This window comes from Esox lucius, chromosome 16, assembly GCF_011004845.1.
Source record: "Esox lucius isolate fEsoLuc1 chromosome 16, fEsoLuc1.pri, whole genome shotgun sequence".
Taxonomy (NCBI): domain Eukaryota; kingdom Metazoa; phylum Chordata; class Actinopteri; order Esociformes; family Esocidae; genus Esox; species Esox lucius.
The window spans coordinates 6,675,863-6,800,789 of record NC_047584.1 but is presented as its reverse complement, the minus strand read 5'-3'; the positions used below and the strand labels follow the sequence as shown (position 1 = coordinate 6,800,789).

The 124,927-nt window shown below is 39.7% G+C and overlaps 2 protein-coding genes and 2 long non-coding RNA genes across 10 annotated transcripts; 2 read left to right on the top strand and 2 right to left on the bottom strand.

Moving 5' to 3' along the window:
• The first annotated feature begins 13,608 nt into the window (after positions 1-13,608).
• LOC114841025 lies at positions 13,609-14,034 on the top strand. Its single transcript, XR_003782993.2, has 2 exons — positions 13,609-13,687; positions 13,823-14,034. It is a non-coding gene; the product is annotated as an uncharacterized LOC114841025 (long non-coding RNA).
• LOC114841026 lies at positions 13,901-14,450 on the bottom strand. The gene is made up of 3 exons (XR_003782994.2): positions 14,384-14,450; positions 14,085-14,283; positions 13,901-13,989 (listed from the first exon to the last, which is right to left on the bottom strand). It is a non-coding gene; the product is annotated as an uncharacterized LOC114841026 (long non-coding RNA).
• Positions 14,451-25,339: 10,889 nt separating this feature from the next.
• obsl1b (obscurin like cytoskeletal adaptor 1b) lies at positions 25,340-68,133 on the top strand. 6 transcript variants are annotated; one of them, XM_020054501.3, is made up of 35 exons: positions 25,340-25,674; positions 25,930-25,997; positions 27,784-28,902; positions 32,562-32,831; positions 34,213-34,473; positions 34,595-34,906; positions 35,386-35,652; positions 35,759-36,034; positions 36,170-36,445; positions 36,640-36,915; positions 37,248-37,481; positions 37,833-38,108; positions 41,347-41,622; positions 43,742-44,017; positions 44,890-45,165; positions 45,386-45,661; positions 48,515-48,799; positions 49,211-49,486; positions 49,681-49,953; positions 50,093-50,368; positions 50,519-50,794; positions 50,950-51,225; positions 51,906-52,181; positions 52,304-52,573; positions 52,688-52,954; positions 53,096-53,368; positions 54,043-54,309; positions 60,745-61,011; positions 63,225-63,337; positions 63,518-63,671; positions 64,145-64,306; positions 64,715-64,819; positions 65,755-66,021; positions 66,672-66,941; positions 67,915-68,133. In XM_020054501.3, exons 3-35 carry the CDS (start codon positions 27,885-27,887, stop codon positions 67,932-67,934), a joined length of 8,943 nt encoding a protein of 2,980 aa, XP_019910060.2. In that variant the 5' UTR covers positions 25,340-25,674; positions 25,930-25,997; positions 27,784-27,884; the 3' UTR covers positions 67,935-68,133. The 6 variants fall into 6 exon arrangements, with proteins under 6 accessions (XP_019910060.2, XP_019910061.2, XP_019910062.2 ...); XM_020054502.3 differs by lacking the exon at positions 37,833-38,108; XM_020054503.3 differs by lacking the exons at positions 37,248-37,481; positions 37,833-38,108.
• Positions 68,134-74,758: 6,625 nt separating this feature from the next.
• On the bottom strand, positions 74,759-123,088 carry LOC105026538 (carboxy-terminal domain RNA polymerase II polypeptide A small phosphatase 1). 2 transcript variants are annotated; one of them, XM_010898051.3, is made up of 7 exons: positions 122,739-123,088; positions 92,360-92,511; positions 87,764-87,865; positions 80,193-80,249; positions 79,096-79,188; positions 78,365-78,550; positions 74,759-75,958 (listed from the first exon to the last, which is right to left on the bottom strand). In XM_010898051.3, the coding sequence occupies exons 1-7, from the start codon at positions 122,809-122,811 to the stop codon at positions 75,830-75,832; spliced, it is 792 nt and encodes a 263-aa protein (XP_010896353.1). In that variant the 5' UTR covers positions 122,812-123,088; the 3' UTR covers positions 74,759-75,829. The 2 variants fall into 2 exon arrangements, with proteins under 2 accessions (XP_010896353.1, XP_019910621.2); XM_020055062.2 differs by lacking the exons at positions 92,360-92,511; positions 122,739-123,088 and adding an exon at positions 88,636-91,745.
• Positions 123,089-124,927: the final 1,839 nt, after the last annotated feature.

Genomic DNA, 124,927 nt, shown 5'->3' with positions numbered 1-124,927 from the left:
AACGTTGCTTCTCTTGACAGGTTGTTTGCAGAGTGGTTTAAGGAAACAAAAATGACCCTGCAGTGGGTAAACCCTATGCTTCCGGCAGAAAGTCCTCTGTCATTTACAAACTCCAAATACTGTAGGTATATAAGTATATATTTCGAAAGATGTTAAGTATGGTCTTGACAGACTATGGTTTCTAGTACTGTTTTAACACAGGTTTATTCATTTATGTCTTGTTTGCACATAGACACGTGAGGGGTTGGGCCCAATTAGGATACACCATTTTCTGTTGTATTTTAGTCCCTGGTCTAACACAGGGGGGTTTCTTTTGGGAGGAATGTGTTCTGTGATGGGAAATATAAAGGGCCTATTTAGCAAAAACAGATTATCCCTAGTCCTGGATTAAAAAATCAAGCACAATGGGGATTTCCATTTAGCTAGATTTTCTTTGCCCAGGCGAAGGCTTATGATTTATACACAAAACCAGCCACAAAGAGTGCAGGCCTTTGATTATTCCTCTACATTGTTACTGATACACCAAATTCCTCCTATAGCCAACAATATAAATTGTTCAAACAGTCTTAAGTGCGGTCCTAGCGGAAGCATAAAGGGGAACCAACCAATGACCTGTTCCCTCATGTAGCAAAGATGTCAAACATAAAGTAGGTCAAGAGAGGGGCAAATGTTGCGCAAGATAACCGAATGAGCCAAAACATTATGACCGCCTGCCTAATACGCTGTTGGTCCTCCGTGTGCTGTCAAAATGGCACCGACCTGCAGAGGCATGGACTCTACAAAACCCCTGTGGTGTCCTGTGGTATCTGGCATCAAGAAATTAGCAGCAGAAGTCGTGAAAGTTATGAGGTGAAGCCACCATGGATTGGACTTGTGGGTCCAGCACATCCCACAGATGCTCAATCAGATTAAGATCTAGGGAATTTGGAGGCCAGGGCAACACCTTGAACTCTTCATCATGTCCCTTAAACCATTCCCGAACAATGTGTGCAGTGTGGCAGGACAATTATCCTACTGAAAGAGGCCACTGCCATCAGGGAATACCATTGACATTATGGGGTGTACCTGGTCTGCAACGATGTTTACGTAGGTGGCAAGTGTTATGTATATTATCGCTATGTAAGTGGTGTGTCGTCCCTTGCTTTTATATCTGAGAGATGTGAGGGCCTATGCTCCAGGAAAACCACAAAAACAATCAAGACTGTTACAATTTGTTGTGTCATGTGTTATGCATATTATCGCTTAATATTTTGCTATATTTTTGCTTTTTATATTTTTCTAAATTCTAACTACGTAGATGTCAGGTGCATTGTCACAATAATTTCATTGTGCAGGATGACGCTGTGTTATTTGTTGCATTTAACAAATAAACTCGATTTGGACCAGACAGGATAGCCTTTGTTTCCCTCCATAGCCCTAACCCTTGAGAACTGATTGTTCACTTACCACAGACCTAGATGCGCCCTGATTATTCGCTTCACCTATGAGTGGTCATGATGTTTTGGCTCATCAGTGTACAGGTGCTGGTCATAAAATTTGAATATCATCAAAAAGTTGATTTATTTCAGTAATTCCATTCAAAAAGTGAAACATGTATTATGTATACATTCATTCCACACAGACTGATACATTTCAAGTGTTTATTTCTTTTAATTTTGATGATTATAACTGACAACTAATGAACTAAATTCAGTATCTCAGAAAATTAGAATATTGTGAAAAGGTTCAATATTGAAGACACCTGGTGCCACACTCTAATCAGCTAATTAACTCAAAACACCTGAAAAGGCCTTTAAATGGTCTCTCAGTCTGGTTCTGTAGGCAACACAATCATGGGGAAGACTGCTGACTTGACAGCTGTCCAAAAGACGACCATTGACACCATGCACAAGGAGGGTAAGACACAAAAGGTCATTGCTAAAGAGGCTGGCTGTTCACAGAGCTCTGTGTCCAAGCACATTAATAGAGAGGCGAAGGGAAGGAAAAAATGTAGTAGAAAAAAGTGTACAAGCAATAGGGATAACCGCACCCTGGAGAGGATTGTGAAACAAAACCCATTCAAAAATGTGGGGGAGATTCACAAAGAGTGGACTGCAGCTGGAGTCAGTGCTTCAAGACCCACCATGCAGAGACGTATGCAAGACATGGGTTTCAGCTGTCGCATTCCTTGTGTCAAGCCACTCTTGAACAAGACAGCGCCAGAAGTGTCTCGCCTGGGCTAAAGACAAAAAGGACTGGACTGCTGCTGAGTGGTCCAAAGTTATGTTCTCTGATGAGAACATAACATTTTGCATTTCCTTTGGAAATCAAGGTCCCAGAGTCTGGAGGAAGAGAGGAGAGGCACAGAATCCACGTTGCTTGAAGTCCAATGTAAAGTTTCCACAGTCAGTGATGGCTTGGGTTGCCATGTCACAGGAAGTTTTAGTGCACTTCATGCTTCCTGCTGCTGACCAACTTTATGGAGATGCAGGTTTCATTTTCCAACAGGACTTGGCACCTGCACACAGTGTCAAAGCTACCAGTACCTGGTTTAAGGACCATGGTATCCCTGTTCTTAATTGGCCAGCAAACTCGCCTGACCTTAACCCTACAGAATATCTATGGGGTATTGTGAAGAGGAAGATGCGATATGCCAGACCCAACAATGCAGAGGAGCTGAAGGCCACTATCAGAGCAACCTGGCTCTTATAACACCTGAGCAGTGCCACAGACTGATCGACTCCATGCCACGCCCCATTGCTGCAGTAATTCAGGCAAAAGGAGCTCCAACTAAGTATTGAGTGCTGTACATGCTTATACTTTTCATGTTCATACTTTTCAGTTGGCCAACATCTCTAAAAATCCTTTTTTTGTATTGGTCTTAAGTAATATTCAAATTTTCTGATATACTGATATTGGGATTTTTATTAGTTATCAGTTATAATCATCACAATTAAAAGAAATAAACACTTGAAATATATCAGTCTGTGTGTTATGAATGAATATAATATACAAGTTTAATTTTTTGAATGGCATTACTGAAATAAATAAATGTTTTGATTATATTCAAATTATATGACCAACACCTGTATGTGTAGCCACAAAATAAACCATGTGAGGTATGATGTTAGGTGATTGTTTAGTCAGCTCAATATAATGAAAGGTAAAAGGGGCAAGAGAGCTTCTGTATCTTCATTACCTAACCACCAGAGGGTGCCACTGCTTTTCTTAATGGAAGGTATAGGTTTACAAATCTGTGCCAGAAATGTAGTTAATTTATTTGACTTTTAATACACATTTGTACTGATGAAGCAGGAATTCCTCCCATATTATACATTTTACTGTTGATGGCAGCTGTGGGATACCAAACTTGGCAAGTAACAAGTAACTTAGATTAGATTCAACTTTATTGTTGTTGAACAAGTAAAGTACAGCAAAATGCATTTGGCAACTAACCAGAAGTGCAAATATAAGATTGCAGAAAATGTACAAATGAATCAATGAATAACAATGTATGTTATAGGTGGGATGTATACATGTGTAATGAAGTCAAATGCAAGTACAAATGGCAATTTTAAATGTGCAAGGAAGGCAAATTGAAGGTGCCAGATAGCATGTGCAAATGAAATGCAGGGATACAGTAGCTGCGATGAAGTTCCAGAGGGAGACATGTACATGTAACAACTGAAAACGTCCTTATCAGACTTTGCAAAGCAGTGTTACAGACCAGTAGTACAAGGAGAGTAGTGGAACTAGAACCCTGAGAGGCAGTACTATGTTGTGGGCTGGTGGGTATGGTTAGTGATGGGCCACAGCGTGCAAACATGGTTAACATAAGAGATCAAACATGGATAAAAAAACAGCAAATGACAGAATTTAGGTTAATTTCAGTGCCAGTAAATTGAAATGGTGAACCAAACTCCAATTTAAATTTGAATTGCTCCTCATCAAAAAGCATTCAATAGAACTGGTATTACATGAACTGTATGGTATTGGAATGGAATTGCCCCCAACCCCTTCATAAATGCTACAAACTACCCCATACCAGGCTGATGTTGCAAAACCCTTCCAAACCCTTGGTTCATTCATTGTTCAGTTTTTCCCTATAGGTTTTCTTGAAGAAGGATGAGGGGTGAAAAGGGGAGTTGGTGCCTCTACTCAGATGCTGTGTTGTAGCTTATGTTAACCCCTCAGGCTGCTGTTTAAACACGGACGCAGCTCAGTGGAAGCAAAGCTGTTCCCACAACATTCCAATGCAATGTTTAATGGATACAGCGTAAACAAAATGGGAGATTAGGACACTTTGTAAATGTAGGTCATATGGATGCTACTTCTTGTGTATAGTTACTGATAATTTGGGGGTGGAAACAATATGTCATTATTATTATTATATGTTATATTCAGTTTATAGTTAAATGCACAACACATGGAATGCGACAAGCTCACACTCGATTGGTCAAGGGGTCTTAAATGCCAGGAATCATATTTTTCTTCTTAAGGCTGCATACTCCAAAGGATTTGAATACTATGAGGTTAAAATAAATAATCTTAGTTTTTATTTGAGGTGTTTACATTCACATTGGTTTCACTATTTAATATGCATATTATCTCTATTTCAGGGCACAAAAAGTGTTGGGACAGATGCTCCAGCTTAGTATTTGATCCTTTGTGATGCAATAACTATAAATAATAAAGTCTGCAACCAATTTACCCTACCTTATCTTGGGTATCTTCTCTGGTAATGCTCTGCCAAGCCTGTACTGCACTCATCTTCAGTTCTTGTTTTGTTTATCAGTTCTTATTTTGCTTTTAGTTTTTTTTAAGACATGTTCAATTAGATTTAAATCTTGAGATTAACCAGGCCAGTTCCAGTGCCAGTCATACATCCCCAAACTATAAAACCCTATCCACCTAATTTCTCAGATCTATGCCATGGATCTTGGGCAATTCCCTTTTTGCTCCACACATGTTAATCATTGTCTCTTTAGCTTGAATGTTTCAGTAGTATTTGAACCTGTTTTAGGGTTAACTAACAGCAATTATGCAAATATTTCTCATAAGAGTCGATACATGTTCAGCATTTTAAGATGGGATATGTGAAACAAGGTTGCTTGAACAGTTCAAGAGATGCTATAATAGGGTTTATTAATGCAAACTATTCAAATTAATAAAAATGTATATTGTCATAGTCAATATACGTTAAAACATTTGAAGTTAGGATAGCCTTAAGAGGTGAAATGTTGTTGGTTGGCTCTCTTTAGTTTGAAATAAAATGAGGAATAACAATCAATAGCCTCTTTCTCTATAGGTTTAAACAACAGCACCTCACGGAGAAGCGACAAACAAGCAATAGTACGTGGGGAGCAATGGTAACACAAACATATATAGGCAACTTATTAGTGATGGGAAACAGGTGTCATCAGTCTCCAGCCGGTGGTTTGTACACCGGCGAGGTGGAGCGCCGGAGAGGAGGGAGAGCAAATTTTCAGATGACCTTACTCCATTCCTCCATGGTCCAATCCTTTGCAAACTTCAGCCTGGCTCTTCTTTGCTTCTCATTGATGAAGGGCTCGTTTCTAGCTTTGCACGACTTCAGCCCTGCCCCTAGGAGCCTGATTCAAACCGTCCTCGCCATGCACATCACCCCAGCTGCTGTTTGCCATTCTTTTTGTCATCCTACGGTTATTGAGTGATATTCGAATGAGTTGACGGTCATCTCGGTCAGTGGACAGTCATTTTGGCCCTCTGCCAGTCTGTAGCTTTGTTGTCCCCAATGTCTGTTGCTTGACAGTGTTCTTATGAACCACTGTCTTTAAAATTTTCAGGATGGAAGCAACTTGACGCTCACTGTATCCGTCTGCCAGTAAAACTAGAATTGAACCCTTCTTTTCCTCACTCAAAGCTTTTCTTTTCAACTCATTTGTCATGCTGAATATTATTTATTTTATTCAGGACCAGCTGGTCCTATTGCAAGAAGATAGTGATGACCACAGCAGTGGTTTTTATACTTTTCCTCGTTAAATTTGGTTCAGGTAATTACCTAATCAGTACCTCATTAATTAAAATGAGGTGTGCCTGTGCTGGAATTTAACAGACACTTGAAATGGCTGCATTACATATATAGAGATGCTGATTTAAGTAAAATTAGGAGTGGTCAGAGCTGTATAGAGGCAACTGATTATTGATGGAGAACAGGTGTGTTAGGCAGTGCTGCTGCCATCTGTCTCAAGCCAGTGGTTTACACACCGGCGAGGTGGAACGTGGGAGAGGAGCTGTGCCACATGGTGCAGATGTTACATTTAGGGTAAATTAATGCAGATTATGCAAATGTATCTCATCATAGGCAATACACGTTGAAGAATTTAAAGTTAGTATAATTTAGCCTGGCTGATGCGGCACACATGACTCATAGCCCAAGGAGTATAATGTGTGGAGTAACGTAGGTGTGGAACCTCAAGCGTCAAGAGATAATGTTTTGGGATTAATTGATTATGCACCTGTGTGCAAGTATACATTATTGTAGTCAATACACATTTAAGGATTTCAAGTTGGAATAAAATTACAAAGGATATGATAGTATCGTATTTAAGTCAATAAAGAAATCAAATTGAAAACAAAATATATTACATGGTGTTTTTTAGCAAATAAATGTTTTTGTAGCCATTCAAAATTCAAAATCAAATAATAATGATTAGAAAAAGAGTGTAGTCTTCTTTAGATTGTAGGCATTCTCATTTAGAAATGGTCAATAAGGAGTTTACAAATAGTTTATGCCCGTAACTAAAAACATATACATAGTTAATATAGAAAATATATTCAGTAGTTAGTGTCCTGTTGATGCAGTTAGTTGGAAATCAAATTCTAAGAATAATTAGATTCAGCAACAGTAGCTCTCAAGGAAAACATTTAAGAAACACTGGGTTAGAACAAAAGCCACATTTCTATACAGGTGGTCCTTCTGTCCAAGCTGCTGCCTCCAGTGTAAATGAACTGCTACAGCATGTGTTAGTGCACAGCCAGCTGCTTTCTCCAGTGTAAATGTACTGCTACAGCATGTGTTAGTACACAGCCATCTGCTGCCTCCAGTGTAAATGTACTGCTACAGCATGTGTTAGTGCACAGCCAGCTGCTTCCTCCAGTGTAAATGTACTGCTACAGCATGTGTTAGTACACAGCCAGTTGCTGCCTCCAGTGTAAATGAACTGCTACAGTATGTGTTAGTACACAGCCAGCTGCTTCCTCTAGTATAAATGTACTGCTACAGTATGTGTTAGTACACAGCCAGCTGCTTCCTCCAGTGTAAATGTACTGCTACAGTATGTGTTAGTACACAGCCAGCTGCTGCCTCCAGTGTAAATGAACTGCTACAACATGTGTTAGTACACAGCCAGCTGCTGCCTCCAGTGTAAATGAACTGCTACAGTATGTGTACACAGCCAGCTGCTCTTTCCTCATTGTCTCAAATAAAGCATAGAAGTTCCTGATAATGTAGGAGTAGGTTCTCCTATAAAAACGGTTATATTTTTGCATTTACCAATCAAGCCATTGAATAAAGCTGTTGACCGAGGGCTGTGGTCAGTTCTCTTGAACTCATCAAGACAAATAAGTTCATAGAGGGCATGATGATATGTGCTGAGTTATTTAATACTCAGTATGCAGTCATACTATATAAATACTCTTCTTACCTCAGTAGTACAGTATTTGACAGGAAGATACTAAGAGCCAAAACTATTTTGTATAATTGTATATAAGTAAATAGCACTGTGCATGCTCTAATTATTTTGTGCTTCAAACAGAGATGTCAGAGAAATAATAAACCCTTTAGAGGTATTAGAATGCAACTGTTCTCCAACAATGCGAACCTTCACGTTTCATCTAAATCATCCACCATTTTTGTGAAGCTTGCATTCAATTGCCACTCCCTGTTACATAAAAAACGCTTCCATTCCTCCTGTCAAGAGAGAGTTACGGCAGATTTAAGATAAAATCTTGAACCCTGTTAAGGTCAACCCTGTTACTTTATGCCAAACTTTATTGTCATTATCCTTATTTCACCTGTATTGTTATGAAATAACAAAAAAGACAAAGAATTTGTGGAATGATTCTCAAAGAAAATCACAATAATTTAAAGTTTGGGAAAGAGTTCCAAGTATGGAGTAGTTTCAAATCTGTATAGATTAGTAGAGTGGGAAATATTTGGAAATTCCTGTTGTATTTACTTACCACTGTTTGAACAGTAAAAATATTTGGACAATGAGATTAGGTGTCCTTGATATTTATGAATATGATCTTCTTGTACAAATTCCCCTGAGACCCTTTTATATAAGCAGACTACACACTGAGTGAAGGGAGGTCGCTTCAATGAGCAATGCGCTCGAGGGCCAGTTCAAGCATGTCCCAACCATCAAGGCTTGGCTGCAATCCACTCCAGTCCATATTCAATTGCTTTTCAAAAGCCACGTGTTCACACAAGATACCTGCCATGGTTCGCTATTTCAGGCGTAACAACCTTTGTCTTCATATTCTCTCTGTTACACAGGAGAATATTCTGGTCATGGAAAACTAGAAAAACACTATCACCAAATCAATGAATCAGGTACTGTCTAGTGGTTTACATATGACATTCCCTTGAGAAGTAATGGATCCAGCATGCCAGTGTGTGTGTTTCTCGGTTCTATGCTAGAACTTGAAGCTGTAACAGAATTTTTTTATTTCTAAATACATGTAGATGTTTAATATTGTTGCCTTTGCCCAACTTTGACTTTCACTATAACTAGGCTATCAAAGGTGAAGGCTTCTGGTAAAAATACCTCTCTTTTCAGAAGCAGGACTGGTGACATTGAAATCTACCCAGGAGAGGGAGCTTGTATACTACTGTAGCTGTCAGATATTTTAATGTAATTAAAAAAATCTCTTTTTTGTTACCCACTCATTGATCCAAACCACAATTTAAAGTAAACTAAATAAAATTGGATTGTGAAATGTTTAGTTAATAAAAAACCTTCCACACAAATGTATAGAACGGTGGGAATGTTGGAGAAATGTTCACTCTTTTCTGCGTAAAATGTCATTGTAATTTTAATTTACAACCTGTTTCCAAAACTGTTGGGGCGCTAATAAAAACAGAATGCAATGATGTGCAGATAATTTAAACCCTATATTCAATAGAAAATAGTACAAAGACAACATATCAAATGTTGAAACTGAGACATTTTATTGTTTCTTGAAAAATATATACTCACTTTGAATTTGATGCCAGCAACACGCTTAAAAAAAGTTTGGAAAAGGGCAATAAAAGTAATGATGGGGAGGGGTTCACCACTCTGTGAAAGACTGCATGGGCAAAGAGTGCAACAATTGAAGAATAACGTTTCTCAACATAACATTTAAAAGAGTTTGGGGATCTCATCCTCTATGGTACATAATACCATTCAGAAAATCCAGAGAAATCTCTATATGCAAGGGACAAGGCCGAAAACCTATATTGGATGGCCGTGATCTTGTGTCTATGAACACAGTAGCAAAGAAGAAACCATATATAAACAAGATCCAGAAATGTGCTCATTTAAGATGGACTGATGCAAAATGCAAAACTGTCCTGTGGTCTGACTAATCAAAATGGGAAATGATTTTGGGGATCATGGATATCGCGTCCTGCAGACTAAAGGGGAGAGGGACCATCCGACTAGTTATCAGCGTAGAGTGCAAAAGCCAGCATCCATGATGGTATGGGGGTGCATTAGTGCACATGGCATGAGTGACTTGTACATCTGTGAAGGCACCATTAATGCTGAACAATACAGATTTTGGAGCAACATATGCTGCCATACAGATGACGTCTTTTTCAGGGAAGGACTTTCTTATGTCAGCAAAGCAATGCCAAAACACATTCTGCACGTATTACAACAGCATGGGTCTGTAGTAAAAGAGTCTGTGTGCTACACTGGCCTGCCTGCAGTCCAGACCTGTCACCCGTTGACATTAGGCACATTATGAAATGAAAAATATGACAAATGACCCCAAACTGTTGATGGGCCGAAATCCTATATCAAGCAAGAAAGGGAATACATTTCACTTTCAAAACTGCAGCAATTGGTCTCCTCAGTTCCCAAACACACAAAATGTTGTCTGTACTATTTTCAATTCAATATAGGGATAAATGATTTTCCATCATTGCATTCTGTTTTTATAGGCATTTTATGCAGCATTCCAACCTTTTTGGAAACAGGGTTGTAGATAAAGATATATGAACACAGTAAGTCAGTCAATAACAATGATGAAGTTAACCTCTCAGAGGTATTGATTCTTGTAAACCTGAACTAAACCTAAGCTAGAGCTGATATAGACTTGGTTCATATTATCACTTCATGTCAGCAGATCTGGATATAACTGGACTAGAAAGGTTTGTATGCCTCTTAAATCTAAACAGTGTTGATAGAAAAATATCATAAATATTGACACAGGTACAGAATGTTTGAAAACCTTGTTAAATATGAGACGACAATGCTATATAACACAGATACTGAGCTATATAGGGACATATTTTATAATGTTATAGCTCAAAGATATGTTTTTTTAAGAATCAATTCAATGAATCTCAAAAAGGTAAAGTAGGAAAATTGTTTGTACCTTTGTTTTCAATACTAAATTATGCTCTTTTGTAGGACTGAGCCTTTTTTTAAACAGTTACGAGATTGGAGAACACACTGGGAGACATTTAAGACCATTCATCCATACACAATGTATTTTTGATACTGTATCTTTCATATGCCCAGTATACTTAAAACCACAGGTTTTCACTGGCATTCAAGCTAGTAGATTAAACGGTAACTGATGATCACGGAATGTTTTTATTTTAAAAAAAAATATTCTCATGTCATCAAACCATGACCACCACCTGGCGTTTACTATATAGCATTTACATTTGGTCTGGATCCAGTGCTAGAGTCACAATACATGTAAATTGAGCTGTTTGTACACTCATCTGTGGTGGGGTCATAGAACACAAGGATAAGAAAAAACATACCTTGAAATGGGGGTGCATGCTTGATGTTATTTCCTATTTTGTCTACACTGGCCCTTGTTAAAGGGGCAATATGCGGTTCAGACATGACTCGCTATAGTATATTACAAGAATACAGCCAGTCAAGTCTGACAATTATGCATCTCCGTAAAAAATTAAGAGACCACTGAAACTTTTTCTTTCCTTTCCAAAAAAGTTGAATAGGAAAGTTTTGAGTGAGGAACAGAAGCGTTCAATTCGTAGTGGTCTCTTAATTTTAACCCTTCTGTTCCTCACTCAAAACTTTCCTTTTCAACTTTTTTGGTGTGAAGAAATTTACCAACTACCTTTGCGGTCAGCAGTTCACCCTGGTGACAGATCCCCAAAAAGTTGTTTGGAGATGATTCACAATACATTAGTCAGCCATCTTCCAGTGACCAATGCACTGATTCAAAAAGAAACCAGGAATGACCCAACGCTGTCAAAGGTGTATGAAATTACTGTAACAGTGTGGCCACAACAGGAAAATTCTATATATCCAGCATTCTCAGCCAGAAGGGAACAGCTGTCTGTGTGTCAGGGAATGCTGATGTGTGGATCACATGTGGTCATTCCTCCAAAGCTTCACACTAGATTCCTTGATGCTTTACATGATAGGAACTGTAAAGATGAAAAGCCTCGCCTGCAGTTACTGTATCTGCGGTGGCCAGGGATTGATAAACAGATTGAGGAGTTGTCCAAAAGATGTTCTGGATGTCAGAAGATAAAAAATGCGCCACCACCAGCACATATACACCCATGGGAATGATCATCATCTCCATTGCAATGTGTACACATTGGCCCTCATTTATCAAAAGTGCGTACACCAAATTTCCAGCGTACACCTTGCGTACACCCAAAACCACGGTGATTTATCAATATGGACGTTGGCGTACGGCACTCTCAAATCCTACGCCAGCTCAGGAGGTGGTGTACGCACGTTTTGAGTTAGTGCGGAAATGCACAGAAAAAAATCCTAACGCACTGACAAACTAAAAGATATGATATAATATGACCCACTGTAAAAAAAACATCATAATAATTACAAACTTCAGTGTTTATTTTGTGTGACTTTATTTTGTGTACCAAAGCATTTGATTTATAGCCTATGTATTCCTTCAGATGCGAGCCTTTGCGCTTTACATGACGTTTCAGGGTTAGGCCCGGCAGTTGTGCACGGACTGGTTTCAGTAATAAAAGGCTTTTAATGACCAAAATATAATTCAGACTGACAAAATAATAAAAATGACATTCTTCTTCTTTTAAATAATAATAAAAATAATAATAATAATAGAAATAATAATAATAACGACATTCTTCTTCTAAATAAAAATAAACGTCATTAATAATAAAAATCATAAAATAATAAGACGAATATTACAAATTGTCATGCAATTATTAATGTGAATGAATGGTACTCCACATCACATCATCATCACTATTGAACACCCCAATACATGTGACGTGATACGAAATGAAATGCTAATTGTTTCAAACGCGTGCAGTAAAATGCATTGTGATAGGTCATTTGCTCATCCAAACAGCTTTATAAACTGGATTTCCACAGTACAACAATTCTCTATGATGGCTGACCTGGCGCTTTTAGAAGACGCATATGTGCCCTTGAGAAGGGAAAGAGTATTTCAAGATAGGCGAGATCTTCTGAATGAAGCGGATGAATGGCTGATAAGCAGATTCCGTCTTCCAAGGCATCTTCTCCTGGAGCTGTGCAATAACCTGGAGCCCTACCTCCAACGTGAGACCCGGCGGCCAAGGGCCTTACCTGTTCCAGTCCAGGTTCTCTCCACACTGGGGTTCTTGGCCACTGGAACCTTTCAACGGGAGATTGCTGACAGGTCTGGTATATCCCAACCCACCATGAGCCACGTGCTGTCATCCGTGCTGGCTGCCATCAGGACTCTCATCCCACACTACATACAATTCCCATACGACAATGCCCAGCAAACAATGATTAGAAGGGGGTTTTATGAGATTGCTGGGATTCCAAATGTCATAGGTGCAATTGACTGTACCCACGTGCGTCTGAAACCACCATCGGTTAATGATTACGCATACATCAACCGCAAAAATTATCATTCAATGTGCAAATTATTTGTGATGCCAGACTCCGCCTATCAAATGTTGTGGCACGATGGCCTGGAGGCACCCACGATGCCTTAATTTTTGAGCACAGCAGCGTGCGCAGACGGCTGCAGGAGGGCGCATTGAGGGGTCATGGTTATCTTTTAGGTGAGTACTAAGAGCAAATTTATTTTGCCAAATATATTCATTTCCTAATGTGACAGGTGACAGGGGTCATCTTCTTTTAAACTCTTTGATCACCCCTGTGCCAAATCCCGTGACGCATCAGGAGCGCAACTTCAACCACGCGCACGCACAAACACGAGCCACTGTGGATCGCTGCATGGGGCTCCTAAAAGGTAGATGGCTCTGCCTGGCACATGCGGGGGGCACGTTGCTCTATTCGCCAAATAAGGTGTGCAACATCATTTTGGCATGTGCCGTCTTACACAACATGGCTGAGGTAAACCGTGTGCCATTTGATGCGCTGGCCCCAGACCCAGAAGTGCCAGTGGAGCAGTGGGCAGCATCACCGGCTTTAGGAGCTATTCAGCTCAGACAGGACCTTGTTCGGCGGTTTTAAGGGTAAGATAAAATAACAGACTTCGTTTTCACTGTTTTTTTTAAGTTCTCATTCATTTGCTTTAATGTCGTATTTATTGACACTAATGAATGGTTAATTTCGACCAGTAGTCTACAAATTTCTGTCTGTCTTTCCAGGACCTCCTCCGTCCGGACCCTTGGCCGTGGCGCACGGGAGGTTGGTGGACGGGACTCGGCTTCCCCCGCTTGCACCTGTTCAGGCTCTGGCGCAAGGATAGGCTCAGGCTCCTGGATGGGCTGAGGGGGAGATGCCTCGAGGGCGCTGGGCCCTGCAGTGCCATCATCTGCAAAACAATAGAGCACAATTTGAATAAAACGAGTTAACTATGGACTTGTGTTTTTTTATTATTATTGGTCCATCAAATTTAAGTTTACTTACTATGAATGTCGTCGGTATCTCTCCCACCGGTGATACCTTCCAAAGACACCGTTCCGATGAGGGCTGCCACCCGCTCCTCGTTCGGTGTCAGCTGGAGACTTGGATCCGGTGGGCCTCCCCCAGTCTGACTCTGGCTCCTCTTCAGTGCCGAGACGCGCCTCTTTGTGGCGATCTTTGAATCGGACCACTTTTTTTTCACCTACAATAAACAAGAAAACTCATGCTTAACTTGATCGGTCTATATTAAGCAATAAAGAAAACTCATGCTTAACTTGTATTAAGCAATAAAACATTCTTACCTCTGTTGGAGTGCGCTTCTCAACCCCCACACTATTAACAGCACTCGTAATTTGGGTCCATATTTTGTTTTTGTGGGCACCTTTTATTCCGCTTTTTAAACTGCCAAATATACATATCTTTTTATTTCTACCTCCCTGGTGATCGTCTCAATCTCCACGTCAGAGAAGTTTCTCTTTTTTGCTGTCTTCCGTGTGTCCCTGGCGTAAAATGAGGGCGTGGGGGAAGCGGAGACTTGAATATATAGGGGCGTGTTATTCTAATGACGATCGTTTTCAGCCGCGGCATTTATCAAGGGCAGGTATTGCGTACACCTGGATTTTAAAGGTACGCACAGCTTCATAAATCAGGCGGTGAGAGGAGTGTAAGCAAAATCTTACGCCAACATATACGCCGGTTTCTACGCAAGAATGATAAATGAGGGCCATTGACTTTGCTGGGCCATTCATGGGTTCTATGTTCTTAATTGCAGTTGATGCTCATTCGAAATGAAGTGATTAAGAAGTCGTTTACCACTTCAGAAAATACCATAATTATTTTAAGAACCTTGTTTTCCAGAAATGACCTGCCAGAACAGATTGTCAGTGATAAAAGACTGCAGTTAATGTCTAATGAATTCTGATTGTTCATGGAGGAAAATGGCATCAAGGACTTTACATCTGCGCCACATCATCCTAGCACAAATGGCTCAGCCGAACGCATGGTTCAAACCTTCCAAAGATCCATCAAAGCCATGGACAAGGAAGACATTACACTACAACACAGGATTGACAAACGTGGTGCATTCAACCAAAAATACAATCAAACTTGAGATCTCGCACCTAATGAGACCTGACGTTCTGAGAAGTCCAAAACAAGCAATTCAGACACTTGAATGACAAAGTAACCAGGAATGTTAATGTAGGCCAGGATGTCCTCGTACGAGAATACAGAACAGCCAAATGGCAACCTGGAAAAATCACCTCCAGAACAGGATCTCTAATGTAAACTGTCAAGGTGGGAGACAACCTCTGGAGACGTCACGTAGATCAGGTATTGGATGTCCAAGAAAGGGAGAAAGTGACATCTTCCCCTAATCTAGCTGAGAAATGAATCCAGACAACAACAATTCCAACATCTCAGATTCCCACAGAGGGGAGGGCTCTGTACGTGACTGAAGGCCCACCTGATGTATCTGTTGCATCAGTAGCAGATCAAAGTCCAAAGTCGTTCAAGGACCACTATCCTGAGAGAACAAGACACCCACCTCAATGACTAGATTTATATTCTGAAGAAATAGGACACACAGAGTGGGGTTATTAGTTATTTGAAACAAGTTTGTTACATAACATTAAACTAAACAGGGAGGAAGTGTAGTGTTTGTAGTCTATAGGACCTATTTTATGTGAAGCGTTACTACCACGTCATAGTCTGTTATTAGTCTACCTACAAGTGATTACGCATTGATTTATAGGTAACGATGTAAGCAACATCAGTTCCAATGCAAGTGATTAAACAGTGACACAGATCCCAAATCGTTTCTCTAGCCTATTATGTTTTTTATAGTTGTGTAAGCAGGGGCATTGGACTGGGGGGAAAAGGGGTACTAAGTATATAGGGCCCTAATGTGTAGAGGGGCCCTCGAAAATGTTTGAATCTTGAATAAAGTGGGGAGGGGCCCTCAGAGACCGCCTATGTACAGGGCCCAGAATTTTGTGCTACATCCATGTGTGTAAGTAACGGTAACAGACACAACATCCTGAGATGCTTGTGTGCAAATCCACTTGCTAACATCTAGATGGTGTGGTGTTAGCAAGTGGATTACGCTAAGCATTAATGTTGCTTTTCCACCAAAACTGAAAGAAAAGCTAATGTTTGCAGGCACCCACCTGCATCCCATTCTGATCACATTTTAGCCTGGACATCAAAGGACAATACAAACTCTCGACTCGTGATAAGAACAGAGGACAGTTAGCTTGAGAATCACAAAGAGCTTCTGTTACGTTGAGTGCTCCATCTTGAAGCCTGACTGGTTAGTGTAGAGGAGATTGCTGTAAAACTAAAGTGTCTTGATTAAGGTATTAATCTGTAATTTTAGTGTGGTTCATGTGGGCATTTTGTTAGGTGACCAGACATTGGTAGCTGCTGGATATCATCTGGAGAGAGTGGGGGGAAAGCAGGACATGGAGGTGGAAGAGGCAGAAGTCTGAAGGGAGGAAGATTTAGTAGATGGGAGAGATCATAGGATAGTAGCATAAAGGGCAGTTGAGGAGCGAGAATGAGTATTAAGGCATGTTCTATTCCCATGGAGCTAAGGTTTCAGCTAGTGTAGGCAATAACTTGTTATTTTTCCGATTACACTTGTGACAGTACTGTCTTCCTTCTAGAGAAGGAAAGACATGCTGAAATCAGCATAGGCTAGAACCAGGCATTGAACAGTGTTCCCTTTATGTCCTTAGATAGTTGTTGACACACAGAGACCACTGAATAGATGCCGAAATCACACCTGCCTTGTCCTGCAGTCAGTGGTTCAGAGGGGCTGCAACTATTGAGAATGCCGTAATGTAACAGCGGTAATACTTTGCTATGCCTACTAATGAACGAAGCTAGTCACGGTTCTGGGGACCCTCCACTCCCTCACAGCCTCCGTGGATCAGTGGCCACGCGCTCTGTTGATGGTCCAGATACAACACTTCCTCCTGGTTACTTTAGGGGCTCAAAAGTCAGACAGTATGTATTTGTATACAGTTTTAGATTTTATCCCCCCAAAAATCCTTACAGTATGCTTTGTTCAGTGGATGAAGTGGAGATTGTAGGAAGAACATTTCCACAAATATTTTGCTATCTCCTTAAAAATGCCATTAAATCATGGAGGACTGAGACATTTTCTGTGAATTTTCTTGTTGCATTCTGAGGTTATTTAGAAAGAATTTGGTGCGTTGTTCCCCATTTTCAATCCAATTAGCTGTATTTTTGTAAAAGGTTATATTTCATTGTTCTCTTTTCATCATCAATAGTGCCTCTATTTCTTATTGCTTCTCTTCTAACTTATTAACCTTTATTTACAGTTTTTATTGTAATCTATTTCTGCAATTCATTCCTTTATCTCATTATTATTTTAGTCTCTTTTGCCAGGTTTTCTTTTTTCTTTATAGCTGAGTTTGTATTGTGTAGCCTCTGAAAGTAATTTGAAAGCGTACCATACCATATAAGTATTGGCTGTACCAATGTGATCTAGAAAGCAGTTGGTTATAAATTCCCTTGTCTTAGTTATGAACTTACATTTCCAGTAGCCCTGTCCCCTTGGAAATTCAGTGGAATTAATGTGGATGCTAAAAAAGTGATAATCAGAGGAGCACTCTATCAGAATCTAAGTCCAGGTGGCTCGCATGACTAAGCCTACTCCATGTATACCTCCACATCTTCATCTCTCTCGCTTGATCAGATTAAGTGATTTTTTATGTTTTTTATGTTTAATTAGCTAGTTATGCAAATGAGGCCAATTAAAATAGTCAGTCAGTTACGGTTGTAGAATTGTATATGGGGATAGCTGCGATGTGAAACAAAGTTGGTTTGGTCTTTCTAGCTTGAACAGTACAAGAGACAATATTTACAGGTTAATTAATGCTAATTATGCAAAATACATTGATAAATATAGTCACAGTCGATATGGGTTTAAGAAGGATAAGTTGGGATAGTCTAAGCATGGCAAACAAAGTTGGTTTGGTCTCTCCAACTTCACCGGCTGAAGACATACAATTAGTGTTGACTAATAACTGCATATTATAGCAACAAGTTTAAAAATTAGTCTTCTGAAATGAGAAGTCAGACGTAAATACATGGGTGGGCTGCTGTTCTGCATTGCAAGAAATTCAGCAGACATCTCTGTTATGGGTTTAATTTGTATTATTCTATGAATGGGCCGTGGGACATGTGAAATGATATATCAGGATGGATTTTGCCCAGATCTAATTTACAGGCAAGCCCACTTAAAATGAATAAGACTATGAGCGAAGTTTAGAGCTAAATAAGACAATGCAAGAAATCCAAAGTCGTGTATAATTTTCTTTGGCAAAAACACGTGATAAGTATAAAGCAATGTTATGTAGTATGATAAAGTGGGGCTCTAGTTGCACAATACCCAAACCATCTATCTGCTCAATGTGTAGATAATGTATACATTTATGAATAATGTTGGCTTTCTAACTAATTGCATTCAGCTGTTCATAAAGTTATTGCAAGCAACAGTAAGTAGAAAATTAAAGTGTCACAACACATTATAAAACAGAAAATGGTAATGTCAATATCACACTTTACTCTCGCCAATGAGTAATACTGCTCTGGAAAAAAAATTGAAACCAATGCACCAATGCAACAAAGAAAAAGTGTTCTCTTAATTTTCTCCGGAGCTGTATATCATGTTTCATTCCAGAATCCACACACAATCAGATAGCTAGCAAAATTACAAAAATGTGCAATCTGGGGTGTCATACATTAAATAACCTGAGGATATTGCAGTTTCTCATGACATGGGATTTCTTAAATTAATTTATACATATACAAATCTTTATTTGCTAATATTTTCCTTGATTATTTTCCATACCCTACTATTCCCTCCCTAATTGGAGTAAACTAATGAACAACAACTTTACTTCCAGCCTATACATATCACATCATATTATGGATTTTTTTTGTTTATTTATTTAATTTTGTTATCCCACCCTTCTACTACCCTCAACCCCTCCCATCTATAACGAAAGACCTTACAGTTTTTATGTCTTATTGGTATTAGTCTTTCGACTTTGACAAATTATTGTCATGGCAAAATGCTTTTCCGCCTAACTAACTAATGGTTTTACACAAAAAAAACTCTGAGAAAAGCAATATTTAACTGTAACAAAGGTATCCATAAACATTCATTTCTGATGGAAAAATACAACATATTTTCATATGATTTCAAGCTCACTGCACAAACCGACTGACAAGTCAATGGCCATTTTGAATACAGTGTGGATTAGCTTCGCTTGGTGAAAATAACGGCATTAGGCTGTAGTCTAAATGAGCTGGTTCCATTTTGTGTGTGGTTTAAGTTATTTCAGTGGAGACAAGTTGAGACAGTTGAGTGCAAATTCTTTTTTGTTGAAATGTGGTCTGGAATAACTTCATTTGCTATAATAGCAGATAGTTTAGCAATTATATTAGATTATGCATATTGTTCTGTAATGTCATATTGCTCACATTACTGATGAATAATGTAGGCAAGGTCACTTGTTTCAGAACACAAAATCTGCTAAATAGCATTGTTAATATATACATTGAAAATACTGTTGACACCAAAAAAATTATATATGCATATTTATTATGAACATTAATATATTCAGTAACCCACGACCCATTCAAATCCTGTGGCCATAACCACCTCGTTTAAAGACACTGGTCTAAATAGACCAAAAGAAGCATGCTGCATTGCATGTTGTGTTATCCCTAGAAGTTGTGTGTAATATATGGAACTATGATGATTGTATGATGTATGATTCCAAACATAGAGGGCTGGGTATCAGGTGTGGCATGGTATCCTGCCAATAGACTTCACTAGAAGTATCTGAGTTGACAGAAGGAGTCTCACAGTCTTCCCAAAAGGAGTTCTGGTACACTCAAGAGAAATGTGTCACACTTGTACTCGATAATGTCTTTTTTAACAGCTTGGGGAATGTCGAAGTTTTTAAAAGATGAATTATAATCCCTCTCAGGTTTTTTACCAGGCAGCTACAGCAAAGTGCTTCATTACCAAGAGACTAGTTCTAGAGGTCTGAGTTAGATCAGATTTCTTCCAACAGCTGAAATCAGAGAGGAGAGACTGTGAGACTGCACAACATGAGCCAATAAACAGCTGAACATGGCCACTGGGCTAGTGCTTATGCAGTGTCTCACAATCACACAACAAACACGATAAAAAACCAACACAGAGACACACAGCTCCAACATGCATACCTGAGCTTCACTCAGGAAATGGACAAAAATAATGTGTTCTGCTCACAGATGTAGGATATGAGAGGGGCAGCTTCAAAAGCATTCATTGCTGATGTTTAATTGTTGGTAGTTGAATCATTTTGGACTAGTTTTAAATTTCTGAAAGGTGATTTATGGCAATACATGTATAAATTACAATATAGTATATGTTCCCATCATTTGTATAAATTTTTCACAAATACCACCAACTACCATTTCACAACAAAGATTATATTGACATAGTAAAAAAAAGAACTGTTGAATTCATCATATTAAAGGCCCCACTGCAGATTGTTTTAGCTCAATATCAAATACATTTTCTGTAACAGTTAAGTACCTTACAATGATAGCTTGCAACTGTTTTTCAAAAATATATTATATATGGCCACTGCAAAATGAACACGTCTGTTTCTCACTCAAAACTTTCATTTTCAAAGAAAAAGGTACAGTGGTCTCTTAATTTTTTGCGGAGCTGTGTATACATGTATCGATCAGCCATAAGATTATGATCACCTGCCTAATATTGTGTAGGTCCCCCTTTTGCTGCCACAAAAGCCCTGACCCGTCGAGCCATTGACTCCACTGGACCTCTGAAGGTGTGTTGTGGTATCTGGCACCAAGACATTAGCAGCAGATCCTTTAAGTCCTGTAAGTTGAGAGGTGGGGCATAGATCAGAATTGTTTGTCCAGCACATCCCAAAGATGCTCGATTGGATTGCTTGGATTTTGCTTTGTGGCAGGACGCATTATCCTGCTGAAAGAGGCCAGTGCCATCAGGGAATACCCTTGCCATGAAAGGATGCACATGGTCTGCAACAATCCTCAAATAGGGGGGTTGTGTCGAAGTAACATCCACATGAATGGCAGGACCCAAGGTTTCCCAGCAGAACATTGCCCAAAGCATCACACTGCCTCCACCGGCTTGCCTCCTTCCCATAGTGCATCCTGGTGCCTTGTGTTCTCCAGGTAAGTGACGCACACGCACCTGACCATCCATGTGATGTAAAAGGATTGTGATTCATTAGACCAGGCCACCTTCTTCCATTGCTCCATGGTCCAGTTCTGATACTGTCGGCAGTGGACAGGGGTCAGCATGGGCACCCTGACTGGTCTGCGGCTACGGAGCCCCATACACACAGCCCCATATGAATGGTTTGTTCTGACACCTTTCTATCAGTACCAGCATTAACCTTTTCAACAATTTGAGCTAGAGTAGCTCGTCTGTTGTTTCGGACCACACAGGCCTGCCTTCACTCCCCACGTGCAACAGTGAGCCTTGGCTGCCTAAGGACCTGTCGCCGGTTCACCGCTTTTCCTTCCTTGGACCACTTTTGATAGGTACAAAATCCCTGCAGACAGTTTTGTAGATGCTTTGACCCAGTTGTCTAACCATCACAATTTGGCCCTTGTCAAAAGTCGCTCAGATTCTTACGCTTGCTAATTTTTCCTGCTTCTAACACATCAAGATTGAGAACAGAATGTTCACTTGCTGCCTAATATATCCCACCAACTGACAGGTGTCATGATAATGAGATTATCAGTGTTATTCACTTTACCTGTCAGTGGTCATAATGATCGGTGTATATATTTAGCACTAAAATCCAAAATCAATCTCAAACTACAATTTTGCTATGGGCTGTGGGGCAAATAAGAAAGATATGAAACCCCTTAAAATCAGAAAATTGCCAGTTTGACATCTTAAAAGATACAGATGTGCTCAAATGTTTGCATACCCTTGGAGAATTGGTAATATATGTACCATTTGTAAAGAAAACACAAGTGAGCAGGCAAAACACATCTTTTATTTCTTATAGGATTCACATTCAACTGTAGGTCATAACAGAATGGCACAATCATAAAACAAAACATAACAATAAAGAAAAAAATGTCAGCATACCCTTAGTTCTTAATACTGTGTATTGCCCCCTTTAGTATCAATGATAGAGTGCAGAATTTTTTGTAATAGTTGTATATGAGGCCCCCAAATTATTGCAGGTGATATAGCTGCCCATTCGTCTTGGCAAAATGCATCCAGGTCATGCAAAGTCAGTGGTCACGTGTGGGTCTTGCATGAACCACACGTTTAAGATCTCCCCAGAGTGGCTCGATATGTATTAAGGTCAGGAGACCGTGATGGCCACTCCAGAACCTTCACCTTTTACTGCTGTAACCATTGGAGGGTCAACTTGGCCTTGTGCTTAGGGTCATTGTCATGCTTGAAGTTCAAGAGCATCCCATCCGCAGCTTTCATGCAGAAGAATGCAAATTGCCTGCCAGTATTTCCTGATAACATGCTGCATTCATCTTGCCATACATTTTCAAGATTCCCCGTGCCTTTAGAGCTCACACACCCCCAAAACATCAATGAGCCACTACCATGCTTCACAGTGGGGATGGTACTCTGTTCACAATACGCCTTGTTGACCACTCTCCAAACATAGCGCTTATGGTTGTGACCATAAAGCTCTATTTTGGTCTTGTCACTCCAAATTACAGCGTGCCAGAAGCTGTGAGGCATGTCAAGGTGTTGTCGGGCTAATTGCATCCAGGCTTTTTTGTGGCATTGGGGCAGTAAAGGCATCTTTCTGGCAACTCAACCAAGCAGCTCATTTTTGTTCAAGTATTGTCATATTGTGCTCCTTGAAACAACCACACCGTTTTTTTCCAGAGCAGCCTGTATTTCTCTGAGGTTACCTGTGAGTTTTTCTTTGTATCCCAAACAATTCTTCTGGCTGTTTTGGCTCAAATCTTTCTTGGTCTACCTGACCATGGCTTGGTATCAAGAGATCCCCGAATTTTCTACTTCTTAATATGTGATTGAACAGTACTGACTGGCATTTGCAAGGCTTTTGATATCTTTTGATATCCTTTTCCATTATAAAGTTCTATTACCTTGTTATGCAGGTCTTTGGACAGTTATTTTCTGCTCCCTGTGGCTCAGTATCTAGCCTGCTAACTGAATCTACGTGAGAGCTAACAAACTCATTGACTATTTATACACAGACACTCATTGCAATTTAAAAAAACAAAGGTGTAGGAAATTCATCTTTTATTGCCATTTTCACATGTGTGTGTCACATTGTGTGTCTGTAACAAGGCCAAACATTCAAAGTTATGTACATTTTTGATCTGGGCCAATTGGGTGATTTCTGTTATCATTATGATTTAAAAAGGAGCCAAAAACAATATGATAATAAATGGCTTCATATGATCACTATCCTTAAATGAATGCTGGTACTGTTCAGTCATATTTTCAAAATAAATGCCAAGATTTCACAATTTCTGCCAGTGTAAGCAAACTTATGAGCACAACTGTATAATATTGAAAGTCTTACCTTTCAAAATGTGGTCATTAATATCTTCATGAAACTCAATGGTATTCCTCTGTAGTCTTGCATTGCCACACCTCATTTAGAGGTCTGAAATTTTGTTTTTGAATTGAAGGCTTGAATAAAGATTTTTGTTGTTGTTGATGTTTTTCTGGTTAGCAAGTTTTCTCAAATTTTGTGATCAAATATTTGATTATGTTCTTGCATCACTGCAACAAGGCAGGTGTGGGAGTAGAAGGTTGAGAAGTGTCTTCTGATGTACATCTCACAAAGCTGTTCTACTTATCACACCACTCCGTCGACCAGAATGTTTTCACCTGCGTGGGGAAGGTAAATGCATTCCCTGACCAACAACTATGATTGAGCTCACAATGCAGCCTTGCTTGACAGTCACCCATACACCCAGAGCAAACAGATTAGTATTACGTTTTTGTTTGGAAAATAGTCTCCTCAAACCCATCCACAATATACGTAGACCAAAAATGCATGATTAGAAGTTGTAATTGCATATGCCATTTAGTAGACACTTTGGTCAAAGTAAATTTCTGTCAGGCACGCATACCAGTTTGAAAAGTCTGAAAGCCCGTAGTGGGAATCAAACCAACAATCCTGACATTGCGATGACTATGCCTGACCAACTGTAAAGGCATTATTCTGCATCAAGCACCTCTGAGAGGGGTGGGTCACTTATAATCCTGTTGAGCCCTGTGCTTTATCTTCTTGTCATCTGACCATAACGTGGCTCGGAGTTTGATAAACAGCACTGGCACTCGGATTGGAACCATTGCTTAGGCCTGATGATGTAAATAGAGCTCTTTGACCATTTAACCTGGTGGTGCGTTAGGCGTCTTAAAACTAAAGCATATGCAGAAAAGTACCTTCTTTATATAAGAAATGAAATACATTTAAAAAACACTTTTGTGCAATATAAAAAAAAAAGCCAAATGTATTTAACGTGTGAAATGTAAAAGAGCAGTATTTAAAAAATAATGGTTGGCTCTGAAAGGAGACTGACACTTTCCTTGGATCTTCCAGCTAGAAAAAAACCCTGGGCAGCAATCAAAAGTAACTAATGCCATTATAACTGTTCTAATCCCTAAGATTTAGGAATTAGTCTGTTCATGGTGTTTGTAAATGTGGTCAGCCACTCCAACACCATACAACACTTAACAATTTAACATACTGTAAGACCAATATAACCCTAACCCTTCACTAGGTTAAGCACACTGTTTCAGCCCAAAGAGAGCATCAATTTACAATAGATGCCATGTTGGATCAGACAGCCACTAGATCCTATATCTTGTGTACGATGGTGATTATTGTCAGGATTTATCCTTTTAAGATTTTGGTAAATTACAAAAAATCTGGCTGAAACTTCAACATGGAAGGCACTTAAAGATTTTTCAAAGCCCAGAGAAGGATGTCCTTCTTAGATTTTATTGCAAGGTCTCAAGTAAGTTAAGCAGTCTGCCCTGGACCAGCTATCTAAAACTATCTTTAGCACATGCAAGCAAGTGAATGGAAGAGCCCAACTTATCTTCACTGCTGTCATCAAGGCAGCCGGTATTTTTAGGGGGCAGCAGCTGCAAAAGCATTTAACAGTCTTTCATGAACAATGACACTCTGGGTGTCTTACGGCAGAACACCACAGAGATTGGGGAACTGCTCTGGAGTGTAGAAAGTGGGCTGAGGAGAAATACACACATTTTGACTTTTTGGGATGGTTAGGACACAAGCCTCTTAAGATGGACAGATGGATCACTTGAAAACCGTGAAGTGAAGGCACCTCATTGGTTTGTCAAATTGGTTGTTTCAGACAAAGTACCAAAAACTGGATTACAGTTGCTGTCTGGGGAAGAATTACCAGTAAGTGACATTACTTGGCAGTTTTGAGGCGGGGATATAGCCTCAGTGGCATGAAAACGAGTGCCAGTGAGGAATGTACATTGATGATCGCTCCTTGGGACTGAAGAGAGGTAGGTCATGTGAGGAGTACGTAGTGCGTTTTCACCGGGGGCAAGGGTCATTTCAATTAAACCAGACAAGAAAACAAAGGTTAATCTCCTCTTAGACCCCAGAGGGAATACTGAGACCGCTTTTGAAGCATTATCTTGACGGTTTTTTTAAACAATTTGCGTAAATAAGTGATAAAGTGGTAAATAATTACTTGCACATTTGATTAGAGGTTGTGAAGTGGATATTAAGATGTAACTGATGAAAATGTTTTTCAGTGTATTGACAGGCCACAGCTTCGGGAAAAGAGAACAGGTAAAAATGGTGACCAAATAGAGTTTCACAGGTAAACCAGACTGTACTACTTACTGCTATAATGATTTGATGTTCTATTGCAAGGTTTACGATTCTGTATATTGTGTGTTTATGTACAGTATCCGTTTGCTACAGAGAGAAAAAATGCTGAATGTTTTGTGAGACCCTTAACATTTATAAGCAAGCAAACATATACATTGAGTTTTAGGGGGATATTTTCATAGCCTAACCATATGGTTGCCATATTTCTGAAAAGTTCCAAAACTCAATGGTTTTCTTGGACTCCAGATTTCCTACTTATATCCTACTGATTCTGGGAAATCGTCAGTGATATCCAGAGAATTGATAGACTCATAAATCACTGTACACTGAAAATGTAAATGCAACATGCAACAATTTAAAATATTGTTTACAGGTCAAATAAGGAAATTAGCTAAATTCATTAATCCATTATTTATTTCACAAGATAAATACTGTGAGTACAGAACCTTTTTGATATCTTTTATTTCAACACATGGAGCATGAGAACCACTTTTGACATGCAGCATTTCATTTTTAGTTCAGGGCAAGCTTTCAGCTGCTGCTACCAAAATTGAGAAAGCAAAACTATTAAGAGGAGCCAAGCTGCTCAATTAGAACATTTTATTTCAGCTAGGGAATCTGAAAATCCTGCATTCTATTTACTTTGGAGAATAATAGAAAATAACTATTTTAACATTAACATTTGGATTCAGAATTTTGGAATAAGACCACTAATGAAGGGTGTGATGGAGTCTCATCATAATTTGACTGTGTGTTTGCTGCGTGACTGCTAGGATTGAGAAAACCCAGTCAGATCTGTGTTTTTGTGAGCATGTGGGTTCCTGGGCATGCTTTGTGATACCTGACACAGCCTCTCTCACAGGTCTTTTTTTAGGGCAAACTATATTAAGGACTTTCCCATTGAAATACAGCACCAACTGTGCTGGCTGTGTGTTGTAGTGGCTGCTGTTGCAATATGACTTAAGTGAAGGCCATTCTCCCTTCAATGGCTAGCTTGTGCTTCTCTTTCACACATACCACTGTTATTCAATTAGCACTAATAGTATTGCCCTCCACAGACTTAAAACATCATGGATCAGGGATACTAAGCAGTTGCCATGTTTTAATTACAAAATCATTATACACACATATTAGTAATATGAGCTGCAGTGTTATGCAATCATCACGCAGTGCCCTGACAGGGTTACACTACTCAGTCTATAGTTTTCAGGCACTACATTGTCCCAGACTAGAAATATGTGATTCATTTGGTGAAGAGGTATAAAGCATTATTCCTTGTTATAACATTGAGCTGTTGTACATAATGTATTTTATTAGACAGGTTGTTTTAAGATGGAAGCATGGGTCTGAATCTGGTTACAGAGTCTCTTTTCTTTCCTCTCTTTATGTATCCTATTCAACAAACAAAATGTATGTACAGGGCTAGTCTGCCCCAATTCTAATTGTTTTTGGGGAGTGTTCAATGTATATTTCAACATATTCCAAAGCAGACTTACTTATTAAAAGAAAGAAAGATAACAATACTTATGGATGAAGTCTACACATTAAATGAAAATGTGCTTGCCCAGAGAAGTATGAACAAATATTATGAGAGTGTTGTCCTAAGCCACCACTTCCTAAATTTACATTTCATCTTACAAAGCAAATAATCCAACACCAAATTGACCAGTGTCGGCTCTGTTGATAACCATCATTTTCAACAATTAAAACCAACTGATTTGCCGCAATTTACTATGCAACTACAATGCATTTTTTTTCTCTTTCTTTACTTTCAGTACCTTGCACGGTAAAGACGTGGCCAGCCCAGCTCTGGTGTGGGAGCGACTGCATGCTGTTGGCCTGCCGAGGGTGAGGTGAGGCTGGCAAACTAGCAGAGATGGATGTGTTCGGCGGTGCCCCGCGTTTCCTGGCATATCCTCGCACTGTGGTGGTGCAGAGTAGCACTGACGCAGTCCTCAAGTGTCAGATTGGCGGGGACCCTAGGCCAGCGGTCATCTGGGAGCGAAACAACAAACAGGTTCACCCGGAGGGACGCTACCGTCTCTTTGAGGATGGAAATGTCTACAATCTCATTATTTCATCTGTGACCATAGAGGACAGTGGGCAGTACATTTGTAAAGCCAAAAACAGCATCGGGGAAACGTACGCTGCGGCCACTCTGAAGGTGGAGGGAGAGGCCCAAGAGATTGAGCTCCGTGAGGAGAACAAGCCCCGTTTTCTAATCAAGCCCCTTTCCACCCGGGTGGGTCGTGGTGAAGATGCAGTCTTCTCCTGTAAGCTGTGGGGAAACCCAAGGCCAGAGGTGGTCTGGGAGAAGGACGGGAGGAAACTGAACGAGATCTTTGAGAGTACACATTTCAGTGTGGGCTACCAGGACGGGGGATGGTTCCAGCTTAAGATCTTTAAGACACGGGCACCCGATGGAGGAGTGTACACATGCAAGGCCAGAAATGAGTTTGGAGCAGGGCTGGCAGGAGCAGTGTTACTCGTAGATGCAGGCCCAGGTCACGAGGAGGAGGGAAGCCGCAATGGTTACACCAACAGCCACTGGAAAGGCCAGCAAGGGAAACAAAGGAGTGGTAGGCAGGTGGTCACGCGTCTTAAGGAAAATCTACCAACAAACCAACCCAAGCAAGTGAAAATGTTTGCAGTGACAGAAGGCAAGCATGCCAAATTTCGCTGCTTTGTGACTGGGAAGCCCAAACCGGAAATAATATGGAGAAAAGATGGCAGACTGATCATGTCCGGAAGACGGTACTTGTTATATGAAGACAGGGAGGGTTATTTTACACTTAAGGTGTTGTACTGTAAGCAACAGGACAATGGTGTTTATGTTTGTGCTGCATCCAACACTGCTGGACAAACCCTCAGTGCTGTACATCTCTCTGTGAAAGGTAAGTCAAACTGTGATAAATGTTCACAAATTACTTTACCAGAAAACTCAAATGATTATGCAGTACAGTTTCCTTGACCACATTTGATAAAAGGTGTGAACATTTCAAATTGTTCAGTTATTGACAGAAAAAATGTATGTTGATTATGCAATACATTATGCATGTGCAGTAAATTAAAATAACATCATGTTTAGCAGTGACTAATTAGCATCAAGCATTTGCCCATATATTTTCCCATAAATGTACCCTACAAATAAATTGCATTATTATTATTATTGACATTACAGTATATGTAGTAATTATATATTTAACATGGGGGAAACCTTTTGGCATATCAAATCCAATCCTGAAGAACCCCTGTGTTGTCCTCAGTTCGTATGAGCATTGCACTAAAAACACTTGAGCTGTGGGTTCCATTCCCACTAGCGTCAGAAATGAAAATGTGCAGACTCAAACATATGGTCAAAGACAATTCAGTTTCTATCAAGATGGAACACTAATTTGTCTTGTACGTAGTCAATTGAAAATGTACTTAAGAGTAAAAAATGATCTACTCGGATTCTTTGTTGAGGGCTGATTCACACTACAAGGGTTTCATTGAGATTAAAGGAGAATAATGATATATTTCCAAAATTTGTCACATTTTATCAGTTTTTTTAAGGAATTATTGCACTGCCTCTCAACGTATAAAACGCTCTCACTCACTGACAGCAGGATCAGGCAAGCTCAAGAGTGCAGTGCCAGAGGTTTACATTGCTCTCCCCAGTAAAGCTATTTGATAGAACTTTGTGAAATAACAATGATCATGTGAAAAATGTATGTTTTGTCACAGCAAAACACAAAATGAGTGAACCCAAATTGATTGTGATACATTCTACTGTATATACCTTTTGATAAAGTCACAGGTTTTAGGGTTTACCCCTTTTCTAACAGTTGTTTATGGTGGAAATGGTAGAAAAGGTCAAATTTAATAACCACAAATCAATTATCACATACAATGTATACAGCATATTCCTCAATCAACTGTGGTTCCCTAATTTTGTGTTTTCGCTGTGACAGATCGTCCATATTTTTGGGTTTGGTGAAATACATTGAACTTCATGCACTTCCTATTAGTTTTTGCATTCTTTAACAAGTTAGCCAACTTAGCTGACATTAGTTGGTAGCTAGTGTTGGACAAATCATGTTCGATTTCATCACTGCCAGTCTTCAGAATAATGGTAGTACACAGAACACCTTATCTAGTGGTAAAATGGTACAATATGACTTCCTTATCAAAGCACGGTTGGGTTTTTTACACATTATTATTATTTATTTTATGGAAAACGCTTGTCAATATGAATACGCTCGAAAAGTTGTGATAATAGCACCAAAGCAATAAAATTATTTGCATTTACATGTTTGAAAAATATAAAATAGCATATATGAAAACCTCCCTCCATCTAGGGGTGTACTGAGAGATTAGTTATATTTAATCAAACAAGCCAAAGTAAACAACCTGTAACCAAACAAGCAAAAGTATAACTTAGCTGTGAAATTGTACCTACTTGTTTTTATTTGGCTGTACTCACAGGCTGGCTGTCAGATAATTTACATAATATCTTCCCTAAGGCCTCAATCACTTCATTATCAATCTAACCAATTACCAATCTAATCCAGATTTAAAAAAGGAATCATTATACCTAAATTAATATAAGCTGATTAGCATATGACCAGTGCAATCATTAGCCAAATAATTTTGCGTCTGCTAGGTCAAAGCAATTCAATCCCTGATCCACCCAAGGATTAATGATACTTGTTAATTATTTGTAATTAGATCTTAAAGACTTCAAAGTACCCAACCTGGCCAAGCTCACTGACGTAGAGTGGATTCCAAACGGTCCAATGTCTGCAAAGTTACTTATGTTTTGAAAGGTCTCGGGGGCAGTCCATGTGATTGAGGTCTCTAGAGGCGGGATCATGTTTAGCACATGGCGCAGGGAAAAGGCTAAACCTATGGCAATCCTGGCAACAATGTTTTGGCGATAGGGCAAGCTAAACAGTAACACTGGGTTCAAGCAGGCTCAAAATAATACAACATACAACATGTTTTCACTATGATTTCCAGTTAATATAGTAACTATTTAAACAGAGGATTTTGATTAAAAGTGAATTAATGATTGGATTATCAAGCACTTTGAAGAGTATGATAAAATTTATAGCAAGGTACATACCAAATTCAAAGAGCAGTTCAGATGCTTTCGTTTACAACTGTCTGGTACTGTCTCATGGTTTCAGTTACAAACAGTTTATTTCCTATCCAACGCCCCAATGTGTTAACTGTCTTTCCATACCGACTGAATGAAGACATTTGTCTCATATGATTCCGCTTAACTTGTTTGCTACATTGGTATTTACTATGAAACGTATTTCAATTTACAGATTATATAACGTGGTTGAGACCAAGGACACAGATAAAGTGCAGTTAGAATTTTGAATGGACAGCATTTACATGATCACTAGCATTATAAAGATTTAACAGAAGCTATATCCTAATGTTAACCATAACTGTGAAGTAGTATATCTGCCATGATTAATGAATAAATACATTTACAAATGAATCAAATTTTCCACTGGCTTTAGTCAATCTAGACAGTTTTTAGGTGTAACGTCCAAAATAGTAAAGTAACATCAGAAACAGTATCACTAGTTTTATGTGTCAAGGCTACCTCTTTACTGTTAAAGTACTATAAAAAGCTTTGAGTGAACGTTTATGAATCCTTTAGCCTCTTTTGTATTTCTGCATGAATTTGACCTTAAATGTTATCAGATTTTTATTGTTAGTTATAAAAAATTGGTCACTTGAAACTAATTGAGAAAAACAACTGAAAAACTTTTGCTCCTTCTATAATTTTGTTATTAACCATGTCTATCCAACATTCAGTTTTCTTTGTGGGCAAATGTATGTGAACCATTAGAATATTCACCTCAATACTGTATTAAATGGTTTGCAATTTGTCCCCTTATTCTTTATATGAAAGTCGTTTTATGATTTTAAAGTATTTTAGGCTATGTTTTGTGCAATAGTAACTCAAAGGTGATTTTTTTCCCCCATCAGGATTGTCCCTAATCATGTCATTATCAGTATACATTTCTAAATGCTCAGAAACATGTTATCAACTCACTTAAAATAACTAGAAAATCAAATGAGTTACTATTTAGAAAAACTTAACCCCAAAGTACTGCAGATGCATCCGAGTTGGTAGCTATGTCTTTGATATTGCCATTTCATGCAAAGAATAAGGGATGCAATTCTGACCATTTGACCCCTGAACACACTGCAGTGAGCAAACAAGAGTTTTAAATCCTTGTGCCCCCAAAGAAAATATATGTTTGATAAACTTAAAGAAAATGAAAAAGTACAACAGTTTTTGAGTTATTTGTGAAATTAGGTTCACTTAATTTCAGATAATTTTAATCAGATAATTTGATAACATTTTAGGTAAAAATGCATGCAGCAATACAGGAGATGTTACAAGGTTCGCGAACTTTTGCTCACCACCTTTTACCTCTGATAAACAGAATATAGGAGATCCTTATGTAAGTGCTATGAGTGGTATGGAGATCGCCATTAAGAGGTCAACCCCTTAAATTATATCCCTCTCTCTTCTTAATTTCAGAGCCTCCTGTGCGGTTTAAGCAGCCCCTCATTGATCTGGAGGTCTGGGAACGGGACTTGGCTGTTCTGGAGTGTGAGGTTCCGGAAGACTCTGTTCCCATTACATGGTATTTGGAAGACAGGCGGCTACAGCCAGGGGCCAAATATGGGATGGAACAGTGGGGAACAAAACGACGACTAACTATTCGTGATATCGGAGTCGATGACGATGGAATTTATCTCTGTGAGATGGCTGACGGGGGTAGGAGCATTGCTGAGGTGGCAGTTAAAGGTGAACTGTTTTTTTATCTTACTATTTATATACTAACACAGTTGCAGAAACTGTTTTGGCCTACTACTTAAAAAAAAAAAAAAGCATTCTGTGTCCTAATATGTATTGTTTAGTTAACACAATTGCAGTATGCCACTGTCTTTAACATATTACTTTTGGGGCGTTAAGGACAACTGGGAACATGGAAGCTCAGACCAAAAAATATGCAGATGTCTGTGATCTTCAGATCAGAGAACAGATTAATCATCAAAACTGTTTTGTCTGTCCAATATATTATTTTGTTGTTTTGAACACACCATCGGTTTCGACAACACATATGAAACGGCGCGGGTCGTTTTTATTCAACCACAGTGATCTTCTGCATCAAAGTGTGCTCAATTCCAAATAAGAGCAGGTCTCCTTCACTCGTTCAGATGATTATTCACAACGGAATTAAAACGTGTTATTGTGCTAACATTAGCTGGTTAAAGCTTGAAAGGAATGGAATATGCAGTAGAGCAGAGCAGTACTTAAGCTGACGGCTCATAATGAGAATGAATGCAAATGTTACTACACATGTCAGTGTTGACCTTCCTGGCACCCAGAGATGCTGAGGCATCACCCAAATTGGGTGCCATATACTGAATATGGTAAAGACGTCCAGTAGACACAGCTCAAGCTGGTTCCTAGAGTAGACCTCTACAAGAGGTGTTGGGAGGTTTGCTATTTTAAACAAACTTATATACTTGAGGCAGGTTGACTTTGAAGGAAGTAATGTATGTGATTGGTTGACTCAGTGGAGTGGGTAAAGCATATCTTCCAACTCTTAAGTCACTAAATTTAAAGCAACGGCTAAGCTCAAGGTTAGGGTGTGGTTAAGATCTGGATTTGCGGTAGTGACAAGCACTAACCCTGGTCAAATGTCCTTTCAGAGCATTCAGCCTGTTTGAAATCCAAGCTCCGCCCTCTCCATTAAGTCAACCAATCACATGAATTTCTGCTTCCAAGTAAGTCAAACTTCCTAAGCACCTTCCTTTGATCAAACCAACTGTCGATCTTGGAGGATATATGAACCCTTTAGCTATTGATGCGCTGCACTTTGAGTGCAAGAATGCTATCGAAACGAATACCAAAGACGGTTTATTTAGTTTAGGTTCAGCAAAATGTTCTGACTAAATCCTACAGGCTGATACTATGCTTCTATGAAAATCAATGGGCCGCAAAGAGGGTACAGGTTTTTTTTTAAGGTATCCAATTAGTATACCTCAGTTGTTCAAGTTTATTATCAATGTTGACATTTTCTTTAACACAAACAGTATAACAGTAATACAATTTATTTTTTATAAAGTGTTACAAATATTGTTGTACTCCATGTCTTTGCAATTTGCCCTTTCCCTTGAAGGCACAATCATGCGTAAACTTCCACGTAAGGTGGATGTTTTGGAGGGAGAAAATGCTGCCTTCTGTGTTGAAGTGGAGGAGGAGGAAATGGACATACACTGGTACAAAGATGGGATGGAGTTGCGTGAGACTCATCAGACCATCCTGAAATCTTTTGGGAAAACTCATATTCTTGTTTTTGTCAACACAACGCCCCTGGATTCTGGCCTTGTGACCTTCTTAGTGGGAAGATCCAAGACTTCGTCTCAGCTAAGAGTGAAAGGTCTGTATTTTGCAGATGGTTCATTTGAATTTCCTTTGAATTCATAACCAAATGATAAGAAAAACATAAGAACATGGCCTAACTTTATATACATTACATATACAGTACCTTTTACTTTCAGCCGCAAGACACTGCCCACCTAGCTGTCCAGTTGGTGTCCAGATAAACACAGAGCGTGCCAACGCTGTCTTGCTATCCTGGGTTCCACCGCAGGATACACGAAAGAACCCTCCATCAGGTTACATCTTGGAAAGGCAGGAGGTGGGTACCGGCTCTCAGGAATGGCTGCAGTGCTTAACCACCGACTCGGCAACCTCAGTGGAGATTCTTGGCGACAGCGTTCCCTGTGAGGCAGATTATCGCTTTCGCATTTGCAGCGTCAACAAGTATGGCAGAAGCAACAATGTGGAGTTCCCAAGGGTAGTTCACCTGGGTAAGAATATTTCTATTTCCATTGCTAATAGTGTTAATCTGTTTTTACATTGCTAAAAGTTAATGGTACTTTGTAGTTAGCTATGTGAAGGTAAATGGTGTAATAAAATGGCAAAAGTCTGTAAACTTTGGTTATCATTATCATTTGCTAGCAGTAAGCTAAGATTGTAATTGTCTTGCATTAGCTAACTTGCAACCTGGTAATAATCCAAACCTATTCCTTAAAAGCAAGGTAGGTATTCTGATTTGAAATGCAGGAACTATGAGTTTAAATTCTGTGCTCATGAAACACCATTTGTACAATGGTGAACATATACAAAATTAAGCCAGGTTGACAATGGCACAGCTAAAATTGCTAATAGGAACAAAAGAAATACAAACATGTAACATTCTAAACCTTTTGAAACCTGCTGTGCATAAACCCCCAAGTTTGAAGTAGATTAGGATGTAACTGAGGCGTAATATTGCTATGATTTTTAGTCCCTGTGACCAGAATACAAGCCCCCCTACAGGATGCCTTGGTACCAGAAGGCCAGGATGCCTGCTTTTCCATTGAGCTCACTGCCTCAGTTATAGGCTCATGGTTCTTGAATGGCACTCAGCTTGTGGAGGACGAACGTTACTCCATGCGACGGTCTCGAACACACCAATCCCTACGCATTCGAGGGGTACAAGACACAGACAACGGGGCTGAGATCACATTCATTGCTTATGGAATACGAGATTCAGCAGCACTTTATATTCAAGGTACGCAAGATTTACTTCCAAAAAATTTATTTTTTTCCTGTGTTGTAGTCATGCAAGGCAATTATTCGATGAGAAAAACGCTTAAAAAAATTTCTGAATTTTGCAGCTCCTCTGGTGAAGTTCACACCACTGTCAGAAATGGATCGTAATAAATTTGTTGAACTTGGCAACCCCATAGTACTCTATTGTGAGTTGTCCGACCCTGCAGTCCCAGTACACTGGTACAAAAATGGGGTGGAATTACACACAGTTGAGGGTCTTCACATCCAGTCAGAAGGTACCATGAGGAGAATTGTCATCCAATCGGCAGAGTTTTCTCATTCTGGAGTCTATTGCTGTGACGCAATTGATGATGTGATAAGATTTAACGTCGAAGTTGAGGGTAAGATTTTTCATATTTCTTTGTCTAACAATGTTGCTTTCCTGGGCTTGATTCCTGGGCTTGAATATCACAAATACAACACAAAATGAGTGACACAGACATAACCAATTCATATTAATTTCTAAACACCCACAGCGCCACCTGTGAGGTTTTCAGCACTTTCAGAAGCTGAGAGGAACAAGTCCGTTGAAGCAGGCTGCTCTATTGTACTACAATGTGAGCTCTCAGATCCAACTGCCCAGGTGTACTGGTACAAGGATGGAACAAAGCTCCTACCTCAAAGTGGAATAGAAATCCAGTCTGATGGAATCAAAAGGACACTAGTTGTCCACTCTGCAGAGATATTCCACTCTGGGACGTACAGTTGCAAGACAAAGGGTGATGCCATGAAGTTCAATGTGGACATAAAAGGTCAAGTTTTATTTTGGACACTGTTAAAAACTAACCACCACACTCGTAACAAAGCTACTAACTATGATGGTCTTGTGTTGTATGTGGTTTGTCACTACATCTTCATACTTCCTAATTCATTAGATGATGCTTTCTCTAATTAAACCAATAACAATATTGTGACTTACCTAATCAAATCCACAACATCTTTATAGCTTCCCCTGTGAGGTTCTCAACACTTCCGGAAGCAGTGAGGAACAAGTACATTGAAGCAGGCTTCCCCATTGTACTGCAGTGTGAGCTCTCGGACCCCACTGCCTCGGTGTACTGGTACAAGGACGGAACACGGCTCTTTTCAAATCAAGAAATAGATATCCAATCTGAAGGCAACATGAGGACCTTGGTTGTTCAGTCAGCGGAGCTGACTCACTCTGGCATGTACAGATGTACTACGATGGATGATGCCATGGAGTTTCACGTGGAAATCAAAGGTGATTCTGCCCTTTCTGCCTTTGACTTACATCATTTAACCTTTGTATCTTCTTTTGAATGCAACTAATGACCCCTGCCTTCACTGTGTTTTTTTTACAACTCTTTTTCAAGAACAAGAGTTTAATGAACAAGTAAATGTACAGACCATTTTACTGTATTTCCTTGCTACCTGCTCAAATGACAAATTATTCTCTGGCTGGTTATTTGCTCATACTTGTTTATATATGGTATATGTATCTCTAATAATGTCAGTCTTTCTCGCTTGTGTATATATATTTATAGTAAAAATAGTAATTGTTAGCTGTGCCAGTGAAGTTCTCGACTATCTTAGATGTTGAGAAGACCATGTCGGTTGAAGCAGACAGGCCTTTTGAAGTCCAGTGTGAGGTTACAGACCCCACTGCCCAGGTTTTCTGGTGCAAGGATGGGGACAAGATCCTCCCACAGACAGAAATGGAAATCCAATCTGATGGCACCATGAGGAGTTGCATTGTCCAATCACCAGAGCTCTTTGACTCAAGGCTGTACAACTGTGAGACTTCTGATGACACTGTGGATATTAAAGGTGATTTGTGGCTTTTTGGTTAAAATCTCATACAAAGTAACCCCAGAGCACTTTATGAAGGTTGGATGCAACTAACATTGGTGGCAATTTGTATTGTCAGTCTCTAAATTGTGTATGTCTTGATGTGTCTGCTTCTCAAGTTAATTTGAAGACTTGCTTTTCTTCTCGTTCAATGAGGAACTAATATTGTTTGTTTACTATTTCATATAATGGGTTTGTCTCTTTGAAACTGGTCTGAGAAATTACAGATTAGTCAGTTTTTTGGAAGCTTTATTGTAAGCCCACTTACTTTCCCCAAATATTGTTATCTGCTGTAAATTCCCCAATTATAACATCGATGATAATCTTTAGCTCCACCTGTGAGGATCTTACCTTCATCAGAGGTTGTGAAGAGCCATTCGCTTGAAGCGACCAGTCCAATTGAACTACCCTGTGAGATCTCAGACCCCGTTGCCCAGGTGTCACAGCAGACGGACCAAGTAGAGCTCATCTCTGACACTGGATCTAATTTCAAAGTAGAGGACTCCAGGAGGAACCTGGTTGTCGAAGCGGCACACCCCTTCTTCTCTGGGGCGTATTATTGTGCAACAGTCGACGATGTTGCCCCATTAATTGTACAGAACCCAGGTGATTTTTGCCAAATGTTTGCTTAACGGTAGTTTCAGTTGCGACTAACTGTCTGTAGCTTTTGGATTGTCTTAAGTGTTATGAGCTAATTCTTAAAAAGCAAGATGCTCTATTGTTGAAAATGCTTCTTTACACAAACCATTTTACAACCCCTCAAAATAATTTACACTGAATTATCCCCCCCAATAATGACATTTAGCTCCACCCCTTACATACTTGATTACTACTGAAGCTGAGAAGAACAAGTCCTTAGAAGCGGGCCTCTCAATTGTTCAGCAGTTTGAGATTTCAGACCCAATTGCCCAGGCCTGCTGGCGTAAAGATGGAACACAGATCTACCCGCGTGGTGGACTTCACAGCCAATCAAAGGGCAAAATAAGGACTTTGTTCATCCAATCACATGACATGTCCCGTGGTGGGAGTTTTGGCTGCAAAACAGCTGGCGACACCACACAGTTTAATGTGGACATCAAAGGTGGTGCTCCACACACACCCTTTTCTACTCCATATCAGAATCTGACAGAAGCATTTACATGGTTAAAGCTTTCATCCAGCTTAATGTTTTCTCTGTGGCTTTGTCCAAACAGCAGAGCTGTCTCACCCTGGCGGTGAGAATGATGAGATATCTGATGAGTCTTCCCAAAACACTAAGGAACTCAAAGGTGATATAATGCTATTTCAACACTAGCCAAACCATTTTAACCCAACATATACATGCCACTAACAATGGTGGTGTATTTGCTAGTATATTCCATGCTTCAAAGATTATATAAACAGTGGTTTAAAATGTTTTTTGATGTTGTTAACTTCCCTATAATCCCTCAATTTCATCTCAACCCCTGCTATTTTGGCTTTAAAAACATCTTAATGTTCGGCTGATTTCCTACTAATATCCATGTTTATTGTATGTCAGTTTGTAATTCTTCATTCTTAACTGACACAAACAACAATTATGCTTGTAACAAGCAGCTTTACCATTCTTGAAGTCCATCTTATGTCTTATGTTCATCATAAAGTCTTCACCTCCCTTTCCTGCTCAAAATATGTCCCTTTTGCAATGAGCTCTTATCACAACATTGGAAAATGAATGTACGAGTGGCTAAAATGGAATGAGTGATGTATTGAGCCGAGTTCTTTCATGATGACAGTGTTGGAAAATGTACTGTTACTGTAGATCTTAAGTTTATAGACCAGCTCTTCATCTGGTCGCCACTCTTCATGGTTAACCATTGCCATCGGTTTTCTCTTAACTCATCCATGCTAACACACAATGATGTGTATTACCTTTTAGAAAAGTATTTTAAAATCAGTCACACAGAACATCAATTGAAAACCTTTCTCTGTGTGCACCACAATGTATTTAGCTGCACCTGTGATGGTCTCAGCTGACCAAGAGAATGGGAAGAACAAGTCCGTTGAAGAGGTCTCGGACCCTACTGCCAAGATCCTCCGCTACAAGGACAGCCAGCATCTTCAGCCATATAATGTAAATTCCAGGGAAACACCAAGTCTACCATCTGCAGAGCACTGCCCCACAGTGACACAAACTTTTCCGTCTGCAGAAAACTATTCCATGGAGACAGCAACTCTCCCAACAACAGATCTCTGTGGCTGCATGGAGACAGCAACTCTCCAAACAGCAGATCTCTGTGGCTCAGTGCAGACACCAACTATCCCATCGGCAATGCTCTGTGGCTCCATGGAGACAGCAACTCTCCAATCAGCAGAGCTCTATGGCTCCATGGAGACAGCAACTCTCCAATCAGCAGAGCTCTATGTCTCCATGGAGACAGCAACTCTCCAAACAGCAGGTCTCTGTGGCTCCATAGAGACAGCAACTCTCCAAACAGCAGGTCTCTGTGGCTCCATAGAGACAGAAACTATCCAAACAGCAGGTCTCTGTGGCTCCATAGAGACTGCAACTCTCCATGCAGAAGGTCTCTGTGGCTCCATGGAGACAGCAACTCTCCAAACAGCAGATCTCTGTGAATCAGTGCGGACACCAACTATTCATTCGGCAGAGCTCAATGGCTCCATGGAGACAGCAACTCATCAATCAGCAGAGCTCTATGGCTCCATGGAGAAAGCAACTCATCAATCAGCAGAGCTCTATGGCTCCATGGAGACAGCAACTTGTCAATCAGCAGAGCACAATGGCTCCATGGAGACAGCAACTTGTCAATCAGCAGAGTGCTATGGCTCCATGGAGACAGCAACTTGTCAATCAGCAGTGCACTATGGCTCCAAGGAGTCACCACGCATCCAATCAGCAGAACTATGTGGCTCTGTGGAGTTAACAACTGTCCAATCCGCAGACCACTATAGCCCCATGCATACACCAACTTACCAATCAGCAGAGGTCTTTGGTGTTATGCAGACACCAATTCTCCACTCAGCTGAGCTTTATATTTCTATGCAGCCACAAACTCATCAATCAGCTGGGCTCTATGGCTCCATACATACACCTACTCACCAATCAACAGAAGTACATGGTTCCATGGAAACAACAACTATTCAATCAGAAGACATTGGTGGCTCAAAACATACATCGACTGTCCAATCAGCAGAGGTCTGTGGCTCAAAACAGACAGCGACTCATCAATCCGCAGAGTTCTGTCCATCCATGAAGACACCAACTCTCCAATCAGCAAAGCTGTATACCTCCATGAAAACATCAACTCTCCAATCAGCAGATCTCTATGAATTGAGAGATTATGAAAGTCACTTGGATGATGATGTAGTAGCATTTAAAGTGGATAATGAAGGTGATTTAATTTGGTTGGTTTTATCAAACAAAAGAGATGGCCTAATGATGGATTTAACCAGTCTTTGCCATTTCACAATTGATACATATGCTCTTATTGCTAGCTGATACTATTATAAGACTGAAAAATAGTGAATATAATTCTTTGAGCGCTTGGGTGCGTTATAACTATTTGTCTTAAGATTGTAGATTCAAAGACTCAGTCTCATTAACTTGAATGCACAGGCATCTCAGCCTAACCAAAAAGCAAATTTTATAAATTAAGCTTATTAAAAGATTGATTTTATTTATATGATAAATGTGACATAATAAATTATATTTGCTTATTAATTTGAGATTATTGAGAGGTATTGGCATGACTAATCTTTGTAGTGAGATTTGCTCTTTAGTAACTGGAGCTATTCTGTTACTAACCCAAAAATATTTCTTAATAGTTATGCATATGTCTCTTAATACTGCATCAAACATCCCCAGCATCACCTGTGAGGATCTCAACACCTTGTGAAGCTGAGAGGAACAAATCTGTTGAAGTTGGCTATCCCATAGTGCTATGTTGTGAGATATCAGACGAACATGCCCGTGTTTTCTGGTACAAGGATGGAACACTGCTCCTTGAAGAGAACGGAATAGAAATGCAGTCAAACGGTTCCATAAGGAAAATGGTTGTGGAATCTGCAAGGCTGTCTGATGCAGGGATGTACATCTGTAATACAACAGATGATGCCTTGCAGTTTCTTGTGGATGTCAAAGGTGATATTTTATTACATTTATAATTTTCTAACAAGGCAACATATCTTTCCTCACAAATAATTTAGTGCCCCACTTTAGCCAAATGAGATAGCATATGAGACTAACACATTTTAGTTTATTACTGTAGTGCCCCTCTTGTGTCAAACAGTGTAATTTTGTCTTAAAATTGAACCTGTAACGTTTTACATATTGTGTGGGTTGAAAGGGAATAATAAAAAATATCAAATATTTGCCTAAATTCATAAATCACTTGGAGTAATTGTTGGACTGTCTATCTTTCTATGCAACCAACTCTATCACTCAGAGAGCGTGAGTGCAGTGTAATCTGGTTACATTGCTCTCAGTTATGAAGACATTACTTCACTAGGTTCTATCAAATTGCATTAGTCGGGGAGATCACTGTAACCAGATGCGCTAGCTCAACCCTGCTCTCCCTGAGTGAGAGAGTTTTGTGCAAATAGAGAAAGCTTTAAACTTCTAGCGATTTGTAAACTTTATCTAGACATGTCTCTGAGCATGTGAGTAAAATGTTATCAATCAGATCAAGAGCTATAAAATGTGTCTTTGTAGTACTACCCTGTGGTTAATATGAATGGTCTTGACTGTGTTTCAAACTATGTGTGTCCTCACAAAGGTTGCAATATTGCATGTAAACTTCTCGTAAGCACCCAAGCTTTTACTGCAATCCAAATTATATCAGGACATTCACTCAAGAATATACTAGTATTAAGGCCAGACACCACAGTCTAAAAGGTAAAAAAAATCCTTTACTCTTATCAGACTCTTATCAAAACTTTACAAATTGCAAGTATTTAGAAATACAAGATATTTTTGTATTATAAGTTTTATTTATCTAACTATTAAAATATTCAAATGAGGCTAAAGATCCTTAAATATTCACAAATTTGCATATCACGAGAATACGTTTTTCAACACATTTCTTCAAACTTGAATGTTTTTTGTTTTTCTATTACACAATGGTCAGACTTTTACAGAACAGTTTATCAAAATATTATTTAATTAAATTATTTAAAAAATAATATATATGACAGATGCATATTTTGCCTATATTTACAGATGAAATGACACGTAAAATCTAAATGACACAAGATATTCAAAAAAGCCTCTATAAGTCTGGCTATAAGACCTAAGAACCTGTGGAATGTTCTGAATGTATCTCCATTGAAGACTGGATTGGATTGGCACATGGAAAACATGTTATTTTGAGAAAATGACCGATAAATATAAGCTAATGCAATTAGAATGTACATTCCAGAAATAAGGATGATCTTTCAACACAAAATACCAGATCTACAAAGGATGTAGACATGTATGGATCAGCTAACGATATGCTCTGAAAAACAAGCTTTTGAATAATATGATTCAATATGGAAAGTTTTTTTTAAATAATGGTTGAATGTCTACATAAAACATACTAACAATAAAAAAATGTTTGCTAGGTCTTGTTGACGGAGTTGGGATAAAATTATATAAATCAAGTATTCATATAAATTATTTTCAAATTATTTGTAAATTTTATGAAAGTATGGAAGTACTAGATGAAGAAATATCCCCAAATCAGAAAATTGACAGATGGATGTGAGATTTTTACATTTTTTATTCACTGCATTGTTTTCTTCAAAGGGTGTTACATATAACATTTCTAATCTAAAATCTTTTGCCCAATTAAAATTCGAATCTTTTGGATATATAATGCTGCAGCATAAATTGATTTAAGTATGTGTGAGCTACTTTAAGAAACGGCACTGGGTTTGAGCAGGACAAACCCTGTGCCGTGAATAGCACAATATAGCAGTATAATAACGTAAACCTGAATGTACAAAAACAACGAATTAATGTTGTCAAATTACTTATTTAAAGGAAATGTATCTACATTTAATTTACATTTTATTGGCAGATGTTGGTAGCCATAAATGGTGGTGGAATGTTACAATAGGTATGGAGTCTGTCAGGCTAGTGACAGTGCTATATCACAAGGTCTTTGTTGAGGATTCTTGATAGAAAACAAGTCAATAAACATAGCAAACATTCAGTTGAAGATTATTTCAGTTTATTAACTGTTCAATAACTCAAATGTTCTCCATATTAAACCCTGTAGCTCCTCCTCTGAAGTTTTCAGCAATTTCTGAAGCTGACAAGAAAAAGTACATCAAAGCAGGCTGCCCCATTGTATTACAGTGTGAGGTCTCTGATCCAACTGCCCAGGTGTACTGGTACAAGGATGGATCAAAGCTCCTTAAGCAAAGTGGAGTAGACATGCTATCAGATGGAATTGTGAGAACTCTATTTATCCAGTCAGCACAGCTTTCTCACTCTGGAGTATACCGTTGTGAGACAAGGAATGATGTCCTCCAATTCACTGTGGAAATAGAAGGTGATGTTCAAACCATCTATTGGTGCTGCTAATTTACAAATTAATTTGTCATGACTAACTAAGGCTGCTTTGATGTAGCTTAGCATGTAACAAGAGAAATGTTACGTGTCTGCTAACATTGTGGAGCTTACTGTAGACAATAATCAGGTGATAATGAGATCCGTGAGCTTAACATCTCCCATCAATTTATTGTTAAGTGCACATATCATGTTTGCATCCTAAAAAAAGAATCATGTTACCAGTGTTGATTGGGTACCTATTTCAGCAACACTATTAGTGGATAGTCTTTTTTTAAGGTTTACACACATTAGGTATAGTCTTTGATAGTTTTTAAGGTATACACACTTTTTAAGAAAACCGATGAAATCAGAGATAAAGGGATTGTATTTGCAGTTACAAATAACTATTTTGTACACATTTTTGGCTATGAGATTAGTGCATTCATTTGTTGGTAATATGCATGTGAATATGATCACTACTGACCCTTCTGTTTAAATTATTAACTTAATCTTTAAAAATAAATTATAATCTTATGATGCCACCTCTTTGACATTTGTTGTCCCACTTGCTTGCGTCTTATCAATGTTATTTTGTCTACACCCTGTAAGCAGCTCTGAGATTTCTCAACCCCTTGACTCTTGCATTGTTCACTCTTCTGTTCTTGTCCTGTTTCTGATTTGTGTCTTGTCTTGGTTAACTGTGTCTGGAATCTAATTGTCATGTTTTTCTGTCCATTAAGTATAGTATTAATTCAGTGTTATTGCAGTTTTTATTCTTGAACTTCTTTGAATTGGTAAGTGAACCTTTTAATATCTTTCATTTCAAAACATACAACAATTAACGTGAATGTGTTTTTATGATCACTGATATAGCTCCTTCCGCGAGGTTTTCGGCACTTCCAGATGCTGAAAGAAACCAGTCCATTGAAACAGGCCGTCCAGTCCTTCTGCAATGTGAGCTCTCAGATCCAACTGCCCAGGTGTACTGGTACAAGGATGGAACCAAACTCCTATCTCAAAGTGGAATAAAAATCCAGTCATATGGGAACACCAGGACTCTATTCATCCAATCAGCTGAACGATCACATGACGGAACATATGAGTGCACAACGTCAGATGATACCATCGCATTTACACTGGAGATCAAAGGTGATTTGCGGCTTTTCTTCATGTAATAGGAGCTAATGTTCATTTCCTATAGTGGTATAGAAGATTTTATATTTGCCATAACTCAAAAAAAAAAATTTGACTAATGAGTGTTTGATCATCTAGTATGCATTTTTAATCAAGGAAGTGGACCAAATGTTTTTCTTGCAATGCAATTTCAAAGTCCTACAATTTTCTCCACACACATATTCATACCCTTTAGATCCATCACAGAAGATCCTGGAACTTCCACCAATGGAGAGGAACAAATCTGTAGAAGTTGGCTCTCCCATTGTACTGCAGTGCGAGCTGTCAGACAGTACAGGCCAAGTGTGCTGGTCTAAAGATGATATGAAACTATTTACAAAAGCTGGCCTCGACATCCAAAGTGAAGCTAATGTGAGGAGACTAGTTGTTCACTCTGCAGAGCTGTCTGACTCTGGGCTCTACTGCTGTAGTCTTGCTGATGATGCCATAACTTTCAAAGTGGACATTCAAGGTGATTTTATTATTCTTTATACCTTTTATATTAACAGTATCCTAGGGGTGTTCTTTGCTTCAAATTACTTACAAGGTCCAATAGTTATATACATACTATTGTTCAGAAGTTTTCGGGTCACTTAGAGATGTAATTGTTTTCAAAAGAAAAGGATTTTGTTGTCCATTACATTGATCAGAAATAGTGTAGACATTGTTAATGTTGTAAATGACTATTGTAGCTGCAAATGGCAGATTTTTCAAGGAATATCTACAGAGTAGGAAAATACATATTTCAGACTGGCCAATAAAAAGAAGACCAAATGAAAAGATGCAGGAGGAGTTCTTGATGCCATCTGTAAAGCATTGTGGAGGCAATGTGATGGTTTGGGGGTGTTTTGGAGATGGTGATGCGGGAGATTTGTACAGGGTAAAAGGGCTGCCCTTTGTCGCCGGTTCTGTTCGTAATTTTTATGGACAGAATTTCTAGGCGCAGCCAGGGGCCGGTGGGTGTCAGGTTTGGGGCCACACGATTTCGTCTCTGCTCTTTGCGGATAATGTTGTCGTGTTGACCCTTCAAACCAGGAATTTTAGCATGCACTGGGACGGTTTGCAGCCGAGTGTGGAGCGGTTGGGATGAAAATCAGTACTTTCAAATCCGAGGCCATGGTCCTCAGTCAGAAAAGGGTGGCTTGCCCACTTCAGGTTGGTGGAGAGTTCCTGCCTCAAGTGGAGGAGTTTAAGTATCTAGGGGTCTTGTTCACGAGTGAGGGAAGGATGGAACGGGAGATTGACAGACGGATTGGTGCTGCTTCTGCAGTAATGCGGTCGATGTATCGGTCTGTCGTGGTGAAGAAAGAGCTGAGCCGCAAGGCGAAGCTCTCGATTTACTGGTCAATCTACGTTCCTACTCTCACCTATGGTCATGAGCTTTGGGTCATGGCCGAAAGGACAAGATCCCAGATACAGGCGGCCGAAATGATGTGAGAAGCTCGGTCACCCGGGAGGAGCTCAGAGTAGAGCCGCTGCTCCTCCACACTGAGAGGGGTCAGCTGAGGTGGCTTGGGCATCTGTTCCTGATGCCTCCTGAATGCCTTCCCGGGAAGGTGTTCCGGGCCCGTCCCACCGGGAGGAGACCCCGGGGAAGACCTAGGGCACGCTGGAGGGACTATGTCTCCCGGCTGGCCTGGGAACGCCTCTGTGTCCCCCCGGAAGAGCTGGAGGAAGTGTCTAGGGAGAGGGAAGTCTGGGCATCTCTGCTTAGACTGCTGCCCCCGCGACCCGGCCCCGGATAAGCAGAAGAAGATGATGATGATGATAAAAGGGATCTTGAAGAAGTAAGGCCATCACTCCATTTTGCAACATTATGCCATACCCTGCGGACAGTGCTTGATTGGAGCCAATTCCCTCCTACAACAGGACAATGACCCAAAGCACAGCTCCAAACTATGCAAGAACTATTTAGGGAAGAAGCAGTGAGCTGGTATTCTGTCTATAGTAGAGTACATTCCAGCACAGTCACTGGATCTCAACTCTGTTGAGCAGTTGTGGGAGCAGCTTGTCCGTATGGTACAGTGCGTAAGAAATGCCCACCAAGCCAATCAAACTTGTGGGAGGTGCTTCAGGAAGCATGGGGCAAAATTTCTTCAGATTACCTCAACAAATTGACAACTAGAATGCCAAAGGTCTGCCAGGCTGTAATTGCTGCAAATGGAGGATTCCGAAAAGCAAAGTTTGGACGAAAGCAAAGTTTGGTGCTTTTGTCAAAGAAAGACGCCATTATTATTTCAATTGTCAATGGCTATGTGTCCTAATAATTTTGCTATATTTCCAAATGAAGATTTATTTCATGTATGTTTTCATGGAAAATAAGGAAATGTCTAAGTGACCCCAAAGTTTTTGAATGGTAGTGTATATTTAATCATTTAACCCTATTGTACATTTCTGCAATAATTGTACTTATAAAAAACATTTTATCAATAGTAGGTTTTCTAGGTTCCGATAACTATTCAAATTGGCCGTGGATCAAACTTTTCTCTGACCTTTTATCCAGACTATTGACCGTGAAGCTTCTGCACGTGCAGAGCACGTTCTACACATGCTTTTTTACCTCGACTTCTGTGGTGTCCTTTTCACATTTTTGGGGATGTATGGTTCATGTTTTACCACTATATTACAATTTTTTTGCTTGTCTTTTCATAAATGTTTCTTAGCTTCAAGGGATACATGTATTTTCACGAGTTAGCCTATACAGTGTTTGTTTTGGATTGTACAGCAATCGATTTATTCAGAGCATATTGTGTAATGCTGTAGCAGAAACTAATTGCGTATTTTGCTTAGCACTATTTGCTAGATTTTATGCAATACTATTATTTTCAGATATATTATGACTACTATCATTCTGATCTTGCAGTTACTGATTGATTATCTTTTATGATTATGATTTCAGTACAGTAGTCTGTGCTTTATGAGTAGAGCAGATACTGTGTGAAGAGTATGAACAGAACATGATCAGCACATGTGCCAAAGCTTCCGGATCTTCAGTCTGGGGAAAATAAATTTATCATACAGTTAGTGGAAATGTCATTGTGTTTTTTTTTTTTATTACCTTTTTTTCTATAATATAATCTTTGCATGAATATCCAAATTATTGTTTTTAAAATCCCATGTACTAAATGTGTATTTATTATCCATTAGAATGAACATGTATGAAATGCGTGGTACGAGGCCTGGCCTTTCTGGTGTTAAAAAGTAGCATGTTCTGTAGTAATACCTTATCATGCGCCTTCGGATGTACATAATCTTTTTTTTTTTTACCAACATGATAATTTAGCGTAAAACCTTAATTGAATATATTTCTTTAAATGAATTAAAGCATCCATAGCTCCACCGGTACGGTTCTCAGCTGCCCCAGAGATTGAGAGGAACAAGTCCATTGAAGCAGGCTGTCCAATTGTTCTTCACTGTGAGCTCTCAGACCCCAGTGGCCAGATCTGCTGGTACAAGGATGGAATAAAGCTTCTACCCCAATATGGAATATACTTCCAATCAGAGGGCACCATGAGGACCTTGGTTATCCAGTCAGCCACATTTTCATGCTCTGGGGTGTACAGTTGTAAAACAGCTGATGATATCAGCGAATTCTATGTGGATGTGAAAGGTGACATGAAAAGCTTTTACCTAGATGTTCAATTCCACATGCAACTAATAACTTCATGTTGAGAACCCCTGATAAACACACTATAGAAACCATGTGTTCTGAGCTCTGATATTACTGAGCCATGGTCATCGTCATTGTTTTTCCCTTCTTGTCATATTTTTCAATACTAAAGCCTTAACACCTGAAGTGGCCATCAGAGGAAACATAAAGCATGACCTGTCATCTACTCCTATTACACTACATCCTAGCAGATCCTTTCTTAACTGTCTATCTTTGCTTCAACAGGACGCTGACTTAATTGTCAGTGCTTGAAGTCAATGCATGATTGATCTATGCAAACCAGGCCACATGTCTAATAACACTTATCCTGTTATTTCATGCCACTTAACCGTTTTGCATTGTTTTCTGCAGCAGCTCCAGTGACGTTTCGTGAAATCCCTAAGGAAGAACTCTTTAAAAGTGTTGTGGAACGAGATCGTCTTTTGATGTCCTGTGAGGTGTCCAGGGAGGACGCCACTGTCCAGTGGTACAAAGATGGCTTTGAAATGGCGCCCAGTGACAACGTGTCAGTGCAAGCAGACGGCACTGTTAGGATGTTGATAATCCATTCAGCCCAGCTGTCAGACTCGGGCACATACACGTGTCGTGCCGGCGACAGCGCTTTAATGTTCAAGGTCAGCATACGAGGTAATGACAACCCAAGGACATTTCATTCTTACTAGAAATCGTTTTTTAAAGATTGCCTCAGCTGGTAACTCGATGCATTCATATGATCTTACAACAGCTATTGTGAGTTACACTTTAAAGAACTATGATTTCATTTATGATAATATTTATGACATTTACTGTGCTGTTTTCACTTACGTAAATTTCATTTACAGAGCCACCGGTGATGATTGTGTTCCCTAAAGAAGATGTCCGCCTTGACCGACATGTGCCAGAGGAGATCATTCTCAGCTGTGAACTCTCACGCCTGAATGGTCTTGTAAACTGGTTCAAGGACGGGCAAAAGCTGCAAGAAAGCGAAAACATTAAGCTTAAGATTGAGGGCCCTTACAGAAGACTGAAGATTCTCTGTAGTGGAGTCGAAGACTCTGGTGAATATGTCTGTGACACAGCTGACGATTCAAAGTTCTTTCATCTTAGCATAACTGGTAAGGGGAGAAAGTTTTGTGCAAGTTCACAGCGCTTTCTGTCAAATAAGATCCCTATTTCATCAAACCAAAACCTAATTTTCATGTTTTGGTCATGACCGTTAACTTTGCTGTCATTGTTGTCGTGCTCTTTTTCTAGAGCCTCCAGTGCGGATTGTATCTCCAAGCCAACCGCAAATGGAGCTCTGCCAGCAAACGTCTGAGAGGATGGTGCTGAGCTGTGAAATATCAAGGCCCAATGCAAAAGTGCGCTGGTATAGGGACGGACTTGAGGTGGAGGAAAATGACAACCTCATATTAGAGGTGGATGGGGTTTACAGGAGACTCATTATACCGGAGACCACGGTCAAAGATTCAGCCGAATATGTGTGCGATACAACTGATGACAACATGACATTCTTTGTCAACATTGCAGGTACACAGATGTCTACTTTCATATACATTGTTTAGGGAACTTGCTATCTAAAGTGTAGAGAAAAGATAACTTATGAATTTCAAGAAAGAAATTACAGCTAAATCGTAAAGTGTACATTTCCTTATGTTTGGGTAATTTTTTTATGCACAGAGCCCCCCGTTCGTTTTGTACGCCCTAGAAAGATGGCAAGTGGTGTGGAACGGTTTGTAGGAGACCGTTTGGTTCTTGACTGTGAGGTATCCAGATCAAATGCTGAAGTAAGCTGGAAAAAGAATAGGGAAGAAATAGAAGAGAACAGCAATGTCACCATTATTGAGGATGGCGTCACGCACCAATTAATCATCCACCACCTGACCCTGGAGGATGCTGGCCAATATGTTTGTGATGCTAAGGATGATGTAATGGACTTTCATGTCAAGATGAAAGGTAGATACATATACAGTAAACTGAATCTTAATTATCTGTTAAGGGACCTTTTGCTTTAACACTGTTTATGTCAGTTGCCATTGCTGAACTGAGCACTTAATGTCACTCCATACAGATGTATAAATTACTTATTTTTATGTTGTTTTTATTTCCAGAGCCACCTGTACAGATCCTGGGAAAGAATGATGCAAATACCGAAAAGCAGTTCTTCATATCAGATGACATTGTTTTAGTATGTGAGCTTTCGAGAGCTAACGGCACAGTCGTCTGGTACAAAAACAACAAAATAATTGATGACAATGACCGCTACTGTAGTGAGGAGCAAGGAGTTTTCCGTTCACTTGTTGTTCTGAATGCCGAGATTGAGGACTCTGGAGACTACACCTGTGATGCAGGGGATGATAAGATGGTGTTCTCTATCACAGTTAAAGGTAGTAGCTATAAATCTATACAATACATCCTTTGTGAAGCATCCACATTATATTACAAATTAGCATTGAATTGTGGTGTTAGATTAAGTTGAGGAACATTTCTCTTTTTTTTTTTTACATCAGAATCTAATATTCACCTTTTCCAGTGCCACGCCAACATCAATGTATGGTGCAATACAATTGTTTTTTTGTTTTTTACAACAGGCAGCTAATATGTTAAAACAGGCAAATTCTAAAGCCAGCTGATAATATAAATATCATTGGTTTACTCATATAATAATTAAGTCCCTATTTACGCTATTCAGGCTGTTCATAGCATTTAAAAAAAAAAATCTTTACTATTGCAAAAGCTTGTGTATTAAATGGTTAATACATTTTTATCAATAGAAAACCTGAAAGGCGAATGTGAGATTTCTAGCATGCAGTAAGAAACATTACTAGGTTTTGTGACCTTACTCTGAACAGGAAAACTTTTATGAAACAGACCAGATGATTTCAAGAGATGACAACATCACCTGTAAAAACATTAAGCATCAACTGGTTTGCTTTTTTACCTCAAACATAGGAACCTGTGGTTTTTACATTTATGTTGGGTTGTACTGGAGATGACTATAAAGTGGAACAATTTTAAAAGGATCCTTTGAAATTAAAATAAAACAATCTGCCATTTCTCTCTTTAGAGCCACCTGTGACCATCATAGGCAACTCAGGTAGCCCAGAGCATCATAGCCTGGTAGCAGGCGATGAACTCATCTTGGAGTGTGAGGTATCTCGTCCTAATGCCTTGGTCAGGTGGCTCAGGAATGGGAAGTTACTGAGTTGTGACTCTCGCACAGGGATTGACAGTGAAGGCACCATTAGAAAACTGGTTGTGTCAGGACTTCAGCCTTCAGACTCTGGAGAGTACATATTGGATGCCATTGATGACAAAATGGTAGCCCTTGTTGAGGTCCAAGGTAAAATGTTTTTTTCCCATTTTTGATGGATGTAATACAGATGTTATGTAAACTACCCATCTCATTGACATAACTAGAACATAAGGCAACAGGCTATGTTTTAATGATGGTTTACTCCTCAGAGCCCCCACTCAAGTTTGAGAACAAACAAGCAAGAACCTTCATATCTGGCTATGAAAATGAGACTGTGACACTATGTGCAGTGGTGAACCGGGAAGGCGCCAAGGCACGATGGCTTAAAGATGGCAGATTGTTGAATGGGGATAATATTCACATGTCCAGTGAGGGTAAAATGCACACCCTTAGCATCAACCCTCTGAAAACATCAGACAGTGGAGAGTACACCTGTGACATCCAAACAGATGACATGTATTTCATTGTCCAGGTCAAAGGTAAGAGCAGAAGAAACATACCCCAGTGTTTGTATTTCTTGTTCAAACTGCTTAGGAGTAAGGTTTACCTTAAACACAGTATGTATATTGATCTAGTAAACAATGTTTTCCTAGAAATGAAAGTGAAATTCTCCCGACCGCTGGAGAACGTTACAGCCCTGAAAGACAGCACTCTCACACTGCGATGTGAAGTGAACAAACCGAAAGGAGATGTTCAGTGGCTTAAAGATGGCCAGGAGATTAAGCCCAACCGTCGACATACCATAAGGGCGCAGGGCCGGGAGCGAAGCTTCACTATCCACCAGCTAGCGCTGGATGATGCTGGGGAATACGTCTGTGAATCCACAGACGATAGGACTTTTGCCAAAGTTGATGTTGAATGTAAGAATATGTGCAATTGCTAAATCTAACATTTGAAATAGTTGCATTAATGCTAATCTGGTGATAATCCCAATATTTTTTGTTTCATTGTCAACACGTCAAAAAGTCCTGTTAACTCAAAATGTTTGTTCTGTCCTTTAGTACCTCCACCAATTGTCGAGTTTATCGCAGAGCTACACAATATCACTGTACTGGAGGGGGAAGATGCTACATTTAAATGTATGGTTTCACCAGAAGACACTAAGCTAGTGTGGTGTTTGAACAGCCAGCCCATAGCTCCAAATGAGAGATTCGTCATTTCAAGTAATGGATTGTGCCACATGCTGTGCATTTACAACTGCCAGGTCTTAGACAGTGCCAAGGTGACTGCCGAGGCAGAAGGGTTGGTGTCTGAGGCAAACCTCCAGGTCCAAGGTAAGATAGCACTGGATAACATTGTGCTAGCTGCAAGAATAGTTATATAGTTGAAAATATTAAATACTATATATATATCGAATACAGTAGTACAGTAAATGTTGTTGTCTGTTATTAGAGACATATTTTTCAATTACACATTTACAATAACTATATGCTACTTCTGATTTCTTAAAGTTTAAGAGACCAAGTCAAAGATCGCTTTGGTTAGTTATTTTAGGTCCTTATTTTAAATCACTTTATAGCTAACATGAGAATGAGTGCAACAGTGTGCTCTGCGAAAAGCCTGTTTAATGTCATGTCAACGTATTTTAGATAAATAATGACCTCTTCAAACAAGCTCAAATTGTTGAAGAGGCGTCTTTGACGACTGGAGCTTAACAGCTTCTCCTGTTAGAATTCCTTGAGTAACTGACAGTGACAAGTGGTGACTATGACGCGATACAACACTCATGGAAACCAGGTTTATTATGAGGATACAGCATTGCCTTTCTCAAGCAGAACGTATACTACATTGTTGTTGACTTACTATATCCTTATCATAATGTATTATTTTAATGTAGCTTTCAAAGCTGTTTTTAATCACTGTGTACTGTATGCCACTGCCTATTAAATTCCATACTGGAGTCATACATGTTGCTTTACACACAGCAATTGTGGGTATATTTTTTCAGAACAACAGGTGTTGTTCACCAGAACCATGGCACCTGTTGTGGCTGAGGAATTCGGGGAGGCTACCCTGGAAGTGGAGGTGTGCCTGGAGTCCGGAGAGGTGCAATGGATGAGGCAGGGTGTCGTCATCCACCCGGGGCCAAAGTTCACCTTGAAGCAAAATGGACAACGACGAAGCCTCACCATCCACAAGCTCGCCCTCACTGACCGGGGCATTTACAGCTGCGAAACGCTCCACGACCGCACGCAAGCCCAGCTTACTGTGGAACGTGAGTGTGAATGTATTCTCATCATGCATTGTTATTCGTTTGTTTACCTCCTCTGCTGGCGATGTTGCTTTCATTCGCTGCCGCTATTGTTATGGTTGTCACTTTTGAGGCAAACTCTGAGTATGAGTAATTTGAGCAAAGGGGTCCCGAGCAGAAGTCATTCCTCAGTGATGATGGACGCAAACAGGTGACCGGCAGACAGACCGCTAGATGACCGCTGTTTCCCAGGGAGCAGATTTCTTTATTTACACATGACCACTGGAGCCATGGTAATTTCATTAAGCATGTGAAAGGGAAATCGAATAGGAATCTAGAAGGAAGGAACTGTTAAAGCCCCTTTTGCTTGGCTGTGAAGATGTAGATGTTATTAGACAATCTCTAGGATTAGTCACACCCGAGCACAGTTCTCTGAGAGGAAATTCACATTGTTTAGTACTGCGGATACAATGGCTGTTTTAACCCCAAAGGGTCTTATAGTTGAGGTGTACTGTAGCTCTTTGAACTTCAGCTTTTCTACTTGTTTTGTGGGTGAGTTAAAGCTGTGAGCTACAGGTGGGTTAAAGCTTGTCCTTTTAACCAGAGCATGAGCGGCAAGGGGACAGTTTGGACTGTTGTTGGCACCTCTTATGAATTTGGAGCTCCTCTCATTGCATCTAAATTTATGCACTGGCCTTCAAAATATAGGTTGTCATCGGTTCTCGAAAATAAACTCTTCTTTTCCATGGGGAATGCCAGTCGGTTTGAATGTAAAAATATTGGCAGATTCAAAATTATCTTTGGTGTGTTTGAATGATACAATAGTTTCCAGCCAACGTGCGTCATATTTGTCAAAATTTACCACACATTTTATAACACAACTCATTCTTTGGGTTACGCTTTAAGAACAATTCATAATGTTTGCAAGTACAGGGGATCACAAGAACACATGAGAACACCCAGTTTCCTAAGAACCTTGAAGAACCAATCACAAACATGTAATGACAGCAGCAAATGTAGTAACCAAGGCAATTGCCCCGCAATAAAAGATTGCCACAATCACCTCCTTCTTCACCCATCTTCCTGTCCAGACTTTTCTATTAAAACTACCCTCTACTACATTAATTCTGTTCCCCTGCTTAAAAATTTAAAATAGCTAGGAAGTACAACTTTACTTTTTGAGGCTATGATTTTTTCTCCTGTCATCTGTTGTAGCTAGCAGCCTAGATTTTCTACCTGCAAGGGAATATTTCCTAGTTGCGCTTTACTTTTGCTCTTGCAAAACCCAGCGAAGTCAGCAGGCCTCTCAGCTATCCTCCATGGTTGTAGCCGGTCGATCTTGGCATCTGAAACTCCTCTAGGGGCATTGTCAGCAAACCTGTTGCTCACAGACTGGGTTTAATTCACAATAAATATTGTTATGCTTCTTGTAACTTTGGGAAATTGTGAAAAGTTTAAGGATAGGGGTTAGGGGTTTTTCATTGTTAAAATAATAACAGTGAAAAAATTATAACAGCTTTAACACCACACCACGGTATGTAAAAACCTTCTGTCATTTTATATAGGAGGCAAGAAGCTAACAGTGACTTTCACCGCTGTTAGGCATTTGATCTCTATACTGTCATTTTATATAGGAAGCATTTTATCTCTATATTGCTATATTGGTTGCCTTTACCTTTGCCAGTGAACTGCCGGCATTGTCAATTCAAAACAACCAACGTGTGGACCATATTATGTCCACACTACGTAAAATCCATACAACAAATGCAAAATCACTGGTTGGCAACGTCTTTCATTTCTTCATTTTGTTTTAACATAGATACAACAGATAACTACCAAGAGTTGACTGCATTGTTTTCAGAGAGTACCAGCACCAGACCTGCTGACTGGTTGCACTGCTGCTTGCCAAGCTTCCACCAGTAAGGACAGCCATACTGAGCTATTTCTACCTGCTGAGCTCTCATCAGCATCTCATCATAATATCCATTGCTAAGTAAACCAAGCATTACACAGGTTTTGTCTATCACACCTATTTCTAAATGGGAGTGGGATATTCCACTCTGAAATAGACTACAGAAATATACTAAACACTGCTCCTGATATGCCCTTTGGTCTTTCATCCTGCACATGACTGGACTGTTATAGTGAGCTGCCACATAAGAATATGTAAGAAGTACATTTTGAAGCAAACAAGCTTAATCTGACCTAAAGACTGTAATATATACCAATGCCAATTCAAAGTCAATGCGCCTTCTGTGGTGTTTACTGTCCTCTGTGTTTGGACCTCTGGGGGCTAGGACAAAACTGGTTTGATGCGTGTGTTTCGTACATCGCACATGTCATCAAAACAAGTAATTGAAAGCGAACATAGATATTACATAACCATAACTGACAAACATTCATGTTTAGTTGTATTTCCTTAAAAAACAGGCTACCATATGTGGCTCATCAGTGACATCATAAAACTGGGGTTAGTAATGTAAACAAAATGCTTATTTAAAGAGCTTTGAAAAATAAATGTAATTGATAGATTTGAGATTTAAAGTACATAGAGTAAATACATACTATATGAAATAACAGATGCGTGAATCCAACAATTTTATAAGAGAGGCTAAGATCACATATCTCACTTATTTTATATCTCTGGTTCCTTCCTGTCTGTTTTTCTTTTCTTGCCAACTGCCTCTGCTTGCCATGTGTGGTCTTGGCTATGCTGAAGTAAAATTACTTTGTGACAACTGCTAGTATAAAAATGGCATCATACTGTACACATGATCTGTTTGTCCCTGTCTGAAACATTTACAGTATCTCACAAAAGTGAGTGCAAATATTTGATTATATCTTTTGTGACAATACTGAAGAAAGACTCTTTGCTACAATGTAAAGTAGTGAATGTACAGCTTGTGTAACAGTGTACATTTGCTGTCCCCTCAAAATAAGCACACAGCACACAGCCATTAATGTCTAAAACGCTGGCAACAAAAGTGAGTACACCCCTAAGTGAAAATGTCCAAATTGGGCCCAATTAGCCATTTTCCCTCCCTGGTGTCATGTGATTCGTTAGTGTTACAAGGTCTCAGGTGTGAATGGGGAGCAGGTGTGTTAAATTTGGTGTTATCGCTCTCAGACTCCCTCATACTGGTAACTGGAAGCTCAACATGGCACCTCATGGCAAAGAACCCTCTGAGGATCTGAAAAAAAGAATTGTTGCTCTACATAAAGATGGCCTTGACTATATGAAGATTGCCAAGACCCTGAAACTGAGCTGCAGCACGGTGGCCAAGACCATACAGCGGTTTAACAGGACAGGTTCCACTCAGAACAGGCCACGCCATGGACGACCATAGACCATCAGCGTCATATGCAGAGGTTGTCTTTGGGAAATAGATGTATGAGTGCTGCCAGCATTGCTGCAGAGGTTGAAGGGGTGGGGGGGTCAGCCTGTCAGTGCTCAGACCATACGCCGCACACTGCATCAAGTTGGTCTGCATGGCTGTCGTCCCAGAAGGAAGCCTCTTCTAAAGATGATGCACAAGAAAGCCTGCAAACAGTTTGCTGAAAACAAGCAGACTAAGGACGTTGATTACTGGAACCATGTCCTGTGGTCTGATGAGACCAAGATAAACTTATTTGGTTCAGATGGTTTCAAGCGGGTGTGTCGCCAACCAGGTGAGGAGTACAAAGACAAGTGTGTCTTGCCTACAGTCAAGCATGGTGGTGGGAGTGTCATGGTCTGGGGCTGCATGACTGCTGCCGGGCACTGGGGAGCTACAGTTCATTGAGGGAACCATGAATGCCAACATGTACTGTGACATACTGAAGCAGAGCATGACGGAGACTGGGCCGCAGGGCAGTATTCCAACATGATAACGACCCCAAATACACCTCCCAGACGACCACTGTCTTGCTCAGAAGCTGAGGGTAAAGGTGATGGACTGGCCAAGCATGTCTCCAGACCTAAACCCTATTGAGCATCTGTGGGGCATCCTCAAATGGAAGGTGGAGGAGCGCAAGATCTCTAACATCCACCAGCTCCATGATGTCGTCAGTGGCACCCTGTGAAGCGCGGGTGAACTCCATGCCGAAGAGGGTTAAGGCAGTGCTGGAAAATAATGGTGGCCACACAAAATATTGACAGTTTAGGCCCATTTTCACTTAGAGGTGTACTTTTGTTCCCAGCGGTTTAGACATTAATGGCTGTGTGTTGTGTTATTTTGAGGGGACAGCAAATTTACACTGTTATACAAGCTGTACACTCACTGCTTTACATTGCAGCAATGTGTAACTTCTTCAGTGTTGTCACATGAAAAGATATAATAAAGTATTTGCAGAAATGTGAAGGGTTTATTCACTTTTGTGAGATACTGTACATCTGGTGTTTTAATTAGAAATGACTTACGTCATCCATAAATGTAAGTGGTTAATACCTTAATGGTGAGTTAAAATACTAATTAAGGATTCAACAAAGTAGCTTCTTGAACCCTATTGTATTTCTTAACATTGGTTTTTATTTTCTTCAGCCTCCGCCATTTAAAATGAATGTGGACATATTTGTGAGATGGCCTACATAGTTGAGTGTTGGTAGAATTGAAAATGGCACTGCTCTGCCGCGTTCCATCCAATACGATGCCAACTGGCCATATTCAGTAGTAGCCTGATAAGTAATATGCTGGGATATTTTCAAAACAACACACTCCTCACCCCATGAGAAGTAAATTGCAACATTTGGTGTATACGGTAACGTTGGCATGTATTAACTTTCTCCATATTTGGTTGTGTTATTGACAGTTTTATCTGTTTATAGAAAAAAAAGTGCCAATTTGTTGAAATTGTTTATGTACATAAGTATTTAGTAGTTTGTAGAATCACCTTTGGCAGCAGTCACATCTTCTATGACTCTACCAGCTTTTGAAACCTGGATTTGGGCAGTTCCTAACATTCTTCTTTGCAGATTCTCTTATCACGTTTCCCTAAAGTTTTTAAAATGGCAAACACTAGGAAGAGTCTTGGTGATTCCAAACCTTTTCCATTTCACAATAATGTGCTCCTGGCAAGTGTAGAGGTCAGGTAAGCTACCAAGAGGCCAATGGCAACTCTAAAGGAGTTACGGTCTTCCAAACGTGAGCTGGGAGACAACAGTGCATACAATGTCAATATCCCAGGTGCTTCACCCAAGTGACATTTACAGGAGAGTCACAAAAAGACAAAAACATCTTCCATCAAATCTCAGATTAAGTTTGCTAGAGCGCATGTGGGAGTCTCAGAGACCAAGTGGTGGAAGAGGATTCTATAAAAGGATTGAACCAAAATAGAGCTTACTGGCTTTGACGCCAAGAGCTATATTTGGAGCAGGCCTACCACCACAAATCATCCTAAGATCACCGTTCCTACTGTGAAGCAGGGTGGTGGGAGCATCATGCTATGGGGATGCTTCTCGGTGTTACAGCTTGTGAAGATAGAGGGCAAAACGGATGCAACAATGTACAGATAAATCTAAGTAGTCAAAGCGTGCACCTCAGTATTGAGAATATTTCAAAAGAGTTGAAAATGCCTGTTCACCAAAACTCCCCACCCAACTTGATGGAACTTGAGCAATTTTGCAATGACGAATGGACAAACATTTATGTTTCCAGATGTGCAAATCTGGTAGAGAATTATTGATTATTAAAACTTTTTTGTGTTGATCAGTGGCAAAAACTCTTAAATCCTTTTGATTTCATGTTTTAACACAATAAAAAGTCCAAAGAGCTGAATACTTTAGACTGTACATTACAAATTTCAATTGCAGTTTTCAATAAATTTGCCAACATTTCTACAGACAGTTTTTTTGCTTTGTCATTATGTTTATTGTTGGTAGATTAATAGAAAAAAGTATTGTATCAATTTATAAATTAATTCAATAGCACAACAAAATGTGGAGAAAGTGAACTGGTCTGAATACAATCTGAAGGCACTGTCAGTCCACCACCATTTATGCAACACATTGTACTTTAGGATCTATAAAATCCGACATGGATGAATTTTCCCACAATTTTGATTATTAAAAACACTTGAATATGGGATGGGATCACCTATGTCCGTAACTTGACGTATAGCATGAAGGGATACGATTTTACCAACACTATATTTTCAGGCAGTGTCTAATCAGGCAAATATATTTAGAATGTTATAAAATATATTTAACATGTTCACACCCTAACCCTAACCCCTTTCCAGAGATTGTATGAGAATTCCAAGTTCATTGGCTAATAGCGGAATTTTCCTTTGATGTTTTGGAACTGGGTTAAGGAGTAGAGTAAGTCATATTGGGGAAATGTCAAATTTCCCTTCATTGTGGGAGAGTGGGTTCACTGCCGAAACCAGAAAAAAGCTGTTTGCAGCTGTAATTAAATGTCTGTGCATGTTCTTATTGATTTTGGATAATTCTATTCACTTTTCTATTCACTTTTCTATTCACAGCGAGAAAAATCTCAATATCAAAAGGACTCAGTGATATCCAAACTATTGAGCGTGAAACAGCATCCTTCGAGGTGGAGTTGTCTCACAGTAACGTAGCAGCCACTTGGCTAAAGGATGGGAACCTGCTAAAATCCAACAACCACTGGCGTATGAGTGCAAAGGGGCGTGTCCACAGCCTCACCATCTCCAACCTTACCTTGGACGACACAGGCACTTTTGTGTTCTCTGTAGAAAATCTGAAAACATCTGCTAGGCTCATTGTTAAAGGTAGGTCAGAAAAAACAACTTGTTCACTTGTTTGCTCAGTGATGGAGAACGACAGTATTTTCTCATTATATACTGGGTAATTAAATAATATTTAGTAAATATTTTTTGTATACATTTGCATAACTGTCAAAACAGCATGTGTGCTAGCTAAAAGTTGCTAGTTTTCAAGAAATTACTTATCTGCATCAGAATATGCCACCATTCAAAACTTTGCAATATGCTGTCTTTTTTTAACAAACTAATGCTAGTTAATGACAACAATGCCATCTAAAGTATATTTGACCATGTGATGATGATGGCAAAGTTGAAAGTAATGTAATCATATTTCCAAGCCCCAATAGTATGTTAAGTTGATATCAGTTCACTTTAAGAATTAGGAAGAATGTCTGCAATACATTCCTATCCATGAAGGCGCAGACAGGTATTTCGGCAAGAAGCCACTGTCTATAATTCCACTGACGACAGCAAACACAGTAATATCCTCATCCAAATCAAACATAGCATCGTCGTTAAACCCCTTCAGCATAGTCATTACAAGTTGCCTTCACTAATGTTAGCTACAGTACTTCCCTCAATGTACTTCAGAACAGTACAGTGCTAGACAAGCAGGACATTACCCCTTACATTGCGTCATGATGTGTTGTGCTTCTGCTATGCTCCATTTTCACTTTGGAACAAACACTCATTAGACCAATGATATAAGTCATTTCTGCTATCATTCTATTTGAAATTAGCCTGGTAGTTTAGTAAAATGTAGATTTTTTGACCGAGGTAAATTTGGTTTTATATTCAGACATTCAAAAGACTTCGCCAGTGGCCATAAAAATCTATAACTAATTGATTGATTGTCACAGAAACATATTGATTGGTTTATTAAATATTTATGACTTTATGCACATTTATTAAATCTGAACCATAATTATGCTACTCCCTGATAGAATACATCATATGTAGTTTGTGTTTATTGCCTTGCAGTTGCTAACGTCATATATCCTTAGGCAATTGCCTTCTGGTTCCACAGTCAACACACCGCTCACTTAGAACGAGGGGAATCAAGGAATTGACTCAAATATCAGTACTGGTCAGGAAAAAACTAAGCTAGACATCTAGACTCAGATTATTTTGAAACACTTTTTTGTCGTTGTGTCTACTATGGCCTACTGAAAACGACGAAACCACTAGATTACACTGGAGAAATTCAATTTTCCCAATATTTTATTTATTTCGATAATGTTACACCAAGAAATTCCAGAAGCAGGGAGTGAATGAGAGCTTATTTTGATGATCTATGAGATACACAGTAACAGCTCCTCCAGGAGAATAAGGCAACCATTGTTTTTCCCTTGCAAAGAGGTTGACAAAGTTTAGTAGATAATAGTCTTGGAAGTTTATCTTATATAACTATAATGTCATATGCCCTGTGTATTTTTACCTTGTCAGATTGTATGATAAACCTACCCCTGACTTAACTAGATTTAACCTCTGGCATAACCCTAACCTTTGGTTACTAGCCCAACACTTACTAACCACTAAACTATCTGTTGGACACAGATATTTACAAGATAACATTCCTACTAAAATAAAGACTGAAAGTATCAAGACCAGGCTGAATGAAAAAACAATGCTGCTGCTTTGTAGAAGCGAAGCGTTTAGTATAAAACATTGTGTTTAGTATAAAACATTGCAATCTCACATGCCGCATTGTAATTACTGCACCTGCCAGTCTGATTAAGTGAACAAAATAAGCATATCGTTACTTTCTTTAAATTAGTCTGAAATTAAGTTCATATTACAAATAAAATATCAACACCAAATAGGCCATTGTTCCACTTTGAAATAGGTTAATGGCTTCTGACAATAGGCCTAGTGAAATTAGTCGTTTTGATTAATCTGTCTGATATATTTTAAAGTTGCTAGTGTATTCACACACCATGACATTGACATTACATTTTAATTTGCTGTCGTTCACTTTAAAACCTCAAGCCCAGGTACACCATACAGTATATTTAGCCAAATAATGGGACATCTCTTCTTCAACAAAGAAATGGAAATGGCGACCATTATATATTTGCATTACAGAGAATAATTCTACAAATTGTATTACTTTATGACAGTCAAGTACTAGGTTTGTAATACCCAAGTCACCTTACATCCAGTATGTAGTGGTGTCTTAATGAAGTAGACTGACACAATCACCTTCATTTTGATTGCAGAGCCACCAGTGACAATCATAAAAAAACTGGAGGATTTGAGCTTTCCAGAAGGGGCTATGGCATCAATGGATTGTGAGCTTTCAAGGCCAAATGCAGAGGTTAAATGGATGAAGGTAAACAATTCATAACCTTTAAATCCTATAATTGTATTATTTAGTTAGTATCATTTAACTTAATTATACAGATGGTTATGTGTCTATACAATACAACATTTTACCATTCTTCTGCAAAAAAAAAAAAACTGATGTTTAATCTGTTGATTGTTTGAACATTGAACATTATTTTTTCTTAAGAATGGGATGAAGGTGGAGCCTCGCAAAGATTTACGTATTTATGCTATGGGAAGAAAACGCTTTTTCCAAATACTGAGGTGTGAAGTCAGTGATTCTGGCCGATACACGTGTGATGCTGGAGACTCTGGTACATCCTGCAATATAGAGGTCTACGGTACTGTCTGTTTCTTAACATTCTCCCATATGATTAAAATACATTGTGCACATATTCAAGACAATATGACTGGCTAGATATTATTTGCCTCATATTTTAATGAGGGCTGACATATGGCAACACTTTTACATTGTTAATGCTTCACCAACTATCTGTTGTCTGAACAGAAAATAGCTTTGCTTTAAGTGTGAGGACGTAGAAATACATAATGACACCACACCAGTGCACTAGCAAAACGACACAAGACATCCTAGTACAAGACCGCCATCTGTTGGTGAACAAAATAACTACATATATTTCCAAAATGTTAACTCACCCGGACCTACAGCTGATTTTCCCAGCTCCAACTAGGCTTTCCCATTTTGTCAACACTACTGTTTTAATAGGTGGCCAACAAGCCAATTACAAACACTTGTACTGCCAACCTTTTAAAATCTTTAAATGACATGACAGCGTCTGTCTTACCTTGCCAGAACGTGAGCTTATGGTACTGCAAGACCTGGAGGACCTGGATGTTCAGGAAGACCAGAATGCTGTGTTTGTGGTTGAGATCTCCCTGCCGGATGTGCCTGGAGAGTGGTTCAAAAATGGAGTGAGAATAACACCAACCAGCACCATCAAGATCCGTCAGGAAGGTCATTACAATGAACCTTAATTAATTGAGCAGATTTTTATTTTTTTTTAAGACTTAAAAGCATTCATTAAGCTAGTTGTTATCACCGCTTAAAAAAATTATAGAATGTAAAAGTTGTTCTCAACATTGTCTGAGTTTATCATTGAGCTTGCCATCATCAGGGGTTATATGTGTCCAATTCTTACAAATTATTTTATCAGTACATATGCATTTTAATGCAAATACATTTTCATATAAGTTAGTGTTGTATTTTCTTTAACTGAATATACAGTATTTATTGTTTGTAATTAGTTATTATAAACTTTTACCTACCACTGACCTAACATTTTTCACACATGGCTCAAAGTAAATTGTAAAAATCTCAAAACAAAAACATTTCTATTGTGATGAATTTTGCATCTCATTTTAGGGACCAAGCATTTTCTTCTGATTTGCAATGTGAGAGTAGAAGACTCTGGAGAGATCAAGTTTGTCGCCAAACATGTGGAACGCATAGCCTTCCTGGAGGTGAAGGGTAATATGATTACTTAATTTTTTATATTCCCAATTCCATACTTAGTGTGGTTTTATTGATTGGATGGGACAGGAAAGAGACCCAAAAGGTAGGAGTGTGTGTCAAAAGCTTTGTTTTTACCTGCAGTTAAAATGTGCTCTTCACACTGATATTATTATTGTTACCCAGAGCCTTTATAGTGATACAATTACTGTAAGAATCATCTAAGATATATCTATAATAGGTGAGTCATCTTCCTGTTATTAATGTAACTAAAAACTATTACTTCTTTCTGCTTTTTTGCAATTTCTTGAGTCTTCTCTAGTACTGTAGGTAGGCCAAGTACTCCCAGGGGTTGAATCACTTCTGGTTGGGAATCTCTGATCTAGACTATTCATTAGTTTGTCAATAGAAACTAATTTTTGGATATGCATTGTATGCGTCTAAAATAATTTACACAATAATAAACACTTAAAAGTTAGCTCAGAATTTCAGATGCATCTGCTACAATTGTTGTAATATGTAGGGCACATCAAAACTGGGGGGAGAAAGGCCTGGATTTTGTTGCTGTGTTTGGAACAGTGCAAAGGTTTAAGATCAGAACAATGTTAGAACCAGATTTGAGCATGGCTGTATAGGCCGTATGTCAGCCAACTCTGGTTTGAAACACTAACTACTACAGACATAGGTCACTTGTATGGTATACAGAAAAATACTTATATCCATATAGAAATATAGTGTATCGCATACCTTTATTGATGTAACAAAATATTGTTTTAGGGCATATAATATATGGGGACAATAATAGAAAGTCTACTTTAAAATCATATGCTTTTGCCATGCAACTCAATGACCTATCCATATCGATACCTGCAACCATTCCAGAGGAAGTTTTGTCAGCGCACACCTCGTACCCACATTTTGGTATCAAACCAGTTTGTATTTTCTCCTTGCAGAGCTTCCCTTGAATATAACAAAACCTCTCCAGGACAAAGTGGCACTTGAAAGGACTCGTGCAATCATGGACTGCTCAGTGTCCAACCCGCGGTGCAGTATCCGCTGGTACAAGGGCACCAATGTCATCCTACCCTCTGAGCATTTTGAGATTTGCAGTGAGGGCTGCTATCGCAAACTGGTTATTCAACAGGTGGCACTGGAAGACGAAGGAACCTATAGTGTGCAGGTTGGAGAGCACACATGCTCTGCAAAACTGACGGTAGAAGGTAGGTATAATCAAAATTACAATCAGATTGTCAGCTTTTTTCAGGCCTGAAAAGTGGCCTGTTGTTAAGATGAGAGCACGTCCCACATCCCAGTTTGTCCATCTAAATGATATGCTGTGTGTCAATTCTAAATACATTGAAAAGATGGGCAACTATATTCATGAATATAGCAATATCCTTTACTGTCAGTTATGGTTTGGATTTGGAGGCTTATCTTAGATCTGTGTCTAAAGACAATTTTAGCATAAGTTTGGAAGAATAAGTGACAAATAACCAGCTCCATCTTCTGGTGACGTTGCAGTGAGATATGTTACTATTTATTACACACTACAACTCCCTCTAGTGCTTTGCAATGATAATGCAGTTACTAAAGTAATACAAAACACAATATCAACATCAAACATGTTGCTGTTACAATTACCTTTACCATACACTGTCATTTAATTTATAATAGAATAACCAATGTGTGTATATTAATCATGTTTAAAGGTATATTGAGCAAAGTGATATTATGAAACACAGAACATAAAATGGCCATCACTGGGGACGGTGCAAATCATGAGAAGTTAGCATTAATGTCTTGTATATGATGAGGGGACCTTTACATGTATCTACATTCTTCACACAAAGTACTTATGTTGTCAATACAGCCCAGTCTCTCAAAATGGTGAGGGAACTGAAGAATGTGAAGGTGGTAGCCCCAGATGCGGCCTGTTTCGAATGTGAGGTATCAATCCCCGTCCTCAAAGCCCCTGTGTGGAGCCTGAAGGGGGAGGTCCTGCAGCAGAGTCCCAAAGTCAGCCTGGAGAAGATTGGTACAGTGCATCGACTCACCTTCCGACAGACCTCCATTGACATGAGTGGCCTAGTTGAGTTCACGTTGGGAAAAGCCAGGAGCAGCGCCGAGCTTGAAGTCGAGAGTAAGCAAACCCTTTTCAATGCACATGTGATTTGGCACTGTAGCCAGGGGAACATGGCGAGACATATTTGACTTCTGTGGAGAAGTGAGACATACTGTAAGCAATGTTTGGTGTTTCTGTGAAGCACTATCCATGGACATGGGTATGTAGGTCAGACGATACGGAATGTATATCCTGGTTGTCCAGAAGGCTATATTTATAGGGGAATGGTACTGAACTACTTTTAGTCATATAACATGGTCTATAAATAAATAATATGGCCAATAGACCATGGTAGGTATATACCAAGTAGGTATATGGCCAATAGACCATGGATAGGGGCTGTTCTTATGCACAGCATTAAGACACAGAAACCTTATTGCAACACCTGTTAACAGTGCATTTAGAAAAGTAAAACATAATACCTGTGGGATATGGTCTCATATACAGCTTTCAGATGATAGACATTCAGGTTAGCAACCATTATAAAATTAAATATATGTATTAACTTCCCAGTTTGCATACTAAATTGTACAGTAAGACCCCATTTACACTCCCATATATTTTTACCTCTAAGTACAACCAAAGCTTAACTAAAGCTTTTTCTTTAATTTACCTTTTGCAACACAAGTTTATATTTCCCAAAATAAGGATATTTTAGTAACATTTGATATTTTAATATACATTTTATATTCATGTTTTGAACAGCTTTTTCAAACAAATCCACATTTTAAATAAATGTTTTCCAAATATATTCCTAGTGACATTTTTAACAAACATAGTATGGATTAGACTTAACAGCCATTTTTTTTTCCAATTGCAAATAATGAACAAATGCAGTGTATGCATTCCAGAATTCTCAGAAATGTTTATAATCATTCTAAACATGTATTTTGGAATTTGTGCACGAACACATTTGAGGAAACCTGTTTTTTAAATAATGTTTTATATATGAGGGATAGTTCTAATTATTTTTCTTTTTTCTATTGTTCAGCTTTAACAGGTAATGCTTGACAGAGTTGGTATCAGCTTCAAGCAGTAGTAACGTCAGAATGAGATGGATCAATATGGATCAATACAACAAACTTGATCATTGTGTTCATATTTGGAATGTGATATTGGAATGGTAAGGGTTACAATTCGAAAATATTTACGTGTCTTTACAGGAACTGTGGATATCTTCTCTCAAAGTTTTTTAAAAGTTACTGAAATATATTTTTTATTATTTTCCGAGTGCAGATACCTGCACTGTCTTTAAAAATTGTCTTGAAACCACTTAATCTTTAGATGCTGTATTTACATTGAATAGCCAAGAAGAGTTGACAAAATATTCTCTGGATAAGAGCTATTGCGTAATTCATAAAATGTAATAATGTTTCCCCTAAAGTCAGCTCTAAAGTACAGTTGGAGAATGCAACTGATTACACACTGGAGCCTGAATCCTAACTGGCTGAATTTACTGGCGTATCTCCCAAAGAGATAAAGGAATGCTTAATGCAGTCACCTGAAAAAGCATTGGGAGTGTTTCTTAAGGGACACAGCTTAAATTGAGCTACTAGTCTTTCCACACACATTTTTTAAATAGAGATACAACCAATAAAGATGCAGACATTTTCAGGTTCGGATTCAGTCTGCTAAATAAAAAAGAAAAACATATTTAGCGTTCCATCAGGTTTTATTACAATTTAATGTAATGGGATAGTTGTGATAGGTCTGTGGACAAGGTTTGATAGTAATCCAATAAAGGTCTATATGACATGTTTGAACATGATTAGTAATGACCAAACAAAGCTTTATTAGCCTTATTTTAGCCGCAGGATATTATACCGGCAGCACTCAGATATTCTTTCAAAATAAAAGCCATCATTGAAATATACAGTATCTCACAGAAGTGAGTACACCCCTCACATTTTTGTAAATATTTGATTATATCTTTTGATGTGAAAACACAAGAAATTACACTTTGCTACAATGTAAAGTAGTGAGTGTACAGCTTGTGTAACAGTGTACATTTGCTGTCCCCTCAAAATAAGCACACAGCACACAGCCATTAATGTCTAAAACGCTGGCAACAAAAGTGAGTACACCCCTAAGTGAAAATGTCCAAATTGGACCCAATTAGCCATTTTCCCTCCCTGGTGTCATGTGATTCGTTAGTGTTACAAGGTCTCAGGTGTGAATGGGGAGCAGGTGTGTTAAATTTGGTGTTATCGCTCTCAGACTCCCTCATACTGGTAACTGGAAGCTCAACATGGCACCTCATGGCAAAGAACCCTCTGAGGATCTGAAAAAAAGAATTGTTGCTCTACATAAAGATGGCCTTGACTATATGAAGATTGCCAAGACCCTGAAACTGAGCTGCAGCACGGTGGCCAAGACCATATCCATCATATCTAGAGGTTTTCTTTGGGAAATAGACGTATGAGTGCTGCCAGCATTGCTGCAGAGGTTGAAGGGGTGGGGGGTCAGCCTATCAGTGCTCAGACCATATGCCGCACACTGCATCAAATGGGTCTGCATGGCTGTCGTCCCAGAAGGAAGCCTCTTCTAAAGATGATGCACAAGGAAGCCCGCAAACTGTTTGCTGAAGACAAGCAGACTAAGGACATGAATTACTGGAACCATGTCCTGTGGTCTGATGAGACCAAGGTAAACTTATTTTGTTCAGATGGTGTCAAGCGTGTAACCAGGTGAGGAGTACAAAGACAAGTGTGTCTTGCCTACAGTCAAGCATGGTGGTGGGAGTGTCATGGTCTGGGGCTGCATGACTGCTGCCGGCACTGGGGAGCTACAGTTCATTGAGGGAACCATGAATGCCAACATGTACTGTGACATACTGAAGCAGAGCATGATCCCCTCCCTTTGGAGACTGGGCCCCAGGGCATGATTAATGACCCCAAACACACCTCCAAGACGACCACTGCCTTAAAGAAGCTGAGAGTAAAGGTAATTCACTGGCCAAGCATGTCTCCAGACCTAAACCCTATTGAGCATCTGTGGGGCATCCTCAAATGGAAGGGGTAGGAATGCAAGGTCTCTAACATCCACCAGCTCCGTGATGTCATCATTGAGGAGTAGAAGAGGACTCCAGTTCCAACCTGTGAAGCTCTGGTGAACTCCATGCCCAAGAGGGTTAAGGCAGTGCTGGAAAATGATGGTGGCCACACAAAATATTGACACTTTGGGCCCAATTTGGACATTTTCACTTAGGGGTGTACTCACTAAACCAGCGGTTTAGACAGTAATGGCTGTGTGTTATGTTATTTTTAAGGGAACAGCAAATTTGCACTGTTATACAAACTGTACATTCACTACTTTACATTGTAGCAAAGTGTCATGTCTTCAGTGTTGTCACATGAAAAGATATATAATCAAATATTTACAAAACTCTGAGGGGTGTACTCACTTTTGTGAGATACTGTATAAGGCAATATAGTTAACAATCTTGTCGGTGCATTTTATGTTAATGTCCGTTCCAAAGTGGTTCTTGTCTGTTCTTTTTTACAGACTGCTTTGTAAATTTCAATGATGGCTTTTATTTAGAAAAAGAAAATCTGAGTCCTGCCAGCATAATATCCTGCCGCTAAAATAACGCTAATGAAGCCTTGTTTGGCCATCACTAGGTACAATCACTACAATTTGAGTTTATTTCACATCTGCGACAAAGTCATGATAATAATATTATAAAGGGCTTTTCAGGTACTTGTGGATGATTTGGAAGTCAAACCTCCAAAAATAATAATAGTATTTTTAGATAAACACAAAAATGCATTTTAATGGCCAGGTTAATTAGTGTGCCATTTAGTACTTTTTGAGACTATCCCTTTAGGTTTTGTTTTAGTCAGGCAAGAGAATTAAGCAACAGTGCCATTCTCATCCTCAAAATATGTTAATCTTTGCTAATGGCATCATTTTATGTGTTGTCTTTCCATCAGGTGTCCATTTTATAGACATTGTTTTTATATTTTGGAAGTTTTGTTTGAATATTGTTGGATTTAGTCATTCGAGCTACTGTGAAGAATAGGTTCTGTCAAGTAATATGAGGCTTGAATTATAAATACATTGGGCCAAAATGGGTAAATTAGGAGGATGGCGGTTTATTGAACATTATTATATAAAAGTTTAAATGCAAAGTTGACTGCGTAATATGTATTTTATTTAAAAAAAAATGTTTTCATATAAAGTGTAGTTAGTTCAATATTCCATTTTCTTTGTCACTGTAATTGTTTCCAACACCCATGCATTGTATGAATTGCTCCATTAGTGTTAGTGCATCATTCATTGCAAGGACATATGACCTATTTCAATAAATCATGCTTTATTTTGGCAAAGTCCAAATTGTTTTCTTGTTCTTTTGATTTGAATTTACCAGCAGCAGCAAAACCCGGAATCTTTTTCTTTAATTATTAAAATGTGTTGTATTAAAAAATATATTTAAAAATGTAAATGTTATCAAATGAATGCTAAATTGTATTTTTAAGGTTACACAAATTTCCATGGAGATGGGTAGTTGCAGCAGGAATATAAATATAAAGCAAATAAGGATTGTTACAGGGCATGTAATACAAGGAGGTAGGAAAATGCTCCCAACTCTGCTGACCGTACAGGTTAAATTACCACCTACATTACACTTGCAATATGACATTGCATATGAAGAAGTTAAAGTACTGAAAGAAGTAATTACGTTTGTTACAAATGTTACACATACTTACAATTACAGCATATCGCCAAAAAATTCCCCTTATAGAATTATTAAAAGTTAGCAAATTTTATTTTGCCCCAAAATCATTAAATCTAGAACATAAAACATTGAGCCAATTTCGCAGACACAGATTAAGCTTAGTCTTGGACTAAAACAACAAGCTCAATATTTTTTTGTCCTGGACTAGCCTTAATCCATGTCTGCGAAACCGGTCCTAAATCTTTACATAGATAAAATAAAGATGGTTATAAACAATTAAAACAACCGCTTAAATACAAAGTCGTACAAATGCAATCTTGCCAGATCCCATATTAGGGCTTCTTTCAGCCCCATATTAGGGCTGAAAGAACTAACAATCTATGGTCATTCTGTCCAGAACAAACTAGCTACAAGGCATCTGCTAGGTGGAGAAAATTTTCCAAGCATATACTGCCTGTTCAAAGGTATATTTCAGGGATGTGGAAAACCCTGAACGTTGCAGTTGACAAATCATGAGTATGGGTTTTTGTGCATGTAATACATTTGAAATGTGGGTAAACACAAATATAATGAATACATGGGCCATAACAATGTTTCAGTGTCAGGATTCCAGTATTTAAGACTTAATCAATAATACAGAAAGCAAAACTGAATGTCTTCACCTCCTTGAACCTTTTCATATGTTGTCATGTATATGGACTTTCATTCATTTACATTCATATCTACACACCATCAAGGGGATTTTTTTGTATAGTGAAATTGCATAAAAAATACAAAACTAAAAGATCACAATTGGATAAGTGTCCACTCTCCTTGTAATTGCAGTCCTAAATTAGAACAGGTATAGCAAATCACCCTCAAAATCACCTGTGAATAAAAATCAGCTCATGTAGTTTTTCTTTGTTGGGTAATTGCAAAGCAAACGCTCAACAATGATCAGAGAATTAAGTTCAAAATAATTCAAAAGAACGCAGATGTGGAAAGACAGATCAGGGGATGTGTATAAAAATGTCCAATGCTTTGAAATATGAATATATTATGGAGCAAGGTCAAGACTATTATTAAGTCTGGAAGGTGTATGACACAACCAAAGCCCTGCCCAGAGGAAGCAATTTCTCCAAACTGAATGACTGAGTATGAACAGAGAGGTTACCAAGAACCCAACAGCCATCTTTCAGAGTTACTGTACAGGTTTTATGGGGCTCCGGTAGACATCTCACACTGGTCAATCCAAAACCCTACACCTCCTTTGGTCTACACTATTTTTAGTTTGCTGCCACCAAGTACTGGAACAAATTGCAAAAGACTGTTATTCTTAACACCCTTTCGTTACAGATCACACAAATACACTAAATTAACTGCTATCCTACAGTATAATTGCACCAGCAGAATCCCCAAGCCTAGCTGTGTCTCATTGGATTTAGTGTAATTGGATGAAAGTGAAATTGGATTGAAAGGAAAAACATTCTATATCTAGACATACATCTAAAAAAAAAAAAAATATTGGCACCCCTGCAGTTAGTACTTTTTACTTTAGTGTTAGATGAGGAGGGTGAACATAGCAAGGGACCTAAGACCATATATCCAAATAGAATCTCTTGAGATCCTTCAGACACTTTGGTCCCTGCCAATGGAATTTCCTATTCAGCACACCTCAAAGCATTTAAAGGGGTTTTGGTCAGGAGATTGGGATGGCGAAAAACCTGATTCTCTCATCAGTGAGCAATTTTTGTGTGAATCTGGAGGAATACATTGGATCATAGTCTTCCTGGAATGACAACCCAATTTTAGCCTCCTTGTAGATGCAGCTAGATTGCAAACAAAACAGTCCCACAACATGACTGGAAGCAAAACAGTCCCACACCATAAAATATCCACAATCACACTTTACAGTGCAGAATAGGTCATTTTGTGCTTCTGGTATTTGAGGCCAAGAAGCTCTAAAAGGTTTTTATCCCACCTGACCAGAGAACCCAGTTCCAATTAAAATTACAATGAGGTTTCACAAACACCAGGCACTGACATGTATAACAGAAAATGTTTCTTCTGGCAAGACATCCAAATAGCTTGTTGGCATCTTATGGTAGCTTTGGAAACTTAGTGACTAAAGGATTTAGCTAAAGTCTAATTCTGCAAGCGATCTGTGGAGAATTTGTTACCTCTTGAACCTATTTTCCCACTGTGTGGGAGCAAAATATACAAGTCAAATCCAAGCAGCTTTATCACAGCTCCAGTAGATTTAAACCTAATTATTGCCCTAAAGTGGAGATTTTCAGACATTGCATTTTGTCAACAACATTTTATCTTATTTCATGGGTATTCAACTCTTACCCCACAAGGGCCAAAGCGTTCTGGTTTTCTGTTCTACAGTACCTTAACATTAATTGCACCAACCTGGTGTCCCAGGTCTAAACTAGTCCCTGCTTAAGGGTTTGCAATGAAAGATGGCTTTGAAGGCCCGAGTTGAATCCCCTGCTGTAATTTAATGTGTGTTCTCTGACCTTTCTTATGTTGATAAGGGAGTTTGTCGCCTAATCTATTATATTTATAAACCAATGAAACAGAATGTCATGGATGACTACTTACACGTTTTTAAAGACTTACAAATACATCAATTGAAAGATATTTCTTTTTGAATTGATTCATAAGAATTTCTATGTGCCGCAAATATGAGAAAATATTTATTTATTCAGAATGTATTTTCACTCTGGCTGATACCAAATTAAACATTTTTATTATAGCCTTTTTTGCTCATATTTCCAAGAGGTTCAATTATTTTGGAGTCCACAAAATATGCTGATATTTGTCCTGTTTTACAGTTGATAAATTATGTTTTTCTGTGTACCTTCTTGTCATCTTCCAATGGAATGGTCATGGCTGTCATTGAAAATGAGAATTGGTGCCCAATCGGCAGATGTGGTTCAGTGATGGTTAAATAAAAATAATCTTTCCTGTTTAGTAGGGTGGCAGGAAGGAAGCCAATACTCAAGAAAGCCCACCTTGAACCCTGTTTTGAAGGTTTTATGGTTTGAGAAATCTAAAACGTAACTTTTTGGTGTAAATGCAAAATGTAACAGCGAAGCATGATAGTGGTGGCAGCCTGTTATGGGGATGTTTCTCATTATCAAGGACTAGGGAACTAGGATAAAAGGGAACATCAACAGAGCAATGTAAAGAAAAGTCCCTGAGTAAAACCTTTCTGCACTCTGCAAGAAAGGTTGAACTAGGAAGAAGTTCACCTTTCTGAATGACAACCCAAAGTACATGACTAAAGCTGCTGTGAACTGGGTCAGGAACTGTAAACTTTTATTGATTGATCCAGTCAGAGTGCCTACCTAAATCTAATAAAAATGTGTGGCATGATTTAATCAACTTTCCCTAAGGAAGATGAACACTTTTGTAAATAAAAATGGTTACATATTCACAAATCTAGTGTTCAAACTTGTACACAGCTGAACTTTTAAAGGTGATTCCATTGAATATTAACTAGAATGGAGTAGAGACATATCCAATTATCATATTTCTGCTTGGTATTTTTCATATATTTTAAAAATTGAAATATTGTTAAAAGAGAGGGTATGGTGTGATAAATCATTCATTTAAAGGAATTAAACTCTAAGGCACTGACACAACAAAATGTGATATTTTCAGGGGCTGTACGTAGACTTTCAATACAAACTGTGTTTACATTCACATATGCATATGCGCTCTTCCACTGTTCAAAACATAATGAGTACTATTTGCCTGAACTCCAACCTCAGTCAGATACATACTTTGCCCTGTTGTGTTGCTACATAGTCAAACCTATGTAGCAGCACAACATTTAACATGTTAATGGGTTGTATTAACTTAATCTCTAGAAATAACTTCTTCTTAGATATTGTATTCACTGATATACAAATCATATCCCCTGATTAAATGCTCAATATTCCATAAAAAAGAGCTTTGCTCAAACCTTCATTTAATACAAAAAAGCAGCAACCAAGAGGGATTACTGCATTGTATATGAAAAAATGAGTTATACTGCTCATGTCAATGTTTGCCAGGAAGCAGTTTCATCTCTGTTCCAAACTCTATCACACATTGTGTGTGAATAGAATTTGATGGGTGAACATGACCGAGAGACACCAGCTGGTCCCTTCTGGTAAAGAAACTTGAAGCCTGTTGCCCGCTAGCCCCCTCCATGGCCCCCTGTGGTGAAAAGTTGTCGATGGTGTCTGATTACACATTAGCTTGCAGTCCTCTGCTGCTTTAGAATATCATAGACATCATCCACTTTGCTAAGTCTTTCGAAGAATGGGATGAGATCTAGGAGCTCTGTGTCTGCCATGTCGTCAAACCAGGATGCTACAGGGACCTGAATGTGTGAAGAGAAGAAGTCACAAACAAAATGAACATAAAATCTAGTTATTTATATTTTATATATTTCTATCTACGACTGTTTGCATTTAGTAAGGGTAAATGTGGGAATACAATCTTATCATGAAGAAAAAAAGTTTTAGGTGAACATTTATAGATTGACCTGAGACAATCAATCAAAATAGGTTGCATCTGTTTGGTACATATACACCCATCTCACATTTCTCCATTGGAGCATATTCTTTACCCATAATTAACCAAAATGACAGCTCTGGAAGCAGCAGACATTATTTTGGTACATACAGAACATTAGTTGTCACAAGCTGTACTGAGAAGATAATGGGTGAGAAAGATAATTTCTATTCAATAAATAATTAATATACTGAACATTAATAAATGCTCAAAGAAATGTTCATTTTTTTTTTTTTTTTTTATTGCTCAGATAATGACTGTCCAAAAAGATAGGTGTCCGAAGCTTGCACACCTTTCAATATTTCACCTTGTGAGACAAATAACACTGACCTTTATAGAACACTGGTGGAGTTTGTAAACCTTTTCTCCATAAAGAATGAAACCACAGGATTTGAATGGGTCAGGAGCCAGATAAAATATAATGTAAAGCAAGCTATGGAGCTGATGAACCTGTCTCAAATGGAGGATCATAATGATTTCATAAATTTTAAGGTTTATAGTTTCAATTATTAATACATTTTGACTAAAATTAAAGCTGTTTGTTAAAGTGGCTTGCTTTCTAATTCAATTCTAATTCGATTTTTTTTTTTTACAATGTATCTACATTGTACAAACATGCTAGTTCAAAGACATTTTAAATTCATTAACTTTAATCAAACTCCTGGTGGCATCCTGACTGGCACTGTCAGCAAGTGGATAGCCAACAATACATTAGATGCTTTCCAAAGCACAACCATCACGGATACCAAATGTAAATCCACAGTGCCAACCAGGGCCTCCCTCAGAGACATGCTCATTTCTAGGCAGGCAACACAGACACCAAGGAAAGCTTTTGTGGGTCAGGAGGACATTGTCAACTAGTCCCTGTCCCGGACAATTCATGTCATCATGAATTGCTTCAAGGCATGTCATGACATACATCAAAGAAAGTTTGCCAAGACCACTGGACTGACTCCAATTTGTCTACCACCAAAAAAGACAGAGGATGCAATTTATTTAGCCATTCACATAGCCACAACAAAACTGGAGAAGAAGAATCCATATGCACAAGCACACACAAGCACCATGTAAATACTGATATAAATACTTAAAATAATAGTATTGACACTGTGTTTGAGTTGTTCATATATTTATAAATTTGGATGCACTAAAACACTTGAGTTTTCCTTTAGTTACTACTGATATACACTGCTTTTATTTTTCAAGTGCCATACACAACAAACATTTCTACACAAGCATGGTATTCTTCAGTCATTTTCTTTTACATTTCCCAAAACTTATCGTTTTACCCATCTTATTCTCCATTATTACCTTGCCTTGTTGCAATAACTGCACAGCAGGTACAGTAAAGACAAAATTCGCCAGCTATTGTGTCAGGTTTGACTTTAAGTCTATGATTGTTAAACATTTACATTCATGTAAATATTGTGTTGATTAGATTGTGGCCTACAACGCCTGATACTTGTGAGATTTGTTAATGACAGTTTCCGGAGGAACATGTGTAAACTGACAATAACTTCAGAATGGTTTGAAAAGAGCAGGGAACAAGTTAATTGTGAGATTTTCATAAATGGCCTGTCAGTAGATCACAATAAACGAATTCGACACTGACCAAGGGAATATGAAAGCAAGCAAACGCTCCTCTTAAATCCCAAATAAATAAATTGAAGGTCGCCAATGGCAATGACATTAAAGACACTCAAAGACATTGAACATACTTAAAATGTACACCTTTTCCCCACCTGACATACATCGACATTATTGTGAGTAAACCGCAAATGCAACAGTGTCTTTATCTGCAATTGACTGAAATTAAGGCTTAGTATTATTATTGAAGGAACCAAAAAATGTGTATGAATGGCTCCAGGAAACAGATCAGAATGTTATAAGGGGTTTATTCTACAGGACTAGTTTTGCTTTCCTTAGGTCAGTTAACCAACCCCCACAACTTACATTTTAGGATAAAACCAGAGTGAGGTTTGGGAAAGGTTGCATTTTCCTAAGCTCTGCATGCTTCTCTGCTCTTACAAACACCTTGAATCTCTGGAGAACCTTTTACTGTGATAATTGTACTGTAACTGCAATACTGTCTTTAGATTAAATTAATTTGTTACATTAATTAATTGACTATTTGGAATTAATCTCAAAGCGAGTCAAAATCCAGTTCCTTCATAGAGGGCAGTATGGAAAAACAGGTGTATGAATTACATACAGCATTATCAGGGTGAAAGATGTAGGAGGCTGGGGAGTTGTCTACGATGACGACCTTGTTGAGCTCCCTGCCCAGACGACTCAGGTCTTTTACATAGTTTCCTCGGTGGAATACGCAGGACTCCCGAAAGAGGCGATGTCGAAAAGCACCCCATTTATCCAGCAGGTCAGAGACGGGATCGGCATACTAAGACAAAGCAAAAACAGAAATCATATTGCCACTGACGGTATGCCACAGAAAGCAGTGTGTACATTTCTAAATGTTTGCACACAGTTATCATGAAATGTGAGTGTTTTGTGTATGTTTGTTCAAATGAGTGTTTTGTGTATGTTTGTTCAAAAAGTGTGAGTGTTTTGTGTATGTTTGTTCAAAAAAGATTGGCATGGAAGGGCGAAGTTTTAATGAATTCACAACAACATTAAATTAGTTACAGTCTTAGCTCAGTGTTTAATTGAATATGCATCTACAGTATCACTTTACCATTATTTGCTAGCTAGTTGTAACTAAAGTTTGTTGTAGTTTGAAGTGGAGGTTTAAAAATAAACAAATCATAAATTAGAATTTCCCCCTGGCCATTAAACTAGGTTCAGGGTGATGAAACATGTAACATCTACATTGTAAAATCCTTAATTGCCCTTTATGGATTGTACTTAAATGTTGTAATAAATAAAAACATTTATTATATAATATAAATGATAAATGATTAGTAGAATTTAGCATAGGGTTCTCACCTTGGATAAACTGGCAGTGAACAAAACACATTCAAACAACTCCCCCATTCTTTTGAGATACTCATCCACATGGGGTCGCTTCAACACGTACACCTTTGGCAATAGAGACACAATATGGGTGAATATTCAGATTATTTACAAAATATTTCTGTTTCTGAAGACATAAACGATTTGTACAACAAAAAAAGAGGATCTAAATTAGAGGAGTAAGAAATGCCCCATCTCTCCTCCTGGGACGATTGGCTGCACCTTGCCTTGCATATCCAGCTTTGCTGCAATGAGGATCCAAATTATATTGAGTTTAATGGGTTGGGACATAAAAAAGAGATGTTGGAAGAAACTAAAAGAGAAGTTAACACCCTGGACAGCATATCGGACTTCTTTAGAGATCATAAATCATATATGTGGAATGGTCAATTAGGTGAAGCCTGTAATCTATATATGGAAGGATATACCTGTTAATATAGCATGTTCATTCCATTTCTGCTCTCATCCATTTCTCGAACAAGCTTGACGCTATCAGCCTTGTTCCTGAACCAAGTCATCCCGAATAGGCTGTCCCCGCTTAAACAAGCCTATCCTGGATTACTTGAAACAGACCCAGGCCTGGGGTGTAAAACAGGAGTTTTCTTCTCTCTTCTGTCTGGAGTGGGTCTTTAAACTAAACAAAACAACAGCAGTTCCTTCAATCCCCGATGTGATCTCCAGTGGACTGAGCCCAATCTGGTCTAGGGACTGAGATTGACGGGCCAGTGATTTCTGAGAGGCCAGTCAGTACTTCCTCGTTTCGTCAGTCCACAGATATAGCCACCTGCTGCTTTGACTCGTCAACGGAGAGGGCCAAAGCTCTGTCAGATAGCTAACCTAGCACTATGCATTTGTCAGTAAACAGTGGTGGGAAAAAAAAGTAAAAAAAAAAAAGATACAATTATGTTGAAAACCAAGGAAAGTCATCCAATAAAACCTGGAAATCACTGTGATTAGATTCTAGAATTATATTGTAAATCATGGCCACTATAATGCATTCTTTGTTGTGCTATGAAAGAGAAAACTTGTGAAAAGGGCAGATCCTTTAAAGTGAAATGTGTAGTGCTTACCTGGTGAACTGTTCCATCAATTTCCACTGGAATGATAAAATCGGCATTGTTAACAGGCTGTTGAGAGCAGAAAACAACATTTAAGAATCAAGCATGTAATATTAACTTTAGTTTGTGTTTTGTGTCAATTAGGTCAGTAACATATGCTTAATAGGCTTGGATGGAACAAATTACTCGAGTTAGCTTTATATAATTTTCTTAAATTATATTTGAAGTTTTTATACATATGTTTTATAAGCTTTTAAATATGGTCAAGCAAAAATAAAGGTTCAACATCTGCGATAACAGTATGTAAGGAATATCTTACCATTTGATACACTACAATATAATGTATTTGACAACACCCATTAAAGTGTGATTTATTTAATTGATGTCTCTCAAATGTTAATCACGAGTCTATGCTATGTAGAACACCATGACCTAAATTCATGGTCCATGAAGTAATGAACCGTTGAGCCTAGCAAACTACTTGCACTACACACCTAGGGTTTAGAGAAATACACTGCGGCCAGATTGACTTAACAATAAGTTTAACTTACAGCTATTTCTGACCCAATGCCGCAACTGAAGAAGTCAGAATTTAACATTAGATACAGTCAATTTCATTATTGGCACCCTCAATAAAGATGAGCAGAAGAAAAACAGTACAATGACAGCTAATAACTACAAACAAATAATGTGGAGTATATATTATATACGTTACAAGGGAATCAACCAAAATTATACAAGTTTTATTGGCACCCTGGTTTTCAGTACTCTATGCATACTGTTATTTTTTTCGTCACAAAATAGAAGAACACATTGTAAATGACTAGATCATTGCAGATCCTTGATATTCTTGTGCCTGTGCTTATGGACAGCCCTCCCTCAATTCAAACCACAGGGTTGCAAATGGTTTTAAAGCCGAAGACTTAGGAGCAACTTAGATTAAAATATTGATTTTCTTGTGAATTTTTACCATGTTTTAAACTTCCTCACTACATAGAAACACATCTCCTACCAGGCAGGTTTACCACTTGAACACTGGTTTTGAGGTTTGGAATTACTGCCTTATTAGTGATAATTAGAAGATTTAGCTTTTGGGTTTTACATGCATGTTACCTTGTTTTTATACCCTTGTGTAAAAGGAAGACAGGGCTAAAACAATACAAGATAAACGTCCATACGACTGAGATTTAGTGTATTTCAGAAAGTTAAAAATTAATGCAGATGAAGGTTTTTGGGGATTTATTATGTAATAATCCCTAGGGTTGACAATCATTTTGATTCCCAAATAATTTGAGACCTACACTGCCATTCAAAAGATTGGGGTCATTTAGAAATGTCCTTGTTTTCTGAAGATTTTTTTTTTGGGTCCATTAAAATAACAAAAATGATCAGGAAAACTGTGTAGACATTGTAAATACCTATTGTATCTGGAAACAGCTGTTTTGTTTATGGAATATCTACATACAGTAGGTGTACAGAGCCCCTCAATCAGCAACCATTAGTCCTGTGTCCCAATGGCACGTTGTGTTTGCTAATCCAAGTTGCTTATTTTAAAAGGCTATTGGATCATTAGAAAAACATTTTACAATTATGTTAGCACAGCTGAAAACTGTTGTGCTGATTAAAGAATCAATAAAACTGGCCTTCTTTAGACTGACTGAGTATCTAGAGCATCAACATGTAACGGTCCCAGCCGGTCGGGACCGTTCTGCTCAGTGTTTTCTGTGTGTCCTTGGTTTTCCTCTACATGCTCCACGGCCTGCTCCCACCCCACTCCCTGCTCCACGGCCTGCTCCCACCCCACTCCCTGCTCCACGGCCTGCTCCCACCCCAGTCCCTGCTCCCTGCCTGCTCCCACCCCACTCCCTGCTCCACGGCCTGCTCCCACCCCAGTCCCTGCTCCGCGTTCTGCTGCTGCCCAGAATCCGCCCCACAGGGGGGCACCCGAGGAGCCACTGCCACCACCAGAGTGGCTACAGGAGGGTTTCCTGCTGCCTCCCCCGGAGGGGTAGGATGATGAACTCCCCCCTGCTCCGTTCCCTGCATGCATTCTCAGTCCCAAGGCAGGGCTGCTGCCTCTTCCTGCTCCCGAGGTGGGGTCGCTGCCTGCTCTCCATGCTCTGGCTCCTGGTCCTCTCCTTGCTCTGGCTCCTGGTCCTCTCCCTGCTCTGGCTCCTGGTCCTCTCCCTGCTCTGGCTCCTGGTCCTCTCCCTGCTCTGTCTCCTGGTCCTCTCCATGCTCTGGCTCCTGGTCCTCTCCCTGCTCTGTCTCCTGGTCCTCTCCCTGCTCTGGCTCCTGGTCCTCTCCATGCTCTCCCTCCTCCTGATCCTCTGCCGGCTCCTGTTCTCCCTGCTCCTGCTCTCCCTCCTCCTGATCCCCCTCGGGCTCCTCCTGATGTCCCTCGGGCTCCTCCTGATCCTTCGCCGGCTCCTCCTGATCCTTCGCCCGGTTCTGTTCCCAGTCCCCGTCATGAGGCGGAGCCTCCACCCATTCCTGTTCCCGGTCCCTATCCCGAGGCGGAGCCTCCGCCTTTGTGCCCCGCGCCCCGCCCTTTTTTCCTTCTGAGACACACCTGATGGGGGGGGTACTGTGATGGTCCCAGTGGGACGGGACCATTCCGATCTTTGTTTTCTGAGTGTCCTTGGTTTGTCATGTCCTTGTTTGGTCTTTCTTGTACTTATTTCAGTTAATCAATTTATTTCTTTCACCTGCGTTTAGCCCCCACCTGTTTCTGTTCACCTTGTTAGTCTGTGTATTTAGTTCTGGCATTTTCTCCCTATCCTTGTCGGTCATTATGTGTTCAGTCTATTTTTGTATCTCAGTGCACCGCACTCAGTTTTGTTGTCTTTCTGTTTATATTAAAAGCTCTGTTTTCGACTCTGTGTTTGCCTCCGTCTCCTTGAAAACGTTATACAACAATGGCTCTAAACAGAAGTTATTAGGGGTCCTTGCCCCGAATGGGATGAGGAGCCCTATTATTTTTGTTAGTATTATTAGTGGTCCTCTGGTAGGAGGAACCCTACTGTAATTGTAATTATTATTGTAATTTTTCTTGAAAGTGCTGAATAATAAAAAAAAAGAACTCTGATAGAAAATGCTGTAACTTCACACACTAAAATATAGACCACGAGTGTCTTATACATGTCTCCGTCACAGGGTGTTAAAGGTTATGAGATTTTTACAGGTATTTTTCTGTATTTCAGAACAGTACATTTCTGGAAACACAAGAATTATCTATTTTTAAATATGCAAAGCAGAGCTCTGTTTCTTGCCGTTTTATGCAAACTTAGGCAAGCTACATTTTGATATGGCATGAGTTGTCAAAATACATATATTTTTATACATACGACGAGATACCCGCCCCCGATTCCTCCACCATGGGTGCTACAGTACAGTGTTTGACAAAAGGTCTGAAAACCTCCCATCAAAAGGTGTGAACACCTCCTATCAAAAGGTCTGAACACCTCTTCCCCCAGTGGAGTTAAGCACTGATTCATAGGTGCGTGAAAAAAGGTTATTCCTCAGATAGATTTTTTGTTTAGACTCTGGGCACTACTAGCTGACCTGTGTTCGTGGATCTGAGAGCCCTGCTAAGTTTATATTCTTCAATCATATCAGAAATTTATTCAGGCCTAAACCATTCAGAGATTTATAAACTAAAAGCACCACAAATCTATTCTGTAACTGACTAGAAGCCAGTGCAATGATTTAAGAACCGGGGTGATGTGCTCTGTTCTCTTGGTCCTGGTTAACATTCTAGCAGCAGCATTCTGAATGAGGTGCAGCCTTTTCTTTTTGAGGAGTCCAGTTAAGAGGCCGTTACAGTAGTCAACCATCCTAGAGATAAAAGCATGGATGAGCTTCTCTTGGTCTTTTTGGGATGCCAAGCCCTTGATTTTGGCTAAATTTTAAGATGACAGAATGCTGTTTTTGTGACTGCTTTGATAAATCCAGCTCTTTACTAATACTAATAATTACATTTTTGTTGCCAGACACAATAATCTCTGTTTTATCTTGGTTTAATTGTAGACAATTTTGGTTCATCCAGTTATTTATGTGCTCTATACAGTAACACAGTGATTTTATTGAGTTTGTGAGCCATATATATTTGAGTATCATCGGCATAGCTGTGGTAGTTAATGTTGTTGTTCTGTAGAATTTAGCCAAGAGGTAGCATATAGGGATTGAACAGAAGTGGTCTGAAAACTGATCCCTGAGGAACTCTGCATTTCATAGCCACCCTATCAGATTCATGGTTACCAATAGTGACAAAGTAACGCCGGCCATCTAGAGAAGATCTGAACCCATTAAGGACTGTCCCGGACAGTCCTACCCAATTTTTCAGCCTACTTTAAAAAGACGATTGAACTACGACTTCACAAAGTTAGCCCTTTATGCTAACTCTAATGATCACTATAAAAATTTACTTCAAATCAACCAGTAGTCCAATTGACTTGAATGTTGGTGTACACTTTTCTCATATATGTGATGTGATACATTTTCTTCCTTTGAAGTTCTCACTTTTAAACTTGACGGCCTGCAAACAATCATGTTTGAAATCATTTATCGCCCCCCAAAACCGCCTGGAGGATTTTTAGCAGAACTTCCTGAATTTGTATCTACTCTTGTTTTAAATTATGACAGAGTTGTTTTTTGTGGTGATTTTTATATTTATGTTGATGACTCCACTAATGTCCATGCAACTGGTTTTATAAACATTAACTTTATAAACATAAAATGGTAAAGGATGCGAGAACATAGCACTACCGGCTATGTCCCTGATTATTTTAAAACTGCTTGTGTGAACCCACTTTTAATTAAGCCTGGTCTGGATCCCTCCCTCAAAATTATAGACCAATTTCCAAATTGCCTTTTATATCAAATATTTTAGAAAAAATTGTGTCCCACCAACTGCTCTCTGTATTAGAAAATAATAACATATTTGAGAAATTTGGTTTCCAGAAGTACCACAGCACTGAGAGTGCCCTGCTTAGAGTCACCAATTACCTCTTGAATGGCATGTTCTCAGTCCTAGTACTCCTGGACCTTAGCATCGCATTTGACACCATTGATCACAACATCCTGTTAGACAGACTGAGGCACTGGGTGGGGATTTCTGGTACAGCCTTAAAATGGTTTTCATCGTACAGGAGGTTCCGTGTCTCTCCGAATAACAATGTCTCTTAATTTTGTTCTGTTAAATATGGTGCGCCCCAGGGGTCGGTCATGGGACCTATTTTATTTTCCTTATGTATGCTTCCACTTGGACATGCTATTCAGAAACACTGTGTCGCTTTTCATATTTACGCTAATGACACACATATGTACCTCCCTGTCAGATGTACCTCCCTGTCAGATGCACAGACTTTTGTCATGCTGCCTTTTGTCATGTCAGAAATTGGATGTCAAATAATTTCCTCCAGCTGACAAAACAGAGAGATCCTGATCATTGGGTCAAAGCAAATACTGCCATCTGCTGGTTTCCTAGTGGATCTTATCAAACCTATTGCAAACAACCTTGGCGTCTGTGTGATGTTCACAGGGATTGAATCCCGCTCATGGATTAGTATAGGTGTCCCAAAGAAGGCGGTGCAATTGGCCATCACCATCCGTGGTTGGAGGGATTAGTAATTGAATATGGTGGCCTTGCCTCAGGGCGCTCTAGCGACTCCTTTTGGGGACTTGGGTGCCTGTGAGCGCAAACAAGCTAGTAGACCATAAATTGTTCTGCCCAGTGCATAAGGATTTTTGGTAAAGACCTCCTAGGTTGTGTGAGCAGCATGATAAGAACCAGAACGGCTTTGGATGTAATTCAGGGGTCACATATCTCAGCATTAACTAAGTCTGCAATATCCAAAATTGGATATCACAAAATTTGGTAGAAAAAAAAGTAAATAAATAATTTGTTTAAAGTAAATAAATAAAATAATAATCATTGATTCATTCATTGATTAATGTTCAAATCATGTGAATTGAGGAGCAATTAGTTAACTGACTTGCTGAAAGACACAAAGACTTCTTTATAACTTTCTTTGCTTGGTGATTGAACCTGGCAACCTGTCGGTTACTGGTTAGATGCCTCTGGAATACCTGCAGTCACCATAATGTCTTTTTACTTAGACAAAGGCTCAGTGTACGATTTTATCTGTGTGTATCATTACAATCAAAAATCAACTACCACATAAATTATTTTACGTGTCCAAATATCTGTTACAAACATGTCTTTATTATGCTATTGTCTTGGTCTTTTTTTTCTCCTCATGGCATCAGTAATCAACTAACTATAATAATTATTATAGTCTGCTACTAGTGATGGGTCATTCGCGAACGAGTCGGCTCTAAGAGCCAGCTCTTGTAGGTGAACGTTGGGAGCCAGCTCACATATCAGAAGAGCCAAATCTATAAAAATAAGATATGAATAATGAAATCATTTAAATGAAGAGTTAACTAATTCAAAGAATAGAATAAAAAAAATATAAAATAATATAGACCTAAATTCTCAAGCACGCACATTCGTTCTGACTGTCTGCTCAGATTACCGTAATTACCAGTTTATACTTATCAGTTTATACCAGTTTTAATACCTTTCATTGTATCTATTTTGATGCAAATTTCAGAATCACGGACAGAGATCAGAGGTCTAATAATCATTAGTCATTTGTTTAAACTTCACAGAAAATAAAGAAATGCATTGAATTTCATGCACATTTCTAGTAGGTAAGGGGTGTTCAAAACAGCAAAACAAAAATGACATTTGGCATAAAATAGGCAAAGTTGTTTTAGTTTAAAAGTACTAAGGCCCTACCACGCAGTCTGATATCAGTCTTCATTAACACGTTTGAATTCATTTGTTACCGTAAATAACACCTATGATCACGGACAACATTTGTACAGGTGGTTGGACAATTATCTAAAGCAGCTGAGCAAAATGCTTCCATAACCAATTACACACTGTCGAAAATTATGGAGGAATTAATGAGTGCATGTTGTGCATACAGTAGAATGTAATAAAATATGCATAAAATGACCATACAGAGCAAAACTTTCAATTTCAATAAGTGCTCCCCAAGTTGCCTCTCAAAAATGACTATCCTTTCTATGGGACACCCGGTCACACAGTTCGCAGGTTCAAAAGCATTCAAATTATGCTGTTCAGATTGTATTTGTTTTGAATGGTTAGATTTATATGCACTTTGTATATATACATTAAAAAGTTGTACTGTAAACACATGTTTAACAGCATTATTTTTCATAATAAACTAATGCATTTTAAATACATTGTGGTTAAGGCAGTGTTTGATTTCATTGAATAATTTAATTGAAATGGTTTTAACACCAATCATAATCAAACTATCACAAACTGTTTGACTTGAAAAAATACAAAATATATTTTTGAAACAGCCATTTGGCAGCCAAAAGAGACGGCTCTTTTTAAAAGCTGAATGAGCCGGCTCACTGAAAAGAGCCGAAATGCCCATCACTAATCACGACTGGAACCAATCGACTGGAATCAATCACGAGTAGCCCAGTGATTCCGTTCAACATTAGTCGTCAAATAGTGGGTCACACAAATGTCATCTTACCTTGAAGGAACTGTGCACTAATGTTTCATCCAAATCTAGTACCACACAGATCTTCCCTGAGTCTTTTGACTTGATTTGTGGAAGCAGAGGTTTTGCTGGGACCTGCAAACAAATAGTAAGATGGTAGGTCAACGAAGAGCCAAAGGACTACATAAAATTCATAGATACAACAAGATCCTTTTAAAAAGTGTTTTGCTCTTAAGCCAATCAAGCAAAATACACAAAGTGTGCAACTGATTTAAATCGATGTACCTCATGTGAGAAAACCTACTGCAAAAGGTTTGCTTGGTTGGTTGGGAGAATTGAGTTATAGAAGAAAATGTCCATAAGGGGGCATGCAAAAGCTATGTTCAAACAGCTGGTGTCCTGTTTATTGAAGTATCATTGGGACTGTGGAGTGACTATAAGCTAAGAATTTCCTCATCATGTAGTCAATACTGTGAAACCGACTCCACCAGCAATGATGATGGCTAGAAAAGCAGCTGATATGACTGTGTTTTGCAATTTGTTCCCCCTAGCAGACTACATCTTCATATAAGGAGGAGACAAGATCATATATTTTAGCATGACTTCCCTGTGTGCCAAGCCGTATATTCAATCATATCCTCCTGTATATTAGGTCTGCACTCATAAATTTGATCCAAAGCAAACATAGCAACAGCTTGCATTTAACAGTCGAGATGTTAAATAAAAATGACAAATATACATACAAACCCATTTCAGGGTTTTCTCTGACAAATTTCAGTTTGTAACTTCATGTAAATAATTATATTCCACACTTTTGAAATTTGAACGCGGAGCAGAAATCAAATTAGATGCAGGTCCAAACTATTCCAGTGCATTTAAAGCAGGGTACAAAGACCTTGAAATACCTGTTCTATGGGTGGAACGCAGAACTCGCATTCACAGGACCCAGAGGACTCATCATCACTCAGCTCCTCCTCAGAATCCTCACTTGGTTGTTCAGATGCCACAATTTTAAAAAATGGATGACACTCAGTTGTTTCTTCTGACCCCCTTTGCTTAGAGGTCTCTATTTCTTGTTCAGGAGGCTCAATGTCTATGGAGTCTTTGCTATGATCAGCAACATCAGACACCTGCTCCAATAAGTCCTGTGACTCCAGTGGTTGGAGATGCTCAGAGATACCATTGTGTTCCTCCCAGTTCTCAGTCAGATATAGCCTGTTCAGATCATCACATGATTCTGATGATTTGTTTTGCTCATCTATCTCTTCGGAAGAGGTTGTGGAGGAATCTGTTTGATCACCATTGAATTCAATACCATCCGGCATAACTGGTTTGCTTCCTTCAGTGCATAACACACTGTCCTTGATTAAAACCACAAATGATTGAGGATATTCACTCTCCTCATTAAATTGAGCATCATTCTCTCCCTCCTCAATTTTGAATCCATCAAGAATTGGCTCAAGAGTGCCTTCATTATCCATTCTTTCATGAAACTTTTTGTGGGAGTTTTCTTCAGTGCAGAATCCGTTAGCTTCTTGATTAACATCTGATAAAGTGTGTTGACTTTTATATTCATTGCACCCTTCAACACAGGTCTTGTCCTCAGTGCAGAGTCCATCATCTTCCCATCTGGAGAAACATTTTGAATACTCACCACTACATGCATCACAATCTTCATCACAACCTTCATAATATTCAGAAGCTTTGTTACCAGCATGTGGTTTGTATAATTTGTCTTCAGAAATGGCTATTGTCTGATTATCTTGATCACTTGTTTTCTTTTCTTTAAAGCATGGTTCCAAGGTTTGGTCATTTTGGCCCTTAAATGCTTCATCATATTCAACAGACGACAAATCAGCAGAGGACTTACAAGAAGCTTCCTCTACAGTGTGTTCATTCATGTTGTCCATGCCAGCCTGAACATTACAAGCTTTCTCTTCTGCACCGCAAAGTGTGTCTTCCTCAACACAGGACTCATAGGCCTCAACCTCAATAGCATTGTCTTTAGGTAGAAAAGCTTCAACGACTCTATAAGCTGTTCCTTCTTCAAAACAAGATTCGCATGATTCTTCATCTGCAAATGATCCAGAGTCTGACACATCGATATCATCAGCACAGTCCACATTACATTGTCTGTCCTCAGCACAAGCATCATACGCTTCATCAACTGCTTCCAATTCCAGATTAAAAACATCACCGTCATTCATTTTACATTCTTCCACAGAAAGTGTTTCAAGACCTTTTTTTACAGAGGGCATATATGTTTCATCCTCATTTATAATGGACACATTACTTTTCTGTTGTTCAACAAACAGCTCATGTACCCCTCCCCCTTCAAAACAGGATGTATAAGGTTGCCTCTGAGCAAAAGTATATGTATTGTCTTTATCGAAAAAGTCAAATAGTTCCTCAACAGCAACTGCATCCAAGTGAAGTTTGTCTTCAGCAGCACTACTGTCCTCACATGCTGCCACATCGGCATGAACATCAAAAGATTCCCACATCTCTGAGAATAATGGAGACTGACCATCCCTGGATTTGTCCAGTGACACATCTTCCACTAATGCTTCATAGGACTCGGCCAAGTCATGCAATGTGTCCGAACTTATAATATCATCGATGAAAGATTCAAAAGACCTTGTGTCAGTGGATGAGCACTCCGAAGACCTGTCTTCCTCAGAGTCAAATAAACAGCAAGGCTCATAGCATTTGTCATGTGTGCTACGATGTTGACCAGGACAGCTCTCACAAGAATTACATCGCTCAGACAGTTCATACTGTACACTCGTCTCTCTTAGCTCAAAGAGATTGTTTTCCGATTCATAATGCCCAGAGGGTATATCATATTCAGCAGACCGATGACTGCTTTGTTCATCAAGCACAGTTTGCTCAGTAGGTTCATGAACTTCAGAGACATGTCTACTTTCTGAATCTGAAGAAAGCACAGGTTCTAATATTATGCAAAACTCAGAGTCAAAAAGCCCACATATTTCAATTTGCTGAACAGCTGGCTCAAGCATCTTTAAATCATCAGATTCCTCTTTAGTCTTATTATATTCTATTGGGTGTTCAATATGATTGTATTTTCTGGAATCTTCACAAATCCCAGTACACTGCTCAAATGGTCTAATTGATTCAGTGGATTCAGAGATTTCAGGTAAATAATCAGGTAACTTACATTGTTCAAAAAAATCTGAGTTCTTAGCAGGTTCACTAGGCTCAAAGGACATACAGTGTTTATCAGAAGACTGGCATAGTTCAGATGCCTGGAAGTGTTCTGTGCAGTGTTGGCTAAATACTACAGCTAGACAGTCATTAGCACTGTGGTTAGAGGACCTTCTGAACTCCGAGCACTTACAATGTTGAGTACATTCTTCAAATGACTTGCTTAACTCAGAGGAATTACACGGATTACTGTGTTTATTGAAAGAAGGATAGTCCCCACAAGGCATACTGATACATTTTTCAAAGCCCATAGAATGTCCATTATAATCCACAGACGGTTTGCCATCTCCTGTTTGTTCTCCATTCATGTAGTAATGACCAGAACTGTGCACAGAGGGATTGATTTGTCCATTGACCTTTTGGTGTTCAGTATAGTCCAGAGAGTTATCTCTTTCATCCAGACTCATGCAGGGTTCAGTAGTTTGTGCAGAAGGCTCACTAGAATCCATGGCAATAAGTTCAGACACCTCGCAGTGTTCAGCAGGCATGCTTTTGGAGAATGTGCAAAAATATCTGCTTTGACCAGAGTTATCCTTCAAGAACACAGTAAGCTGACAATCTCCAATAGGTTTGTAGCGTTCAGAGGTTTTTAACTTTTCCAAGAATAGAGGCTTGTTTTCTCCAGGGAAGCCACAGTGTCCAAAAGACTGGCAGATCACAGACAACTCCTTTGGTAGTGGTGGCTTGCGCTGGTGGGGGTATTCAATGAGTCCACAGTCTGCCTGAGACAACAGCAGCAGACGACAAGTTGACATGACAGGAGGTCCCAACCACACTGAGCCTAGCACACGGCCCCCTCTCCATGGGACCTAGCAAATTATTTTGGTGCTTCAAGAGACGTGACAAATAACTCCTGCAATATCAAATCACTATAAAAAGCTGAAGTAAGGCATAAATCTAAACCAGACACCCGAGAAGCATCTTGGCCAACTGATCTGTCTTCTAGCGAGTTAACTACCATGATATTTTCCAAGAATGCGTTCAATAGAGTAATGGGCTACTTTGTCATCAGTCAATATTTGGGGGGTATTTTCCCTGTTTAGAAAGGAATGCGGTAAGATGATTTTCTAAAATTCACCGGCACAGACTGCCTGTGGTCTGATAATGCATCATAGTATATGCTGAATCTATTTGATACATTGTTTTACACATGCTGACATCTGAGTGAATTTATTGGCGGTAAAACATGGAGAACTGCAATGGTTTATTGATGATAGAACATGCAAACATGAAAGGGCATAGTGGAAAAGAAAATATTAGTATTAGTGATCCTGTGGCTCTCAATCTCTCAGTCATAATGACAACATGCTGCTAAAATGACCATAGAGAGACTGACCGAGCGATGGGCAATATTCAGAGAAAGATCAATAAGGAGAGAAGGACTTAAGGTCAAAGATAGCTTACTTTTGAAATGGTCCCATTTTCTTCCACCAATACGGGGACATTGTTGTTGACTGGGATTTGCTCAGGTTCTTGGTGGCAGACGCAGCAGAAGAGACTTTGAAAAATACCTTGACTACGTGGCTTCTTCGATGAAACGACACAGGCAGGTGCTCCTAAAAAAGAAAATATTCAGTCAGTAATAACTCTTCCTCATGTTACTTCACAGTGGTTCACTCACTTAAGTCGTAAAGAGTTATAGCCATGGCTTGCATTACAAAGTCAGACACTCACCTTATTCAAGGAAATAGTTAAGCAAAAATAAATGACGGGAACTTACTAAATAAAGCTGTCAAAGCAATAATAGAAGTAGGGAACAGAAAACATGTAATCACCTACATATGATGCAGCAAAACAGTTGGGCTAATTAAGATTTCATGTGACTAACTAACATCTTTCAGAAATGTATTCAAAAACAGAGCAACTGTGTTTGAGATATTGTATGGGTTAGCTAGATTCAACTACCTGAGAATCTGTGCCAAATGTAATTAATCTGATTGAAACAGATCAAGAAATGTAAACAATAACACTTGATATTCTCACCACCGTGCTTGACTGTTAGGTTTCTTTTGGTAGTAGGCAGTTAGGTTAGGGTTGGGCTTTCACCAAGCATAGAGATTTTGATTGTGACCATAAAGGTTCATTTTGGACACGTTTGTGCAGCGAATGGAGTGCCAGAAACCTTCAGGTATGTCCATGTTATCTTTGTCAAAGTTAAGACATGCAGTTTTTTTTAACAGAAACTCAGTGTTCTTATCGTTAGCACCCACCCAAACTCTTTCATACAAATCCATCCTTTCTACAAATCCATCCTTTGACTGTTTCATTTTTTACCCAATTAATTACTTCCCTTATGCCACTTATTTACTTGATTTAACCAATGCCACATGGGGTTGACTTATTTTTGCACCAGCAATTTTTTTGTTAATTTCTCTGTTACACACACAATTTCCTCTAAACTAACATATGGACTCGGTAACCATAAACCTGTTACATTAACTAACAAGAAAAGAAACAAGGCAAGCCAAGTTCAGCCGGCCCACGATTAAAACAGATGAATGTTGTTACCCGTACATAAAACCTGGTTCTCCCGCGTAAGAGGCTGTGTCTTTAACCACTACGCCACAAAGCCATACAAATCCCATGTGTCGGTATTGTGTCTCGAAATTAGATCATTTTGTCACGCATTAACATCATGCCAAGTTTGAATTTTTCGCTAGACACCATTAAGCATTGTGTTAAACTGACTAACATTTCTTATTAAGTTTACCTCCACCACAAACAGCATCTATGACCTGTATGGCTTTTGCCACTGGCTGTTTTAACAGCTAATTAGCCAGTAATGGGCTTACTAGTGTCTACTTACTAACTACTTGGAATAGTCATAAGAATTGAGTAATTGCTAGCGAGACAAAAGATGAACTTTACACTGCCAAAGCTATTTCATTTCATGGCACAACAATACTTGTTTTTCTTTCATTCGTGAATTACATTGATACAATAACTATCAATATAGGTGACGATAACTGACTTTTTTGTCAAGTGAAAAGACGAGAGAATTGTGGAAACCCCTGCGGCCTGGCAATAGAAACGTAATTTTTTTATTTTAGACTTACTACAGTATAACATAGCTTCTGGAGGTTGTGGCCAGTTTTTGTCAATCCTGAACAAATCGTAATGCATAATTCTGAACACTGGTCCCCCGCGTTAGAGTCTTAGTAGTCAGTCACTCACTCACTAACTCAGTAAGAGACGTTCGCTCTTCTTGTCTGGCTCCGCTTATGCGGCCTGGCAAAAATACTTATTAAATAAAGATTTAAAGGTAAACACTAAAGAAATCTACAATTTCATGGGGTTGCCAGGGATTCACCCACTTTCAAGGAGCACCGTATATAAATTACGGAGTGAAAATGCACCCTCTCTCGAATCAACGTCAGGGTTATGCCCCAGGGAGAACCACCTGGCCCGTGGCTGCAAAACAGGGTTCTTAACACAGCCCAGTTGTTGTCTCGAAATGTAGCTTGGCTGCCACCCCTTAATGAGGCACAAGGAGTGGAAGAGAAAAATGTATTTATGAGTTTAATTTGGTTATTTCTACTTTTTGTTAATGAATGCCCTCCAAGGTTAAGAACACAAGTAGTGTGTCTGTTCCCTGTGTCTCGCCCCATTATTATATATACACATAAACATACACTACCGTTCAAAACAGTCTTTGAAAGAAAAGCAAATTCTCTGTCCATCAAAATAACATTAACAATGTCTAAACTGCATTTCTGATCAATTTAATGTTGTATATGACTATTGTAACCGGAAATGGCACATTGTTAATGGAATATCAACATAGGCGTACAGAGGCCCATTATCATCAGTCCTGTGCCCAATGGCATGCTGTGTATGGTAATCTATGTTTATCGGTGTAAAAGGCTAATTTTTCAATTATGTTAGCCCAACTGAAAACTGTTGTGCTTATTAAAGAAGAAATAAAACAGGCATCAGCAATTGTGGGTTCAATTTCAGGCTCAAAATGCACAATCTGGCTCTAGCCAGAATAGAAGGAGAGGGAGGCCGCGGTGGATAATTAGCAAGGGGACATTTGACTGTCTAGTTTGAGAAACAGACGCCTCAAAGGTTCTCAACTGGCAGCTTCGTTAAATAGTACCCGCAAAACACCAGACTCAATGTCAACAGTGAGGAGGCGACTCCGGGATGCTGGCCAAAGAAAAAGACATATCTCAGACAGGCCAATAAAAAGGGAAGATTAAGAATGGGTAAAACACAGATACTGGAAAGAGGAAGATTGGAAAAATGCATAGGCAATGTGATGGTCTGGAAGTGCTTAGAGTAGTGGTAAAGTGGGAGATTTGTACAGGGTGAAAGGGATCTTGAAGAAGGAAGGCAATCACTCCATCGCCAAGTCATACCATCTGGACAGTGCTTGATTGGAGCCCATTTCCTCCTACAATAGGACAATGACCCAAAGCACAGCTCCAAACTATGCATTTAGGGAAGGAGTCAGCTGGTTTTCTGTCTATAATAGATTGACCAGCATAGTCACCTGATCTCAACCCTATTGATCTGTTGTGGGAGCAGCTTGACTGTATGGTACATAAGAATTGCTCATCAAGCCAATCCAACTTGTGGGAGTTTCTTCAGGAAGCATGGGGTGAAATCTGACAACTAGAATGCCGAAGGTCAACAAGGCTGTAATTGCTGCAAATGGAGGATTCTTTGACGAAAGCAAAGTTTGAAGGACAATAATCATTTTAATTAAATATATATTATTTCTAATCTTGTCAATGACTGTATTTCCTATTCATTTTTATATTTCCTATTCAAACTAATTTCATGTATGTTTTCATGAAAAACAAGGTTATTTGTAAGTGACCCAAATGTATCAACAGTAGTATATAATATATATATATATATATATATATATAAAATGGTGTATTAGTTAACTGCATATCAACTTTAAAAAGTGATCACACATTTTCATTTTATATTTGTCATTCAGCAGATGGCCTTATGTAGAGTGACAGTTAATGAATCTTGAACAGACAGGGCTGTTGAAGACATCTTTCAATTGGAGCTGATGCTAGACCAAGCCAAACGGGAACACGCGAACCCAGGGTGCATACTTGTTGAGGATTAGAAGTTGTGAAGTTTGTGTGTAAACACGTGTGAAGGAATTGGGCAGGTGAACAGAGCAGTGTGAAGAAACATCACGCCACCTTGCAGAGTGGCTCTTCTGATATTACACATTGGAGCACTTTAAATAGCACACCACGAGCAGCTGCTGACAGCGGTTTGTATATATAGCTCAGCGAACATTTACTCAAGGCCATAAACGGAGACACAAAACAAAACCTTTTTGTGTCAGTATAGTAGCCACAGGAAGACACGGCTAGGCCTTCATTTTTCTGTATGCATACATATAAACAAGAAAAGGGACATTGCAAATCCATTGGTCAGTGGGCAGTTCATCAACACAAAAATCTTTATTTGATCACTCTAAAGCAAGAAACCTTTGCTGCTATGTAGTATTTAAATGTAATTTCCACTTTCAAACATCAGATGTGATATTATATGCATTGATGTACCGTTTACATAAACTCTGACTCTCCCAGTTTGTATGTGAGTAATCTATTAAATAGGAAGCTACTTGCCTTTGTGAAATTTGCAACATTTACAGTGCTTAATTTGTTTAATGCATTAATGTAAGTATTGACATTTTGTGGTTTTTACTTGATTTGCTTTACTGGGAATAAACACTTGAGTATGTTTTGGCTGAGGGTAGGGTATACATTCAAAGGTAGTTTGCGCTCTCTACTGGGCATAGGTGTGAACAATACCATGCAAGATGGCAACTTCAGAGGTGGGACAAGTAACTTTACTTTGTAAATAACAGTTTAAAATGTACTGTAGTTGAAATTTTTAAAAGTTACATTCTCCTACAGTTATTTTTTCCTGCTGTGACAAACAGACTCACATAAGCATCCTACATCTGAATCAACCTCATATAGTAGGTAAATAAAGTCCACACAATCTTTCTGAAAATACAGCTTTTGTTGATGTAAAAGATAGAAATCAAGACCAATAATGTCAGACCATTTTAACATTAAATAAGTTCCTGTATATTTAAAGGTGCACTGTGTAGAATAATGCCTCAAACATTTACAAGAATGTGTCCTTATATTAGCTAGTCCGGGGTGGTTTAGGGTGGGTTAATACTGGGATTGTCTAACTAGTTAGCTTGGCAGTCTAGCAAACTTTATACATGGTGTGCTTCGGAATATTAATTGTATTACCCTATCCTGTCTGTGGTATAACTAACCAAGCAAACAAACACCTTTCACACATGTCCTAGGCTACTGGCGATAGACAGCAATTAATGGGTAGCAACTATAGTAAGTTAGCCACAACATATTGATATTGTAGTTTTGCCTTCAAAATCATGTACCAACGTATTTTCAGTCACCTGACATCAAGTGATGTGATCCTTACTATCCCTAAATAGAAAATATTGACGGAAGCTAACGTGTGACATTTCTTTCCAACCGATAATCCCTGCGGCTACAGAGGTCAAAAGACGACGTCTTGGTCAGTGTGGATTGGAGCAGAATGAGCAGTGACATAGGTCTAGTTGTGCATACACTTCCAGCTCCATAAACAGAAAATAATATAATTGAGAAACAACTAGAAACACCTCTCACAGCCATAGCTAGGGAAAGCAGGGTATGATTCACAGGGCCCATGGCGTGGCAGGGCTCACTGATGTAGTCATTTTCAATTAAGTGAAGGGGCCTAGTCATATATATTTTCAGGGACCCAGGATTCCTAACCTAGCCACTGCTCACCCTGGCACTGAAACAATTACATATAGGAATTGATATGACTACTTCTCTGCTATTCAAATAAAAAATTACAATATGAATAACTATATTAAACACTTTAAGGTATCGAACCCCTAAAAGATAAATGTGAAAGGAATTTGTACTAAAACAAATATTGAGCATAATGTTCAGTTAATAAGCCTTTAAAATTTAGTAAGGGGTTATGACATACATATCAAGCAACATGGGCCTCAATTTAGGGGTTGATTTCACTGACACAGAGTAAACAAAAAAAAGCAGTCTCAATAGAGAATCTCCATTGAACTACATTTTTGAGTCTAGGAATACGCATAATCTGTGTCCGCAAAACCGCTCAGTCCCGGTGGCGTGAAACAAGTCCTCCGATTGTAACAGTGTATCTTGTGGTGAGGCGATTAAGCCAGGAGGTAAAGACTGAATGGGAGTACCTCTGTCTGTCTGGATTGGAATAGAAACAGAACGAAACCCTAGATAAGCCCTTCTTACTTGGTTGGCTAAAACATGATAACCTGGCCAGGTCTTGGCCCTTGTAAAAGCTGTAACCTCATTAGCAGTGCCGTAAGCATCTAGGGAGACAGTGTGAGTGATGGAATAGAGGGATCACACTACAAGTGTCAAGTTCAACATAAGTGCAATACCAAAGGGGGCTGCTCTTCTACTCCACAAGGGCAAATAAACTGACTCACCTACAGAGGATGGCACTCCAAACACCTTTACTGAAAATACATTAGGCTGAAATCAAGGCAAAGCATGTCTGATATACTGTATATTCTGATTTTATATCCACTCACCTAAAGGATTATTAGGAACATCATACTAATACTGGGTTAGACCCACTTTCGCCTTCAGAACTGCCTTAATTCTACGGGGCATTGATTCAACAAGGTGCTGAAAGCATTCTTTAGAAATGTTGGCCCATATTGATAGGATAGCATCTTGCAGTTGATGGAGATTTGTGGGATGCACATCCAGGGCACGAAGCTCCCGTTCCACCACATCCCAAAGATGCTCTATTGGGTTGAGATCTGGTGACTGTGGGGGCCATTTCAGTACAGTGAACATTGTAATGTTCAAGAAACCAATTTGAAATTATTCGAGCTTTATGACATGGTGCATTATCCTGCTGGAAGTAGCCATCAGAGGATGGGTACATGGTGGTCATAAAGGGATGGACGTGGTCAGAAACAATGCTCAGGTAGGCCGTGGCATTTAAACGATGCCCAATTGGCACTAAGGGGCCTAAAATGTGCCAAGAAAACATCCCCCACACCATTACACCACCACCACCAGCATGCACAGTGGTAACAAGGCATGATGGATCCATGTTCTCATTCTGTTTATGCCAAATTCTGAGTCTACCATCTGAATGTCTCAACAGAAAATCGAGACTCATCAGACCAGGCAACATTCTTCCAGTCTTCAACTGTCCAATTTTGGTGAGCTCATGCAAATTGTAGCCTCTTTTTCCTATTTGTAGTGGAGATGAGTGGTACCCGGTGGGGTCTGCTGTAGCCCATCTGCCTCAAGGTTGTGCGTGTTGTGGCTTCACAAATGCTTTGCTGCATACCTCGGTTGTAACGAGTGGTTATTTCAGTCAAAGTTGCTCTTCTATCAGCTTGAATCAGTCGGCCCATTCTCCTCTGACCTCTAGCATCAACAAGGCATTTTCGCCCACAGGACTTCTGAATACTGTTTTTCCCTTTTCACACCATTTTTTGTAAACCCTAGAAATGGTTGTATGTGAAAATCCCAGTAACTGAGCAGATTGTGAAATACTCAGACCGGCCCATCTGGCACCAACAACCATGCCACGCTCAAAATTGCTTAAATCACCTTTCTTTCCCATTCTGACATTCAGTTTGGAGTTCAGGAGATTGTCTTGACCAGGACCACACCCCTAAATGGATTGAAGTAACTGCAATTTTGTTGCCAGTGGTTTAGACATTAATGGCTGTGTGTTGTGTTATTTTGAGGGGACAGCAAATTTACACTGTTATACAAGCTGTACACTCACTACTTCACATTGTAGCAAAGTGTCATTTCTTCAGAGGTGTCAGAGATATAATAAAATATTTACAAAACTGTGATGGGTGTACACACTTTTGTGAGATACTGTATATGCAGCTATACTCATAATTTTGCATACCCTGGCAGAAATTGTGACATTTTTTAATTGATTTTGAAAATATGCCTGATCATGCAAAAAAAACTAAAAACATTTAAGGATAGTGATCATATGAAGCCATTTATTATCACAGTTGTTTGGCTCCTTTTTAAATCATAATGATAACATAAATCACCCAAATGGCCCTAAACAAAAGTTTACATACCCTTGAATATTTGGCCTCATTACCGACACACACGGTGACACACACAGGTGAAATTGGCAATTAAAAGGTGAATTTCCCAGACCTGTGGCTTTTTAAATGCAATTAGTGTGTGTATAAATAGTCAATGAGTTTTTTAGCTCTCATGTGGATGCACTGTGCAGGCTAGATACTGAGCCATGGGGGAGCAGAAAAGAGCTGTCAAAAGACCTGCCTAACAAGGTAATAGAACTTTATAGAGATGGAAAAGGATATAAAAAGATATTCAAAGCCTTGCAAATGAGGCCATGGTCAGGCAGACCAAGAAAGATTTCAGCCAAAACTGCCAGAAAAATTATTCAGGATACAAAGAAAAACCCAAAGGTAACCTCAGGTGAAATACAGGCTAATCTGGAAAAAGACAGTGTGGTTGTTTCAAGGTGCACAATATGACAAAAGAAGAAATTAGCTGCATGGTCGAGTTGCCAGAAATAATCCTTTACTGCGCCAATGCCACAAAAAGCCCAATTACAATATGCCTGAAAACACCTTGACATGCCTAACAGCTAATGTCACACTGTAATTTGGAGTGACGAGACCAAAATACCAAGATCTTTATGGTCACAACCACAAGTGTTATGTTGAGAGGGGTCAACAAGGCCTATAGTGAAAAGAATAACATCCCCACTGTGAAGAATGGTGGTGGCTTAACAATGTTTTGAGGGTGTGTGAGCTCTAAAGGCACAGGGAATCTTGTGAAAATTGATGGCAAGATGAATGCAGCATGTTATCAGAAAATACTGGCAGACAGTTTGCATTCTTCTGCACGAAAGCTGCGCATGGGATGCTCTTGGACTTTCCAGCACAACAATGACATTAAGCACAAGGCCAAGTTGACCTAGTGGTTACAGCAGAAAAAGGTGAAGGTTCTGGAGTGGCCATCACAGACTCCTGACCTTAATATCATCAAGCCACTCTGGAGGGATCTCAAACGTGCGGTTCATGCAAGACGACCATAGACTTTGCATGACCATGAGGCATTTTGCCAAAGATGAATGGGCAGCTATACCACCTGCATGAATTCGGGGCCTTATAGACAACTATTACAAAAGACTGCACGCTGTCATTGATGCTAAAGGGGGCAATACACAGTATTAAGAACTAAGGGTATGCCGACTTTTGAACAGGGGGCATTTTTTTCATTGTTGCCAATTGTTTCATTTTATGATTGTGCCATTCTGTTATAACCTACAGTTGAATATGAATCCCATAAAAAATAAAAGAAATGTGTTTTGCCTGCTCACTCATGTTCTCTTTACAAATGGTACATATATTACCAATTCTCCAAGGGTATGCAAACTTTTGAGCACAACTTTAAAAACAATAAGAACAATGGACTGAGCATGAATGTAGAAGACTGTGCAGTAATAAATTACAAAAAAAATATCTAAAAAGGTGGGGAGCGGGCTATTGTCGATTTGGTTCCAAGGGCATGTTCATAAGGCCTACTGCTGTCGGAAAGAAACTTCCTGGAGGTGTGTAGGTCATGTAGAGATGGCAGACTGCAGCCAATCACCCTTGTCTTTGGCAGTGGCTGCAGCATACCAGACTGTGATGGAAAAGGTCAGGATGGACTCTATGATGGCGGTCTAGAAGTGCATCATAGTCGTTGGCAGGTTGAACCTTTTCAGCTGCCGCAAGAAGTACATCCTCTGCTGCGCTTTCTTTGTAAGAGAGGTGATGTTCAGCTCCTATGTGAGGTCCTGGGAGATGTTGGTGCCCAGAAATCGAAAGGACTCCACAGAGGTGACTGGGGAGCCGCCCAGGGAGATGAGGGGAAGGGCAGCTGGTCTTCTCTTGAGGTCCACTGTCATCTTCAAGGTCTTTAGAGTGTTGAGCACCAAGTTGTTCTGACTGCACCAGAAATCCAGACGGTCAATATCCCACCTGTAGGTGGACTCATCTCCATCAGAAATAAGTCTGATGAGAGTGGTGTCATTTGCAAACTTCAGGAGCTTGACAGAGTAGTGACTGGAGGTGCAGTTTCCACTTCGTATTGATGGTCTTCAGTGTTCCATGATAAATGTAATGGCTTTGCAATCCTTTCATATATCCCTCTCTAGATCTGGACATTCAATAATAACATTGTGTAAATCGCTCCTTGTGGACCATGGCTACCTCTGACCTATGCAACCAAGAAACCTTCAAGTAAACCTACAAGAACACCTGAATTGGATGCACCCTAATGGGTATTTCACCTATGACAGTGTCTAGGGTTTACTGAGCACTGCCAGTCAAACAAAATTCATCCAAACAGCGGCGCAGTAAAATAAAGGTATGCAGAACTGCCTCAAGGAATCTACAACACATCAGCTCGTATTACAGATGTGCTTTTGAAGCTGATGAATACATGAGATTCCACTCCTATCAGCTATAAACAAGAACAACAAACTCCAGTGAACATGCGATAACCAACAATTGACAAGCAGAAAAAAGCATGAAATGGTCCGAAGAATCCTGTTTTAGCTTCATAATTCTGATTGCAGAGTTATGATCTAGCATCAGTAGCATGAGTCCAGGGACACCAACTGAACCAAGTTTGTGGAATCCATTTCTTAAATTATTCTGGTTTGTAATGCTGAGAAGTAGAGGAATACTTCATGGTGACCACAATTTAATTTAGCTTATTGGTTAACATATTTTCCTCTCCTTGAACTGCCACCTTATTGTGGTGGAGGGGTTTGAGAACCCGAGAGACCCTAGGAGCTATGTTGTCTGGGGCTATATGCCCCTGGTAGGGTCTACCAAGGCAAACAGGTCCTAGGCGACGGGTCAGACAAAGAGCGGTTCAAAAACCCCTTAATGATAAAAACAATCTTGTGATCTGTGACGTCGCCCGGCATGGCGCAGCCGGGGCCCCACCCTGGAGCCAGGCCCGGGGTTGGGGCTCGTTCGCGAGCGCCTGGTGGCTGGGCCTTTCCCCATGGGGCCCGGCTGGGCCCAGCCCGAACGAGCGACATGGGGCCGCCCTCCCGTGGGCTCACCACCCACAGGAGGGACCATATGGGGCCGGTGCAGAGAGGATCGGGCGGCAGTCGAAGGCGGGGTCTAGACAACCCGATCCCTGGACACGGAAACTAGCTCTAGGGACGTGGAACGTCACCTCGCTGGCGGGGAAGGAGCCTGAGATTGTGCGTGAGGTTGAGAGGTTCCGACTAGAGGTAGTCGGGATCACCTCTATGCACGGCTTGGGCTCTGGAACCACACTCCTTGAGAGAGGATGGACTCTTCACCACTCTGGAGTTGTCCATGGTGAGAGGCGGCGGGCTGGTGTGGATTTGATTATAGCTCCCCAGCTCTGCCGCCATGTGTTGGAGTTTACCCCGGTGAACTAGAGGGTCGTTTCCCTGCGCCTACGGGTCGGGGATAGGTCTCTCACTGTTGTTTGTGCCTACGGGCCGAACGGCAGTGCAGAGTACCCGACCTTCTTGGAGTCTCTGGGAGGGGTGCTGGAAAGTGCTCCGACTGGGGACTCTATCGTTCTACTGGGGGACTTCAACACCCACGTGGGCAACGACAGTGACACCTGGAGGGGCGTGATTGGGAGGAACGGCCCCCCTGATCTGAACCCGAGCGGTGTTCAGTTATTGGACTTCTGTGCTAGTCACAGTTTGTCCATAATGAACACCATGTTCAAGCATAAGGGTGTCCATCAGTGCACGTGGCACCAGGACACCCTAGGTGTCCTGGTGCCAGAAAAACGCATGTCATGCTATAAGTATTCAACCCCTCTGCAAAACATGACTTAAAGTAGTAATTGGTGGCAAAACCCTTGTTGGCAATCACAGAGGTCAGATGTTTCTTGTAGTTGGTTTTGACCCACTCTTTTCAGATCTTCTTTAAGTCATTAAGGTTGACGTTGACGTTTGGCAACTCAAACCTTCAGCTCCCTCCACAGATGTTCTTTGGGATTAAGGTCTGGAGACTAGCTAGGCCTTAATGTGCTTCTTCTTGAGCCACTCCTTTGTTGCCTTGGCCGTGTGTTTTGGGTCATTGTCATGCTGGAATACCCATCCACAACCCATTTTACTTGCCCTGGTTGAGGGAAGGAGGTTCTCACCCAAGATTTAACGGTACATGGGCCCGTCCATCGTCCCTTTGATGCGATGAAGTTGTCCTGTCCCCCTAGCAGAAAAAGACCCCCAAAGCATAATGTTTCCACCTCCATGTTTGATGGTGGGAATGGTTTTTATTGGGTCATAGGCAGCATTCCTCCTCCTCCAAACACGGCGAGTTGAGTAGATGCCAAAGAGCTTGATTTTGGTCTCATCTGACCACAACACTTTCACACAGTTATCCTCTGAATCATTCAGATGTTCACTGGCATACTTCAGACAGACCTGTACATGTGCTTTCTTGAGCAGGGGGACCTTGCGGGCACTGCAGGATTTCAGTCCTTCACGGCATAGTGTGTTACCAATTGTTTTCTTGGTGACTGTGGTCCCAGCTGCCCTGAGATTATTGACAAGATCCACCTGTGTAGTTCTGGGCAGATGTCTCACCGTTCTCATAATCATTGCAACTCCACAAGGTGAGATCTTGCTTGGAGCCCCAGACCGAGAGAGATTGACAGTTCTTTTGTGTTTCTTCCATTTGCAAATAATCGTACCAACTGTTGTCACCTTATCACCAAGCTGCTTGGTCGATGGTCTTGTAGCCCATTCCAGCCTTGAGTAGGTCTACAGTCTTGTCCCTGACATCCTTGGACAGCTCTTTGGTCTTGGCCATGGTGGAGAGTTTGGAATCTGATTGATTGCTTCTGTGGACAGGTGTCTTTTCTTCAGGTAAAATTCTGAGATTAGGATCACTCCCTTTAAGAGTAATGCACATTTATTTAGAAATGTTTGGAACAAATCCAAAACAACCATTGCTGAATAACAGCTTTAGTATTTACAAGGATGATGGTAGCTACATCATGGTATGGGTATACATGACAAGACGTTCAGTCTGATCTACATCAGACACTCGTAGAGGAATCCACCTATCTGCTGAGCAGTAGCCAATAAAATGATTGTAGACTAGTTGCCTATCATGAAATAAGTATCCATAGTAATCAATTGGGGGTTTATTCTTCTAATAACGCACAGAATGACAGGTGAGATCATGAGGCAAAAACTTTATGGTAGTTCAAAGGATTAAAAAACGAAGATTTATAATTACACATACTAATGGATATTTGTGCCTAATGGTTTCTAACATGAATAGACATACAGTAGGCTAATAACAATCTAAAGTACATCACTGTTTAATTTTTTATTTATATTTTCTTTTCTTCCACAAATTTGTTCACAAAAAGTAAATTCAATTATACATTTGAATAGTACAACATTTTGAAAAAAGACAATACAAAATATCAACAATGTCATTTAAACTATGTACATCACCGTACATTATGTTTGCTGACAGGAATAAAGTAAAGCATATTTCCCTAATATTTGGACTAATGTAATCAGTTATAGGAAAACAATTAAAATATCTTACCGTAGCACATACAGTACATTTAGAAAGCAATCCTGAAACTAAAGTATACAATTTTGTGTAAGAGATAGATGGTCAAATAAGCAAGTGTTTTTGGAATGATTAATGAATTAGCTAGTTATGCTAATTAGTAAACTATACTACATATTTCATAAAGACACAGCAATAATAACTTTGTTTAAGATGAAGATACTATGCATGAGAACACCACTATCCTGCTGGCTTATTATTGGAGTGCATGGCTTCAGACTCACTGTGATAGTTATCCATTGTCTTCCTACATCAAATGCAGTCTGTGTTTTTACTGAGTTTTCTGAGATTGTGTCCTCTCTCTAGTGTAGTTTTCCTTGGTGATTTCAACATCCAGATTGCCACTGACTTCCTTGAACCTGCTTGACTGTCTTAACCTGGTACAGCATTTCAAAGTATCTACGCATAATCGTGGACATAAAATTCCTGTGATCAAACATGCATGCACTTCACCTAGGTGTGTCTGACCATAGGACTGTGACACTGTCTGTATCAATTCCTGCACTTCAGTTCCACCCTGAGTAAAATATTATATTGAGAAACATCCTGATACGTCTGTCTTCCAAGAGTCATCTAGGTGGGGCATAGCCTGTGAGCAGCCTAGCAGCTTCAGAACCTGCGGCCAATCCAAGCCTGGCTGGTGAGTATGGTTAGTGCAAGATCTGACAGACCCGTTTCCTCTAATTGCACTGGTCTCTACCCATAAAACCAGGCCATGCTAGGTATTCCAGAAGGACACCTGAGCAGCTGACTCAGCAAAACAGCTCATAATTACATGGAAACTGATCTCACACAGATTCAGAAGACAGTCCAGATGTACCCAGATCATGGAGTGAAACAATCAGCTATTTCATTTTGGTTTAACATCATAAAGGGTTCTGACCTGTTACTGAGGGTTCTCTTTTCTAAGCGGGAAACTGACTTCAAACTTCATCTGAACTACATGTGTCAAGTCCAGCCTTGGTTCATACCTGCAGGAAGGACCAACTATGCGAAGTACAGTGGACAATGAAACCTGTTCAATTTCTCATTAATTCAATTATCTAATCAACCAATCACATGGCAGTTGCTTCAATGCATTTAGGGGTGTGGTCCTGGTCAAGACAATCTCCTGAACTGCAAACTGAATGTCAGAATGGGAAAGAAAGGTGATTTAAGCAATTTTGAGCGTGGCATGGTTGTTGGTGCCAGACGGGCCGGTCTGAGTATTTCACAATCTGCTCAGTTACTGGGATTTTCACGCACAACCATTTCTAGGGTTTACAAAGAATGGTGTGAAAAGGGAAAAACATCCAGTATGCGGCAGTCCTGTGGGCGAAAATGCCTTGTTGATGCTAGAGGTCAGAGGAGAATGGGCCGACTGATTCAAGCTGATAGAAGAGCAACTTTGACTGAAATAACCACTCGTTACAACCAAGGTATGCAGCAAAGCATTTGTGAAGCCACAACACGCACAACCTTGAGGCAGATGGGCTACAGCAGACCCCACCGGGTACCACTCATCTCCACTACAAATAGGAAAAAGAGGCTACAATTTGCATGAGCTCACCAAAATTGGACAGTTGAAGACTGGAAGAATGTTGCCTGGTCTGATGAGTCTCAATTTTCTGTTGAGACATTCAGATGGTAGACTCAGAATTTGGCGTAAACAGAATCAGAACATGGATCCATCATGCCTTGTTACCACTGTGCAGGCTGGTGGTGGTGGTGTAATGGTGTGGGGGATGTTTTCTAGGTACACTTTAGGCCCCTTAGTGCCAATTGGGCATTGTTTAAATGCCACAGCCTACCTCAGCATTGTTTATGACCATGTCCATCCCTTTATGACCACCATGTACCCATCCTCTGATGGCTACTTCCAGCAGGATAATGCACCATGTCACAAAGCTCGAATAATTTCAAATTGGTTTCTTGAACATGACAATGAGTTCACTGTACTGAAATGGCCCCCACAGTCACCAGATCTCAACCCAATAGAGCATCTTTGGGATGTGGTGGAACGGGAGCTTCGTGCCCTGGATGTGCATCCCACAAATCCCCATCAACTGCAAGATGCTATCCTATCAATATGGGCCAAACTTTCTAAAGAATGCTTTCAGCACCTTGTTGAATCAATGCCCCGTAGAATTAAGGCAGTTCTGAAGGCGAAAAGGGGTCAAACACAGTATTAGTATGGTGTTCCTAATAATCCTTTAGGTGAGTGTATACCAAGGAGGATCCAAGTGTGTTCTCACCTATTTATACCAAGGAGGATCCAAGAGTGTTCTCACCTACATATACCAAGGGTGTTCCAAGTGTGTTCTCACCTACATATACCAAGTATGATCCAAGTGTGTTCTCACGTACGTATATCAAGGAGGTGTGTTCTTATTCCCCTCACTCCTCTTTTACTGTACTCTGGGGTCATGCATAACTCCCATTCCATCATCACATTGGCTCATAACATGAAGGTTGTGGGCCTTATCACAATGTCAAGACAGTCTAAAGGGAGGACATCCGAAACCTAAACGTGAGCATGACCAAGGATCTGATCGTACACTACAGGTAAAAGATGAGTAAAAACCATATTGATGGGGTTGAACTGGAGAGGATGTGTTTACATCACCAATAAACACACATGGTACACATAAAACCTGACAGGCAGCATCACCCCTTTGTATGGCAAAAGCACAGTCATTGATCACAAGACGTTTGAGAGGGTGGTGTGAATGTCCAACTTCATCACCGGGGCCAGGCTCCCTGTTATGCAAGACCCCTACACCAGGTGATGTCTGATGTAAAGGCCTGTCAAAGATTCCAGTCACCCAAGCTAGACGATCCTCTATAATACCATATATCAGGCCTCATGTCTTAAACCAACCTTGCAAAGCTTCTACCCACAAACCAAGTTAAAAAGACACCCACACGTAAATACTTTAACACCCCAAAAAGGGCTTTATAAATACATTTGATTGAACACTCAGCTACAAATCATGCATAACATGAACACACTCCCATAGTGCTGCTGCTAATCTTTTTTTTGCTACCCCATTTTTATTTTATTGTACATACATTTCAAGTACTGTGTACCACCACACACACACTGTAACACTTTTCAATTGTTTCATCATCTATCTATTTATTACATCTACAGAAAATGCCTGCTGCCTCCTCCATTACCTTGGCAGATGGATGCCAATGGTGAGGATGTAAAGATAACAGCAAGTCAACTGTCAACTGTTCTTTACAGTGTTAAGCAGAAGGCTGTGAAAACTGATTGCTGAGTCATATGGTTGTATTATAGTCAAAAGTAATTATACTGATTTACTTGTGTTGCTTGTTTGTTATAAAAGCAATAGGTTAATTATTATATATACAGTATGAAAATTCCACAAAGGAAAGGTGTGCTTCTATATTCACCATTTGTCAGAATTTAATTAGTGTTTACCAGCATGCCATGCAATCACAGGTTATGACACAGGAAACGATGTCTACAGGATCAGAAAGATAATGAAAATCAAAAAACTGAACATGAGCAAAACAAATAGAGGAAAATAAAATAATGAGATGAAAGAGTATTGCAATTTGGTATTGTCTGTGTGCATTGAAGAAGTGTTACACTTCCGGTTGCAGGAAAGTATGCCCTACTCCTGTATGGTTAGAAAAACAGTATGGGGATTTCTGTGCAAACCTTGATGAGCACAAACTGAAATCCACAACAGACTCATCAGCTGCACACCTACCCCCAACGGATGTCTTTGAACAACATGTTCTCCGAGCCGTGTACCAAAGAGGGATATGGGTGCCACAGCCATCTTGCAAGAGCCTTTCTCTGGAACCCGATAGGAAGTGGGTGGAAGCTCAGAAGATGGATCCATTGAGCCTGTGTGGAAGTAAGGGATATCACAACTGTACTTCAAAGATGAAATAAGTATATGCCAATGTACTATCTGTGGGTATTCCTTGCAGAGCTGCATTGTTGAGCTGCATTGTTGTTCTGCATTGTGACTGATATATTTATGGAAAGAAAACAGACACAGAACGTACAAAAGCCCATCAGAAAAAAGGGCTTAAAAAGGTTATTGCATCACTAGTACAAATGTTGTGTGTGTGGTGTGTTTTGTTATACAGCATTGAGTAAAAGCATTTATAAATCATAACAAGTATTATTTATTAATTTTATTTCCCTATTATATCTGTGTGTACAGGTCTAACAATCCAAAATGCATCTGCTTAGACAACTGCCACATCTGCCACATCGTCAACAACCTTGTCCTTTATATCCACAGAGGACAGAATATACTCTGTGATGTGTTTCGGGTCCATGCTATTGTGAAAATAGCAATGCTGACTGTTTTAAGTACAAGCTAGGACCCAGTATCTCTATTCCTGTGTTGATTAGAAATTGAAGGAATCGTGCCCATGCAACTTATAAAATAAACTTGTCTAATCTGTCAACTGTAACACGTCAACATTCTAGTCCAGGAACCCCTATTATATCTATTAAGCTGGCTTTATTTAATATCAGATCTCTCGCCAACAAATCATTCTTGGTAAATGACTTTATAATATCCTACAATCTATATTTTATGTTTCTCACTGAAATGTGGCTAACTGAAGATTGTAGTACTACTGTTCTTAACGAGACGGCACCCGGAAAATGTGGTTGTATGAATACGTGTTGAAATGGTAGGAAAGGAGGAGTGGCAGCCCTTTTCAAAGATACATTCCAGTGCAAAGAAAATACACTAGGTAATTTTATTTATTTTGAATACCTCTGTTTTCTATTGAAGGGTACCCCCAAAATATATTTTTTAACCCTTTACAGACCTCCACGATATTTAGCAAATTTTATTGATGATTTTGCTGAACTACTCTCCGTTATATCATCATCATCATTTTCTTCCGCTTATCCGGGGCCGGGTCGGAGATGCCCAGACTTCCCTCTCCCTAGAAACTTCCTCCAGCTCTTCCGGGGGGATACCGAGGCGTTCCCAGGCCAGACGGGAGACATAGTCCCTCCAGCGTGTCCTAGGTCTTCCCCGGGGTCTCCTCCCGGTGGGACGGGCCCGGAACACCTTCCCAGGAAGTCATTCCAGGGGCATCCGAAACAGATGCCCAAGCCACCTCAGCTGACCCCTCTCGATGTGGAGGAGCAGCGGCTCTACTCTGAGCTCCTCCCGGGTGACCGAGCTTCTCACCCTATCTCTAAGGGATCGCCCAGCCACCCTGCGGAGAAAGCTCATTTCGGCCGACTGTATCCGGGATCTTGTCCTTTCGGTCATGACCCAAAGCTCATGACCATAGGTGAGAGTAGGAACGTAAATCGAGAGCTTCGCATTGCGACCAGTAAATCGAGAGCTTCGCATTGCGGCTCAGATCGTTCTTCACCACGACAGACTGATACATCGACGCATTACTGCTGAAGCTGCACCGATCCGTCTGTCAATCTCCCGTTCCATCCTTTCGTCACTCGTGAACAAGACCCCTAGATACTTAAACTCCTCCACTTGAGGCAGGCACTCTCCACCAACCTGAAGTGGGCAAGCCACCCTTTTCCGACTCTGGACCATGGCCTCGGATTTGGAGGTACTGATTCTCATCCCCACCGCTTCACACTCGGCTGCAAACCATCCCAGTGCATGCTGAAGGTCCTGGTTTGAAGGGGCCAACACGGCAACATCATCCGCAAAGAGCAGAGAGAAAATCATGTGGTCCCCAAACCTGACACCCTCCGGCCCCTGGCTGCGCCTAGAAATTCTGTCCACGAACAGAACCGGTGACAAAGGGCAGCCCTGCCGGAGTCCAACATGCACTGGGACTTACTGCCGGTAATGCGGACCAAGCTCCTGCTTCGGTCGTACAGGGACCCAGGACCCCATATTCCCAAAGCACTCTCCACAGGATGCCGCAAGGGACACAGTCTAATGCCTTCTCCAAATCCACAAAACACATGTGGATTGGTTGGGCAAACTCCCATGAACCCTCCAGCACCCGGTAGAGGGTATAGAGCTGGTCCAGTTTTCCACGGCCCGGACAAAAACCACACTGTTCCTCCTGAATCCGAGGTTCTACAATCGGCCGTATTCTCTTCTCCAGTACCCTGGCATAAACTTTCCCAGTGAGGCTGAGAAGTGTGATCCCCCTATAGTTGGAACACACTTAAAAAGAGGGACCACCACCCCGGTCTGCCATCCCAGAGGCACTGTCCCCGACCGCCACACGATGTTGCACAGGCGTGTCAACCAAGACAGCCCCACAACATTCAGAGACTTGAGGTACTCAGGGCGGATCTCATCCACCCCCGGTGCCTAGCCACTGAGGAGTTTCTTGACTACCTCTGTGACTTCAGCCCGGGTGATGGACGAGTCCACCTCTGAGCCCTCATCCTCTGCTTCCTCAATGGAAGACGTGACGGCGGGATTGAGGAGATCCTCGAAGTACTCCTTCCACCGCCCGACGACATCCCCAGTTGAGGTCAACAGCTGCCCACCTCTACTGTAAACAGCGTTAGTAGGGCACTGTTTCCCTCTCCTGAGGTGCCGGACGGTTTGCCAGAATCTCTTCGAGGCCAGCCGATAGTCCTTCTCCATGGCCTCACCGAACTCCTCCCAGGCCCGAGTTTTTGCCTCCACAACCACCCGGGCTGCCGTCCGCTTGGCCTGCCGGTACCGGTCAGCTGCCTTAGGAGTCCCACAAGCCAACCAGACCTGATAGAACTCCTTCTTCAGCTTGACGGCATCCCTTACTTCCGGTGTCCACCACCGGGTTTGGGGATTGCCGCCTGGACAGGCACCGGAGACCTTAAGGCCACAGCTCCGAGCGGCCACTTCGACAATGGCGGTGGAGAACATGGTCCACTTGGACTCAATATCTCCAGCCTCCCTCGGGATCCAGTCGAAGCTCTGCCGGAGGTGGGAGTTAAAGATCTCTCTGACAGGAGACTCGGCCAGACGTTCCCAGCAGACCCTTACAGTACGCTTGGGCTTGCCGAGTCTGTCCAGCTTCCTCCCCCGCCATCGGATCCAACTCACCACCAGGTGGTGATCAGTTGACAGCTCCGCCCCTCTCTTCACCCGAGTGTCCAAGACATATGGCCGCAGGTCAGATGAAACGGCAACAAAGTCGATCATCGACCTGCGGCCTAGGGTGTCCTGGTGCCACGTGCACTGATGGACACCCTTATGCTTGAACATGGTGTTCGTTATGGACAAACTGTGACTAGCACAGAAGTCCAATAACTGAACACGGCTCGGGTTCAGATCAGGGGGGCCATTCCTCCCAATCACGCCCCTCCAGGTGTCACTGTCGTTGACCACGTGGGCGTTGAAGTCCCCCAGTAGAACGATAGAGTCCCCAGTCGGAGCACTTTCCAGCACCCCTCCCAGAGACTCCAAGAAGGTCGGGTACTCTGCACTGCCGTTCGGCCCGTAGGCACAAACAACAGTGAGAGACCTATCCCCGACCCGTAGGCGCAGGGAAACGACCCTCTCGTTCACCGGGGTAAACTCCAACACATGGCGGCAGAGCTGGGGGGCTATAAGCAAACCCACACCAGCCCGCCGCCTCTCACCATGGGCAACTCCAGAGTGGTGAAGAGTCCATCCTCTCACAAGGAGTGTGGTTCCAGAGCCAAAGCTGTGCGTGGAGGTGATCCCGACTACCTCTAGTCGGAACCTCTCAACCTCACGCACGATCTCAGGCTCCTTCCCCGCCAGCGAGGTGACATTCCACATCCCTAGAGCTAGTTTCCGTGGATTTTAACATCCACATAGATAATAGTATGCAAAATAATGCTAAAGAACGTTTTGCACTACTTGACACTTTTGATCTCACTCAACATGTGAAAGAGCATACACACACTCAAGGCCACATTCTAGATCTGGTTATTTTAAAAGATCTTGATATATCCTCTGTCATGGTTAAAGACATGGCCCTGTCTGATCATTTCTGTGTCTTTGTTGAATCACTTATCATCCCGAAAGTTCCAGTAAACTCTGTTTCTGTTAAAAAAGGTATATTAATGAGAGTACCAATGCTCAGTCTATGAAAAACATAGCTATTTCTTCAACAATAAAGTCAGATGTTTTAATACAAAAATATTGAATGTCACGGATCGTGTTGTACCGGTAAAGGTAAAGAAAACTATGAGCAAACAGAAATCACCATGTTGAAACACCATGATGGTAAGCACCCTGAAAAGAGAATGTAGGAAACTTCAGATTCATTTTGACATCTATAAACAAAGCCTTGGTAGCTTCAACAATGAGTTACGCGGGCCAGACAGCAACATTTATCGAGAATGATCAACAAAAATATCAACAAAACCCACACTCTATTTGTCATGGTCGACAAGCTTACAAACCCAATAAAGCTGATAGCATCAGAACTCATGTCCACTGTGAAATGTAATGAATTTGCATGTTTCTTTAGTGAAAAAATGTGTGTTAGATGGAACATCAGAACTACACAGTCTAACAAGGACTCTGTACCGTCACCACGACCACCAAGACATAACATGGTTATTATGCCGCAATTTAATACAATTGATAAAATATCCGTAGAAGAAACAGTTCGACATATTACAGCTTCTACACGTTGTCTCGACACACTGACATCATACTTTAAATGTTAGTTTTTCTACTCTATAACAATGGACCTACAGCAAATAGTTAATAGCTCTCTGCAATCATGCATTTTCCCAATGTCTCAAAAACAGCTGCCATTAAGCCCCTATTAAAAAAGAGAACAGTGGATGCATCTGTAATGAACAACTATAGACCTGTATCAAATCTCCCCTTTATAGGCAAGATCATTGAGAAGGTTGTCTTCAATCAACTCAGCAATTTTGTGACCTCAAGCGGTCTCTTAGACAAATTTCAGTCAGGCTTCTGACCTCACCACCGTACTGAAACGGTCCTGATTAAAGTTTTAAATGATGTATGGCAGAATGCTGATTCAGATAAAATAACAGTTCTGGTTCTATTAGATTTCAGTGCAGCATTTGACACTGTAGATTATAGAACATGTATAGATAGGCTGGAAAATTGGGAAGGACTCGCCAGGACGGTCCTTGATTGGTTCAGATCTTATCTAGACGGCCTGAGTTACTTTGTCACCATTGGTAATCATGAATCTGATAGGGTGGCTATGAAATGCAGAGTTCCACAGGAATCATTTCTCGGACCGCTTCTGTTCAATCTCTATATGCTACCTCCAGGCCAAATTCTACAGAACAAAAACATTAACTACCACAGCTGCCAATGATACTATCATGCCGATGATACTCAAATATATATGGCTCTCGAACCGTATAACAACAGCTCAATAGACTCTCTGTGTCACTGTATAGAGTACATAAATACCTGGATGAACCAAAATTTTGATTAATTTGTATGGCAACAAAAATAAAAGAACAAGTATTAGTAAAGAGCTGGATTTTCGGGCCCTTAAAACCAGGGATCAAGTGCGTAATCTTGGTGTTCTGATAGACCTCTCATTTAACAGTCATATCAAAGCGGTCATCAAAACAGCATTCTATCATCCACAAAATATAGCCAGAATCAAAGGCTTGGTGTCCCAAAAAGACCAAGAGATGCTCATCCATGCTTTTATCTCTAGTAGGGTTGACCACTGTAATGGCCTCTTAACTGGACTCCCCAAAAAGACTGTAAAACAGCTGCAGCTCATTCAGAATGCTGCTGCTAGAATGTTAACCAGGACCAAGAGAACAGAGCACATCCCTCCTGTTCTAAAACCTTTGCATTGGATTCCAGTCAGTTACAGAATAGATTTGAAAGTGGTGCTTTTAGTTTATAAATCTCTGAATGGTTTAGGACCCGAATACATTTCTGATTTGTTTGAAGAATATAAACCGAGCAGGGCTCTTAGATCCATTAACACAGGTCAGCTGGTAGAGCCCAGAGTCCAAACTAAACATATAGAAGCTGCATTTAGTATTTATGCTGCACACAACTGAAATAAACTACCAGAAGATCTTAGATGTGCACCAAAAGTATACAGGTAAATCCAGGTAAAAGACACTTCTCGTCTCAGGTACCTATGACTGAGCTCGTAAACTCACTTAAACGTAACCACACTTACAGCTTTTATAGCTTTCTATGTTTTTATTTTACTTTTTATTTTGTTTTATTCTATTTCTATTTTATTATTCTATGTTTTATTTTTTTGCTGTATTTTATATTTCTTCTTGTTTTTTGTTGATATTAAATGTATATTTTGCTATCTTTTTACCAATCATAAAGCAAGTTCTGGGGCTAACAGAGGAATAACCTTTGTGTAAATGTAACAATCTGTTTTAATTCCATTGTATTTTTGTATTTTTATTCTCACTGTAAAGCACAATCAATTGCTTCTATGTATGTATTGGACTATAGAAATAAACTTGCTTGCTGCAAAAAAATATATTTACACCAAAACAAAACCTAAAGGTTGTTCAGGTATACAATTAACACCAGCTTTGGTATCCATCTAAATGCAAATAATGTAAGTAAAGAAAAATGGATATAGGAGAAACAAAAAGTGCAAAAAGAAGTTCACTTATGTTATAGAGACAGACAAAAGGACACATTATGCATCAGAGCTCAATTTGGAGTGTCATGGTAAAGGGTTTGAATATTTATTTTGACAGTTCCTTTGCAGCGCGGAACCTAAGAATCAGCAGCAGACCAGTCCAGCACGTAAGTAACAGACAATCAGGCACAACCTGGAGCAACTGTAGGGGTAATTACATATCTATTTGTCCCCATTTCCTCAGATTGCGGAGTACCTTCCAACCAAGAAGTACAGTCCTCCTCGTTAAGAGGAGCTACATGAGCAAAAGAGGCCAGTCACTGCCCAAACGGGACACTTCTGAACACTGCTTCTAAAAATCCACCACATACAGTGGATATAAAAGTCTACACACCCCTGTTAAAAGGCCAGGTTCTGGTGATGTAAAAGAATGAGACATGATAAATCATGTCAGAACTTTTAATGTGACCTATAATGTGAACAATTCAATTGAAAAACAAACTGAAATCTTTGAGGGGGAAAAATGAAAATACAAGCCAGTTTTATACAGAGCTCTTGATATGGTTTACCAGTCCACAATTACTTCACTTCTAGCCACTGAACTCTGTGCATCTTTCAAAGTGGTAGTTGGCCTCTTTGTGTCTTCACTCACAAATCTTGTTCTTGTTAGAGTGCTGAGTTTTGAGGCATAGCCTTTGCTTGCCAGTATCTGGGTGATGTAATGCACATTCCACTTCCTGATTATTGATCCACCTGTACTCACTGGGATATGCAAACAATTGGATAATATTTCACAGACTTTCCTTAAACTATGCATTTGTGTTACTCTAACTTCTGTAGAATGATCTTTGCTCTTAATTGTCCTTTTGATTAACAGCTTGACCAGTAAGGTACTTCTACAGTGAGGATATTATCTACAATATGTGGCAGAAACTATAATGTGTGGCACTGATCCGTTTTGCACAAAGGATCAGTTTAGCATAAAACTGAAAGACTTGTGTAACGAAGACGCGCGTGGAGGACGCGCGCCACCCCTCCCGACGTGGTGTTCGGCGCACGTCATCGCCGGCCTTCTAGCCACGCCGCTCCTCCTCCCACGGCACTGTCCTGTTTTGTTATTGCATGCACCTGGTGTCCATTCCCTCATTAGATCGCATATATAAGTTCCTGTGTTTCCTTTGTCTTTGTGTGGTATTGTTCTATGTTTGGTGTTACTATTGTGAAGTATTGTTGCATGTTATTTTGCGCCTGTGAGCTCTTGTTCTTTATGCGTGCCATTTTTTCAAATTAGATAAGAAACAGATAGTGAAACTACCTCCCTGCGTTTGGCTCCTTATTTCGACAACACCTGTGACAGTGTGTTGCCTTAGTTTGAGACATCCCAATGTTTAACATGACTGATTCTCCTGGATGAACCTACTGATTTATTTACTGATTTACTGATGCCCATATATACTGACTACACCACAAGTCCACACTTAGGTAAGATTTCTCAATTGGAATTGTGTATTCACCTGTTGGAGGCCAATGGTAATGTAATAGTGTCCATGTTAGGGCAATTTCTCTCATCTGGCGAAACTGAGAGCTTACACACCAAAGGCTTCAATCTTTACGCATGCAACATAGTTCTGTTTTTTCATAACAAATATCTCTCAACATAAAACCACTGTCACCTTTGAAAAAAAACTGAGTGCTAATGTTTTCAGGTAAAATGTCAAACAGAATGTAATTTCAATGTCCTAGATGTATTTCAGTCAAATTAAAGAAGTGGTCAGAGGTTTTGAATACTTTTGCAAGTCACGGCATATCTGGATTTACATACAGTTGTGCTCATAAATGTGCATACCCTGGCAGAAATTGTGACATTTTGGCATTGATTTAGAAAATATGACTGATCAAGCAAAATAAATTATTTTATTTAAGGATAGTGATCATATGAAGACACTTATTATCACAGAGTTGTTTGGCTCCTTTTTAAATTATAATGACAATAAAAATCACCCAAATGGCTTTGTTACAGACACACAAGGTGACACACACAGGTGAAAATGGCAATTAAAGGTGAATTTCCCACACCTGTGGTTTTTTAAATTGCAATTAGTGGTGGTGTATAAATAGTCAACAATAATAACAAACAATATGAATTTGTTAGCTCTCACGTGGATGCACTGAGCAGGCTAGATACTGAGCCATGGGGAGCAGAAAAGAACTGTGAAATAACCAGCACAACAGGGTAGTGGAACTTTATAAAGATGGAAAAGGATATCAAAAGATATCAAAAGCCATGCAAATGCCAGTAAGTACTGTTCAATCACTTATTAAGAAATGGAAAATTCAGGGGTATCTCTTGATACCAAGCAAAGGTCAGGTAGACCAAGAAAGATTTCAGCATAAACTGACAAAATAATTGTTTGGGATACAAAGAAAAACCCACAGGTAACCCAGTAGAAATACAGGTTGCTCTGGAAAGAGACTGTGTGGTTGTTTCAAGGAGCACAATACAACAATACCTGAACAAAAACGAGCTTCATGGTGGAGTTGCCAGAAAGAAGCCTTTACTGCCCCAATGCCACAAAAAAGCCTGGTTACAATATGCCTAACAACACCTTGACTTGCCTCATAGCTTCTGGCACTCTAATTTGTAGTGACAAGACCAAAATAGAGCTTTATGGTCACAACCATAAGCGCTATGTTTGGAGAGGGGTCAACAAGGCATATAGTAAACAGAATACCATCCCCACTGTAAAGCATGGTGGTGGCTCTCTGATGTTTTGCAGGTGAATGAGCCCTAAAGGCACAGGGAATCTTGTGACAATTGATAGCAAGATGAATGCAGCATGTTATCAGAAAATACTGGCAGACAATATGCATTCTTCTGCACGAAAGCTGCGCATGGGATGCTCTTGGACTTTCCAGCACGACAATGACCCTAAGCACAAGGCCAAGTTGAACCTCCAGTGGTTACAGCAGAAAAATGTGAAAGTTCTGGAGTGGCCATCACAGTCTCATGATCTTAATATCATCGAGCCCCTCTGGGGAGATCTCAAACGTGCAGTTCATGCAAGACAACCAAAGACTTTGCATGACCTGGAGGCATTTTGCCAAAGATGAATGGGCAGCTATACCACCTGCATGAATTCGGGGCCTCATAGACAACTATAACAAAAGATGTCACACTGTTATTGATGCTAAAGGGGGCGATACACAGTATTAAGAGATAACGGTACGCAGACTTTTGAACAGGGGTCAGTGAATTATTTTCTTTGTTGCCAATTGTTTTGTTTTATGATTATGCCATTCTGTTATGACCTACAGTTGAATGTGAATCCCATAATAAATAAAATACATGTGTTTTGCCTGCTTACTAATGTTTTCTTTACAAATGGTACATATATTACCAATTTTCCAAGGGTATGCAAATTTTGAGCACAATTTTATATAAATGTTGCATAATGGACCATTAACAAACATTCCCTTCCATTCCATTGTAAAACAACTTTTCAATATAGAACAATGATTTGAAGAAAAGCCAGAAAAGAAACCAGGCAAGCCTAGTTCAGCCAGCCAGCAATTAAAAGGGATCAATGTTGTTGTCTCTGGCTGGTTTGGATCTGCGGTTTTCTATGTGGCAGACTGTGTCTAATCATTACGCTATTTAAACAGCAGGAATGCAACTTTTAGTAGCCATTACATTTTTGCTGAAATAACGTGCAAAACAGAACGTCTATTAACGTAAAGTAAAATGTACTCCTGTACAAAGATTACTGTAGATGGCTAGCTAACAGCTATATGGCCTCCCTATAATGAAAACAATGACTCTAATCACTCCAACAGTAAAAAAGGGTCACGTAATACAATTATTATTTAAAAAAAATTTGATTCATGATATAACAGAGTGGACATAATGTGACAGCAGAAAAGTACAGAGTGGAAAATTAATTCTGAGAGACAAAATTGGAACATATGAGAGGAGAATTGAACCCAGTTCAACATATTGAAGATCAGGGAGATTCCCAGAAGATCACAGGGCCTGCTGGTCTTTTACTGCGCAAGGGGTTGTGATATAGGATTACCTAAAAAAGCATGCACTTCAAAAATCATCCAGTAGTAGTCGCAATATAAAAAAAAATTGTTTTATTTTAGGCTATAGCGTATAGCAATGCAGTGTCAGTACTGTTTACGTGTCCAGTGTCAGTATAGCTCCTCGAGATTGGATCATTTTGTCCCGCATAAACATCATGCCACGTTTCAATATGTAGCTAGACACAATTAAGCATTGTGTTAAATAGTCTAAATATAACAGTAAACAGTTTTATTTTAGGCTTACTATAAAATAGCTACTGAAGGTTGTAGCCAGTGAAGTTTTTGTCTATTTGGCTTCAAAGTTGTTTCTAATATGGCAGGTTTGTTTGTCTAAATTGAATGTGAACAAGAGAGTAGAAAAAGAAAGACCACTACAGTGAATTAAACCACAAGTAAGCTACAAGAACAGAGCAACCAGTTACCACTATGATTAACTTGTATCAAAGTGATGAAAGAGGGAAATGTGGAGTAAAAAGGGAACTGCCAATGATCCCCGGTATACCACCTCACTGGTTAAACATGGCCCAGACATTATGATGGCCTGGGCATTTATAGCTGCAGTTGGAACTAGTTCACTTCTCTATTCTGCTAATGCGACTGGTGCAGGAACTTTGTCTGTTTAGACACAATCAAATAGTTCTGAAATCATTGGATGGTGCTTCATGTAGCCGGACAATGCTCCCACACACGCTGCACAGTTTTTTTAGAACCAAATAGTGTCCTTGACTGGCTAAGTCAATCACCCAGTCTACAAAGACCCCAAAAAGATGAGGAACTTCCTCATCCCATTTAGGAAGTTACTCCACTCATTTATTCATATATGTGTGTGTCTATGTATATATATATATACATATACAAAATGAGAATAAATATATATTGTGTATATGTAAATATATACACACACAAAAAAAGGAACATCATCTACTGAGGTGCATTTTTCAGCTTAAGACTAATGCCTACTTATAACAAAAAAAATAATAACTTGGTTTTAATAGCAATGTATTTCTATTACTTGTAGTATTGTTTGTTGAGATTATTTTTTATCTGCTCAGCATATTTTTAAATCACTTATATTTACAGATTTCACAATTATCTGACATGTTTTCATGTTTGTTTAAAAGTTGAATAATGTGAAAAGGCACAGCCAGAACCCCCTTTCCTCTGGCCTGGACCCCATTTCCTGGAATGCAGCCATAGCAACATGACCCTTTGACTAAGAGGAAGTACACCAATGGAAGACGAAGCCCTGAGAGACGTCTTGGGAGAGTACCGCCACCTCTAGATAGTATTTCGAAACACAAATCGAACACAGAGGGAGACAGACCTTTGTACATTTAGAGCACTAATACACAATGCATAACAATGTAAAGAAAAAAGTCTTACGCCATCTGTTAGCACACCAGTTTATCAAAGGAATTTGATGACACAATTTTGGTACATGACTAAGTTGTGCAGATAGAGGCTTGTAAGAGCATAGTAAATTTGGCACTATGCCCAAGACATTTGAATTAGCACGTTTTAAGGTTTTGTTTAAACTAAAGACTTACTGTAAGTCAGACAAAACCGGTAACTGATTACTGGGATATGGGTAAAACAATATTATTTCAACACAAATTGACTGTAACAATGTGCACTACACACAGACCCAGAAACACAGACCCAGAAAATGTATTAAAGGTTGTGTTTGCAGTGCACAAGAATAGAGTCCCTTAAATGTTATTACAGGCTAGGGCTAAAATAAGATCCAATATTATGTTCTAGTCCATACAGGATAATACTTTCTCTTCAGATTTTCTATAAATCACCATTAACAGGTAATAAACCCACACTCAACGGCTTACTACAAATGTAAATGTTTACATCAAGTGGCATTAAATACTTTCCAAATTGATGAAATATAAATGGCGGCTAACAATCACTTCAGAAAGATGTACGTCTAAGACTGCATTTACACAGGTGTAATCATAAATAGTTGTATTATATTGGAAGAAAGCTTATGCCACCGCCTCTGCTGAGAAGCCCGGTTTTATATGGCATTACAAATCGTCTCTGCACGGTGAGTCTCCGTTGCATTACTGCAACAGCAATGAAGCTGTCAGACTGTGGTCCAACATTTCGATCCCGCCCCTTCCCCCGACACACATTCAAAAACACTGTTGTGCTTCCACACTGAACTGTTTAATAAATAATTTCACAAATAATAACTCTGCCTTTGAAAATATTGCATAATCCGTTATTTAAAAAAGAGTAACCTAAATACATGTGTTTAAATAATACATTCAGCCAAAATGAGTTCACAAAATCGATTAGCCTACAAACATTTTACTGTAAATGACAATAACTATAAGCGATTATTGTAATTTTAGTGCAATTGAAACATGAAATATTCACATGAATAATTACTATTTCTGACTGTATTTTTGGATGTCTAAATCTGAAACACATTGCCTGGGGTACTTAGCTACTTTGTCATGCGCAAACACTAAAAAACTTTTACTAACTCACCTTCCTCGCGCAAAGTAGAGTTATCTTCTTCATCTCTTGTTACTTGCGTGATTATTGAGGACGAATTGTCCATTTGATCCGTCTATCAAGGACGACTGACGACTATAACGTTGAATATTTATAACTTAAGGAAGTTAAAGTGTAGACAATATTATTTATTTTTGCCACTCCCTGTGGTTAGCATGGTCTACACGCAGAAAAAAAGTAAAATAGCACCAATCGAAATCCAATCAATTGAAAACATAGGTGCAGATGTTAAAAAATAAATAATAATAAAGCCGTTAAGGGGGAATTTCTAGTTGACAAGTTTGTTTGAATATGGAGTTCAGAAACTTCAATCAATTGCTGGATACAAACATGCAACTCGACGGTTTCAAGGCAACCCGTTCTTAAAGCAACAATAAAGGCCCTTAAACTTAAATAATACGACGTTATGGTCGTATACATATCTAATAATGTAGATATGTATATGACAATGTCACTAACAAGTGTTTATTTTTGTGACCTCTATTTTTTTTATTACCGCATAAAGTAATTTGATTATAATGAATAACAGTACAATTTTGAATAACATTCGAACCATTCCTCAATAGGAAGTAAATATTGGCTATTTCTGGCGATCGTGAATACGCTGATATTGAAATATCGATGTTTGAGATACGCATTGTAACATTATCTTGAAGGCCGAAAGTTTTATTTACACTGTTGATCAGCAGCGGCCGGCGAGGGCCTCCTTGAAACCGTCTAAAAAGAGATTGGAGTTTAAAGGGATAGTTTTCTGAGTGTCCGACGCAAATAAACTTCGAAACACCTTTATCATGGATTGTATTACACTATATTTAGCAGAAATTATTGTATTGTAATGCTTTATCATTATTAGGGCTACGTTATAGGTCTAAAGAAGTATGCATACTGTTTTAAGCTGTATTGTCATTATTGTCAAGTCCGGTGGAATGCATTGGATTTTTATTGAATATTAGCGAAATGTATTTATTTAACCCTCATCCTACCAACATATTTAACATACAATGACTATCAACTGGGGTCCCTGGGAGGGGACCCCAAGAATAAACTAATGTAATAAACAACCATCATAGCAAAATGTTAACTTATTTCTTCTTAAAACATTATTAGTAAAAAATGATATCTGAAAAAGAAAATATATATATTATTATTTGAGGAAAGTTTAATACAAATTGCAGCTTTAGTACCAAGTACAATCCACATTAGTACTTAAAAGTACAAAAAAATACAAGTGAAACAATTAAGACCAATGTATTTTATAAATGGGATGTATAAATGTGCAATGAAGGCAAATGCAAGTACAAATGGTAATTCTAAATGTGCAATGAAGGCAAACTGAAGGTGCAAGGTAGCAAGAGCAACTGTTTGTCCAGCACATCCCACAGATGCTCGATTGGATTGAGATCTGGGGAATTTGGAAGCCAAGTCAACACCTTGAACTCGCTGTTACGTTCCTCAAACTATTCCTGAACCATTTTTGCTTGAAAGAGTCCAATGCCATGGTCTGCAACAATGCTCAGGTAGGTGGTATGTGTCAAAGTAACATACACATGAATGGCAGGACCCAAGGTTTCCCAGCAGAACATTGCCCAAAGCATCACACTGCCTCTGCCAGCTTCCCTTTTTCCCATAGTCAATCAATCAATCAAATTTATTTATAAAGCCCTTTTTACAACAGCAGTCGTCACAAAGTGCTCCACAGAGACACCCAGCCTTAAACCCCAAGGAGCAAACAACAGTAGTGTTGAATTTCAGTGGCTAGGAAAAACTCCCTAAGGTCGAATTTTAGGAAGAAACCTAGAGAGGACCCAGGCTCAGAGGGGTGACCAGTCCTCTTCTGGCTGTGCCGGGTGAGATATTAAGAGTCCAATTGGAATAATAAATAAATTTCTCTGGGCTAAATCCAGAGTCTATTTGAATTTAGACTAGGTCAGAAGTATGACCAGGTGGACAAGGACAGGGACAGCAACGGGCCCCCCAAACCAGGTAATCCGCAGGTGTGGACCAGGACCTCATCTCCTTCTAAAATTTAAAACTGGAGGAAACTGAGAAAAGTTAGTAGTACATCCCTCATACCCCCCAGCACAATAATATAGCAGCGTAACACCTTGGAACTGAGACGGGGGGGTCCGGTGACACTGTGGCCCTACCCGGGGGAGGCCCCG

Excerpts from the sequence above, each read along its gene's own strand:
- obsl1b (XM_020054501.3), top strand. The coding sequence starts at position 27,885 with ATGGATGTGTTCGGCGGTGCCCCGCGTTTCCTGGCATATCCTCGCACT. Across the intron at positions 34,474-34,594 it reads GTCTCAGCTAAGAGTGAAAG|CCGCAAGACACTGCCCACCT; the intron begins GTCTGTATTTTG and ends TTTTACTTTCAG. Across the intron at positions 48,800-49,210 it reads ATTCTATGTGGATGTGAAAG|CAGCTCCAGTGACGTTTCGT; the intron begins GTGACATGAAAA and ends TGTTTTCTGCAG.
- LOC105026538 (XM_020055062.2), bottom strand. The coding sequence starts at position 91,710 with ATGTCAACTTGTCGTCTGCTGCTGTTGTCTCAGGCAGACTGTGGACTC. Across the intron at positions 80,250-87,763 it reads TAGTGCACAGTTCCTTCAAG|CCTGTTAACAATGCCGATTT; the intron begins GTAAGATGACAT and ends TGCTCTCAACAG. Across the intron at positions 78,551-79,095 it reads TCACTGCCAGTTTATCCAAG|TATGCCGATCCCGTCTCTGA; the intron begins GTGAGAACCCTA and ends GCTTTGTCTTAG.